We start from the raw sequence: 119,906 nt of genomic DNA, 5'->3' as shown, positions 1-119,906 counted from the left end.
TTGTTCGTAGGATTAATTGCAGGTGCACACTCTAGTCTATTCCTCATAACCTGCACATTCACTGAGCGCCCGGAACTTTGACGACAGATTCCGTTTTCTATTTGTTGGACATAACGAACCATTGACTCCGTTCTTCAAACCGACAAAAGTAACTGCGATTTGCAATATTTCTTACTAGAGATAGCTAGCAGCACTAAGGACGAGTATGGCGAGTGGTGGCAACACACGAGAGATAGAGGACCCGCTGGCCTCTTTAAGATCGCAAGTTTGGGAAAACTTTGGTTTCCCATTCAGTTACAGTAGTATAGGCAGTGTTGCCAGGTTCGCGTTTTTTTGCGAAATTGGGCTACTTTTGAAGTGTTGCCGCGGGTTAAATTTTTTGTCCGCTTGTTTGGGTAGACGTATTTTGCATGCAAATTACATGAATATCTTTATATCAAAATCTATATTTTAAATGAAATAATTTATTTATGCCCAAATCCTACCAAACTGACTCCAGATCAGCACATACACACATGGACATGGGGCACGCCCACATACACACACGCACTGTGCGTGTGCACACGTGCCTAATGCTCTCAGTCTCCTGAGAAAACCTCCTGTAAACTGCTTTTAATGCTGGCATACTAAACAATTGGTGTTGGAGCAGTGTATATGGTTTGGCAGGGGCATATTTTGAGTTCTGATATTGGGCTGGTTTTTGGGCTGGTTTTATTGGCCATTGGGCTGGTTTTGATTGGTCATTGGGCTGGTTTTGTCAGACCTGGCAACCCTGAGTACAGGCGAGAGAGTGGTGGATGAGACAAGCACTGTGTGTCGGCGTTGATCAGCAGTAGTGGGGAATGTGAGTGGAAATACATCCAACATGCTAACACATAACTCATCTAGCGTCTGCTAAATGACTAAACATATCCAACGCCATCACCCAGGTGTGCCAATCACTGGAACGAGAAAAAAAAAAAAAAAAAAGTCAAACTTCTCCTCCCTACAGTGCTTAACCAGCCTTTAGATACACATACAAATAGGGCCAAAAAATCACTGAAGCAATCGGAAAATCTTCAATGTGCCGTATTCACTTCTAGTGGAACCTGGTTTGTTTTGCTTTTCCCTTCATTGTACCGAACCGTGATGTCTGAACTGCGGTATGAACCAAATTGTGACTTCAGTGTACCGTTCCTCCCGTAGTATGTATACATGGCTGTGTGTGTGTGTTCACGGTTGTGTATGTGTGTGAGCGGTGTTTGCCAATATGTATGTATACATTGTCATATATATATATGATATCACAGTATGTGTGGATATAAATGTGTGTGTTTGTGCATATGAGAGTGTGGATGTGTCTGTGTTTACACATAAACAGTATTTGAGTGTCTAATGTGTTGGCCATCAGCCTCCATAACCTTATGTGATGATTCAGCAGATTATGGAGCTAACCTGACAGCCTGCGCAGGGTGCAATACTCCTCAACCCCTCTCCCTATTTTTTCCTCCTTCACCACCTCTCTCACCCGCTCTCCCCCCCCTTTCTCTCCCTCCCCCTTCTTTCTCTACCTCCCCCCTCTTTCTCCCTTTCTCTTTCCCCTTATCTCTCTCTCTCCCCCCCCTCTCTCTCTCTCTCTCTCTCTCTCTATCTCCCCCTTTCTCTCTCCCTCCCCCTCTCTCCCCTCTCTCTCGGTCTCTCTTTCTCTCTCCCCCTCTCTCTCGGTCTCTCTCTCTCCCCCTTTTTCTCTCTCTCCCTCCTCTCGTCTCTCTTGGGACCAGGAGCTTCCTCAGAGTTCTGGTACCTTGTTGTCATAGTAACCGTGGATGGAGGGTGTTCATTGTTTCAGTTTTAATCCCCAACACCATGGCAACCTGGCTCACATACCTGCCCTAGTTCCTGCCCACACCTGCTTCTCCTGGTTTCTGTTCTCATTTACCAGCCGTTCTTCCAAAAATACAGTCTCTGCCAAGTGTGAGGGGTGTAGCGGTCTTGATGTCAGGGGTGGAGGGGGTGTGTTGAGGGGTAAGGAGTGTGGTGAGGGATGAGGGGATGTGGTGAGGGGTAAGGGGTGGGGTAGAGGGGTGGGGTGAGTGGTAAGAGGGTGTGGACAGGGATTAGGGGGTGTGGTAAGGGGTGAGGGGTAAGGAGAGGGGTGAGGGGGTGTGGTAACGGGTGAAGGGGTGTGGTAAGGGTTAAGGGGGTGTGGTGAGGGGGTGTGGTAGGGGGTGTGGTAAGGGGTGAGGGGTAAGGAGTGTGGTGAGGGATGAGGGGATGTGGTGAGGGTTAAGGGGGTGTGGTGAGTGGTGAGGGGGTGTGGTGAGTGGTGAGGGGGTGTGGTAAGGGGGGAGGGGGTGTGGTAAGGGGGGAGGGGGTGTGGTAAGGGGGAGGGGTGTGGTAAGGGGTGAGGGGGTGTGGTAAGGGGGGAAGGGGTGTGGTAAAGGGGAGGGGTGAGGGGGTGTGGTAAGGGGGGAAGGGGTGTGGTTAGGGGGAGGGGTGAGGGGGTGTGGTAAGGGGGGAAGGGGTGTGGTAAGGGGGGAGGGGTGTGGTAAGGGGGATGTGGTGAGGGAGTGTCTGAAAGCTTCAGGAGAGATCCAGCCTCTGCAGAAGAGCACTGCAGCCATCTGCTGGTCACACACACATTACTGCAGCCTCTAAACCTACCTTTAAACCCCAGCCCCCAGACCATAGCCCCCATAAAAACCAACCCAGACCATAGCCCCCAGACCCCAGTCCATAACCCATAGACCCCAGACCATAGACCCCAGACCATAGACCCCAGTCCATAACCCATAACCCCAGACCATAGACCCCAGACCATAACCCATAGACCCCAGACTATAACCCCCAGACCCAGGGGCGGTCTTTCCTACAGGCGGTATAGGCAGTCTTTCCTACAGGCGGTATAGGCGGTCTTTCCTACAGGCGGTATAGGCGGTCTTTCCTACAGGCGGTATAGGCGGTCTTTCCTACAGGCGGTATAGGCGGTCTTTCCTACAGGCGGTATGGTCGCCTGGGGCGCCACTCAGAGGGGGGGGCGCGAAAAAAATTGCCCAGCATATATATATATATATATTTTTTTTTTTTTTGCTGGGCAGTTTTATTTTGCGCCCCCCTCTATTTCTAAAACAATTTATCAAACATTTGTGTAAAATGAGCCAAAAAAAACGAACACGGAAGGGGTACGTACCGTGTTTTCCGGACTATAAGGCACACTTAAAAGCCTTTAATTTTCTCAAAAAAATACGGTACGCCTTATAATCCAGTGCGCCATATAGTGCGAAAAATACGGTACCTCCTTGGTGTTACCAGAATATGCTAGCACAGTGAGGCGTCTGGCGAATCCGGAGCTGAATTTAAAAAGAAAAGAAGAAGAAGAGGAATGTTCAAAGGCAAAAGGTAAATACTTAACTCATCAAAAGTTCAAGTTCAGCTGTACCGCAATTTGCGTCATTTTCGATGTGTCATGAAATACTGTACAAAACTGAGTAACAACGTAAGTTTTGGTGGAGCGAGCTAGCTAGCTATTCAAGAACTATGCATCTTGGAATTAAAAAAGTATGTCCGGCTTTCCAAATACAGCAAAATGCTTAATAACTACATAATAGTTACATTTAACAAATACTGATAACACATACTTTCATTTCAGATTCACTTTTAAAATATCTGGCACCAATTGCTGCATCAATTGACGATGAACAGCCAGGCACCTCAGCTGTGCCGGGATCTTCAGGTGAGTGCAATGTGTCAATAGATGTTCGTGATGATAAATAATTGAATGTAAAAGTGACAATATGTTGTGTCATGTCTTATCCAGTCAATATATTTACTATTGACTTATATTTCCACTGATTCCACTGATTCCACTGATTCCACTGATTCCACCCATACACTCTTCTCAGGTGTGTGTCTCATGAATGTTAAGATTGTTAGCTATTTACCTAATTGTCCTAATGTTTTATTTATCTCAGTTGGCTCAAGGATGTTCTCTTGATATGAGGATATACTTTAGATGAATTAATCTACATGAACCATTCATGATGCAGTCATACAGTAACATTACATAGTAATTACATATGTCACTTGAAAACATTTATGTACTGTAATATGTATGTGTATATACTGTATATATACTGTATATATATGGAGCCAACCATGTCCTCCATATGGTACCAGCATAATTCACAGCTGAATCTACCCACCCACCCCTCCATTCTCAAAGAGAATAAAATATAAAGAGGTTATATAAACAGCTGAATATCTTATATCAAGCAACAATAGTTTTAAAACTACAACAATTATGTGTGTGTGTGTGTGTGAAGTTATTGCGCATGTGAGATGAGAGTGTGCTTTTTGTGTGCCGTCCAGATGCAGCAAAGACAGACGATCAATTACCAACTGATCCTGCTGACTGGCCTGCACATCTCACGGACACAATAAAGACAGAGTTTGTTCGGAGAGGACCAAATCAGGTAACACCTGATTTCATTTTTCCGAGGAGAGATTATGGCAGAAGTTGCCACCACCAGAACTTCAGCAGGACCTTAGTAAATGGAGAAAGGATTAAAAGAAGTTGGTTGACATATTCATTTTTTTTGTTGTTGTCAGCTTTTCTCCCCAAAACAAATTTTTTTAACCCATGGAGGACCGTCTGATGGTAACTTTTTGAAAGAGGTTGAGCTTATGGCACAGTTTGACCCAGTGATGAAAGACCACATCCACAAGGTTAAATGTGAAACACCAGAGTTACTTGGGCAAAACCATCCAGACCAAGTTGATCCAAAGCATCAGTGGAAAGATTCTCTCAACAATGGTGCAGGAAATAAAGGAATGTAAATACTTAAGCCTCATTTTAGATTGCACCCTGGATGTTAGCCACATTGAACAGCTGTCAGTTGTGATAAGAATTTTGACAGTGGAAGAAGACCCCCAGGTTAAAGAGCACTTCATCGGATTCCTAGTAGCAGAGGACTCCACTGGGGAAAGTTTTTTGAAGAAGCTGGAGGAGTTGGAGATTGCCTTTGATGACTGCAGAGGACAGTCGTACGACAATGGGGCAAATATGAGAGGAAAGAACAAGGGAGTACGGCCAGGCTATTGCAATTAAACCCAAGACATTTGTTCGTGCCTTGTGGGGCACATACACTTAATTTGGTCATTTCTGATGCTGCCAAAAGCTCGAAAGATGCACTATCATGTTTTGGTATTGTGCAGAAGCTGTACTGTCTGTTTCCTGCCTCTACACAGAGATGGGCCATCCTCAAAAAAAATGTGAACCTTTTGCTGAAAATGTGGTCAGAAACCAGATGGGAGAACAGAGAGAAAGCTGTGAAACCTCTGCGATATGAAGCCGCAGCTGTGAGAGATGCACTGCTTGAGGTGAGAAACCAGACCAAAGACCCAATTGTCAGGATTGAAGCCCAGTCTCTGGCAGAAGGGATCATTCCGCTTTTCACTGTGCACAGTGGTCTGGTATGATGTGTTGAATCAAATTTAGCACGTGAGCAAACTCTTGCAGTCCCAAACCATGCAAGTGGACGTAGCAGTAAGTCTACTGGAAAAGACAGAAAAGGTTGCAGAGCCAAAGGCTTTGTGGCTGCACAAACATCAACCAAGGCCATGTGTGAAGAGATGAATGTGGATGCTGTCCTTGTGCAAAAGAGGCAAAAAGAGGCACTTCTCATATGAGTCTCCTGATGATCCATTGAGGGATGCCTAGCAAAATCTGGAAGTAACCTTCTTTAACGTCGTGGATGCTGCAGTGTCAGCACAAAAGGAGAGGTTTACCACTCTTGAAGATGTGGAAGACAAGTTTGGCATTCTGTCAAACTTCCAAGACCTGACACACCAAGAGCTGATGAAGCAAGCAGAGGCACTTGCACACACCTTAAACCATGGAGGGCAGTCTGATTTGGATGCGAAGAAGCTGGCCCAGGAGTTGAAAAATGTACCTGACTTGCCTTCAAAGAGCATGTCAACTCTTGAGTTGTTCAAATGTATTCAAACAAAGCAGCTCACAGAGATATATCCTAACCTTTGTATTGCACTGCAGATCAAGGCAACCCTTCCAGTTACAGTAGCTTCAGCCGAGAGGAGTTTTTCAAAATTAAAACTTTTAAAGACATACCTGAGGTCAACCATGGCTCAAGAACGCCTCAGTGGTCTGGCTCTGATCAGCTTCAACCATGAAGTTGGTGGTCAGATTCAATACAATTACGTCATTGATGACTTTGCAGCGAGGAAGGCCAGAAGGACTGCACTGTAGCTCTTGACGTGTGGAGTGAAATGTATATAGTTCTGTGTATATACAATTTATTTGCTTATTTGATATATTATATATATTATATATATATTATTATATAATATTATATTTTGATTATTTAACGCTCTTAAATTTACATATATTATTGTATTGTTTGTTATTATGATTATTAGTGTTTGTTAACTCAGTTGTTGTTTGTTTTGATTCTATTGTGTACACTTTGCACTCTTGTTCTTGCAATGAATAAAGCACTACTTTACAAAAAACAAAAAAAACGCCACGAGTGAAACTCGCCTAGAGTCGCGAGCCTACCCCGCAATGCCTAAACTGGCAAATTATGTGGAGGGCTCATGGGACGCGCCGTTGGCAGCCAACACGCCTGTGAAGGCGCTCCTGCCTTTTTCCCGTGTGGACGGGATGCTGGAGGCAGTGAAGACCGGCCCCCCTCCACTGGAACCATCGCTGGTGGCGTAACTGGTTCCGGGGGAGAGCGCTTGGTCGACCAGCAAGAAAGCGAAACCTGCCAAGCCCACGTGATAGGCTTTCGGCCACTCTGGCCGATAAGATCTACGTGTGGGGAGCGCAGGCGGCAGCTTTGTCAAGCAACGCCGATCTGCTCATGGCAGCGGTCGCAAAGTTGTCCACGAGTAAGACAGAGGGACTGTCTGCCGTGGAGATATCTCTGGTGGCAAGGATGACGGCGGCTGCCGTGTTCCTCGCACAGGGAGCGACAATCTGCGCAGGGCGCTCTATGGCGAGCAGCGTAGTCATGCACCGCAACCTCTGGCTGTCTTTGACAACCATGAGGGACACGGTTAAGACGGCTCTCCTAAATGCCCCTGTGTCCAGGGATGGGCTCTTCGGCCCTGCGGTTGCCTCGGCCCCTGAGCATTTCTCCCGACTGGAGGTGGAAAGGAAACACCTGTCAGGGCACATGCCCTTACAGTTGAAGTCTCCTGCCCCTTCTTCTTTCCTAGCCTCAGCAGGGACGTCACAGGGTAAGAAACGGCGCGCTCGACGGCCAGCTGTGGCGAACCGGAGTCGCGGCTGCATCTCAGGTGCCCCATCCTCCCTCAGCACCTGTGCCACACACCGCGGCTCCAACAGAGAGGACGGGTTTCGCCCGACCATCGGCCCCTGCCTGGCGTGGCGGTCCAAGGAAGAGGAAGGCATGACTGGCGGCGGGGATCGAAACTTCGATTCCCCCAACTGTTTTCAATGAAATAAAGATTTGTAAAGAGAGGCTTGGACCTCCACAATACTTTTTCAATACTTTTTCAAATATTCCAGTCAGTGCCTCTTGGGATCCCGACCGGTACAGAGTTGAGCACTCTCGCTGGTGTGGGATCGTCGGCTGAGTTGGACTTGGTGCATGAGTTTTACACAGCTAGCGGCACTGGACTGTCATGCTCCATGAGCGTAGCGGAGTCTGGCCCAGCTAGCAAGCGTGTGGCCAGACCGCTACCCATCTTTGTGCACCATGACACAGCGGGGGGCTCTGTTGTCACATCACAAGAGCCATTGCTGCGGCTGTGTGCCCAGAGCTCTGGCTGCACTGTGAGACCTCTCGAGGCTCATACAGAGGACAGAGCTCAGACCTCTCTTGGTCAGGGGGTGCGGTCCCAGCCCTTTCGAGTCGACCCCACCTTGGGCTGTGGTGAAGAGCCCTCCAGTGATCGGAGGGCCTCTTATGGCTTGGCTACTGAGAGGGAGCTCTTAGAGCGCAGGGGTCTGTATGATGCTGTCATTCAGACCATTCAGAGTGCGCCCGCACAATCTACTGCTAGAGGGTACGCGTCGCGCTGGCAAGCCTTTATGCAATGGTGTAGAAAACAGAACCTTGACCCGGGTCTCATGATCAATTAGTTGGGACAAACATTCAAACAACAGTTAAATAATAAGTTTACATTGAGTTGGTTTGCTACTGGAACAAAGATTTAAACAAGTTAAAGAATAACTTTCACATTGAGTTGCTGTATACCAAATTGAAGATTGCAAGCATCGTGGAGATCCTGCAGTCGAGATTGTTAAAATACCGCATTAGTAAGGAATGCCGTTGCTAGTATTTAAGTGATGGCGTATGTATGTCAACAATGTTTGTTAAGATGTGCATTATATTTGAGATGTTTCATTTGAATTTGGGAACGGTGTTTTGCTAATTGGTAGCGCATGTGGCTAGGTTGCCATAGCTATGCTACATAGCTAATGTTGCACGAGGCAGAGCACAAGGTCATATATATTTGGTATCGATGTGGCCAGTTGGTACTAAGTGTATATATCAGATTTTGAATAGATTCTTGTTTTATAAATATTAATTGTAAATAAGAAAAGAGTTTGAACATAAGTTCTGACTTTGCCCACACAGGTCAGGTTTTTTGAGGAGTTTGAGTTGATCCTGGATTGGATTCGATATTTGATGGCGAGCAACAACCCAACGAAGAAGACCTACGAATTGCATGCAGAAGATTGAAAGATATCGTCAAATATCGTCAAGATTTGTGTGTTAGCTACATTGTTATTTAGAACATTTTATTTTATTTGGTTACCCGGGTAACATTTAAAAGGGATTCATTTAAAGGTCATGTTTGAAAAGATAACACTGCAAAGGTATTATCCGAAAGAGTAATATTACTGAATAAATAAGTTGAGTTAATAGATCAATAAAATAAGAAAGTAATAGATAATGGATAGCCGTTAATACATAATAATAATAAGCAATAGTTAGATAAATAAATAGTAACAAATAATAATATTAAATATAACTGCAAGCAGTAATGGCGGATTCCTCCAAACACTGCGAACCATTGAAAAATGTTTATTTTTGACAAATTGTAACTGTATAGAAAAATGTATGCTGCAGAATTACCAATGGCATACCAAATCTGAAATGCAATACCATCAAGATCCACAAGGGCCTTTATTTCAAGCCAGTAAGTGAAGGAAGGGGGCTTGGTGAGCTTATCCATTCCAGAAAGCCTTGTATCTTTATGCATTAAGGCGTGGCCTGTAGCGCCACCTATGGGTAATGGTGGACCATTTGTGGTGTGGTAGTTACTCTTGGCCTATACTATTAATGTTTCAGGATTTTAAAAACTTTTTACCATTGCATATAAAATCGGAAATGCAATACCAACAGGATCCACATGGGCTTTGGGTAAAGTGTGGTAGTTACTCTTGGCCTGTACTGTCAATGTGTCAGGATTTGGAGACCTTTTTACTATTGCATACAAAGTAGGAAATGCAATGACACCAAGGTCCTCAAGGGCCTATGCTGATATTCAAGGAATGAGTGGGGGCTTGGTCAGCCCACACAGTCCTGATATGTTGCGTGTGTGTCTTGCCAAGCCCGCGCGTGTCAAGGGAAGAATGAGTGTCTGAGAATTTGGAGCATGCGCGGGGAGGAGCAGGGGACACATTTCATTGTAAATTTCCCTAGAAATTAGCCAAGCATGCATGTTTCAAAGATTCACCAAAAATCGACCTTTCATCTTAGAGTCAACTTTTTCTCAGATTTGTGTACTAAACATTCTCAAGAGTCTTCATATGAACTTGTTTGACTGGCTTACGTGTAAAGCATTGCGAACCATTGAAAAATGTATATTCTTGACAAATTGTAACTGTATAGAAAAATCAATGCTGCAGAATTTCCAATGGGATACCAAATCTGAAATGCAATAACATCAACATCCACAAGGGCCTTTATTTCAAGCCAAGAAGTGAAGCGCTTTAATCTTCACAAGAAGTGAAGTGCTTTGTGCTTTAGGGCGTGGCCTGTAGCGACACCTATTGGTAATGGTGGGCCATTTGTGGTGTGGTAGTTACTCTTGGCCTATACTATCAATGTTTCAGGATGTTTTTAACTTTTTACCATTGCATACAAAATCGGAAATGCAATACCAACAAGATCCACATGGGCTTTTGTTAAAGTGTTGTTGTTACTCTTGGCCTTTACTATCAATGTTTCAGGATTTGGATAACTTTTTACCATGGCAAACAAAATCTGAAATGCAATACCATCAAGATCCACATGGCCTTTGCAAAAGACCAAGGAACACTCTCCTGAAATGTTGCGTGTGCGTCTTGCCAAGCCAGCGCGTGTGTCAAGGGAAGACCTATGGGTAATAGTGGGCCATTTGTGGTGTGGTAGTTACTCTTGGTCTATACTATCAATGTTTCAGGATTTTTATAACTTTTTACCATTGTATACAAAATCGGAAAAGCAATACCAACAAGATCCACATGGGCTTTTTGTTAAAGTGTTTCTTTGCCTATACTATCTATGTTTCAGGATTTTGAGACCTTTTTACCATTGCATACAAAATCGGAAATGCAATACCATCAAGAGCCACATGGGCCTTTTTTTCAAGCCAATAAGTGAAGGGAGGGGGCTTGGTGAGCCTATCCATTCCAGAAAGCCTTGTATATTTGTGCTTTTTGGCGTGGCCTGTAGCGCCACCTATGGGTAATGGTGGGCCATTTGTGGTGTGGTAGTTACTCTTGGTCTATACTATCAATGTTTCAGGATTTTTATAACTTTTTACCATTGCATACAAAATCGGAAATGCAATACCAACAAGATCCACATGGGCTTTTGTTAAAGTGTTTCTCGGCCTACACTATCAATGTTTCAGGATTTGAGACCTTTTTACCATTGCATACAAAATCGGAAATGCAATACCATCAAGAGCCACATGGGCCTTTGCTAAAGACCAAGGAATGAGTGGGGGCTTGGTCAGCCCACACTCTCCAGAAATGTTGCGTGTGCGTCTTGGCCGCGCGTGTGTCAAGGGAAGGCTGAGTGTGTGTGAGATTTTGGAGCACGCGCGGGGAGGAGCAAGGGAGACATTCATTGGAAATTTGCCTAGAAATTAGCCAAGCAAGCATGTTTCAAATATTCACCAAAAATCGACCTTTCATCTTACAGTCAACTTTTTCACAGATTTGTGTTATGAACATTCTCAAGAGTTTTCATATGAACTTGTGATTGAATCAGAGTATCAGTTTTTGAATGGCTGATGTGTAAAGCATAATTTTAGCGTTAGCGATAAGTTCAATTTGCTTTATATCAATCATTTTTTGAGATATGAATTTGCCTTTGCACATGGTAACATGTTGTAGTGTCTTCCTCCGATCTACCAAGTTTAGTGTTGATATCTCAAAGATTTGCTGAGACATGACTTCACATCCTGTTTTGCGGCTTTTCTGATGAATTTGATTGGCTGTACCGGACAGACGGTTATGAGGATCAAAATTCCTTTGATAACTTTTGTGAGGCTTGGTCTGAAGATCATCTCTGGTGATTTTGAAGAAGATATGACAAAAATTGTAGGAGGAGTAGGCTTTCAAAGGTTTTTGATAAAACCGGAAATGGCGGGAAATCTATATAACCGGAAATTAACGCCATGGTGTGCGTTGAACTCGGCTTGATCCAGGGAATCCAATGGTACCTCATTTTTGAAAATGAGTCATACGGTTCAAAAGTTGCGTGTGTAAACACAAGTCCCATTGGTGGCGCTAGAGTGGTCTAATGGGAGACATGAAACTTGGTGTAGGTATAGAAGAAACTGTCCTTAATGAGTGTGCCAAATTTCACAAAAAGTTGTCGATGGGGTCTAGGGGCTGCCATTGACTCCCATGGTACAAGAATTACAAATAATAAAACCACCAATAACAATAGGTTTCCTCCTTACGGAGGAATCCTAATAAATAGTAAATGGATAATAAAAAGTAGCTTAATAATGAATAAATAAAACGAAACAGTTAATAAGAAACTGATAATCAATAATTGGGAAAAAGAGTATATTCTGACTTTTAAATTTTATTTCCATCTTTAATGTAATAAAAGGGATTGGGATTCCCAAAAGGAAATTATTGGTGTGTTGTGATTCCGGGTATTATTGTCTATGGTAGACTCCATAGCCGAACTTAAACTTCTGTACATTTATTCCTAGATACACCATAGACCTCCAGACCATAACCCCAGATCATAACCCCAGACCATAACCCCCAGACCATAAACCCAGACCATAACCCCCATAACCTATAACCCCAGACCATAGCCCCTAGGCCCCGACCCCAGCCTCCATTTATAATGTAATGGAGACATGTCAGTGTGTTCGGTGGATCTCCCTCTAATTACAATTACACAGACACAATCACAGACACATGGTTACCCTGCCAACTGACACATATGGATGCACAAACATCCAAACTCTTGATCACACACATGATAACCCTTTAACAACATAATACACAGTTCCACCTGTTTATCTTACCAATGTTTTGAAGCTGGCAGACAAGAGGATCTTATCAGATACAAAGACTTCAGAACATGTTTGTGATCCTTTGTAATTCCAACATAAATGAACAATCCAGGATGTAATGTTCAGATGTAATTTTCAAATGTAATGTTCAGATGTAACATTCAAATGTAACTTTCAGATGTAATGTTCAGATGTAATGAGAGTTGGCCTACAGTAGGCTGAGTGAGGTGAGTGGTAAAAAAATTGTGGTTACCCCGTCTATCGTTTCCCTGTCAAACTTCCTTTTAAAAAGTATTATAACAATTAAAAGGGCTTGTGCGGTAACATAGGAGAGAGGGGGGATCATTCCAGAATATGACAACCAGAGGTGTCAAAAGTATTCACATCATTACTCAAGAAGAAGTATAGATACTAGGGTTTAAAAATACTTTTGTAGAAGTTGAAGTATCAACTCAAGCTTTTTACTCAAGTAAAAGTATACAAGTACTGGTTTCAAAACTTCTTAAAAGTATAAAAGTAAAAGTAGTAATGTTTGGGGAAAAAAATGGCATTAAGAATAAAAGCTTAGGCCATGCCACAGGGGCCTATAATGCACGACCCCCACCTCCCCAAAAAATATTTTTTTCTAAAGGCCATAATGACTGTTATATTGAAATGTTAATGTTGAAATATTTGGGCTGCACCTGTTTATGCCCATTGAAAATGAACGCAATTTAGTACAATGCAAATACATTGAAGAACCATATATTTTTACTACTTAGCATTGACATGTTTCATGGAGCGGAAAATATGATGACAAGTTGCCTATAAGTATTGTAATGGTGCAAAAATTCAAACTTCAGAGGTATGTTCTCAATAGCCTTTTTTCAAATTAGACTGTGAGTTTTTGAAAGCCATTAGCTCATGGTACTTGGGCGCGCAAAGCTTGCAGTGCATTCGAAAGTTGTTTTTTTAATCCTAACATTTTGAAAAATTCTTCCAGGTACGGCCAGGGATGTAGAAGGGTTGGCTGGTCTTCCTGGCTACCAACCTACTTGCTTGTGCTTGGTTGGGATTTCGCTCGAGTTCTCTTGGGTCTCTGCCACGGACATCTAGGCTATACGTCTGTATTGTATGTTTGTGTCATGTGCAGGTGCGATGGATCGCATACAAACCAATAGGGTGTTGGAATGGTATATGTTTATACTTCTCATCCAACCACAATCAAATTGACTCTATTCGGATGGCTAGATTTATCCGGATAGGTTATTTTTGGTGAGGTTTTTTTTGAACAATGACAAGCCGGAATGAAAACAAGCCAAACTGAAATTGGAGTAACAAGGCTATTTTTTAAATAGTAGAGGAGTAGAAAGTACAGGTAATTGCGTGAAAATGTAAGGAGTAAAAGTAGAAAAATTGTCTGAAAAATAATTACTTCTGTAAAGTATACATACCCAAAGTATTTGTACTTTGTTACTCGACACCTGATAAGAACGTTTCACATTCGATAAGCTCAACTGTCACATTTAGAATATATGTGCTGCTGAAGATGTGTGTGCGTGTGTATGCATGTGTGTGTGTGTGAGCATCAGAACCAATAGTGATTCATTATAAAGTGTGCACTTTCATCCAAAACAACCATTAAGCAGAGCAGAAGCTGCTGGTTCAACATGGAGAAATGAGCCCCTGGTCTCACACTGTCTAACAGGCACAGGTGGGGAGGAGACAGACAGAAAGACAGACAGGCAGGCAGGCAGGCAAGCAGGCCGGCAGACAGACAGAGAGACAGACAGGCAGTGAGACAGACAGACAGAAAGATAGGCAGACAGACAGAGATACAGATATAGAGACAGAGGGTCTGGGAAGAGTAGTGTAGCAGATTGTAGAACTGCGTCAATTTTATTAATGACAGCACAGGCGTTTCCACGGCAGCCGGCAATTAATGGCACTTGACCCTTTTAAATACCAGAAGTGCTACCATGCTGCTCAGCCTCAAAGCTGGCTGGTTTATTGGGAAAGCACCAGCGAACCAGCCAGCCAGGACAAGAGAACCAGCCAGCCACAACAGGACACAACGTCACGCACGGCCGGGAATTGAACCTGCAACCTTCTGATTAATAGCCCGATTCCATAACTGCTCAGCCACCTGACCCCCTCTCCATCTCTTTCTCTTCATCTCTTTCTCCCTCTCTCCATCTCTCCCTTTCCCTCTCACTCCATCTCTCTCACACACATACACATGCACAGAGACCCAACAGAGGTGTATAACTGTACAACACAGTCCTTGTCTGGCTGCTAAATCATCTTCTACAACTCAGGGTTGCCCAGCATAATCCTGACCTTGCCTCTCTCTCTCTATCTTCTCCACCTCCCTGAACACAGATTGGTCCAGAGCTCACAGAGAGTGGCTGGTGCTACGTGATTAACGGTCCCCCCCCCCCCCGTCTGACAGGCACAAGGGCCAGTGTGCCGGGGTGATAAACCTCTGGCCAAATTGAATTCCTTTATTCGATATAATCGAGTGTGATAGAGCTGTCTCTGTGAGTGTGTATAAGTGTGTAACAGAGTTGTCTCAATGTGTGTGTATGTGACAGAGGTGTGTGTGTGCGTGCATGTGTGTGCGTGTTGGTGTAGGTGTGTTACAGAGTTGTCTCTACACTCCTGAAGTATCGTCGCCATTGGTTACACTGCATCCAACACTGACGAGGACAGACAGGGGATCCATCAGCGCCACGGCAACGAGGTTGAGAGCAGCCTGGCCAAGCAACACACACACATACCACACACACACACACACAAACCAAACACACACCATATACATACCACACACACACACACTATATACATACCACACACTATATACATACCACGTACGCACACTATATACTTACCACAAACACACTATATACATACCACACACACACACACACACACATTATATAAACTCCTTTTAAAAAGTTTGGAACGTTATTTTGGTCAATTATTCCTCCCCTTCAACAATACTAATTGGTATTGTATTTTATATTGTTGGAAAGCCTGATTAGTCACCTTAACAATGAGATACAACTTGTAAGGATTGTACATTCTTGGAATGAGCAACAGAGCTAAGCGTCTGGGTAGTGGCCCAAAATAATTTGCCAAAATCCAATGCAATATTCTTCTGTTGGAATTCACTCTCGTTTTGAGCTTCAAGTGGGATCAGCTTGGGCGTGCTGTATGTGCTGTAGGATTGAGGCCTCACAGACATCTCCGCCTGGATGACCGAGCACCACCTCCAGCTGAACCTCGCCAAAACAGAACTCCTCATCATCCCGGCCAAACCCTCCATCTCCCACGACCTCTCAATCACCCTGGGATCTGCGACAGTGATCCCTTCATCCTCTGCCTGGAACCTTGGGGTTACTATGGATGACAAGCTCTCCCTCACGGCCCACATTGCTGCAGTCTCCCGGTTGTGTAGATTCACCTTCTACAACATCCGGAAGATCAGGAGATACCTGTCTGAGCACTCCACCCAGCTGCAACTTGTCCTCTCCAAGTTAGACTACTGCAATTCGCTGGTCTCCCAGCATGTGCAACCCGCCCTCTTCAGAGGATTCAGAATGCAGCAACCCACCTGGTCTACAATCTACCCAGACGCTCCCATGTTACCCCGCTCCTCATCTCTCTCCACTGGCTACCCATCAACGCCCGTATCAGATTCAAGACCCTGGTACTGACCTTCCGAGCAGTGAACAGGACTTCACCCGACAACATCAAGTCTCTCCTGCAGCCTTACACCCCCACCCGCCTTCTTCAGACAACCGCCTGGTGGTCCCACCACTCAAGACCGCCCGGTCCCAACACAAGCTCTTCTCCTGTCTGACCCCCCAGTGGTGGAATCAACTCCCCACCTCCATCAGGGACAATGACTGTCTCCCCACCTTCAAGAAAAGGCTCAAGACGCACTTGTTCCGGGAGTACAACGGTACTTAGGAATGGTTTGCTTGACCCAATGTTAGCTTCCTCAAGGATCACAATGACTCTTGCTTAGACTTGTTGCTTGTGGTAACTGAGTTAAATTGTTGTACTCGCTGTGATATATTGGTTTTATTGTTGCTTGTTTTTCTACAGGTACACTTGCACACAGCGGTTCATGTTGTTTAATTGTAACTTGTTTAACTACATCCTCTTATGGTTCTTCCATTTGGCACTTATTTTGGTTGTTCTCAATATGTGCTTCATATTTTGGCTACTCGCAATGTTTTGGGGCTATCTTGTTGTTATTATCAGTGACCTATGCACTTTGAAAAGCTCTCTCTTGGAAGTCGCTTTGGATAAAAGCGTCTGCTAAATGAATACATGTAAAGTAAATATGCTGTAACTCTACCATGCTCTCCTGATCTATACTGTAACTACCATGCTCTACTGATCTATACTGTAACCCTACCATGCTCTCCTGATCTATACTGTAACTACCATGCTCTACTGATCTATACTGTAACCCTACCATGCTCTCCTGATCTATACTGTAACTCTACCATGCTCTCTTGATCTATACTGTAACTCTACCATGCTCTACTGATATATACTGTAACTCTACCATGCTCTACTGATCTATACTGTAACCCTACCATGCTCTACTGATCTATACTGTAACCCTACCATGCTCTCCTGATCTATACTGTAACTCTACCATGCTCTCCTGATCTATACTGTAACTACCATGCTCTCTTGATCTATACTGTAACTCTACCATGCTCTACTGATATATACTGTAACTCTACCATGCTCTACTGATCTATACTGTAACCCTACCATGCTCTACTGATCTATACTGTAACCCTACCATGCTCTCCTGATCTATACTGTAACTCTACCATGCTCTCCTGATCTATACTGTAACTACCATGCTCTACTGATCTATACTGTAACCCTATTATGCTCTACTGATCTATACTGTAACTCTACCATGCTCTACTGATCTATACTGTAACTACCATGCTCTCCTGATCTATACTGTAACTACCATGCTCTACTGATATATACTGTAACTCTACCATGCTCTACTGATCTATACTGTAACCCTACCATGCTCTACTGATCTATACTGTAACTACCATGCTCTACTGATCTATACTGTAACTCTACCATGCTCTACTGATCTATACTGTAACTACCATGCTCTACTGATCTATACTGTAACTACCATGCTCTACTGATCTATACTGTAACTCTACCATGCTCTACTGATCTATACTGTAACTACCATGCTCTACTGATCTATACTGTAACTACCATGCTCTACTGATCTATACTGTAACTCTACCATGCTCTACTGATCTATACTGTAACCCTACCATGCTCTCCTGATCTAAACTGTAACTACCATGCTCTACTGATCTATACTGTAACCCTATTATGCTCTACTGATCTATACTGTAACTCTACCATGCTCTACTGATCTATACTGTAACTATCATGCTCTACTGATCTATACTGTAACTACCATGCTCTACTGATATATACTGTAACTCTACCATGCTCTACTGATCTGTATTGTAACCCTACCATGCTCTACTGATCTATACTGTAACTCTACCATGCTCTACTGATCTATACTGTAACTACCATGCTCTACTGATCTATACTGTAACTCTACCATGCTCTACTGATCTATACTGTAACTACCATGCTCTACTGATCTATACTGTAACTACCATGCTCTACTGATCTATACTGTAACTCTACCATGCTCTACTGATCTATACTGTAACTACCATGCTCTACTGATCTATACTGTAACTACCATACTCTACTGATCTATACTGTAACTACCATGCTCTACCATGCTGCTCTTCAACATGGCAGCCTTCCTGCTGGTGTACTACTGCTATGCACACATCTACCTCAGCGTGCACAACCCTGCCATGGAGACGCCAAGCTGGCCAAGCGCATGGCCGTGCTCATCTTCACATCTCCTTTTTCGCCATCTCGGCCGCGCTGCGCATGCCGCTCATCGCAGTGTCTCACTCCACAATCCTGCTGGTGGTGTTCTACCCTCTGAACTCTGTGTGGAACCAGGTGCTGTACACACGGGGCTCCCGCCGCGACGTGGCCCTGTTGCTGGGCCACTGCTGCTGGATGTAGGGGCCCCCCCGGACCCCCAACTCCCTCCACTTCTACGTCTACCACATCAAGATGCAGGGTAGCTTTCTCAAATCTCTCAAGGGCCCTACATGACCCAAATAACCATTGTTTGCTTTTTTGGTAATGATGAAATTAGACAATTATAAATGTAGTTGTTATTGGAGCATGGATTTACATATATTGTACATATTGCAAATCTCAGTTCAATATTTTTTTCTAATAAAACATTTTTTCAAAATAGTGCCCGTTGTGTAACAAACATTCTGCATGACTCCTGCTAAAGCAAAAGCGACACCAATTTAGAAAATTACAATTAAACCTGGAAACTAAATTGGCAGTTAAACTGAGATGTGAGGGTTAGATGTTAGAGATGTGGTTGTAGAGGTTAGTGAGGTTAAAGAAGTTAAGGTGAAGGTTAAATGTTGTGACCAAGGTTTACCCCTGCTTAGTTCACACTAGTGCATAGTGCTAAAAAGCATATACATAAGCGTAAAAGAACACAACGTATAAATCAGATACAGTATTTGTATATAGACCTTTTTACAAGCAATGTCACAGAGGGCTTCACATACGCCCATAGAACTGCCCCTCAGCCAACCTCAACCCTCAAGTATCCCTCAGTATAAGTACAATAAAACATAGCCAGTGCGTCAAGGTGTTGTATGATACAATATGATGAACTTTATTGTCCCACTTATGGAAATGTGTCTTGGTCTCTGTGGTGCGTCATCATGAGTTGTCAGGAGTTTGATAATGTTCCATTAACATAGTTTCACCCTTGTGCTGCCTTTGGGCACAACGAAGGTGCACAACAAACCATCATTGTGTTGTGACAACTTTACCCAATACAAAAACAAATGAAGGCATTTTCTTTTAACCTTTGCGATGTGGGGGGTTTGAGACAGCCCAAAGGTTAAAAGAAAATGCTTCACTTCGTTTTTGTATGCAGTAAAGTTGTCGCAATACGACTGCGGGTCACAATGACTGATGGGTTAGAATGACCTGAAGATAACACAAGGGTTAAACAGCCTTGCTCAATATAGTGCAAAGTGCCCGTGATAAAATTGGTGGCACACGCACAGATTCCTGGAATTATAGACAGGGCACAGTGCCTGCGATGATGTCGGTGACACCCACAGATGTCTGGAATTATAGATAGATAGTGCAGTGCCCGTGATGCAGCTGGTGATGACAGTCTTCTCAGTGGTTTTGGTACCTATATCTCTCAGATCACAATTGAAATTCTCTTAAAGTACTTGTTCAACCTCCCCATCATCTAGTCAAATTGCCAATGCTGTTGTAGCCTATTCATGCAAATGATTATTTATTTGTCTGCTGTTTCCTGTTATAAATTGCTTATGTTGCGTTGATCCAAATTGACTATATTGGTTCTGTTACATTGTCTTACCACCACAAACATCTAAACATTTAGTTTATAATGCAAGTCATTACATGCACAATGCTTGAGCCAGTTTTCATTATTGTAGGGTTAAGGCCTAATTCATCATAAAGAGATTGTACATTTGCAATGTGCTGGCAGTTTTGACATCAGTAAACACATTCATTTATGTAACACAATGCACTGATCTATACTGAAAGGATCCACTTTATATTGTTGTTCTGTTCACTAGACAGCCCATTTGAAAGCAGCTGAATATCAGTGAGCCTAAAAGCAAATGTGCTTCTAAATAACAGTACAGAATTTCCTTATTTTCCATACAACACTCAGGTTTCATTTCATTGTGAATGCCTTTGGTAATTGCATTAGTTCAATCGCAGCCTACTGCACATCGTTGGATTATAAAAAGTATTAACTTTTCAAAGTCCCCGGTTTGAAATATCACACCAGACTTGCTCCAGACCAGAGGACCATTCAGAGTGAAGAGGGGAGAGGCAGGGGAGGGGAGAGGCAGGGGAGGGGAGAGGCAGGGGAGGGGAGAGGCAGGGGAGGGGAGAGGCAGGGGAGAGGAGAGGCAGGGGAGAGGAGAGGCAGGGGAGGGGAGAGGCAGAGGCAGGGGAGACGCAGGGGAGGGGAGAGGCAAAGGGGCTGTGACGCGGAGAGAAAGCCAAGCTGCAGCAACAAAAAAACAAAACATTATTTTTCATTGTTTGATGTCGCTGCTTATCCAACCAACTTCAATCCCGGCACTGCACTCCTTTGGGTTATAAAGAGAACGTATCTGCTATGATCTTGGCAGTGTCTGGTTCTTTAGTTGAGTTCTTTAGTTGAGAGTGGGAAACTAAACCCATTCAAATTTGTTTACATACACAAATTTGGTCATTATTGGAGAGATGCTGAGATCAATGAGTGAAGTAGACCTGCTGCTCATAGTGGATCTGCTACGACAGAAAACACAACAAAAGATGAGATACTTGATATTTAATGTGGGCAGAGCAGTCACATGGAGGATCCTGCATCACCAGGACACAAACAAAACGCACCTTTAACCAAAATGTTTGCAACATTGCAAAACTAAATCTTAAGTTACTCTAATAGAGGCACCATTACAGGATTTCCATAACAAATGAAAATATGATTAATAAATGTACAACTGAAAACATAAATAGCATTTACAAAAGCTACTTCACAGAGCTGGATAACTGGATCATACTCTATATCCAATCATTCCCATTGTCATTGATTACCACATTGGATGAACATGGTAACCATGGCAACATTCATGACTTAATACAGACTTGAGGCCTCTCTCCCAGCACACCCCTTTCCCCTCACCATTCTGCCTCCCCCACAGCCTTGGAGAACACGTAGTCCCTCCCTCTGTAACACATCACCCCATCCTTCAAGTAGAACTTCCAGCGATTCTTACTGCGGTGGATCTGACAAGTAGGAAGACATCTTCAGTACCACAGTAACCACCCCAACACTGTACACTAACCACCCCAACACTGTACACTAACCACCCCAACACTGTACACTAACCACCCCAACACTGTACACCAAGTATACTAACCACCCCAACACAGTACACTAACCACCCCAACACAGTACACTAACCACCCCAACACTGTATACTAACCACCCCAACACTGTACACCAAGTATACTAACCACCCCAACACTGTATACTAACCACCCCAACACTGTATACTAACCACCCCAACACTGTATACTAACCACCCCAACAATGTATACTAACCACCCCAACACTGTACACTAACCACCCCAACACTGTATACTAATCACCCCAACACTGTACACTAAGTATACTAACCACCCCAACACTGTACACTAACCACCCCAACACTGTACACTAACCACCCTAACACTGTACACTAACCATCCCAACACTGTACACTAAGTATACTAACCACCCCAACACTGTACACTAACCACACCAACACTGTACACCAACCAACCCAAGACAGTACAGTAAGTACAGTAATCACCCCAAGACTGTACACTAATCACCCCAGCTCTTGACAGGCAGACCCATGCACCACTGGGATTACCTTGTCATACTGGCACACGATGACGTTGTCGGTGTCAAACAGGTCGGGGATGTCCTGCTCACTGACATCATCTCCAGAGTTCAGAGGGTCCTGGGATCGAACACAGGTAGAGACTGGTGAGGGCGAGACAGGGGAGGGCGAGACAGGGGAGGGCGAGACAGGGGAGGGCGAGACAGGGGAGGGCGAGACAGGTGAGGGCGAGACAGGGGAGGGCGAGACAGGTGAGGGCGAGACAGGTGAGGGCGAGACAGGTGAGGGCGAGACCACAATGATAATAATGGCGTTAAACTTCCACAAACTTTCAATTTTCAAAATGCTAATATTAATAACTTTTTCAAAATTGTGTACCCGTTTGTGCACATTCTGAAGATTTTTTGCAGTGTGAATTTGCACTGTCAGTTCTGTTTTTGAATAAAGGGTTGGAAAAATGAATGCTTTTTGTTTTTTTATCCGATTCATCGATTAATCGAAGAATCGAGATTAATGGATTATTCAAATAATCGTTAGTGGCAGCCCCAAATTAGACCTTGTACCGTTAGTATAGTTAGACTTGTACACCACTATTCAAGATTTAAAATGCCTACATGTTGAATGTATGCACCTTCCTGCCAAAGTAAATTCCTTGTCTGTGCAAACTTTCATAGCGATTAAACCCCATTCTGATTCTGATTAAGGGGTCTATTTGAAGCCTTCTATTTATCATGTAGCATTATATATTTAACTATTCTTAACAACAATGTATATTAAGTATAACAATGAAGAGATTATAAAATATCATGGTTTAACAACAACTTTAATTAGTGGCAGGAAACCTCTCAGAGACGCTTAAGAGATGCAACATAAACCATAGCAGCCTGTGCTGGGTTATTGATAACCGCTTATAAATAAACAAATGTAACTATCCTGCCGAATAATAAATTACAAAAACAGAATAAAAAGAGTCTTTATACATTTTTACTTTAGACTATACAATCTGCAACATAAAAGGCCATAGTCAAAATATGTTTAACATTTTTCTCTGCAATTAGGTAGGAGATAAAGGACCATGGGCAATAAAGTGCAGAGCAAAAAAAGGGTGTCTTTTGTTCGCCCTTTATAGTGAATACCGATCTCAGAATTTAAAATGATCATCGGCTGATAATGATCGGCAACCTACCAATCAGAGCACCCTTAATTATTACAAAGTTATTAAACTAGGTTCCCTCAGCCCCTTTAAACAAATTCTGAGGTGGTTCCCCAAGATACTTCATTATAATTAAAGTATTTCTGTCTTAAACGAGCAAACCCCGCTCCAGACATCCGAAAAATAGTTTCAGTGGTCGTTAAACAGCGGCGTCCATTATGAGTCAACTAGCTAGCTGCTTTCTAATATTAATTCCAAGTTCACTAGCAAACTTAATTTTTGGACCTCTGTATTTCTCAAACGCTGCATACGGCCAAGACCACAGCCACTGCCGAAGTGACAAGAGAACATGAGACCATCACTTCAATTCATACATCAAGGTAATGGTAATGACAAATACCGAGCTAGCTAACTAACCAAATGGGGACCCACATCAACCGGCTAGCTCTTGACACTTGGAATTTCAAACATGTAGATCTAACATGTAGAGTTAATACAAATGTATGTAGATACTAGTGTCTAGAGTCACAGGACCAACATTTCAATTTACACTCCCCTCCATCTTCCCTCCCCTCCCCAACATCTAAACTCCCTCCCCTCCACCACATCTTCTCTCCTCCCCTCCTCCACATTCTCACTCCCCTCACATTTTCACCCTCCTCCCCTCCTCACTCCCCTCACCCCCCCCCACATTTTCACCCTCCTCCACTCCTCACTCCCCTCACCCCCCCCACATCCTCACTCTCCTCCCCTCCTCCACATTCTCACCTCCTCCTCCAGCTCCAGTCCATCGCTGTCACAGTGGGAGGTGTCGTCATCACTGCTCCCCTCCGCCTCATGTAGAGCTTTCAGGGCTTCTGCATTGATTATTCCTAGGTACTCATTCTCTCCCATCACCTCTCTACCTTCCTCCTCTTCTTCCAGCTTCACCCCTCTATCCTCCTCAAGCTTCCCTCTATCCTCCTCAAGCTTCCCTCTCTCCCCCTCTTCAAACTTTTCTCTCTCCCCCTCCTCAAGCTTCCCTCTCTCCCCCTCCCCCTCTTCCTCCCCCTCCTCCAAGTCTGACAGGTCTGCAGAGCCGTCCAGCTGGACCAGGTCTGACAGGTCGCTGTAGTTGTAGTCTCTCAACACATCCACCTGTAGGGAGAGAGGGGGGAGAGCATGAGGGAGGGGAGAGAGGGAGCCAGAGAGGGGAGGGGGGTCCATGAGGGAGGTGAGAAAGAGAGCGAGAAAGATGTGGATGGACTGCTGAACTGAGATGCCGGCCTGTATGTTGAGACAGACTGGTGAGGTGATGTCCAGGTGCTCTCACCTTGGCAGGGTGGTGAGGGAGCTCCTCCACATCACTCAGCCCTCCTGCACTGGCAGCACCATCCTCCTCCTTCACCATCTGCTCCACCTCCTCCATGATGCTGCTGAACTCTGACCCCTGGTAATCAGCCAGCTGGCCTGAGAGGCAGGAGGACATAGACATATCTACAGGCTGGGGGCTGAACTCTATCCCCTCCAGGGTGAATTCTCCATCAAAGGTGCTGTCTGAGGAATCCTCATGTGGAGCCTGGGCATGGTACTGGGGAGGGGATAGGGGGACCAGGGGCTGGGCCTGGGGCAGGTGGGGGGCCTGGGTCTGGAGCAGGTGGGGGGTCTGGAGCAGGTGGGGGGCCTGGGGTTGAGAGAGTGCCCCTTGAGTCTGGGTCTGGGGCTGGGAGAGGGCCCCCTGAGTCTGGGCCTGAGCCTGGGAGAGGGCCCCTTGAGTCTGGGTCTGAGGCTGGGAGAGGGCCCCCTGAGTCAGGGCCTGAGCCTGGGAGAGGGCCCCTTGAGTCTGGGTCTGAGGCTGGGAGAGGGCCCCTTGAGTCTGGGTCTGAGGCTGGGAGAGGGCCCCCCTGTGTGTAGGCTGGGTGTTGTGTCCTGCAGCCCTCCAGACCTCCACCTCTGGGCCCCGAGGCACAGCTCTGCTGGGCAGTGAGGGACGGAGGGCAGGGGGGAGGGGTGCCTGGGAGGGGGGCCGAGGCACTTCCTTCCTCACCACAACGCTCTGGGGGGGCCGGGCAGGGGGCCCCCCAGGGGCCTGGGTCACCATCACCGGGACGTTCACCTTGTACAGCTGACCTGCGCCGGGCAGAGGACGGGAAAGTTTAACCTCTTACCTCTTCAGAATGGGTGGCTGAACATGAGGGCCCCATGTCTGAGGGCCCCAGGACGTCTCACCGGAGGCGGTCTGGAGGGTGACCCCTGCAGGTATCTGGACGGGGTAGTTCACCCCTGGAGGGAGGGAGAAGGTTGCCATGGTGCCCGGGTTGCTCTACTCAACAACACAAACATTTATACTCAAAGATACTGAAGATACTGAAGTATACAGCGCAGGAGTAAAGCGTTAAACTGCAGATCAAAAGATCAAATCTCCCCTGTACAGACCTTTTGATAAAGGCATTTGATACAATGATTTCATTAAAAGTTTTTTAAAGCACATTGCTGCAAAACAACATACGGGTTTAAAATGAATGTTTGCTTTTCTTCTGTGAAGTACGGCACTCGAGACTGGTCCATGTTTGTAATTGGGTGTGCTTTGCCTTCGGGAAGGGCACAACGTTTGTTCTCTCACATATCTTATTATTATTATTATTTTCCCACCCCAGTCAATATTTGGACTACAGACAAAGTCGTTGTCAAAATGTTCGTCTTGGTCACAATTGCGTTGCTTGTATTGGGATTTACGTTCTGTTGCACAGTTTAGGAGGTTAGAAAGTTTTTGTGGCAAAAAAGTGCATTCTGTCAACGAAGGGGACTCACTAGCCTATGTCACTAAGTCAGCAACGATGCATGGATACAAGGTGATAGACGTTCTAGCACACAAATTGGAGCAAATTTGATTATGAATGAAAAATACCACCCCCAAAAATTCCCAACCATTGGACTTTGTTGAGAAAGCGATTGAGTGCAACTGCCATCTCGGATTTTTGATGTAGTTAGGTTGTGAAAGTCTTTGTAATTTGAGCGAGTGCAGGTCGCCTGTGAGACCGCCTAGTAGTCTTTTAGGCGGCAGCCATGCTAGAAAGCATCAGTGGTATTTTCGTAATTTTATAGTTCAATTTTACACAAAAAAATGTTATGACAATGTGACTATTGTGAAGAAGACGTGGTGAGATTTTAATGTAGGTTGCTGTAAAAACTTTGATTAGTTTGCTACGTGAGAGCCCCGTCAGCCTCCATTGACGATTGCGGCAGCTGTTGTCGATCTGTGTCTGATGAGTATTTTCTTAACCCTTGTGTTCTCGGGTCATTCTGACCCATCAGTCATTGTGACCCACCGTCGTTTGCGACAACTTTACCGCATACAAAAACAAAGTGAAGCATTTTCTTTTAACCGTTGGGCTGTCTCAGACCCCCCACATTGCGAAGGTTAAAATAAAATTATTTTTATTTGCTTTTGTATTGGGTACAATTGGGTAAACACAACGATGGTTCGTTATGAACCTTTTGGTCATGTGACCCGAAGCAGCACAAGGGTTAATTTCGTACCAGGGTCAATTCTAAATCAAAAGGGAGAGCAGTGTTTTAAAGATATGGCGAATGCGAAAACAGCCAGCGGGTCTTTGTGTAAAACTTGGAATTTGAGTGAGCCTGCGTCTTGTTTTGACGTTAGCCTCAGACTCGGTTCGCCCACTGGCAGTGTAGTAGGCTACAGTACTGTCTTCAATGCCACAGCGATGGCTAAACTTTATTATGTCAAAAGAAAGTTCTAATTTCCGGCACTTTCAAACAATCAGTGAAGTGTGGCTAGCAACAGCAGCTAGTTTGCCTCTAGCAAACTGCTTTTGAATTAGCCATGTCCCCCTAAATTAATATAATATAATAATACGTTGTTACAGTATCTTGTTTCAAAGGGTGTGCGTTTGTTTTAAAGGGTGTTCTGAATTATGCAATATGAGTAGGCTAAATGCTTGAAAATATCACTTGAAGGGAAAACTGACCCACCTGCAACCAACGCAAATAAGCACACCCTACAATTTCCCCAGAAATTGTACCCTCTCTAGTTGGTCATATTTTGCAAACACATCCCTTTTTATGTGCACACGCTCAAGTGGGGAATCTTGGGTTGAGTTAAGGAGTTGATAACCACCGTTATCATGGTTGTTAGGCTTAGTGAAGAAAGATAACGAGAATTGATCCCGGACATGTTAAACGTGGTCTAACAGTACCCCTAGTACAGGGCCCTGGTCTAACAGTGCCCAGTAGTACAGGGCCCTGGTCTAACAGTACCCAGTAGTACAGGGCCCTGGTCTAACAGTACCCAGTAGTACAGGGCCCTGGTCTAACAGTGCCCAGTAGTACAGGGCTCTGGTCTAACAGTGCCCAGTAGTACAGGTCCCTGGTCTAACAGTACCCAGTAGTACAGGGCCCTGGTCTAACAGTGCCCAGTAGTACAGGGCCCTGGTCTAACAGTGCCCAGTAGTACAGGGTCTAACAGTGCCCAGTAGTACAGGGTCTAACAGTGCCCAGTAGTACAGGGTCTAACAGTGCCCAGTAGTACAGGGTCTAACAGTGCCCAGTAGTACAGGGTCTAACAGTGCCCAGTAGTACAGGGTCTAACAGTGCCCAGTAGTACAGGGTCTAACAGTGCCCAGTAGTACAGGGTCTAACAGATCTACTCTCAATTCCCAAGCTGCTGGGAGCAGATGAGATCTACACACACGCAGAGGAAACTTACCTTGGTGGTGAAACTCCCGACACGCTGACCTGCAGGGATGACGATGGAGGCTGGGGGAGGATTAGAAGGTTGTACTAGTAAAAGATAGAACAGTACAGTGATGGAGAAACTAGAGAAGTGTCTCTCCTCACCTGCAGGTTTGGAAGCAGCCTGGCCATAGCTGGCTGGAAGCTGCAGCAGGAAGTTAGACGAGGTAAGGGTGTCCTTAAATCCCTCCACCGCATTAGACTGCATGACTTTAGACTCCCATAGCTGACAGAACAAACCAGCGCTTCAAGATCGGTAATTCTGCCATTTAATTCTGTTTATTTTCGGGGCAGCAGAGCTAACACCGACCTGTCTTAAGTCGGCCAGGACTCGGTCCTCCAGCCCCTCGTCTCCCATTATCTCCTGCATACTCTCAATCACGTCGTCAATGACGGACAGGTAGAGTTTAGGCTGGCGTGTGATGCGGTAGGATTTACTAAAACATCATCTAACGCTACAGCATTAAATATGATCAGCTACTTAACTGACAAGAGACGCGGTAGGAATAAGCTACATCAATAAATATGACCAGCTAAGACAGACATGACGACAACGGCAACTCTGCTGCTAGCTACAGTAACTGCTAACACCGTTTACAAAGTTGCTAAAAATAACCAACGGCTTACCACTAGGCTTGAGTTAGACAGCATTTGTTAGCATTTGTTAAAAAATGTATTGAAGATAAATCATTGGATTCAACTTTAAACTGGTTTGGAGGTCAGTTTGTTACCGAGTGAACCATCTAACCAGAGAGCTACAGACGCCAGCAGCAGTCGGCTGGCATTAACGCCATGACACAAACACGGCCCTTCAATGAACACGCGGACAAGGAAAATATACTCATATACAAAGTTTTACTCAGGTATTTTCTTTTTACTAAAGCCATACATCGATGCTTAAATATGTCATACAGTCCAAGAACCCAAAAGCAAAATAATTAATTTACAGTTTAGTAAAGCTATTTATCTATCTATATATTCATAAAATATTGCCACGTGTGCAAAAAAAACTCCATGGTCAGCTATTCAACAGTTGCTTGTAGGGGATCATGTAAAATGTTTAACGTTTCGTTTTAAGATGAAAACCCCAATTTTTATGCTAATGCAAGTCAAGAGCCCTGTCATTTACCAGGATCATATTATGAAAAAAAGGTAAAGTGCATTGGTATGGGGTAGGAAGTTAATAAAATACCAGGCCTATGCTTATAAATGAATGTCTTCAACACCATATTAGCATTGGCGTAGCAACGGGGTAGGGTGGGCAGCCAAGGCCCCCAACTCACTCACACACATTGATTGACAAACATGGAGTTTTTCTAAATATCCCCATTCAGCAGTAGAATACACTTTGCATGGTATAAACGCTGTTGATACATGTGCCTCCACAGAATAACTAATTCTGCTTCCCCGTGATGCTCACAACTCATAAAGCTTTTCTGAGTTGCGGGGAAGTCTGTCACCTTGGAGACGCATGGTATTGTTACTATCCTCAGATGCAGGGCTGTGTTAAAAGGATGAACTATGACATCTAGAAACTGTTATTGCTCTCCTGTAGGCTTTTGTCCCTTTTAAATACATCCATCCTTCTGTAAGGCCCTCCTGATGCTCACTGTGTCCTGCAGCCTGATGGCTTCTGAGACTCCATCTCTATCCACTTCTTCTCAATCTCCACCTGGAATCATACACACATTATATCATTCAGAACATTTAGCTAGTTTATATCAATTGTAAATATACGCCTACTGTATTATACATTGTTTTAATGTCATTTTGATCTGTATCAGTCATTACTATCAGTTGATATTGATAGTTTTCCTAAGAGCATTGCTACCGTATCGCTACCTGACAGTGACAGTGAGTCCTACTGATCACGTGTTTGTGGGGCTGGATGTCACTCTCGGTGCCCAGCGAGCGCACCCTGGTCTGGGATGCCAGGGCCCCTGTCGCCTGGTACTCTATAGAGGTGTAGGGGTACCAGTCTTTGGGCACGTCCTGGTCCGAGCCCAGCTCCAGCCGGCAGGAGAGGGAGTGAGGGTGCTCCACCGCTGAGGGGGACAGCTGCAGTTAGCCCAGCGTGCCACTAGAGGGAGACGCAACCTACGCACTTGATTTTCTGCTGAATGATCCATTTAGGTTGTTTTGTAAATGATACAGGACAGCGTAGTGTGGTTTTGGACGGGGGGTCATATGATCTTAGTGGCAGAGCATCTGTTGTCTTTGTGTGTCTCTGTGTGGAATGCCTAATACACATACAATACTAATACATGTAATTAATACAATATACTTTCATAATAAATATGGTATTCATACATCCAACTCTATGGACTCGTAATACATAATGATAACATATGGGGGGAGGGGTATAACTTAGTGGAAGAGCATTGGACTCAAGTTAATGCAGACATAATATCAATCAGTTAAAGTGTGCCAGAGTCTTACCCATGTTCTTAACTGGCAGCCTGTCGATCCTCCAAACGATAGCCGAGTAGACGTTCTCGTACTTTACCGTGCCAACCGTCACCTGAATGACCGGCTGAGAGTCTGCAGTGCTCACTGAACCCAGACAGGCGTTCCGGTTCATACGGGCCTTAAGGGACTTCTGTCTCAGCAGCGCCACCGTTCGTGACACCTTGACCCACTCTGGCGGCACTGGCACACGCACCTGGACGTCCTCGCAGAGCGGAGGCCCATCGGCCGGCCAGGAGGATGCCATGTTGAGGAAGGCCTGCAGCTCCACATAGGCTCCCTGCACGGTGACCGACGCCTTGATGGAGAAGGGCATGTCGGCTCCGACCGGGGACAGGGTCCGGTACCGCAGCAGCTCCACCCTGCAGCCGTCCGGAGGACAAAACTTCAGCAGCCGTGTCCTCTGGAACTCCTGCTCGCTGACACACCGGTGCAGGTGCCAATCGGAGATCTCCATCCAGGCGTCCTCGGCCTCCTCAGGGCCATAACTGGCATCGCAGCGCAACAGGCCATGGTCGTTCAATGCCAAGAAGCAGTCGCCCGCTCCGTTCAGGAAGGCCAGGCAGTGGACGTGGGTGTAGGTGGCTCGGTCCACCAGCACCCCGTCTTTGTCCAGCTGCAGCCAGACGTGGTCGGTGATGTGCAGGGAAAGCTCCTGCTCCTCGTGGTGGCGTCGCTGCAGCGGCGGCGGCAGCCGGAGCAGCTCCTCCTCCATGGCAGCCAGGAGGTCCTCCATGTCAGCGTGGTCCGTGGCGCCGAACTTCAACAGCTGCTCCGCCTCGGCTTCATGGCTCAGTTCCAGCTTGGGGTGGTAGCGCTTCTTCTCAGAGTAGGACACCTGCTCCACCTTCACTGTGAGGATCTTGCGGGGCTCCCCATAACTTTCCAGCTTCAGCTTGGACAGCTGGCAGTGGGGGAGCAGCTGGAACTCCTTGAAGGGTTTCTCCAGGCCTTTCTCATAGTACATCTGCAGGATGCCACCAGGGAGGAGCCTGAGGTAGATGGGGCCCCACTGTCGGGATGACATGCGGTTCTTCTTCTCTGGTATCCGCAGCATCAGGGACCAGCCGTCCCGCCTCTGACTGCGGAACAGGCCCCGAGGGATGAAGGGAGACGGACCCTTGCAGCCCTCCTCTTCCTCTCTGCACCCGGACCTGCAGGCCTCTCCTCGCACCACTCCGTGATCCTCCTCTGCTCGTAGACCCTCCAGCTTATGGCAGATGTAGGAGTAGGAGTTCTGCAGCAGGTCTCTCTGGGGTTCCTGGCCGTCCTTGGTCCTAATGAAGAAGCGCGGAAGGCTTGAGCCAGACTCGGAATCTGAGGAGGAGCTTCCGGAGTCAACGCAGGTCCCTGCGCCCTCCCAGAACGGGTTGAAGTGTCCGGGCTCACCCTGGAAGACGGGGAAGGGACGGAGGCCCTCTGAAGGCTCTGGCAAGTCCGGGGGAGAAGAGGCATCAGGGCCTGGGGAGGGGCCGGTGGCCGAGGCCGTGGAGGAGCTGGAGAAGCTACGGAAGAAGTCGTTCTGTTCCCAGGGGCCACTCAGGGTGGAGGCGGGTCCACTGAGTGGCGTGCTGAGCGGCGTGCTGAGTGGCGTGCTGAGCGGCGTGTTGCAGGGCACGCAGGCACCCCCCTCCAGGCTGCAGAACCCAGCAGGAGACTCCAGAGGGGGGAAGCTCCAGGAGGAGTCTCGTACGGGCGGGAGGACCAGCTTCAGACCGTTCGGACGGGGAACCAAGTCCTTTTTTGACCCTGGCGACTGCAAGGGCTTCTGGGGGAACGGGGGAGGTGACCCGTCATCCTCAAATGTCACCCAGTTAGAGCTCTTCATTGAACACATGCCGAAGGCTGTCTGGTGAGCAGGGACGAGTCAGTAATTCCTTTCCCACAACTTTATCACTCACCGCCTTGAAGGCCTTCTTCTTCCTGGCTGTGGAGAAAACAAATTGACATCTCTTTAAACTGTTAAAATGTTTTCACTGTGAATATCACCAGAACAGGCAGGAGAGGAAAGTGATCCTCCTGTCCCCACCCCCTATTTACCCAATGTCCAGCCTAAACGCTAAGCCCTGAACCCCTCACAGACTTACTTGATGTAACATGGTAAGTGATAAAGTGCAAGAGAGCTCAAAATGTTCAAAAATTGGAATGGGACAGCACTTGGCATCATCTGTAAAATAGTAATGTCGCTGGATCAAATCTGAAGAAAGCATACTTGGAATGTATCATCAAAGTACAATCTACACAGTTCTGGCTAAAGTAACCATCAGTGAGCTTTGTATTTAAATGTACATGTTACAACTTTTATTTCTAACCATGTTTAGGTCAGGGTTGATTGCTCCTTTCAGTCTTGTTTGTTTACTATTCTTCTGGAATTAATAGATTGCAGTGCCCATGATGCAGCTGGTGATTACATTTTTCTCAGTGGTTTTGGTACCTACAACGCAGAACTTAAAAAGACTCACAACTCCGTCAATGCGCCTGCATGGTCACAGAGTTGGATACTTGGAGTTCTATAACGGAACTCTAAGTGAGATATAAATCCAAATTGACTCTTGATTGCTCCTTTACGGCCTCCTGTGGAGGGGGGGTTGAGGGGTATCTGTAAAGGCGGATATTTAAGCATCTGTTGCAAGATGCAATATTAAGGCTAAGAGTGACAATTTCTCTCCAGAAGATAAAATGAAGTGATACCTCAGTTATTACATTATTGGCCCAGTTATTACATTTAAAAAAAAAATGTTTTAATGCAAGGCCAATAACGTAATAACCAGCCAATAACGTAATAAGTTATTACATTATTGGCAAAAAGTTATTACGTTATTGTCTCAACAACTTTATTACATTATTGGCAATTTATTACATTATTGGTTTTATTACATTTAAATTATTATGTTATTGACCGTTATTACATTATCGGCCATTATTACATTATCGGTTGCTACACACCTCAAAGTCTGTGAGTCTGTGAGGGTGGACATTGGGATTAGGCCATAGACTGTACTGACTGCAGCTTGAAGAGGTGATGGCAGCAGCTGTTCTGATTGGTAGAGGACAACAGGTGTGTGTGTGATTAGTAGAGAAGAGTACAGCTGCTCTGATTGGTAGAGAGGAGGACAGGAGCTGCGAGACTGGTAGAGATGAGTAGAGCTGCTCTGATTGGTAGAGAGGAATAGAGCCAGAAGGGTTGGTGACCTCTCATTACGAGGTATGCAGAGCTATGTTCCCAAACATGACGTGTATCATTTGCAACACCTTGTTTGTGAATGGGTAGAGTAAGATGATGGTTTGAATGTACTTTCTCTAAAGGCTTTTCATTAACCACATTAACTCACCACAAAGCAGTCTAAAGAACTCGAGTATTCCAGTAGGTGAGATGAGAGATGGCAACACTATTGTTTGTGTGTACCCGGATTTTACAGGGAATCCTCTTGGCTTCTACTAGGGATGAGTCACAGCAGCAGATAACCACTTCTTCCCTGCAGACGTCCGTGTGAACCGACCGGGCTGAGAACATCTGCTGCTGCAGGAAGCTCTGGAATATTCAAGACAGCTGGTGAAATGTGGAACACTTTTCAATTATTGTTGTGTGCAAGAGGAAGAGGATTCTAGCGCGTAATTCTACATTCATGGGTCCAGTCATCTGTGAAACATAAATGTGCAAATGTGGCAAACGTTTGTGGGAACCTTATTTCTTTACTGTTTCCCATGGTTAAATATTTGGCTAAATATCCCAATAATTTGTGGCTCAGGATAATGAGAGAAGACATCAGGGAACTGTTAATAAATGCAGGCTGTATTATGGGATGCTTGTTGCCGAGCTGTGGAAATGTAGCCCTAGGCTGTGATGTAATCCAGTGCTACACCCACCTGATAATTAGCTACCATGCTGTAATCATCTGACTAGCCAACTAGCCACAAATTCCTCTGCAAGTCAGTCAGGTAGACCTAACTCCAGCTCCCTGTCCCCAAACTCAGCCACAGCCTTCACCCTAGTCCCAGCCCTCACAGTGCCTGCGATGATGTCGATGACACACAGAGATTTCTGAAATGATAGATTGATAGTGCAGTGCCCGTGATGCAGCTGGTGATAACAATTCTCCTCAAAGTCTTTGGTACCTATATTTCTCAGATCACAATTTAAATTGTCATCTCTGAAGTACTTGTTTATGGAGGAGTCTAGGGGCCAAAACAAAATAAATAAATTCATAAAAATGTTATTAAATAATTAAATGGCAAGACACTAAATAAATAAATGTTACATGTAGGCCTACTTGTGTGTATATATATATAGTTTTACGTTTTCATTTGTTCACATTTATTTATACTTTCATTTATCCACAGTGTAATTTGCTGCAGCAAAATAAATATTTGATCAACCATCACCAAGTCAGGGGGAAGGTTTCAGCCTCAGACATCAATGAAAATGTGTTCACGATCCTCGGCGAGATGGTACAGCATAGGGGTGGGCGAATTAATCTCAAGCAGTGGCGGTTCTAGACACTTTTTACTGGGGGGGTTGAGGGGGGGGGGCAGTGTTTAATCAGAGGGGCACATTAAATTTGGCAACAAATTATATTTAAACATTAAATACTTTAATTTAGCTTTACATTAAAATCATACAAACGGCTCTGGCTCTCCCTCTTTCAGCTCCTCAGCTCTCTCAATACCTTGATATGTTTCTCTCACTTTTTTATTTACTGGGGTAAAAAAAAGCTGCAATGTCCCTTCCTCGTTTCATGATGACTACTAGAAGAAGAAAAATGTGTAAAAAAAAAAAAATCAGTTAGCTCAGGGGGGCCACAGGGGGGGCCAGGGTCATTTTTACAGGGGCACTGGGCCCCTGTAGGCCGCCGTGTAGTACCACCCCTGATCTAAAGAAGGCTATTGATAGTATCAATACCAATGTTGGTATCAGTATTGATTGATACTGGCGTGATGAGATCGATACTTAAGTTTCAATTTCTGTTCTCTACATTCAGTACACATCTCCCTTTACATCATAGTGGTTCTGCAAACACCGCTCCTCTCACTTCGCTCAAGCTCACTTTGCCCCTCCCCTGCTAGGCTGTTGTTGCCGGCGTGCACGTGCAGTAACACAAAACTCTTTGTCCTGTGTTTTATTATGATCATAATCAAGAACAATTAATTAAAAGAAAAATCATTCAATGAACATCATGAACATTTTCAATTTTCATTCAAATGTTCATATTGATAATGCGTTTACTTCATAAATTATGAGGCATTGCTTTCCCCGACACAAAAGAAGCTTTTCTAAGTAAAAAGTATTGGTACTGGCAATATGACCCAGTATCGGATCGATACCACATTTTGCAGTATGAGGCTGCAGAGTGAGATGATAGGATCCCTCTAGATCAAAGAGAGCTTGATGGACTGGTTGAGCCCGCCGGTGTGTAATACTGTTCATTCACTGTTCATGTTCTTTTGAGGGGGGATGAAAGATTTGTTTTGCTGCAACAAGTTCCACCGTGGATAAATGAAAGGATAAATAAATAAATGTGAACACATGAAAACGTAAATCTATAGGCTATACATACACACAAACACATGTACCATTTATATATTTAGTGTTGCATTTAATTTGTACTGTATATATACATTTTGTATGTCAATCAGGCATTAAATTATATAATTGTTCATTGCCTTTGCATAAATAAGACATGACAACTGACCGGGGAGACTAAATTCATAGGAACATTGTCCCTGTCGTATGCCCGTTTGAGGAAAACGAAAATAAAACAACCAAGGAGGCTAAAGTGGTAGGAATAGTGCCCATGTCCGTGATGCAGCTGGTGGTTATAATGTTGTAGCACATTAGTAATGTGCAAGCAGTTTTGACATCAGTAAGCACAAATGTACGTAACAAAATGTACTGAAAGTATCCACTGTTTCTTTCAAACGTGACTTCAAAATGCGTATACTCATCCTGATGTTGTGATTGGTTGGAAACATATCAACTATCACATTGTATGTATGCCCTGAATCAAAATAATTCTTAAAAATAGCGAAATTATCTTCAAGAGTACTCATGTTTCCAAATTAGGCCGTATTCTTCATCTCTCCTTCCTGTTAAATGACAGTCCGTCTGTCCAATCAGGAGGGTCCGCCCTCTGCTAGATAGACCTTACCTTTTCCGCTAGAAGTTATGTCGTTGTGTTTTCCTATTTGTTGTTGTGTTTTCTATTTGCCATTGTGTTTTATGATTTGTAGAAATGTTTTCCTATTTGCCGTTGTGTTTTTCTATTTGCTGTTGTGATTTCCACATAAAGGCCACAGTAATAAACCCTTTGAAAGATGATTCTTTGAAAGCAGCTGATTCATATGCCAGTAGTTAGCACTGCTAACCTGGCCGTATCGATTATAAAATTGAATTTGCTTCCAAATTACAGTTAGCTATAGGGTTCACAAATACGTATGTGTGAATTACCAATTGAAAGGTTGTCCAGTTGGTTAGCTAACCAGTATTTAATCAGTGCAACAGTCTTGGATTTTCTGTAGCACAGTGACATCAATAATATTGTTTCTGTCAGATGCCGTTTCCGGCTTGTTATATCCCTATGGTTTCGACTTGTGAGCCCAAACTGTGCAGCTCAGTCAACTCAATATGGCTGAGACTAGATCGAAGAGAGCACGCCAAACAGGAGGCAAATCATTTTATGGAAATGTCAAAATGCTTATCCAAACAACGTCAATCTCGGCACCGCACTCCATTGGATTTTAAAATGGCCACATGCGAAAAATGAACTTTCCAGAGTGCCAGGTTCTTGAGATAACCGTCGGAAACTCGCTGCCCTACAATCCCATTTACACAAGATACAAAGGCAGATCGACAGACAGACAGACACACACACACACACACACACACACACATAGATTCCTGGCATTATTAGAGAGATACACACAGCTGAGCCAGCTATCCTCTTATTTATCCTCTGAGAGAGGACAGAGGCTGAAAGAGGCTAGCCTCTAATGCAGGGGCGTAGCCACGGGTAGGCCTGGGTAGGCACAGGCCTACCCAATTTGTTTTAAGGCCTACCCAAAAACAAAAATATCTCCAAAAAATGATGCACCGGGTGCACATCGCAAAGTAAATAAGTAAAAAAAAAAACGGAAAAGATGCCTATCCATATTTTTCTAGGCCTACCCAAAAATATTTTTCTGTCTACGCCCCTGCTCTAATGAGAGGTTCTGAGACGCACCTCTTCCACTGTACTCTGCTATTCAACTCTCTGTTGCTGAGGTGTGACTGGCTGGATGTGTAACTGGCTGGTTAGGTTAGTGTTAGGGTTACCCTAGATCCTCCCAGACACCTGCAGCTACTCACCCAAACCAGGCTACCCTAGAGAAGGAGAATCCCTTGTCAGCCTCCACCCCAGCCTCCACTCCAGCCTCTGTTAGCGTCTACCCCTGCCTCCACTCCAGCCTCTGTTAGCGTCTACCCCAGCCTCCACTCCAGCTTCTGTTAGCGTCTACCCGTGCCTCCACTCCAGCCTCAGTTAGCCTATAACTCAGCCTCCAGCCGAGGAATAACAAGGCAGAGTTGAGGAATGTCAAATATATACAATGACAGTGTCATCTGGACAATGATAAGACAGAGAATGAGAAGTTGCCTCCACCAAGACTAAAGCAGACATTCCAAACAGTCCACTGAGACTGTAGCATTCACGCAGGAAATTCCAGGCTACTCACACACACACACAACAAACATGGAGTCTTCATTGCTCTCACACACATACACACAACACATATAGTCTCCATTGCTTGCTCTCTCTCTCTCTCTCACACACACACACACACACACACACACACAGAGTCTTCATTGCCCTCTCTCTCTCACACACACACAGTCTTCATTGGACTCTCTCTTACACACACACACACACACACAGTCTTTATTGCTCTCTCAAACACACATACACATGGAGTCTCCATTACTCTCACGCACACACAAAAAACCTGGCCTCTTCACTGCTCACACAAACAACATGGCCTCTCTGTGAAGGGACACATCAGAATACCTCCTTCCTGCTCAGCTGACGGATGACCAGAGATTAGGTTACTTTACACTGTACCTGTTGAACACTTTACACTGTACCTGTTGAACACTTTACACTGTACCTGGTGAAAACTTTACACTGTACCTGTTGAACACTTTACACTGTAAACACTTTACACAGTACCTGGTAAACACAGACTGTTCCTTGACTCTAAAACGGTAGAACTCTGCATTTCTGGTCCTTGATCTTCTGCTGTACTTTCTATGTGCACTGTCGCTTTAGAACAATTAATATACTAAATGAATAAAATATAACAACCTTAAACAAATGTCAACCATGTCATCTTATTTATGATGGAACAGGCAGACATATTTAGAAGACAACAAAGGCAGAAGTGGATAGAATTAATCACCCTCACATGTTTGGAGAAGATATTTTTGTTTTCCAACTCCCATGATCCAAATGATAATCTTGTAAAGTAGGCGATAGATTAACATAACTGACCAATAGCATGGGGGAGGATCCCATAAATGACCAACAGGACAACAAGACAGAATAAGAGTCAAATCCAATAAGTACATGAAGCACCATATTCAGTTCTAAACACCGCACAAAGACACAGTTGCTGACAGAGTCAGTCAAATCCCTGGATAGAAGGAGAGCAGAGAGGCTTGTCTCCACCTGTCAGCTGGTTTAATAGCTCACCTAGATCTCATACTGTTTATTAAACCTAGTTTCTTTCAATTTCTGTTTCTGTCAGCTACATACATTCTTGAAGTACCTTCAGGATCAATACAGTTCGTTTTGGATTTATCTCAGGATCAATAAAGGTAATGTAATGAATATTTGATTTGGATTCCACCGTCATCCTGCTCTGAGTATTCCTCTACATCTCCTCTGCCGTTTCCTAGGTTTGTTATTTTACTGCTAATTAACAGCCTTTCTCTCTTTAGTGGCATCATATCCATCTAATCTGTCTGTGAGGCCTGCCCTACTGACACCTCCCTAAGCTGACCCAACCCTGCCGCTGAATGTGGGCATAGCAATACTGCTGGTTACTGTGGATCAGGGAGGTGCTGAGCAGTGCATGATGGGAAGGGTCTGGCTTCAGCTTCACTCCTCCTCAGATGTAAACACACTGTTCCTGTGAACACCCCAGTGTGATACGGATCTGCTCGGTTCTGATCCTCAACCCTCAACCCTGTGTGTGTCCCCTCAGTTTCTCAGGGTTATCTGAAGCACCGGGCACTCCGCAAAGAATGTTGCAGATGTCCTCTTTATAATCCAACGGAGTGCTTTGCCGCGATTGAAGTTGTTCGAATCAGCATTTTGACATTTTAAAAGCAAATCCGTCTTTCACGTGCATCATCCCAGCCCCTACATTCCGATTGGTCCCTCGCACCATGCAGCACTAGCGGCACTAGAATGCTGTATCAGAGGCTGTATGGTAACTGCAGTGAATTTTGTTTTGTTAATGAACTAATGCGACTTAACGCACAGGAGTTTGTAGAAAGGAAAATAGGGAAATTCAGTTTTGTTATTAAGAAGCAAATTCACTTTTACAACCTATAATCTGGTGCTTTCAAAGGGGCTGGCTAGTGAACAGAACAACAATATAAAGTGGATACACTTTCAGAATAAATCAGTTAATTTTGAATTTGAACATTGTTTCTAATGTCAAAACTGATTGTTCACATGTACATGCAAGCTTTGTATGGTGAATTAGGCCTACAATTATGACAACTGGCTCAACCATTGTGCATGTAATGACTTCTGTTATGACTAAATGTTTAGATGTTTGTGGTGGTAAGACAATATAACAGAAAACAAATATAGTAAATTTGGATCAACACAACATAAGCAATTTATAACTTATGAAACAGCAAACAAATACATAGGCATTTGCACGAATAGGCTACCACAGCATTGGCAATATGACTAGAATAGATGATGTGGAGGTTGAACAAGTACTTTAAGAGAAGTTCAATTGTGATCTGAGAAATATAGGTACCAAAACCACTGAGAAGACTTTCATCGCTAGCTGCATCACGGGCACTGCACTATCTATCTATAATTCTAGACATCTGTGGGTGTCACCGACATCATCGCAGGCACTGTGCCTTCTCTATAATTCCAGGAATCTTTGTGCCACCAATTTGATCACGGGCACTATGCACTATAGGGTTAACACACAAATATAGATTACTTAAACTATACTACTAGGCCTACTTGAAAAGAATGTGAGACCACTGCACCTTTTTTCTTTCATTCAAAAAGGTTGCGCAGGAAAGTTTTGAGTAAGGAACAGAAGGTTAAAATTTGCAGTGGCATTTTACCCTTCTGTTAAATGTTAAATCTTTTTTTTTTTTTTTTTAAGAAAACGGTGCAGTGGTCTATTTTTTCCACAGCTGTGCATGTATAGTTCAAGTAGCCTAGTTTGTGTGTTTCACTGACATCTTGATCTTAATCTCCGACTGCATTACGGGTAGGCTACTTTGCACTAGTTAGTTTAGTTTACTTAAACGGAGAAGTCATTCTGAGACCATAACCAGGTTTAAACGTAATATTATACAAATATACGTACAATATTAAATAGGCCTCCAGTTTAAAAACTTTAAAATAAAATAAAAAACACATTTTACACAAGACGTCAAATGGTTTCTCTTAATCGACACTGAATGTAGTAGGCTATTTTGCTTTTAACCTGCGTATTGTTCTATCCACAACGGCTGTCTACTTCATCTGTCAGTTAAGTTGCAGGCCGACGTGTTTCAGGATGAGAACAGAGAAAATTACCTCTAAATGCCCACGAATTTGAATATGGGCCTCTTACAGATAAGGTCTTTTCTCGAGTCACGCACAGCAACAAAAAAACTGTTTAGATGCGGTGTCTTCAGCCAGCTCTCAAACTATTCAACCGTGATCGCTGACTCTTCCAGAAGAAAAACCTCAACAATAAAGTCTCTCCACTAAAGATTGTCATTTTCTGCTTTCGTTGTGCACAATTGGCAGAATAAACTAGACAGTGCAGCACGGTATTCATTCTCCAAGACTTTTCCAACATTAATGTGAAATCGACAATAATTATTACTAAATACCAACGCTGAGTTATATGGCTAAAAACGGCCATGAAACATGACGTGGATTAGGCTAATGTCAATTCTCGGATCCCGGAATCCCAGCCTATGAGAACTAAATGTATTTGCTAACTAATAGCCTAGGCTACAACTTGCTTTGTGTGGGACAGACGGAACACCATCCCGTTAGAGTTTACGCTTCGTTGGCACACAAAACACACAAAAACAACAGTAGCCTACTTACATTTACAAGTCAGGTCATTGTGAGTTCCTTTTTGTCGAAGTTTAAATCCCTTTTTCTAGGTCGACCGGTTTCACTCAAAATGGCAGAGCGTAAAAGCTTCGGTGTTATTCCCCCGTCCCGATGTAGTAACGGGACGGCTAGCGGTGCGACATGCAGAGTGAACAGAGGATGCACACGATCCCCTCCCTCCTCTCAGCGCATGACAGAGCAGCTGGCGGAGGGAGTTCGTGTTTGCAACTAAAAATCCCTAAGGAGGTGAAGTGATGAAGGCAGTTTACAAAGTTTGTTTCTGTGTTGTAACGAGTTGTAGCGAGTTGCAGTTTAATCAAATCAACACTGTTTTTATTGACTTTTGTCTACCTTCTGGGAAACTATTATATTTTCTTTCAAATATAGCCAATATAAGCCGGGGAGATTCTAGAAAAATGTTCATGGGGTGGCAAGAGGGTGGCAGGAGATTGAGGGGTGGCAGAAGTGTGTGAGATAAAAATGAAAAAACTGAAGGCTGTGCAACATGTAGCCTATGCATAGCCAGTGTACACTCTGAGTCAGATGGCTGAGCGATTAGGGAATAGGGCTATTAATCAGAAGGTTAGTGGTTCGATTCCCAGCCGTGCCAAATGACCTTGTGCAAGGATGTTGTCCTTGGGCAAGGCACTTTATCTTACTTGCCTCGGGGGAATGCCCCCGTACTTACTGTAAGTCGCTCTGGATAAGAGCGTCTGCTAAATTACTAAATGTAATGTATGTAAATGTACACTCTAAAATGAATTTGAGGATTATAGGTCACATGACCAAAAATCAATTGAAGTTTTAAACTTTCAAAAATTCATCAAAAATAGTGTGAGATAAAAATTAAAACTGACGGCTGTGCAACATGTATGCATAGTCAGTGAACACTGATGGATTTTAGGTATATAGGTCACATGACCAAAAATGAATTGAAGTTTGAAGATTTATTTTGAATAAAAAAATCATTTTTAACAACCTGAGATGAAAATGAACAAAATAAAGACTATGCAGCATGAATGCATACATCTTCAAAAGTTTAACATTATTTTGACGCTCCTAGTTCATGTTGTTGAAAAGCTTTTGACATTTGTAATTTGTTGATGGTCCCCTAAACATACACATATGTTTTCTTTGTTTTCAAAGCTGCCAACTGGGGTGGCAGCTGGGGTGGCAAGGCTATTTTTAGGGTGGCAGATACCACCCCGGTAGATCCGCCCCTGTGTCGAAAAATATTTCTGTTGTCGAAAAATGTGTTTTATCTCATAGGACTTATTTTAAGTGGCTGCAAAAACGATTTGACCAGTTCGGGGCTGTAGCGCTAGATTAATGCAGCCCTCCCGTATGCTATCCAATAGAAGAAAACAGCGGTAAAATGTCAGCGTGCAAACGGAGCAGAATAAGTCGCGTCACTAAAAATGCTGTCATCTGTAATGCGTGCAAGGCGGAACTTGCTATCCATGGGAGCACAACGTGCATTCTGGAAAATTTAAAAAGGAAACATCCTGGCACGAGAGGAGATGGAAACGGTGAGAAGTGAGTGTGCTCCAGCTGGAATTAAGCAAGCAGTTAACCAGTTGCTAAAAACGCATTACGCAGTATTTCAGGCATACTAACACGGTAGCAACATGTCCATAGACAGCAGTTAGACATGCATTACAGACATAAAGCTAGGAATGTAAACACATTTCTTTAATTAGGCAGCAGCATTAAGAGCTTCATTTGTAAGACAACAGGGTTATGTTCAATGAAAAACTGAGAAATTGGACAATAGAAAATTGGCCTGTTCAGTTGGCTCAAAGTGCAATAAAAATATTTTTTCAAAAGCTGAAGTGATTTCCTGTTTTTATTTATTAGTTAGAACAAGTATAACTCAATATTTTAACAAATTGCAAAAGCTGAATAATCATTCAAAGCCTACTGATTAATCAGTGAAAAAATTGATGATTAGTCGACTAATCGTTCTAATAATCGTAAAATGAGTCAATTATCAAAATAATCGTTTGTTGCAGCCAATTTACAATAGGCAACCTTGTTTACGATGGTTAGCTACAGTAGTTAGTCTAATTAGCTAGTGCAAGCTAGTTAAATTCTGTATTTTGGGAGGGCTGACTGTCTTACCTTGCTAGTGAGTTTAGACAAATGAAAGGTTTCTTCAGTCTATAGAGTAGCCTATTACTAACGGGGAGTTAGGTGGCTAAGCGGGTAGAGCATCGGGCTAGTAACTGAAAGTTGCCAGTTCAATTTCCGGACGGTGCACATGACGTTGTGTCCTTGGGCAAGGCACTTCACCCTACTTGCCTCGGGGAGAATGTCCCTGTACTTACTGATAGTCGCTCTGGATAAGAGCATCTGCTAAATGACTAAATGTAAATGTAAACTTAGGCAATTTGGACCGATCACAACGAGAGTGTATTTTTAACATTAACATTGCACTTAAAACCCTGTTTTAACAGCACAAACATCTAAACATTTAGTTCATAACAGAAGTCCTTACATGCATAATGGTTGAGCCAGTGTCATAATTGTAGGCCTAATTCACCATACAGCGCTTGGGTAACACTTTAGAATAATGGTCCGTTGTTAACAAGTAGTTCTGCAGGAAGTTATAGATAGTACTACACCAAATTTAATACTATTAACTAATATGGAACCAACATTAACTAAGCAGTAAGTAATAGCTTATTTACTACAGAGGTAGTTCCTTGGTAGGTATTTGCTTATTACTAAATAAATATATCCTCATTGAGAACTACTTGTGAACTATGACCAATTAAGAAAGAATAACCGATTAATTACTAATCACAAAAGTGAACAATTCAGTTTTTTTTCACTCTGAACATGGTCATAACTTTTCAGAAGCTTGTGCCTCAAATGGGTTCTTTGTGGAAACCAGTTTATGAATATTATATCCCCCCAAATACATTAGCTACAGGTTGAGATTGTGACTACTCTTATCAAAGGATGGACGTATGTTCTCTGTTTATTTCAAACTTAAACATGGTATAATACAAATAATGTTTTTTTGTTTTTTTGTTTTAATAATTAGGAAGTGATGCTGATAACGCTCATGATTGGATTAGTTCACTATTATGAGCTCTTGAGTGTCAGTTCAATATGTCTCAGACTCCAAAGACCTACCTTTATGTTACAGTAGCCGCCTGAGTAGGACTTCTCTTTAGGATATGAATATAAACATTGATGTTCTCTTGTCAAAAACAATTTGCATCCTGCATTTATGTTGCGATAAGCGCCAAACCAAATCTTACAGATTTCGATGTTTGTTAGAATATCACTAGTGCCTCACAGAAATGTATGCCTGTACCGTATGTGTCAAATATAAAATTAGACTTATTATATTACTTGTGAAAACCGGTATAACTCCTCACTAATTACTGAAGCGTTACCTTGACATGTTGGTGAGGTGTTAACATTTTTTCACTTTGAAATAACGGTCCAGATTACAGTTACTGTGGGATAGTAACTGTAATCTGGACCGTTATTTAAGTGAAAAACATGTTAACACCTCACCAACATGTCAACTCGCAAGATTTACAACATAAAACAACTGCAGTGATTGGGTGACTTTTTATTATATGCACCGGAAGATTTCCATGAAATCGTAAAAGAAAATCCTACATAATGCAAAAATGCACATGGGCATGCAAGAATAAAGCACTTTGTCAAATATGTCTGAATGAAACATTCTTTGTTTGGCACAATGATGAAAACTAGCATTAAAAAAAATGCTGTATTTTGGAATGAAACATTCAACACATTCAACAAACTGTGATGAGAAGTCAAACATAATGGCTAAATAAGTAATGGCTAACCTAAACCAACGTATAGGCCTACTCACTCCATAATGAGTCTGGCATTGGCCACTACTACGAAATACAACAGCAATGCAATTCCAAAGTGATGAAAATGATGAAGGAAGAAATAACAAATGACAGGACTAAATCAGAGATAACCCAATTCAGAGAACAGGAACATGGCCCAAAACGCTAGCTAAAGTTCTTGTTAGCTGTAAAACCAGGCTAGCTGTCGACTAGCTTGTAAAAAGCCCCATTCATACAAACTGTATAGTATTGCAATCGAAATTCGCACTAATTCCACAATTCAAAATTTCACCAAGTCATTATCTGAGGGATTTTGTTAGCCAAATACTGGATATTTACCATCCATGAAAATGAGCCGAATGAATTTGTGCTCCAAACTCACTAATTAACGTTGCACCAGAGTATACGTATAGGGAAAACATGACATGGATTTCAGGACAAATAGGTTTCGGTTAGCCTGGCTGCCAGCCCAACTTAGCCCCGCCCACAAAAACATTTGGTCGGGAAGTTGGGTCTGGAGGGTCTCGTATTGGGGACAAACTATATAAAACCAGGAGCTGGTCGGACCAATGAAATTGCCAGGGCGGGCTTTATACAATGATGGACAGATGATCAACAGTAACGTAATCAACAACGTCACGAAAGAGCGCTTGGGTTGACGTCGTTTTCAACAAAAAACATATTACATTGCTCTGATTGGTTGTAGGTCTATCCAATTAAGCGAAGAGGCATTTGTTTTACGAGTTTGGTTGAAACACGCCCCATAGTCACAGCCCAACGGAGAGTTATCAGACTCATATTCTGACTAGAATTATGAGTATGACAACGTCAGGCTAGGTTTTGGTAAGCCAAGTCATCTGGATTTGGAAAATGGACTGGCCGGGATTTGTAACTTTCGGAGCTGAAAAACGTAATAGCAGTCACATTGAAATTGCCCGCATAATCATACAGTATGATCAAATATTGGGGGGGACGTGTTATAACGTTAATATTCATAAACTGGTTTCCACAAACAACTCTTCTGAGGCACAAGCTTCTGAAAGGTTATGACCATGTTAAGAGTAAAAAAAACAAAATTGTTCACTTTTTAGACATTACTTTCGTGATTAGTAATTAATTGGTTATTCTTTCTTAATTGGGATGAGGATATATTTATTTAATAATTACCAAATACCAGTGATGGGCAGTAGCTTAGTTAGTCTTGGTTCCATATTAGTTAATAGTTTTAAATTCGGTGTTAATGTAGTACTACCTATTACTTCCTGCATAACTACTGATTAACATCGGACATTATTCTGAAGTGTTACCAGCGCTTGTATTTGTAATGTGCTGGCAGTTTTTACATCACGCATTAAACGCATTAATTTAAGTAACAATTATTGATCTATATATCTGAAAGTATATTCACTTTATATTGTCGTTCTGTTCGCTAGTCACATTTTCCCTGCTTAGTTTATTTTCATTGCGAATGCTTTGCTACTCGCATTAATTCAATCGCGGTAGGCTACTTTGGCAGTTTTGACATCACCCATCACCCATTTTTAAACCCATTTATGTAACAAAATTCACTGATTTTGAAAATATATCCACTTGATATTGTTGTTCGGTTCGCTAGCCTAAATAACTAACAAAATTGTTCTTACTACAAAATAAATGCTTATCCAAACAACATCAATTCCGGCACTGCACTCCGTTGGGTTATAAAGAGGACCTATGCAGAATATGATCTTGGCAGAGTGTCCGGTTCTTTAGCTGAGCGTGGGAAACTAATCCCATTCTAATTTGTACACACACACATACACAGATTTGTCATTATTTGAGAGATAATGAACCAATCACACATATTGAGCAAACTCAGAATTGTCTTTCCACATGCATCCCGGAGTGTTTGCCGTGAGACTGGGCCAGAGTTATCCTACTGTCAGACAGGGTCAGAGTTATCCTGCTGTGAGACTGGGCCAGAGTTATCCTACTGTCAGACAGGGTCAGAGTTATCCTGCTGTGAGACTGGGCCAGAGTTATCCTACTGTCAGACAGGGTCAGAGTTATCCGGCTGTGAGACTGGGCCAGAGTTATCCTACTGTCAGACAGGGTCAGAGTTATCCTGCTGTGAGACAGGGTCAGAGTTATCCTGCTGTGAGACAGGGTCAGAGTTATCCTGCTGTGAGACTGGGCCAGAGTTATCCTGCTGTGAGACTGGGCCAGAGTTATCCTACTGTCAGACAGGGTCAGAGTTATCCTGCTGTGAGACTGGGCTAGAGTTATCATACTGTCAGACAGGGTCAGAGTTATCCTGCTGTGAGACTGGGCCAGAGTTATCCTACTGTCAGACAGGGTCAGAGTTATCCTGCTGTGAGACTGGGCCAGAGTTATCCTACTGTCAGACAGGGTCAGAGTTATCCTGCTGTGAGACTGGGCCAGAGTTATCCTACTGTCAGACAGGGTCAGAGTTATCCTACTGTCAGACAGGGTCAGAGTTATCCTGCTGTGAGACTGGGCCAGAGTTATCCTACTGTGAGACAGGGTCAGAGTTATCCTGCTGTGAGACTGGTTCAGAGTTATCCTGCTGTCAGACTACATTTCAGTGTACATTTAAAACTGACATTAGTTTAAAACAGCTCTGCCTCTGGCAAGATTGGCTGGCTGGCTAGACCACTACACACAAAATACCGTTGCCATGGAGACATAAGGGAGTTGTACAACTGGTGATCCCACAATCAGGGCCCTGTACTACGACTCAAGATTTGGTGTTAGCGAGGTTACTTCAGGTTCAACCCTGGGTTTTCTGTATCACAACGGTGGATCACTTGTTACCGGGGTAGATCGCCATGGTAACAATGGCTGAACGGCTAACCTGGTCGGGAGCAGGTTAAGTTGGAGATCTACCGGTATTAAAGCCACGCCCACTGTTATATTTAGGTATTCATCGGTCTTCTGAATTAAACCATGACCAGAGATTCCTTGGTGCTGCATCTGGTGCCAGCCACCTTATTTGCATCGCCATTCAATACCAGTTCCTCACGACTACAGTAGCCTAGTGATGACATTCAGTACTTGGTTGGTTGAGGGGCAGTTCTATGGGCGTATGTGAAGCCCTCTGTGACATGCTTGCGTGTAAAAAGGGCTATACAAATAAATTTGATTTGATTTGATTTGACATCCCTCCTTCACTTGGACATGAACTTCACTCTTCAGTGGATAACCATCTCCTGCAACTGAATGCTTAACCCATTAACTGAAGTCATACACAATGCAATTACTTAAATTAACAAATCAGAGTCTACCTTTGTAAATCTAACACAAATATTTTGCACAACTTATTTAAACAAACTTAGTGCAAATAAACATGTAAACTCGTTTGTACTTGTCTAGCTCACTTAATAACATAGTCAGACAGGTTCTTAGGCATTCTGGTCTTCCTCTTCGGCCTGCCCATTTGTGCCTCATAATGAGTTCCGCTATGGTCTTTCACTGACACAGACATGGCTGGTTGTTCCTGCGTGTCAGCGTCAGCCATCTGCACATCCTGTGCTGGCAGCTCCTCTGCTGATGTTTGTGATGGTGTCCTGCTGACTTTTTAACAAAGGATGTATTTCTGGTGTACCTCACCCCCGCCGGAGACTCAACCGCCACACAGTTCCCCGTTTTGCTAACAACCTTCTGCAGCGTGGCGTTGAAGTTAGTTGTGAACATGTCCACCTTGTCTTGATGGAATAGAACTTCGTCCCCTACGTTCACAGTTGAGTACTGAGCATCTCGCCGTATATCAACGTACACCTTGGACTTTGCCTTTTGTTCAGCATCTTGATCCTGGACTTCCAGGTCTGTGTGTGAGTCGGTCATCTCTGGTAACTTCCCTCTTATCTTTCACATTTGGATGCTATTTCTAGAGAGCGTGCCAACGTTAGCCCTGGGCCATCCTCAAGTAGTTTACGTCGCACATGATCCGAACTACAGCGACTCAAAACCACATCCCTTATCTGATTATCACAATCAGCCCCAAAACCACAGTCCCTAGCAGAATGGTGGTCTCACCCGATCCCTACACCAACCAATGGAACGATTGACGGGCAAATGCTGCATTGACTCTAGGTACGAAGTAAGCGTTCACAGGGGCGTGTCCAGACATTTTTGATAGGGGTGGCACCAGTGGGGCACTGACGTATGCAGGGGTGGCATGAAGTGTGAGCAGGAGCGCCTGCGCAGACATATACACTCACATATGCACCCACATCCAGACTTTCACCTGTAGGTTTGCCACTCAAACTTCTTCTTCGTGCCTTTTTTTTTTGCAGGCTACATACTACTTTAGTGCATCTCTGCCTCTCAGGTTTGAGAAGGAACTGCAACTCTAAACAAGAGTGCAGTTTATATTCAGTGCCGTGGCCTGCCTCTGACTGGGCATATAGCCAATCATATTTTAAGATCTTGGGGTGGCCAATTAGATTTCAGGGGTAGCCCGTGCCACCCTAGGCCACTCCCTAAACACGCCAGTAAGCGTTCAGGGCCTCGACAGCCCTCCCATAATCCGTTGCCTCTCCCGTGTCCAACAGGGTAGACAAAATGTCCTGAACATCGGGTCTGGCATGGTGTAGAAGCAAAGCCCTCCTCCGCTGTCTCATCGCGCCATCTCTGAACATCGGGTCTGGCATGGTGTAGAAGCAAAGCCCTCCTCCGCTGTCTCATCGCGCCATCTGCATACAGTTCAAAAGAAGTTAGCCATCTTGTCCACCTCGACCCCAACGTGGCAGGTTACGAGTAACACTCGAACTTCGGCTGCGTGTTATTCTCCATACTGCACTATCTTAACGTGGGTGAAATTACCTCGTCGCCAATGTAATATTTAGGTATTCATCGGTCTTCTGAATGAAACCATGACCAGGATTCCTTGGTGCTGCACCTAGTGCCAGCCACTTTATTTGCACCGCCATACAATACCAGTTCCTCACCACTACTGTAGCCTAGTGATGACATTCAGTACATGACATCCACTAACTCATTCTTGAGGATAATGGCGTCACCGTTCATAGAAGATCCTGTGGAGCTCGGTGCGCGGATAGTGAGAGGTGCGCTCAGAAGAGAACAGAACATCAGAATCAGAAAGGGTTTTAATCGCCATGAAAGTTTGGTGTATACATTAAACATATAGGAATCTTAAAACACTTAACATGAGATCTAACTATACTAAAGGTACATATATGTCTATACACTAGCAATGCTTAGAATTAAAATAATTCAGAGAAACATTTAGAGACCGACAAATCCATTTGGCATTCCCTGATGAATATCTTTATGAAAGACATAGATTCTCAGCTGAGGGAATTACGTATCTTTTCCAGTTTCTTGAGCCGTATGTTGCCAATGCGACACATCGAAGGCGTGCGCTCACTGTCCCACAGACTGTATGCATAGAGTTGCGTTATTTCGCAACGGGTACTTTTATGTAGTGTCATGTTGATGTTATTCCTATTCACTGGGGTGTCTCCCCTTAACCCATTCTGTTATCCTTGGGTTGCTTTGACCCATATTCTAATTATTTCCATATCAGAAAATTGGGGTTTCCTTCAACCAAAACATTTAAAACCAAAAAGAACAATGTGTATGGTACTCTCTTCACAAGTTAAATAAAGGATCCTTTCACACTTTCATTGAATTTGGATGTTTCATTAACTTTTATAGCATTTTTCAAAAAGAATAAATAGGACATTGAAAGAAAGAAATGGTGAAAAACCCCACAAAAGACTCAAAAGGCCCAACATTAAAGCCACAAAAAGGTATAAAAAGACCAAAACGTAGAAAAAAGTTGAACAAATACATCCTCATGTGTTCTCCCTTTCCTAGGAACACAGAAAAAGAATGTCAGTGTAACTAAGTTGAGTGTCATTCATTCAGTCATGTACTATCTCTTCTCATATTCCAGTTAACCCTAACCCTTCTCCAAACTTGTTTTTTTTTTTATTAAAAGCCTCTTATACTTTATATCGAGCTCCAGGGTTCTTTTATACAGGGCCCTCACATTGTCTGCTGCAACCTGAAACAAATAAAGAACATCGTCCCTTTGCAAGGCACACTTGGAGAAAGTTGAAGGTGTCCATTTGACTACTGTTTCAAGGTTCATTGCTTATACCTTGTGTCTTTGTGTTGGCCTTGAAGTGGAGGCCCTAGGCTCAGGGGGAGGTAGAAGTTGCTCTTCCTGCTGAGTTTAACACCATAGCAATTTAATAAATTGAGTCATATTTGAAATGAGCACTTTAAGGACTTGTGTCTTATGTTGAGATCACCACCATTAGCAAGTCATATCAGACACTTCAATCACAGCCACAAGTGTACAGACTCTCACAATCTCTGTTGCATGTGGTATATAAAACTCAAAAGTGTACCCCCAAAATGAGCAGGCAGACACAGTTTCCTGATCATCTAGCACCTCCACTTGAGAAAGTAAATTGTATATTTGATCAATATTCAGCAACCACATATGGCATACATACTGGCATATGACTATTAGTTTCACCGTTACCTCTGTATGGCAGAGTGGGACGACAGTGGGTGGTGGCAGCAACACCACTGTATTTCCTGTCACTGCAGAGAACAGTAATACATTTCACTCCTACAATATTCATAAATAATTGTTGAATGAACACGGTCACATAGATTACTTGAAACATACATATGCCTGGGCTTCCAACCTGCTGCCACCAGGGACTAAAGACACGCCCCCTTCCACTCCTTCCATCATGGGGCGACCCTGATAGGAGAGGGCCAGCTCCTCAGCAGGAGGGAAGTCCTGTGGAGGAGCCCCTCCAGTTTGCTTTGCCTCATTTTTCTTCCTGTTGGCTGCAAGCAATTTCACTGTTCGAAGGCCCTTTGTATACCAATATCCTACTAAAGGGACTCAGGCAATTCAGCCTTGTACTTGTTGGCCTTAAAATATATGCAAGTATTGCCTACTGCTACTTACCGTTTTGAATGATGTTTTTATATATATTTTATTTGCTCCCACGATCGTTTGCCACTGCCGTGGTTGCAACTAAAATAATACAGCAACAGATTATTGTCTGCTCCTCCTGCGTGAAATATGCAGCTCTTGTTTTGTCCATGTTTACGATTGGACATACGGTGCAAACACCGCCCCTGTATGTGAATGTGCACGTCTTTAGATTGGAAAGATCTGGGTTGAGTTAGAGTCGATAACCGCTAGCCTGGCTCTGCCCTCCTACGTACATCCACTCAATTTAGATTTTGCTTCTGTACTGTGTCTGGGATTGAGGTACTTAAGTCAGATGTCTCAGGTTAACTTTCTACCTGTCCAATCAGCGAACAGAGGGGGTGGCTGAGAACGGTGACGTTGATGTTGTGCACAAGTTTGTGTTGTAGTTCCGTAATGGCAGCGGAGAAAGATGCGAGCGAAGCCATTCGGTCCGTTGTGACAACGCTGCCGAATATCCATAAGCCAAAGCCGGAGCAAGAACAAGTTTTGCTGAGTTTTGTCGGTGGCCATGATGTTGTTGTAGCCCTCCTCCCCACGGGGTTCGGGAACAATTTGATTTTCCAGCTACAGCAGCTAGCTCTGTTTCAGTAGTGGTGAAGTAATTGGCTAAGGCGAACGCTAGCGATTGGTTATGGCAGATCAGAGTGGCTCTTGGCACATCCAATAATAATAATAATAGTTTTAAACTTCAACAGAGTACCCCGCCGACAAGGAAGTCAACATTTGTCAATGGAGCGAGCCCAGACTCTCTGTACAAATTAAATGTACGAGAGTCTGGTTAGGACCAGGCTAGATAACTGCCGTCGTGATACTGCTTATCGTGATTGCGATTGTTAGGCTTTGTGTAGCCAGGTAACTGAAAGTAATCCAGAGCATGTTGATCTTGATTCGTAGTACAGGCCCCTGGTGTCTTCACTAGTAATGTCATCACAATCTCTCCGCCAACCAGATATGTCATATTTGGTTAGAGCAACAACATGTTTTAAGTCCTCACAACAGTACATGTCTCAGGTTGTATTATTGTTAAAAGAACTGACAGAACAAAAATGGATATAACATGATTTCATGAATATATATTCATATGGACACATTTTACATCCATTCATGATCGAGTACAAGTTTGGAGAATGTACACATGGCATTGTAGTTAGTGTACACACACACTTTGGTGTTAAAACATCACATACAGAGGCAGACTCGTCTCTGCTGCAGGTAGACACCACCTGCTGTAAGCTAACTTGTCCTTCTGTCTGTTAGCTCTATGCTCAATTAACTCAGTCACATACGTTGATTCACACACTCGCCCTGTTGGGCCAGGTCAGCTACATAGGTCCCTAGCCCAGACGGCTTCCCATTTCATCGGTATAAAACAGTCAGTGTAAAACAGAAACGCTATTATCACAGTTCCGTGCCCCCCCCCCCGTCACACTGGACCGACAAACACATTCTCTAACAGTGACCACCCACTCATCCAGGTCCACATACATTCTCCTCCTCCCACCAGAAACAAAAGTGAAATCACTGTTTCCATCGATGCCTCAGTCCTTCCCACACACACACACACACACACACACACACAGACACACAGACACACACACGTACATTTGCATAAACCCTCAGTAACTCTAAGAATGTGATCTTTACAGCTTGACTAGTGAGGAATCCTAGCCCTACTAGCCCTGCTCTTCCATCTTCACTTATCCAATACCTCTCCCTCCCTCACTTCATTCTTCCTTTTTCTGCTCCCTCCACCCCTCTCCCTCCCAACTAGATTTCAGAAGCATGGATGACAAACTGCTCCAATGTCCTCGATTGCCCCGGTCTGGCAGAGAGGAGCGGTTTGGTTTGCAGGGTCTCTGGAATTCCTCCAGTGGAGAGGAGGACGAGCAGGAGAAAGTCTCCATGGTTCAGCCTAAGGAGGAGCAGGTCTGGAGCAGGAGGAAAAGCAGGAGGAAGAGGAGGAGCAGCAGGAGGAGTCTGGTCCTAGCGGCCCTTGTTCTTCTTGGTGCTTCCCTGCAGGATACATTAACATTCACATTTAGTCGATAAGCAGACGCTCTTATCCAGAGCAACTTACAGTAAGTAGAGGGACATTCCCCCCAAGGCAAGTAGGGTGAAGTGCCTTGCCCAAGGACACAACGTCATTTTGCACGGCCGACCAGGAACCGGCAACTTTCTGATTAATATCCCGATTCCCTAACCGCTCACCCATCTGACCCCCTATATACAGATGGGTCAGGGGTCAGACAGCACACAAGAAGTGTGTTTCCTAGGTAACATCACATTCTCAGATACTTTCAGCAGGAGGTTCTCATCACCAGCTTCCCAGGGGGAGGAGCCCCGGGTAGATGGACAGGGCTAGGGCCGTACCTTGTTACCCAGTTTGAGCGTGTCGATCTCTTCCCTCTGCTTGCTTAGCGTCTCGTTCATGCTGCACAGGTGGTCGCTCATCATGCTCAGCTGCTCCTCGTAGCTGCGCTTGGTGGTGGACAGCTCATCCTGCAGGAACAGAGGGGGGGGGGGGGGCGCGACAGGTAATACTACCGTATTTTACGGAAAATAGGCCGCATTTTCTATAAGCCGCATCCCACCTGAATGGGAACTTTGTGTAAATTGGAGTCTAGGCCGCACTGGAATATAGGCCGGCTGTTTATTTACCCAGCAACATTTTTACATTGGACAGCTTGGATAGCCTTCTAACTAGACAACATTCACAATCAGGGTGAACACTCAAATGATTTACACTACAGACCATAGCATTACACGTATCAAAACAGAACAAACACAACAATAGAGCTCGGAACAACACTTATCTGACTAAGCTAACACTCTTAACTTCGTAGCTTTTCAGCTTGCCGCGGGGCATTCTGGGTACCATGGGATAGTCGCTACAATACCAGACCCTGTTTAAGGAGAGCCTTGCACTTCCTATTAAGCTCCATTGTACCGAATTTGGCTGCAGTTCCACCAGAGTTCCACTGGGGGTGATCACGAGCGAGTGCATGTTGAATGGGAGTCTATGGAGTTACACGGCTAAATTTGTCTCTTTCAACTGATTGTCGTTGAGAAATCTCCGATTTGATTGTAGTTTTTGAAATGTTCAACATGGATTATAGGTCGAATGTTGTTGTCGATGCCCTGAGAGAAAAAAGTAAGTGACCAGAGCTTGCCGTAAAGCAGTAGCTCTGGTCGCACGATGTGTATGACGTCAATGACATTTTCAAAGGCTTTTAAGAACAGAAAGGCGACTTTAAAAAAATCTAACAGCCAACAGTGTGTATTTTTTTTGCCTCCACTTACAAATTCAGAATTCAAATTACTATACAAAAAATTATATCCTGTGGATATTGAGGGGTATAGCTCCATTGACCTCCATTAATTCTGCACTCGCTCGTTAGCGCCCTCACATGGCAATACTACCTTTATTTCCCAAATATACAGTACTTGTTCCGGTAATCCAAAAACACAATGACACTTATTAAGTGACTTGTTGCACTTGTTGATTAGTTTTTAACTGATTTAACTAGGCTACTTGTACTCGCTGTAAAGTATATTATTGTTACTTGCTTTCCTACAGGTACACTCTTGCACTTTTGAGGTTCATGTTTAATTTGTAATTTGTTTAACTACATGCTCTTATGTTTCTTCCTATTGGCACTTATTTGCTTTTTCACAATGTATGCTTCATGTTTTGGCTCCCCGCAATGTTTTTGGGGCTATCTCGTTGTTTATGATCATTGACCTATGCACTTTTGTATAGCTCACTCTTGGAAGTCGCTTTGGATAAAATCGTCTGCTAAATGAAAATGAATAAATGTACATGGAACAGCAGGGGGACAGCTCATCCAGCAGGAACAGTGTGGGGGGGGACAGGTACTACATGGAACAGCAGGGGATCAATAACAGTGTTGTTGTTGTTTACCTGTAGCCGTGTGATGTTCTGATTGGCCAGTCGGACCTCCTCCGCCAGGGCCTCCCGGGTCTTCTCAGCGATGGCCAGACGCTTGGCAAGGGCCCGGCACTGGAGACAACACACACGTTATACACCACACACACACCACACACGTTACACACACACACACACACGTTACACACCACACACACACAGACACACACGTTACACACCACACACATTACACACCACACACCACACACACGTTACACACACACGTTATACACCACACACACACAGACACACACGTTACACACCACACACACACGTTATACACCACACACACACACGTTATACACCACACACGTTACACACACATGGTAAACACCTTGAAGTAGCTTTGAAGGGTTAGGAAGACTAACCCTAACTAACTAATAGGAAGACTCTTTTTGTGGCTGGGTGCCATGGTGGATCCTAGTGTCGGAGTTTCATTGATGTTGGCTTTTATTAGTCCTCTCATTTTAGGGTAAATCAACTCAAGAGTTCAGGATTAGGTTCACAGTTTGTTAAACCTTCTTTCTGGAAATACCCCCAAAACACTGTGTGTGTGTGTGTATCATGTCTCTGTGTGTGTATCATGTATCTGCATGTGTGTACAGTGAAAAGTATGATCTTTTTTTTACCACAATGATGGAGCTACACCTGAACATGTACTGGGGTGTGTTCATAGAAGCGTTTGTGTGTGTGTTTATGTGCTCTTGTTTAATTGTCCTTGTGGGGACCAGGGGGGTGTTCTATCAATGTCGATTAAGGAAAAGCGAGACTTATTTCGCCAACTTCAAGTCTCGCTTACTTCAGCGAGCGTTTCCATTAAGTTGGCTTATTCTAGTTCTAGCTTTATAACCAAGGTAACTTATACTTCAGAACTAGCCTGCTCCGTGTCAGGCTAAAAGTCAAGTGAAACTAAGATGGGTTGACAGATCTCAAACAGGCAGTAACACAATGTCAAAAGACACTTCCGTCGAGTAAATTCCTGTGCGCAAAGCACTTTGTTCAGAAACATAAGTGCAGACTTTTTGAAGTGCAGACATGAATTAATTTACGTGTTTACTTCATCTCCACAGAATGTATTAATTTAAATAAACAAGTTAAGAAATAATGTCACTTGTTTTCAACTGTTTTCAAAAGCCATTGGTTAATTGACATAAAATAAGGCTTTAGAAACTAAGGAGAACGTCAAGACAAGTTACAATCAATTATGGCGTATCCGTTCTTTGACAACCCTGTCAGTGAAGGTGCTCAGAGTAGACAAAGAGCGTTTATCCCACCAGCCCCAAGGGTCTTCAGAGACAGAAGTAATGCTTCCCTGACCAGTATCTGTGGAAGAAGTATAGGTTCAGCAGGCCCAGCATAGTTTATCTAGATAGATTTTATTGTCATTCCTAAATACATATATATAGAATAACTCTTAAAGATGGAAATGAACACATAAGAGCAGCCTACCATCCTTTGTAGAAAGTAGTAGAAAGGAGAGTAGTAGACTGCAGTCTATGTAGGTAGGCCTAGACTATGTAGTCTGCTGGAATCACACACAAGGAAGCAAACTCACTGTAGCCAAGCCTTGACCACTGTTCAGTCTCTCTGCATCTCTGTGTGTCTTTTGCATGTGGGACATTATTGAACAGGGTTGGTTAAAAAGGTTTAGCAAAGGCAACTATGCCAGGAAATATGAAGGGTATACTTTGTTCTAAAGCAGTACCTGAATTTTATCATAATTTTTCCAGGTCATCTTGAAACACAAAGAATCAAGGATACTTTATATTCAATTGCATAGAGCATTTTCATTGTTTGAAGTAGCCTATATGGTGACAAGCTTCTATATTACTTCATCCTCTCCTTCTGGCTTCCCCAATATTATAGGTGCAATATACTGTCCCCATGGGTGTTTCCAGGCCCACTGGAAGACTCAGGGCGTGACTGCCTGGTGCTCCCAGGGTTAAAATGCCCTCTAGAGTGGCAACAATGAGACCAAGTGCCCTACTGTCTGCCATTCACATTGTGAAATATTATTTAGTGCCCAGGGTGCCCCTTAACGCATTACATGATAGTGTGCCCTATATCAATTTCAAAACATGTCTTAATGAGTTCCTTTATAGTAGAGAAAATGTGATGCAGTACCCTATAAGGTGCCCTTACAATGGTCTATATTTGACTGTTCCAGTGCCCTTAATTCCAATGGAAAAGGGTGCTGTTATGAAGTGCCCTTTATGCTGCCCCTACATGACAGTGTGCCAAATGGTGCCCTTTCCAAAAAAGACAATTAGACGCTGTGCCCAACAGTCTCCCCTACAATGTGCCCACTAGGGCATGCTTTCCCAAAGTGAGGCTGTGACGACACTCGGGGTGTCGTCCAATTCCCATCGTTACACTGGTGAGAGACCATGTCGTGCAGTAGCAGCCCTTTAAAAATGTCCGCCCCTGCCCTTCAAACAGCAAGTCTGCCACTGTCCAAGCCCCCTCAGGATCTGTGGAGGCAGACTATGGTAATTGGAATTCTGGAAATATGGGGCAGCTGTCCATACACTGTCAGCCAGAATAGTAATAATTGGATTTGGATTAAATATGCATGCGTAGTATAATAATTATATATTCTTAGTCATGCTGAGCAATTTTAAATGACTGTTCTGCCAAGCAAAGTGTGCTACAGTTTGGGTCACCTTCTGATCTGAATGTTTGTTCTGGATCTGTGCAACAATACTTATTTCAGTGAATCCCCATTTTAGTCAGGGTTATCTTTCCCTTTTATCTTAAAGCTCAGCATTTAGCCTATCAGTTAATAAATGTGTGTGACAAAGTTATATTAAAGTAATTTTGCCCTAATTGCCCTTTTTGGGGACAACTCCACAAAAAACTCACAAAATCAATTTACGCTGCTGAAATAACGCCAATCTGCTGGTTTAGGCTTTACTTTTTGCGACATAACTCCTCTTTTTGACGATCGCCTGATCTGGGCTGTACAGTCTAAAGGCCGATTAAGGGTTCTCCGTTTTCAAAAAAACTGACACAAGGGAACGCCCTCGTCTACATGGAACGCCCTCTTCGAGCTCTCGGAGAGCTTGACGTGCACCTCCTGAATTTCCTAACTATCCGTAGTAATTTCGGATAGTTACGGACTAGCATATTTCAGCCTTAAGCTTATTGAGGTCTAGCTTGAATTAGTGTTGCCTGTTAGTGGAATGGAAAGTTTGTGGAACGGCTTGAGGCTAAAGTCTAAGTTGACTTTCACCCAAGAGAGACTTATTTGTTTAAGTGCGACTTGTGTTTGCGACGTTGATGGAACACGCCCCCAGATGTCCTCACATGTATGGTAAACGAACGTGTGAGTGAGTCTTACCTCAGCATGGAGGTGGACAGCCTTGCTGTCTGACAGCTGCAGCTGTGAGGTCAGCTCTGATACCCTCACCATGTAGTGGCTCTTAATCAGCTGCTCTCTGCTGGCCTCATCCCCGACCTACACGCACGCACACACACAGTATATGACAAACAAGGCTTGTATGACTGGTGTGTGCTCTTGTGTGTGAGTGTGTGTGTGAGTGCATGAGTGTGTGTGTGAGCGCTCGAGTGTGTGTCATACCTCATCGTTTATGGGCGTAGTGGTCAGCATGCCAACCTGCTGACAGACAACACAGTAAAACATGCTCTGCTGTGATGGCTAGATTAGTTAGATAAACAGATAGGAAGAGAGAGAGAGAGAGACAGAGAGAGAGAGAGACAGAGAGAGAGAGAGAGAGAGAGAGGAGGTCGTACCAGACTGGTGGAGAGCGTGGCCTCCCTCCCTGCTCCCTTCTCCTCCTGCTCCTCCTCCTCCTGAGGTCCCGGGCCGGGGGGTCCGGGGGGCCCGGAGGTAGGGCCCCCCAGGGCGGAGCACAGCTGGGCCTGCAGCTCTGAGATACGCTGGTTCTCTTTCTCCAGCCTCACCCGGCCCAGCTGGGCCTCCAGGAGCCAGTGCTCCTTCTCCTGCTCCAGACGAGCTATCTTCTCCTGGCCCTGATGCACCTAGGGGCCGGAGAGGAGGAGAGAAGAAAGGTGCGAGAGAAGGAGGGGTGAGAGAGAAAAGAGGAGGAGAGGGGAGAGAGAAGGAAGGAGGAGGGGTGAGAGAGAAGGAAGGAGGAGGGGTGAGAGAGAAAATAGGAGGAGGGGTGAGAGAGAAGGAAGGAGGAGGGGTGAGAGAGAAGAGGTGCGAGAGAAGAAGAGGAGGAGAGGTAAGAGAGAAGGAAGGAGGGGTGAGAGAGAAGAGGTGTGAGAGAAGAGGAGGAGGAGAGGGGAGAGAGAAGAGAAAAGGAAGTGAGAGTAAGGGGGGGAGACGGAGAAGAGAAGAGGGATGAGAGACGAGAAAAGGAATGAGACAGTGTGTATGTATGTGTGTATGTATGTGTGTGTGTGTGTGTACCTGCTGTGTGAGACCCTCCCTGCTCTCTGTGGAGGAGGTCAGGATGTATGTGTGTGTGTGTGTGTACCTGCTGTGTGAGACCCTCCCTGCTCTCTGTGGAGGAGGTCAGGATGTGGCGGTTGGACAGAGCCTCCCTGTACGGCACAGACTCTGGCCTAGGCTGGACACACACACACACAAACACACACACAAACACACACTACAGGTTATATGTGCTGATCTGTCTGTGAGACTGCTACACACAGTCTGAATGGTTCTGCTGCTACACAGAATCTGATTGGTTCTGACCTTCCTGATGGTCAGCATGTAAGCGGCTGCCCTCCTCTTGTTTCCCAGCATGCTCTCTGCCTGCAGGGGACTGAGGGTGCACGCACCACCCTTCGGCCCGTACCCGGGAGACGCCGTGAAGAAGTCCAGGTTGTTACTGAAGAAGGTCGCCACCTGGAGGGAGGAGCACAGGGACTCATTATATTTATATACAGTGACAGTAGGGACTCATTATATTTATATACAGTGACAGTAGGGGCTCATTATATTTATATACAGTGACAGTAGGGGCGCTTTATATTTATATACAGTGACAGTAGGGGCTCTTTATATTTATCACATATACAGTGACAGTAGGGACTCTTTATATTAAGCACATATACAGTGACAGTAGGGACTCTTTATATTTAGCACATATACAGTGACAGGAGGGACTCTTTATATTTAGCACATATACAGTGACAGTAGGGACCCTTAATATTTATATACAGTGACAGTAGGGACTCTTTATATTTATATACAGTGACAGTAGGGACTCTTTATATTTATATATTATATACAGTGACAGTAGGGACTCTTTATATTTATATACAGTGACAGTAGGGACCCTTTATATTTATATACAGTGACAGTATGGACTCTTTATATTTATATACAGTGACAGTAGGGACTCTTTATATTTATATATTATATACAGTGACAGTAGGGACTCTTTATATTTATATACAGTGACAGTAGGGACCCTTTATATTTATATACAGTGACAGTATGGACTCTTTATATTTATATACAGTGACAGTAGGGACCTTTTATATTTATATATTATATACAGTGACAGTAGGGACTCTTTATATTTATATACAGTGACAGACGGATGGCTGGAGGTGTAGCTGTTTACATTTACATGTATTCATTTAGCAGACGCTTCTACACAAAGCGACTTCCAAGAGAGAGCTTTACAAAGTGCATAGGTCACTGGTAACAACAAGATAGCCCCAAAAACATTGCGGGTAGCCAAAACATGAAGCACATATTGAGAACAACCAAATAAGTGCCAAAGGGAAGAACCATAAGAGCATGTAGTTAAACAAGTTACAATTAAACAACATGAATCGCTATAAGTGCAAGTGTACCTGTAGAAAAGCAAGCAACAGTAAAAAAAAAAAATATATATATATTTATATTTCACAGCGAGTACAACAATATAAATCAGTTACCACTAACCAACAAGAGCAACAAGTCTCTAAGCAAGAGTCATTGCGATCCTTGAGGAAGCTAACATTGGGTCCAGCAAACCATTCCTAAGTACCGTTGTACTCCCGGAACAAGTGCGTCTTGAGCCTTGTCTTGAAGGTGGAGAGACAGTCTGTGTCTCTGATGGAGGTGGGGAGTTGATTCCACCATTGGGGGGCCAGACTGGAGAAGAGCTTGTGTTGGGACCGGGCGGTCTTGAGCGGTGGGACCACCAGGTGGTTGTCTGAAGAAGACCGTAGGTTGCGGGTGGGTGTTTAAGGCTGCAGGAGAGACTTGATGTAGTTGATGGCAGTCCCGTTTACTGCTTGGAAGGTCAGTACCAGGGTCTTGAATCTGATGCGGGCCGTGATGGGTAGCCAGTGGAGGGATATGAGGAGCGGGGTAACATGGGAGCATCTGGGTAGATTGAAGACCAGACGGGCCGCCGCGTTCTGAATCCTCTGGAGAGGGCGGGTTGCGCATGCTGGGAGACCAGCGAGCAGCAGTAGTCCAACTTGGAGAGGACGTGCGAGGAAGTGCTTGGATTAGCAGCAGGGTGGAGTGCTCAGACAGGTATCTCCTAATCTTCCGGAGGTTGTAGAGGGTGGATCTACACAACCGGGAGACTGCAGCAATTTGGGCCGTGAGAGAGAGCTCGTCATCCATGGTAACCCCAAGGTTCCTGGCAGAGGATGAAGGGGTCACCGTCGCAGATCCCAGGGTGATTGAGATCGTGGGAGATGGAGGGTTTGGCCGGGATGATGAGAAGTCCTGTTTTGGCGAGGTTCAGCTGGAGGTGGTGCTTGGTCATCCAGGCTGAGATGTTGGTGTACAGGGAGAAGAGCAGAGGAGAAAGGACACAGCCCTGAGGTGATCCGGTGCTGATGGACCAGGAGTCAGACTTGTAATCCCAGTTTAACGCACTGCTTCCTGTCAGACAGGAAGTCTGTGATCCACCTGCAGGTGGAATCAGGCACGTTCAGCTGGGAGAGCTTGTCCTGAAGCAGGGCTGGGATGATGGTATTGAAGGCAGAGCTGAAGTCCACAAACAGGATCCTGGCGTAGGATGCTGGGGAATCCAGGGCCTGTAGGGTGAAGTGGAGGGCCATGTTAACTGCGTCGTCCACAGACCTGTTGGCTCTGTAGGCTGCAGGGGGTCCAGTATAGAGTCTCTCACCGCCTTGCTAAACCTGTTCTTCGACTCCTTGAATCTGTCCTTGTCCCCACTCCTAAACACGGCCTCTTTGTCCAGCCTCAGCCTTTTGAGTTTAGCTGTAAACCAGGGTTTGTCGTTGTTGTAGCTCAGCCTGGTGCGTGTTGGTATACAGCAGTCCTCACAGAAGCTGATGTATGATGTCACAGCCTCCGTGAGCTCATCCAGACTATTGGAGCCAGTCATGAACATATCCCAGTCAGTAGAGTCCAAGCACGCCCGCAGATCCTCCATAGCCTCACTGGTCCACTGTTTCGATGTCCTCACAGCAGGCTTACAGCACTTTGGCTTCTGCCTGTATGCAGGAATCAGGTGGACCATGGCGTGGTCTGAGTGACCCAGTGCTGCTCGGGGAACCGCATGGTATGCTTTACTGATTGTAGAGTAGCAGTGATCCAAAGTGTTCCCTTCTCTGGTAGGGCATTTGATGAATTGTCTGTATTTGGGGAGTTCTTGAGTGAGATTGCCTTTGTTAAAGTCGCCTAGCACAATAACCAAGGAATCTGGATTTTCATGCTCCACGCACAATATCTGGTTGGCGAGCACACGTTGAGCCTCGTTGGCGCTAGCCTGAGGGGGCATGTAGACGCCGACCAGTATGAATGAGGGAGGAGAGTGTGTGTGTACCTTGGAGGAGGTGATGGTGAGGGAGGACAGGGAGGAGAGGAGACACTCTGAGGTGGTTCGCAGCTTCTGGGAGACGCTGGGAAGACCCTCCTCCAGACAGGCCTTCTGACTGTAGTGCTGAGAAAGTTCTGACACACAAACACGCACACGCGTTACATCAACCAAGTTGGACAAGCACTACCTTACTTTATATCCTATTATAGAAATATTTCAAACTGTTTACATTTAATTGAATCAACATTACGTTTACTGCAGGTGTTCAACCCTGGTCCTCGAGAGCCCCTGTCCTGCATGTTTTAGATGTTTCCCTTCTCCAGTACACCTGATTCAAATGAATGGTCATGACCCGGCTTCCACAGAGCTGGATAACAAACCCATTCATTTAAATCAGGTGTGTTGGAGCAGGGAAACATCTAAAACATGCAGGACAGGGGCTCTCGAGGACCAGGATTAAACACCCCTGGTTTAATGGATTCAAATGATCTTAACTAGTCACTTGTAATGACATTTTTCCCTAAACTGCTTGTATAGTGCTGTGTAAAGTACTGTGTATAGTGCTGTGTATAGTGCTGTGTATAGTGCTGTGTAAAGTGCTGTGTATAGTGCTGTGTATAGTGCTGTGTATAGTGCTGTGTATAGTGCTGTGTAAAGTAATGTGTATAGTTATGTGTAAAGTACTGTGTTATGAGTTGTGTTATGGTAATTAGTGTTGTCACAAAACCCGGTACACTAATACCAAGTTGGTATTCAAAAACAAAAAAACTGTATGACATTCTGAAGTTAGGGTCGTACAAGTTCTACCCGGAACCCATGCAGAGTTGGGAATTTTGGACGCTGACAAGCACAGTGTTGTCAAAAAAAGATCTCACCAGAAGTTGCAAGTGGCCCTCTGAAAAGTCGCTAGATTTGTCGCTAGTAGCTAGATTGGCTGTAGATTCGGGAAGGCAATAAGTCACTGAATTTAGCGACAAAGTTGTTCAATTGGCAACACTGGACAAGCATAAGACGCCGGCATGGCAACAAGCAACTGCTGCTGTGTGAGCTCCACTAACACCTGTCCTCTTCTCATTCTCTCTCCCCCTCAAAGGCACCTCAGGGTTGAAGTAAGTGTTGTGCTGATGTACAGTAACTGTTGTGTTGAAGTACAGTAAGTGTTGTGTGATTGGCTCACCCTGGAGGGCGTCATGGAGACTGTGCAGAGCAGCAGCCAGTTGAGTGAACGCTGCAGAACAGCTGCTCTGAGGCAGGGCCTGCTCCCTCTGAGCTGCACGCACACACACACACACACACACACACACACACACACAGAGACAATCACACACAGAGACACACACACACACACACACACACACACACACAGATACCATGATATTGAAACATATCTTTAAAACCCAGAGTCTAGAAAGAAAATTATATTGACCAACTAGACTTGTTTACTGATGTAGATATATATATACCTACTAGACTGATGTAAAACAACTACACCCGTACACTGTTGTAGCAACCCTCTACAATGCGAGTAAATCACTTGCATATGCGATCACTGCTAGTCGACTAAAAAGTATCTTTAATTAACCAATGGATAGTAAATCGAAATGTTCAATTTCACTCGCCTGTGACTGAGTTAGAGGCAAACAGGAAGTTTAGCGCAGATTTCAATGATGCACCGTTGCCTGACTGCGAGTTAACATGATTGGCTGCTATGACAACAGATGTACAATTAGTTATTTTCCTGCTGCTCAATAACGAATAACGGAGATTGCCAAAGTAACGGAAAGTTGCTCGATTTGTCGCTTGACGCTAGATAAGAATTGTTGTCGCTAGGGAAGATAAAACACTACACTGCCAAACACTTAATAGTTATTTTTGTTATCAAGACAATTTAAGATTACTGCTAATCAGCTCTGCCAACTGCGAAAGAGCCTTCAGTGCCCAAAAGAGAATAACATCAGATGTCTGCAGCAGGCTCGCATGCTCATGCCTTTCAGACCTGATCTTCATTTAAACAGAAGACCAGAGCTTCAGCAGTATGATGCATCATCAGCTGTGGAGAGGTGGCTGAAGTCAAGTGGCAAGAGAAAGCCATTTGCTAAAAAATTATAGATTAAATCAATATGCAACATATAGACTAATTCCGACAGATAATGTATTTTTCTTCCAGTTGCATTGTTCATGCATTTCATTTAAAAAGTCTGGTGAGTAAAATAAAAAATTTACGCGTCAATGGCGACTCAAGCTTCATTGTGTCCATAGAGGGTTGTGTAGACATAGACTGATGTAGATATAGACTAATCTAGATATAGACTAACTAAACTGAAATAGAGCAGACAGACTTAAAGGGCAGGGTGATATAGATCAAGAGCATACTAACTTACAGGGCAGGGTGATATAGATCTAGAGCATATATCCTTACAGGGCAATATAGATTTAGAGCAGAGAGACTTACAGGGTGATATAGATCTAGGGCTGGAACTAACGATTATTTTAGTAATCGATTAATCTGTCGATTCTTTTTTCCAATTAATCGGATTTTAAAAACAAAAAAGCATTAATTTCCAACACTTTATTCAAAAACAGAACTGACTGTGCACATTCTGAAGATTTTCTGCACTGTGAATTTGCACTAACTTAATTGAAAAAGTAAAGGCTGTGGAAGTATACCAGACATTGTTAAGATACTCTGGTGTCTGTTTGTGGTTTTATATTCATACAAATATTATAAAAGTCTACATTTTTCAAAATGGTGTGGGTAGTTTTCACCCAGTCCCTAATGCGACGCTGCAAAGTAGTGTCTTCAGAATGTGAGACGAAAGTCAAATATGAAACTAACTTAACCTCGGTCAATTAACACACCTTTTCGATGTATTTAGTGTGAAATGCTGCACACCTTGGATGACTTAAGTCAAACTGATTTCTCCGCCATGTGTTTCAGAACAACGTTACTCAACGACGTCTCTCCGATGGTATTTTCTCTACCTCCACTCTGCTCCGCGCTCAACTAAACTTTTAAAAAAAATACTCAAACATCTCCGCGACTTATAGAGTGGTGTAATAATCGCGCGACACAACAAATCGATAATGAAATTAGTTGCCAACGCTTTTAATAATCGATTTTAATTGATTCATTGTTGCAGCCCTAATCTAGAGCAGACAGACTTGCATGGCAGGGTGATATAGATCTAGAGCATACAGACTTACAGGGCAGGGTGATATAGATCTAGAGCATACAGACTTACAGGGCAGGGTGATATAGATCTAGATCATACAGACTTACAGGGCAGGGTGATATAGATCTAGAGCATACAGACTTACAGGGCAGGGCCAGCAGGGTGATGTAGGTCTGCAGCTTGAGGAAGATGGCCGTGACCCTGGTCAGGTCTCTCTGCAGATCCTGGTTCTTACAGGAAAGAGCTGGAGGACACAGAGACGCCTCACATTCCTCCTGCAGGCTGCACACAGGAGGCAGGGTCACACACCCACACACAGACACACACAGACATACAAAAACACACACACACACAAACTCCTGACCTCTTGAGCTGGTAAGGTAGAATCTTCTGGAGGAAGTGTGTGTATGATGAGAAGTGATCTGCAAATTCCTTCAGCTTCCCCACAGTTTCCTGTCAATCAAATACAGCACACTTCAGCCTGTCAATCAAACACAGCACAGTTCAGCCTGTCAATCAAACACAGCACAGTTCAGGGACCTGGGACAGTACATTCAGCAGTGTAATGACCTCCATCCTCCTCGTCACCCCCCCCCACCCTCACCAGTACAGTGACTGTGTCCTCTGTGATGCTGTGATGCAGTTGCAGCAGTCCATCCTCTAGGGGGCGCACATATGCTGCGTTCTCATGCAGGTACTGGGAGAACTGCAGGGGGAAAGGGCTGCACGTTAAATCACAGCGGGTCGGGAGTCTGGCGTCGGGAGTCTGGCGTCGGGAGTCTGGCGTCGGGAGTCTGGGGTCGGGAGTCTGGGGTCGGGAGTCTGGCGTCGGGAGTCTGGGGTCGGGAGTCTGGGGTCGGGAGTCTGGGGTCGGGAGTCTGGGGTCGGGAGTCTGGGGTCGGGAGTCTGGCGTCGGGAGTCTGGGTGTTGGGAGTCTGGGTTTTGGGAGTCTGGGGTCTGGAGTCTGGCGTCGGGAGTCTGGCGTCGGGAGTCTGGGGTCGGGAGTCTGGAGTCTGGCGTCGGGAGTCTGGCGTCGGGAGTCTGGGGTCGGGAGTCTGCTAACCCTCTGGTTGAGTGGGGAGATGGGCTGGATGGAGGAGTCCAGGGGGTAGATGTGCAGTCTCTGCTCGGTGTAGGAGTGGAAGTTCAGCAGAGCAGCAACTAGGTCCTTAACCAGCAACAAAGCCTGACCAGCCACATCCCTCGCCTTTAACTGGAGGAGGAAGAGCAAGAGGAGGAGGAGAGAAGAGAGAAGGTGGAAGAGAGAAGGAGAGGAAGGGAGAGGAGAGAAAGTGGAGTAGAGGACAAGTGAAGAAGGGGACGAAGTGGAGCGAGAAGTTAGGATTAGTAAGAAACTGTATCAGTGTTAGGACACTAGTGATGGTCTAGTAGTGTTGGTGTCACCTGGTGCCGCCGGTTGTGTGGAGGAACATTTAAACTGTTGAAGTGATGATACTCTGGAGAGGAAGAAGAACACAGTACGTTTCTTCAGGTGGATGTGAGGGTTAGAAGAGCCCTACAGATGTACTGTATAAACTGCAGGGCCTACAGACGTATTGTATAAACTACAGGGCCCTATAGACATACTGTATAACAACACAACAGAAGAAAGGAGTGCAGCTAGCTTACGGGTGTCGTTGAAGGGCACCTTCTCCTGGATCACACTGCTGTTCTCCTGCACCTGTCTGCTCAGCTCCACCTGGCACCCGCTCAGCTGCTGCTGGCTGCAGGGGCACAGTACACCCAGGTCTGTCCAGGTGTGTGTGTGTGTACAGGTGCGTCTGTCCAGGTGTGTGTGTACATGTGCGTGTGTCCAAGTGTGTGTGTCCAGCTGTGTGTGTACAGGTGTGTGTGCGTGTCCTGGTATGTGTGTGTGTGTCAAGTTGTGTGTGTGTGTCAAGTTGTGTGTGTCCAGGTATGTGTGTGTGTGTCAAGTTGTGTGTGTGTGTCCAGGTGTGTGTGTGTGTCCAGGTGTGTGTGCTCACCACTCCTCCGCCCGGGCCCTGCACTCCCGGGCCTCTCTCTCCAGGGTGTGAGCCCTGAGCTCCAGGCGTGCGGTCTCCTGGGCCAGCCGGTCCTCCCCAAGGGCACACCTGGCACTGAGCCCTTCCAGCTGGGCCTCCGCCCGCTCACGCTCCTGCTGCAGCTCCTCCACAAGCGCCTCCAGCTGGGCCAGCTGACGCTGGTGCTGCTCCCCCGCCTCGTAGAACTGGGAAAGGACCAGGAACCAGGATACACTGTTTATGGCCGCCCTCTTCTTCTCCTCCCTGCCCCCCCTCTCCCCTCCTCAGTCCCCCTCCCCAATCTCCCCTGTCCCTCTCTCCCCCCCTCCCTGCCCCCCCTCTCCCCTCCTCCCTGTCCCCCTCTCCCCTCCTCCCTGCCCCTCCTCCCTATCCCCCTCTCCCCTCCTCCCTGCCCCTCCTCCCTGTCCCCCTCTCCCCTCCTCCCTGCCCCTCCTCCCTGTCCCCCTCTCCCCTCCTCCCTGTCCCCCTCTCCCCTCCTCCCTGCCCCTCCTCCCTGTCCCCCTCCTCCCTGACCCCCCTCTCACCTCCTCCCTGCCCCCCCTCTCACCTCCTCCTGTCCTCCCTCTCCCCTCCTCAGTCCCCCTCCCCAATCTCCCCTGTCCCTCTGTCCCCTCCTCCCTGTCCCTCTCCCCTCCCCTCAACCCTGTCCCCCTATCCCCTACACCCTGTTCCCCTCCACCCTGTCCCCCTCCTCCCTGTCCCCCTCACCTGAATGTGCAGTCTCTCGTTCTCCTCGATCTTCTTCTGCAGGTCTTCATCAAACACACTCTGGGTTTGACCCTGCTGGGAAGGAGAGTCTCCTTTACCCTGCTGAGACACACAGTGGAGGCTGTATACTACACCCTTTACCCTGACACAGGAGGTACAGGCTGTATACTACACCCTTTACCCTGAGACAGGAGGTACAGGCTGTATACTACACCCTTTACCCTGAGACAGGAGGTACAGGCTGTATACTACACCCTTTACCCTGAGACAGGAGGTACAGGCTGTATACTACACCCTTTACCCTGAGACAGGAGGTACAGGCTGTATACTACACCCTTTACCCTGAGACAGGAGGTACAGGCTGTATACTACACCCTTTACCCTGAGACAGGAGGTACAGGCTGTATACTACACCCTTTACCCTGAGACAGGAGGTACAGGCTGTATACTACACCCTTTACCCTGAGACAGGAGGTACAGGCTGTATACTACACCCTTTACCCTGAGACAGGAGGTACAGGCTGTATACTACACCCTTTACCCTGAGACAGGAGGTACAGGCTGTATACTACACCCTTTACCCTGAGACAGGAGGTACAGGCTGTATACTACACCCGCCAACTTCAGTCAAATTCTTTTGTGCAGCTGCTAAATGCTAATGCTAATTGTAAACAGCCTGCCAGCCATTCCTCCCTCCCATCCTCTTCTAGGGCATTCACATATGCCCCGGCTCTGAGAGCCAGCCCCACCTTGGTCTTCCTGCCCCCCCCCCGAGCCTCGCTGGCAGACAGCTCCTCCTGTAGCAGCTCCACCCTCCTGGTCAGCTGCTGGTTCCTGAAGCTCAGACTGTCCATCTCCTGCTCTGCCTTCCTGAGGCTCTGCTCCCTCTGCTTCACCTGGTCCTGGGGGGGGGGGGGGGTTGAAAAAACAAAACAAAAAGTACAGATAAGATTACCGTTTGAGTACCGGATCGATAAGCAGTATCAGGAAGTAAAACTGTTCAAATCTAAATGATACCCATACATAGTCAGGGGTGTGTGTGAGTGTGTCAGGGGTGAGTGTGTCAGGGTCCGAGGTAAGTCTGTCAGGGTCAGGGGTGAGTGTGTCAGGGTCTAGGGTGAGTGTGTCAGGGTCAGGGGTGAGTGTGTCAGGGTCAGGGGTGAGTGTGTCAGGGTCCAGGGTGAGTGTGTCAGGGTCAGGGGTGAGTGTGTCAGGGTCAGGGGTGAGTGTGTCAGGGTCTAGGGTGAGTGTGTCAGGGTCAGGGGTGAGTGTGTCAAGGTCAAGGGTGAGTGAGTCAGGGTCCAGGGTGAGTGTGTCAGGGTCAGGGGTGAGTGTGTCAGGGTCAGGGGTGAGTGTGTCAGGGTCAGGGGTGAGTGTGTCAGGGTCAGGGGTGAGTGTGTCAGGGGTGAGTGTGTCAGGGTCCAGGGTGAGTGTGTCAGGGTCAGGGGTGAGTGTGTCAGGGTCAGGGGTGAGTGTGTCAGGGTCCGGGGTGAGTGTGTCAGGGGTGAGTGTGTCAGGGGTGAGTGTGTCAGGGTCAGGGGTGAGTGTGTCAGGGTCCGAGGGGAGTGTGTCAGGGTCAGGGGTGAGTGTGTCAGGGTCCGGGGTGAGTGTGTCAGGGTCAGGGGTGAGTGTGTCAGGGTCTGAGGTGAGTGTGTCGGGGTCCGGGGTGAGTGTGTCAGGGTCTGGGGTAAATGTGTCAGGGTCAGGGGTGAGTGAGCTACCTTCAGAGCCGTGGAGCTGGCCTGTTCATCCACCACAGCCTTCTTCAGGACCTGGTTCTGGGCCCTGAGCTGGGCCAGAGGAGAGACATGAGGCCTTCACAGCAGATGATCCCTGCATTCCTACTGTCAGTACTGCACTGTAAGCTCTCTTCTACTGAACTATACTGCAAGTTTGGAAGAGGGGCTCAAAACGGATCTGTGCTCATTCAAGTCCATAGTTACTGGACTCCCCCCCCCTCCCTGGACTCTGCACTCTACGTTTGAGTCTAATGAGCCTGTTCCTCCCAGAGAGTAAATACAACTTCAGCAGTTTCAGTCTACATAGGTCCATGACTCTGACCACTGAGATACAATAGGAACTTTGCACATCTGATCTGGATCTTCTGCTGTGTTTTCTAAATTGACTATTTGTACATTGCTTTGTATAAAACATCTGTTAAATTAACAAAATATCAAAAGAGAATGTATCATAACAGGAAACAGTTGTGCTGGAGGGGGAGGAAGGGCTGAACAGGAAACAGCAGACACCCTGTCAGCTGACTGGCATCATAGACCCACTCGCTCGACCTCTTCAGGAGACTCATTAAGCTTTTATATGAACTAAAACGAGTCACTCGTTTTTAGTACTGGTTATAAAAGTGATATAGGGTGTAATAGCCTTGTTTTGCTGACATGAGAACTTGGGGGGGTTAGAGCGCATATAAGCGCAGCTATTTCAGGCAGGGCAATCGGGCAGCGCGTGTCATTCATTTATGGGGGACGTAAGGCGTCTTACTCCACCTTCCTTTACTCCGCCCACTACCACACCCATGTTAACAGCGCATATCCATTGGGCCACGTCCGATAAGGCGTCTTTAAAAGACGCGCGGATAGGCACACACACGCACACACTCAGCCATTTGTTGTATGATCAGTGCTGCTGCCACCCTCCACCATCCCCTTCTCCCCCATGCTGTCTGTATGTCTATCCACCAGGGGGATGATTATATCTCTATTGGTCCCTGCCTCATATGTCATGTATGTATGTGTTGCATCGAGGAGGCAGGGAGTGCTTCCCTTAGATCATCCACTCCGCCAGAGTAAATCTACATGTCCATGTCATGAAACAATAAATGCTCAAACCTCAAAATACGTGATTGTCTTGAGTGAACTTAGGTGACTTCATTGTACAAAGTGATTTGCTCAAGTTTCATATCCATTTTGTTCATATCCATATTGTCCTAACTGCATGTGGCTTACAGTCACCACACGACACCAGTCATTTGTAAGATCTACATCCACTGAGGTAGATCTTGGTCTCGCTATTTTATAGGCATTCTGTAAACCAAAATACTGTCCAAATCCAGACAGACAAAGAGTCTGCGCCGAATATCTACCGAATCTAGATGGCTAGTTCCGTCTAGAAGGGTAAATAGCCAACAGCAGTAAATCGTAAACAGCAGCCATTTCTACCTAGAGCTAGTGAAAACAAAAGAGGTAGCTAGATCATATGGGCTAATTATGTCGCTCCAACATCAGCTGGCATTGCTAGCACTTACCTTGGAATACTCCTGGGCCAACTTGCTGTATTTCGCTTGAAGGTCTCCAGCCATTTCTGACAGTACTTCTGCAGGCTGCTTAGCGAGACTATGATGAACGATAGACGACTAGCTAAGTATGGTATGCTAAGCTAGTTAGTTGCACAGAAATGACAACCGCAGCAAAGAAGCTACTTAGCTGGCTGGCTGGCTATCTAGCTACCGTTACGTTCCTATGACAGCAGCAATATCACCGGCATTGATGAGGAAATGCTAAGTGATCATCTGACTACTATAGCCGGATGTCAACTGGTCAGACATCTGCTAGCACAACTGTAGCGTCTGGTCACTAGTCGGTTATTTTCTGCTCTAGTCTAGGTAGCTAACTACTGTAAGTTACAACGCCTTGTCTACACTTGACTTCGCTTCATACAATATAATTTCCCTACAGTAATAGCGTTGACACGCCAATGTTCAAATTGGTTCCATTTCAAATGTCTGTAACTTATCCATTATAGCTGTAGACTTAACCGGGCGGCTGTCAAAGGCCGGGCCACTGAGTTTGGGTTCAAAGTTCACATCAATAAAAAATGTAAGACCTGAAAAATATGACCTCTGGCGGCAGGAAGAGCTCATCACTCATTTTACTAACGAAAGCCAGCCATATACAGAGACACGATTTCATCAATGTCTCCCGTCCTGTACTTCGTCGATCCGATCCTTTCCTTCATTTGAACGGATCCAAAGATATGGAAAATGTGACAGAAATATAGAGGTCCCCCAGACAAAAACTTGATAGCTGGGTTATTGTCCAGGACGTTCACAGATAGAACAGAACAAAGAACTAGAGGTGAGGAAGCAGGGGCGTTTCTACACGGGGGCCTACAGTGGCCAGTGCCCCTGTAAAACATGTCCCCGGCCCCCCCTGTGGCCCCCATGAGCTGACAAAAAAAAAACTATTTTTTTCTACCTTTTTTTCTTCTTTTTTTCACACGTTTTTCTTCTTCTAGTAGTCATCATGAACTGAGGAAGAGACATTGCATTTTTTGCCCTAGTAAATAAAAAAAGTTAGAGAAACATATCAAGATATTGAGAGAGTTGAAGAGCTGGAAGAGGGAGAGCCAGAGCATTTTGTATGATTTTAATGTAAAGCAAAATTAAAGTATTTAATGTATAAATATCATTTGTTTCCGTTTTTAATGTGCCCCTCTGATTAAACACTGCCCCCCCCCCCCCTTTGGCCCCCCCAGTAAAATGTGTCTAGAACCGCCACTGTGAGGAAGTGAGTCTACTGTGAGGGAGCTGTGGGAGAAGTGATCATCAGTGTCACAAAAGATGGGCTCAGGCCTTCAAGCATGGTTCACCAGTATTGGCTGTCATGAAATATGCAGAAATTAACATGAAATCAATTATTTTATGAAGTATATGCTTTTAATTGTCCAGATAGCATATCTTTTGAGTGCATCCATGATAGTGCTACAGTCTAGTATGAAATAGTGTGGCTGCTGACTGACACAGAAGAGCAGCATTGTGGGAGAGAGGGAGGAGGGGGAGAGAAGAGGGGAGATAGAGGGAGGAGGGGGAGAGAAGAGGGGAGATAGAGGGAGGAGGGGGAGAGAAGAGGGGAGATAGAGGGAGGAGGGGGAGAGAAGAGGGGAGATAGAGGGAGGAGGGGGAGAGAAGAGGGGAGATAGAGGGAGGAGGGGGTGAGCCAACACTCAGTACTCCTAAACCCAGGGACCCTCACCCCCTAGCGGTGAGGCAATTTGGCTGGTAATCAGAAGGTTGCCAGTTCGATTCCCGGCTGTGCTTCACCCTACTTGCCTCGGGGGGAATGTCCCTCTCCTTGCTGTAAATCGCTCTGGATAAGAGCGTCTGCTAAATGCTCGACCACTAGCTTACGCTAACATTACATTTTTATAAGTTAACAGATGTTTGTATGCACAACGAGTAGTGTAATTAATAGTAATAGTGCACAGTGCCTGTGATGCAGTTGATGATTAATATGCCAGTGAAACACACAAATACAGATTACTTACAGAACTTTAGATAGTGTACAATGCATGTGATAAAATTGGTGGCACACACAGATTCCTGGGATTATAGATAGTACAGTACCCGTGATGCAGATGGTGATGACAGTTGACAGTGACAGTCAGTGGTTTTGGTACCTATATTTCTCAAATCACAATTAAAATTCTGTCAACTCTGAAGTTCTTGTTCAACCTCCACATCATCTATTCCAGCCACTTAAGCATTTCTGCATTTAGCAGATGCTTTTATCCAAAGCACATGCACATTATAAAAGCAATTTCTCATTATTTTAAACAAGTTACCAATGCTCTGGTACATCTATGCAAATGATTATGCAGCCAAATACGTTTTTGCTATGTTTATATTAGTGCTGTCAGTTTAACGCATTATTAACGGCGTTATCGCAAACACAAATTAATGGCGTCAAATTTTTTTCTTTCTCGCGCGATTAACGCTCTTTTTGGCCTAGCAAATTTAGTAGTTTTGTTCACATGCTGTTGCAACAACTACCGACGTTCGAAAAACTACAACACCACACCGGATCTAGCTAGACCGGAAACACGCCACACACACTTGTTTGGCTTGCGAGCCGGCTAAAGAGTAGTAGCAGAGCCCGTTTACGGATATTCGACATTCTCTGGTAGTAGGCTTACGTTACGTTCTGAGTGGATGGCGAGCGCGAGACGCCGAAATGGATGCCAATAGGATTCTGAATGGAAAGTTTACTTTTAAAAAGTTGCCAAATGGTTCCATTGACAAGACCAAAGTGATCTGTGTGTTTTGTCGTTGTAAACTGAGCTATCATTGCAGCAAGTCCAGTCTGAAATACCACTTGATGGCCAAGCACACAGCTGATGCGATTCATGCGAATTCTCCGCCCCCTCGTCAAAGCCAGGCGATTGCAATGTTGTTTATAATAAAAAAATTATTTGCACAAAGCAATCCGAACCACTTTTCCATGTTGATAAGAGCATTAAAATTTGAAAAAAGAATGGGACAAAAAGAAATCAAGGGACATTTAGAATAGATAAAAATGTGCGATTAATTGGGATTAAGTTCACTATGACATTAATGCGATTAATCGCGATTAAATATTTTAATCGTTTGACAGCACTAGTTTATATTAACATTTGTATTTTTACCTTTGTGCTATGCAATGCTATAAAATAGTTTTGTATTTGCTGTGTCACATTCTCATAAATATGACACAACTGACGAGACTAAATTCATACAAACATTGTTCCTGTCGCTATAGCTATGCCTAGGAAACCGACCAAGGAGGCTAAAGTGGTAGGAATAGTGCCCATGTGATGCGCAGTTGTGATTATAATGTTATAGTTGATTTGGTGTTGAGTTTTTGTGCACATTTATAATGTGCAGGTAGTTTTGACATCAGTAAACACAATGTAACAGAATCCACTGATTTATACTAAAAGTATATTTATATTGTACTTTATATTGTTGTTCTGTTAGCTAGGCCAGCCTTTCAGCTAGCAGTCGCCACTGAACTAATTGTAGTAAATAAAATATCTCCAATGATCAATTAATACCATATCCAAAAAGAACAGTTCAATCATTGTAATGTTTTCAATATCTTCATTAAAAACCATAATTATAATATATCTAATCTTAATGTATACTAATATGTTTTCCACCCAGTTGTTAATTCCATAACACATTAAGCTTCTATAAACACACACACTGCCAGTGGCTCCAGCTCTGTGTGGTTGCTTGGTAACTGTTGGCGTGGCGTGGTTGCTAAGGCGGTATGGGAGAGGGGGAAGGTGCAGCTCAGATTTCTAGTTGAATGAAGCCAGTTAGTGAAGGGAGGAGGCTGGGGAGGAAGGAGGCTGAGGAGGGAGGAGGCTGGGGAGGGAAGAAGCAGGAGGCTGGGGAGGAAGGAGGCTGAGGAGGGAGGAGGCTGAGGTGGGAGTAGGCTGGGAAGGAAGGAGGCTGGGGAGGAAGGAGGAGGCTGGGGAGGGAGGAGGCTGAGGAGGAAGGAGGAGGCTGGGGAGGGAGGAGGCTGGGGAGGGAGGAGGCTGGGGAGGAAGGAGGCTGGGGAGGAAGGAGGCTGGGGAGGAAGGAGGCTGGGGAGGGAGGAGGCTGGGGAGGAAGGAGGCTGGGGAGGAAGGAGGAGGCTGGGGAGGGAGGAGGCTGAGGAGGAAGGAGGAGGCTGGGGAGGGAGGAGGCTGGAGGCTGGGGAGGAAGGAGGCTGGGGAGGAAGGAGGCTGGGGAGGAAGGAGGTTGAGGAGGGAGGAGGCAGGGGATGGAGTAGGCTGGGGAGGAAGGAGGCTGAGGAGGAAGGAGGCTGAGGAGGAAGGAGGCTGGGACTGGGGTTGAAGGCTTGAGGTTAAGGGTTGTCTTTACACAGGAGAGTGCTGGGTGAAACCTTCTTTGTCCTCAAGTGTCAACCTCCACACTGACGACCTGGCAGTGGGGCCCCAAGGCCATCACAGGCCTACCCACAGGAAGCAGACATCACAGCCCCGCCCACAGCCATCAATAATGGAGCAGCCTCCTGCATGATGACAGACTGAATCAGTGCCCCAAGAGGGAGGGGCAGTGTGGGAGAGATGGCTAAAAGAAGGAGGAGGGAGGGAGGGAGAGAAGGACAGGGACAGAGACAGATGTTTGTGGAAAGTGTGCTTTGCCCCCAGCAGGTGGCAACATTGATTCAGAGCACGTCTTCGTTTGTGTTAATCCTTTAGCCCTGGTGCATCCTGGTAGATGGGAGGCTGTCCACTCCTTTAGCAGACACCATCTTTCAGAGCCACATTCAACTGCACATAGGAAGTACTGCACAAGATCATGGATCAGAAGTGCAAAGTATTCCGGTGGTCAGTGTCAAGGTGTGTTGGTTTTACCAGACTGTGCAAAAGTAACCACATCTCAGCTACCAGGCTGAGAATGAAGAACTTCACACTGTTACTTTGCTCTGCGGTACTTCCCATGTGCTCGGTTTGTCGCTTGGATGAAGTGTAAATTAATCAAATGTTAAAATGAAAATCTAAAATGTCTCATATTGAAACGTGTTACCGAAAAGCAACCACAGACACAAAAAATTACACTGACAAAGCCAAGGTAAAACAAGACATTTTTATTTTGTAATACCATATATAATGCAATTGCATATCTTTGGCGAAAATAAACTTTATAAACATTTTATCAACAAAGGTTAGCATACAAAAACCAAAAGGTGTGTCTGCCAGAGAGCAGACATCTGACATACTGGGTTGGCAGCTTCAGTTAGTCAAATGTAACAAAATGCTCTTTATAACCATAATAATTGAAGAGAAAAAAGTATTTGGGGGAAAATCGCATATTGAATACATTTTCAAGGACAGTTTTTAAACAAAGGATCACTGGGTGCTGTGTGTGTGTGTGTGTGTGTGGGGGGGGGGGGGGGGCAGCAAGCTGTTGCCAGGGTTTCCAGGGGCAGGGGGAAGTCCCAGACCCCCGCCATCCACGTTTCATTTGTCATGATGGAGACAGATGTCTGTAGCCCACACATGGGCAGAAGAGTTGGCAGTGACACCATGACAGAGCTAGCTAGCATGACAGAGTTGGCAGTGACACCATGACATAGCTAGCTAGCATGACAGTGTTGGCAGTGCCGTGACAGATCTAGTTAGCATGACAGAGTTGACAGTGACACCATGACATAGCTAGCTAGCATGGCAGAGTTGGCAGTGCCATGACATAGCTAGCTAGCATGGCAGAGTTGGCAGTGCCATGACATAGCTAGCTAGCATGATAGAGTTGGCAGTGCCATGAGCTAGCTAGCATGGCAGAGTTGGCAGTGCCATGACATAGCTAGCTAGCATGGCAGAATTGGCAGTGCCATGACATAGCTAGCTAGCATGACAGAGTTGGCAGTGCCATGACAGAGTTGGCTAGCATGACAGAGTTGGCAGTGACACCATGACATGGTCTTCAGGATCAATAATCAAATCAATACTCTTCTATTCAGCCACACAAGGGAAACAGCAGGCGGACTTGGCAGTGGTGGTTAGATGGACCGGCTCTACACAGACACACACCAGCTGCTCTACACAGACACACACCAGCTGCTCTACACAGACACACACCAGCTGCTCTACACAGACACACACCAGCTGCTCTACACAGACACACACCAGCTGCTCTACACAGACACACACCAGCTGCTCTACACACACACACACACACACACCAGCTGCTCTACACACACACACACACCATCTGCTCTTCACAGACACACCAGCTGCTCTACACACACCCCAGCTGCTCTACACAGACACACACCAGCTGCTCTACACAGACACACACCAGCTGCTCTACACAGACACACACCAGCTGCTCTACACACACACACACCAGCTGCTCTACACACACACACACCAGCTGCTCTACACAGACACACACCAGCTGCTCTACACAGACACACACCAGCTGCTCTACACAGACACACACCAGCTGCTCTACACACACACACACCAGCTGCTCTACACACACACACCAGCTGCTCTACACAGACACACACCAGCTGCTCTACACAGACACACACCAGCTGCTCTACACAGACACACCAGCTGCTCTACACTACAACACTCCCAGTCACAGTACTGGTGTCAGAGGGGCACACCAGGGGGCCGTCGGCAGAGGGCCGTCTGCACAGGGCCGTCTGTAGAGAGCCCAGCTAACGCAAGACGCATTCAATAGTCTCATAAATTAAATATAAATAAGTCAATGATCACTGAACAATTTTTTCCCCATTCACAGCAGGATAATACCAGTGTATATTTGAATTCCTGTTGAAAACTAATAGGAACGTTATATACCCACCACAAAAAAAAACATCTTAAAACACAAAAGGGAAAATAACTTATTTAGTTATTAAGTCCAATTAAGTTATCAAACTTTTGCTTTAATAATTTTACCTCAATGATAAGTATCTCCGTTGGGAATCCCCCCAAATCATAATTTATCTCATCGTTAAACTTTCAAAGCATAGTTTCAGAGTATTTCACGACTGTATTTACAGCCTCAGTAAGTCCTGGCCTGTGACAGTCACATGACAGGTCCTGGCCTGTGAGTCACATGACAGGATGACTTCCTGCCACAGGAGGTTGTGAACACAGATGTTTCTGGAGGAAGAGCAGACGCAGCCCTTACACTGCTTACAGACCTGGCCTCAGCCTCCCTGACACACAATCTTGTTGCCTGTTTCCTTCACAACTTGCTTCCACTTCCTGTTCCCTCCACTTTCTGTTTCCTGTGAGTAATCAGCCTGCCAGCCTGAGGCCTGCCGCCTCAGAGCAGCCGGGTCATTTCCTGGTTGGTGAGGCCTCCTCCCTTTCTGTTTCCTGGTGTGAGCAGAGACAAAGAGACTAGATCCATCCCTCCCTCCCTCTCTCAGTCCCCCCCCCTCTCTCAGTCTCCCTCTCTCCCCTTCCCTCTCTTTCCATATCCTTCTCTACTTCTTCCTCTCCCCCCTCCCCCATCCCTCTCTCCTTCTCCCTCCCCCTCTCTCCGTCTCAGAATCAGTCTCCCCCCTCTTCCTCTCCCTCCGTCCCTCTTGCATCGTCTCTCTCTCTCTCTCTCTCTCTCTCTCTCCCTCCGTCCCTCTTGCATCGTCTCTCTCTCTCTCTCTCTCTCTCTCTCTCCCTCCGTCCCTCTTGCATCGTCTCTCTCTCTCTCTCTCTCTCTCTCTCTCTCTCTCTCTCTCTCTCTCTCTCTCTCTCTCTCTCCCCCCCCTCACTCTCTTCCTCTTGAACATGTGTTGGAGGATACTGCAACAGCACAGTTCTGGATCACCATGGTTACCACATCTGCCATGATTGGGCCATATTAGACACACCTCAGTTTGGACAGACAGGAACACCCAAGGGCCAGTGCCAGAGTCTGGAGCTGAGACTCGGAAAAGAGGTTGAGGCTGGGGCCAGGGCTGAGGGAGGAACAGAGGCTGGGACCAGGGCTGAGGCAGGAACAGAGGCTGAGGCTGGGGCCAGGGCAGGTAAACACCTGGTTGTCTGGATGATCCAGATCCCAGCTCACTGTAAACACTTAAAACATGATACTTTATTCTGTCTCTACACTACACAGCAGTGCCCTCATCCCTGATCAACACCAGCATTTAGAGGAACCCAGGTTAAGAAGGTTATTAAGGTCATGGATTCATTATTGCATCTCTGTAGGATACTCCTTAACCAAGGTCACATCACAACAAGTATCTTCTCCTTCTGCAGGGTGGAAGAAGAAGAGGAGGAGGGGGGGGTCCATTAGCAGGTGGGGTATGTTCGGTATGAGAGTTAGGGTGTCTGGAAAGATCATGCTCATTCTGAATACGTAGCGGAGGAGGAGGAAGCATGCGCCTGCCGCTCAGACGTTCCTCTGCTGTCTCCTGGCTGACAGGGAGAGGTGTGGGCGCTGGGGAGAAGACCCCTGGCTACTAGAGTCTATGGCTTTGCTTCTCCTGAGCCAGTTGTCCTATTGCCATCTGGTGATTTGAACAGGAAATCCCCCAAATACAAAAGGGCTCAAAACATCCAATCAAGAGACCAAAAGATGAAGAGGAGACGGAGCAGACATACTAGGACACACGAGGGGTCAGGGGGTCCCAAGGGGCAGAGACACCACCTCATTTCCGGTTCAGTTTTTTGCTCTTGGCGGAGCGTGTGGTGCTGTGCGTGTCGCTGCGGACACCGGCCAGGTGCAGCAGGGATCCAGCCGCCTCCTTCAGCTCCTCGTCCAGGTCTGGACGCACCTCCCGCCTGGCGCGCTTCTTCGCCGGACGCTTGGCGGAGGTGCGGCGAGGAGGGAGGGAGCGGCCTCTCTCCTCCCACAGGTCAGAGTCCTCGTCACTATGGAAACCTTCGCTGCCGGCGCGGCGTGTCCGCCCCCCTCCCTCCTCCAGGGAGGAGAGGGAGGAGGAGGAGGAGGAGGAGCAGCGCTGGAGGGCCAAGCTGCTGTAGTTGTGGTCTTGTTTGGGGTCGCTGCTCACCAGCACCAGGTCTGGTCTAGACAGGTCCAGAGGACCGTCAGAGTCACCTGAGGGAGGGAGCGAGAGAGATAGAGAGAGACGGGGAGAGAGATGGGGAGAGAGAGAGACAGAGGTGAGCAGAGGTAGACATATATGGGAGGGTTAGGGTTACACAACCACACCAGCCTGGAAACACAAGGATGAGGAGGACAGGATGAGGAAGAGGGCAGAAGGAGAGAAGGACAGGATGAGAGGAGGTGAGAAAGACGGAGGAAGGAAGAGTGAGGGTGGTGAATGAAGGGAGACAGCGAGAAAGAGGATGGGAGGGAAGGAGAGAGGGAGGTAGAGGCAGGGACGTAGATGGAGGCAGGTGATTGCAGGGAGGTGGAGGCGGGGAGGGAGGTGGAGGCAGGGAGGGAGGGAGGTTGAGACAAGGAGAGAAAGAGGGAGGTGGAGGCGGGGAGGGAGGGAGGTTGAGACAAGGAGAGAAAGAGGGAGGTGGAGGCAGGGAGGGAGGGAGGTTGAGACAAGGAGAGAAAGAGGGAGGTGGAGGCAGGGAGGGAGGTGGAGGCAGGGAGGGAGGGAGGTTGAGACAAGGAGAGAAAGAGGGAGGTGGAGGCAGGGAGGGAGGGAGGTTGAGACAAGGAGAGAAAGAGGGAGGTGGAGGCATGGCATGGAGGCGTGTCTTACATGGCTCATCTTGGTGGCCGGGGGCGGAGTTTAAGAGCATCATGGCGGTGGCTGCGTCAATGTCTGATTCTGTAGGAGGAGAGCACAGGCTGGTCACTGGGGGGGTCAGTGGTTACTGAGGGGTCAGGGGTTACTCAGGGGTCAGTGGTTACTGAGGGGTCAGTGGTTACTGGGGGGGTCAGTGGTTACTGAGGGGTCAGGGGTTACTGGGGGGTCAGGGGTTACAGGGGGGTCAGGGGTTACTGGGGGGGTCAGGGGTTACTGAGGGGTCAGTGGTTACTGGGGGGGTAAGTGGTTACTGGGGGGTCAGTGGTTACGGGGGGGGTCAGGGGTTACTGGGGGTCAGTGGTTACTGAGGGGTCAGTGGTTACTGGGGGTCAGTGGTTACTGGGGGGTCAGTGGTTACTGGGGGGGTCAGTGGTTACTGGGGGGGGTCAGTGGTTACTGAGGGGTCAGTGGTTACTGAGGGGTCAGGGGTTACGGGGGGGGGTCAGTGGTTACTGGGGGGTCAGTGGTTACTGAGGGGTCAGTGGTTACTGAGGGGTCAGGGGTTACGGGGGGGGTCAGGGGTTACTTGAGGGGGTCAGGGGTTACTCAGGGGTCAGGGGTTACTGGGGGGGGTCAGTGGTTACTGAGAGGGGTCAGTGGTTACTGGGGGGGGTCAGTGGTTACTGAGGGGTCAGTGGTTACTGGGGGGGTCAGTGGTTACTGGGGGGGTCAGTGGTTACTGGGGGGGGTCAGTGGTTACTGAGGGGTCAGGGGTTACTGAGGGGTCAGTGGTTACTGGGGGGGTCAGGAGTTACTGAGGGGTCAGTGGTTACGGGGGGGGTCAGTGGTTACTGAGGGGTCAGTGGTTACTGGGGGGGTCAGGAGTTACTGAGGGGTCAGTGGTTACGGGGGGGGGGTCAGTGGTTACTGAGGGGTCAGGGGTTACTGAGGGGTCAGTGGTTACGGGGGGGGTCAGTGGTTACTGAGGGGTCAGTGGTTACTGGGGGGGTCAGGGGTTACTGAGGGGTCAGTGGTTACTGGGGGGGTCAGGAGTTACTGAGGGGTCAGGGGTTACTGGGGGGTCAGGGGTTACTGGGGGGTCCTGACAGACCATGCTGTGACCAGGATAAGATGACCTGGAGGAGAGAGTCAAACCCACCCCTCCCTCTCTCGCTCTGTACTACAGGGTCTGTACTAGAGGATCTGTACTACAGGGTCTGTACTAGAGGATCTGTACTAGAGGGTGTACTAGAGAGTCTGTACTAGAGTGTGTACTAGAGTGTGTACTAGAGGGGGTACTAGAGTGTGTACTAGAGGGGGTACTAGAGGGTCTGTACTAGAGGGTCTGTACTAGAGAGTCTGTACTAGAGTGTGTACTAGAGGGTCTGTACTAGAGGGTGTACTAGAGGGGGTACTAGAGGGTCTGTACTAGAGGGTCTGTACTAGAGGGGGTACTAGAGGGTCTGTACTAGAGTGTGTACTAGAGGGTCTGTACTAGAGGGTCTGTACTAGAGTGTTTACTAGAGGGTCTGTACTAGAGAGTCTGTACTAGAGGGTCTGTACTAGAGGGTCTGTACTAGAGGGTCTGTACTAGAGGGTCTGTACTAGAGAGGGTACCAGAGTCTGTACTAGAGGGCCTATACTAGAGGGTCTATACTAGAGTGTGTACTAGAGGGTCTGTACTAGAGGGTGTACTAGAGAGGGTACCAGTGTCTGTACTAGAGGGTCTGTACTAGAGTGTGTACTAGAGGGTTTGTACTAGAGGGTGTACTAGAGAGGGTACCAGAGTCTGTACTAGAGGGTCTGTACTAGAGTGTGTACTAGAGGGTCTGTACTAGAGGGTGTACTAGAGAGGGAGTCTGTACTAGAGGGTCTGTACTAGAGGGTCTATACTAGAGGGTCTATACTAGAGGGTCTATACTAGAGGGTCTGTACTAGAGGGTCTATACTAGAGTGTGTACTAGAGTGTGTACTAGAGAGCGTGTACTACAGTCTGTACAAGAGGGCCTGTACTAGAGGGTCTATACTAGAGGGTCTATACTAGAGGGTCTATACTAGAGGGTCTGTACTAGAGTGTGTACTAGAGTGTGTACTAGAGAGCGTGTACTACAGTCTGTACAAGAGGGCCTGTACTAGGGGTGGAACGGTACATTGAAGTCACAGTTCGGTACAACGGAGGGAAAAGCAAAACAAACCAGGTCCCTCAATGAGTAAATACGGGCGCATTGAAGATGATGTTGAAGAAACTAGACGTCTTCCAGAAGGATTATAAAAAAAATAGAGTCAGAGACAGAATATATAAGTCAAGATGGCTTGGTGGTTTATTCAGCACGGCAGTTCGACACAGGTACAGACACACAAAAAAAGACCCTCACATGCCCCAAAGATCTTCCTTTTATAGGCTGAAATGAGAATAATCAACCCCACCATGCTAAATAAACCCCTCAAAAAAGGTTTGGAAACGTTATTTCGATCAATTATTCCTCCCCTTCAATAATACCAATTGGTATTGTATTTTATATAGTTGGAAAGCCTGATGGTATTCTCTCTCATTTTGAGTTGGTTGGTGTATCGGATGATTGCACTCTCCCACAGTAATAAGGTCAACAACAAAAAAACACACATTGGCCATTTTTACACTTAATTCATTTTACACTGTCAGGGACCTCAGTAGCGTGTGGAAGGTCCATACACAGCCACAACAGCTTGGCACCTCCTCATGCTGGTCACCAGCCTGGTCACACACTGCTGTGGGATGGCATCACATTCCTCAACCAGGATTTGTCGCAGTCAGCCAACATGTTTGCGTTGGTCACTCTGGCACGTACAGCACGCCCAAGCTGATCCCACTTGAAGCTCAAAACGATAGTGAGGCGTTTAATTAACCTGTTTCTGACCATTCCCAAAACTGCATATGCATCATCTGGCTGACAAAGTTGTTGACAAACTTCTTTACTTCTGAAAAAGCCCCCTTTAATGGACCCTCCTTCACATGGCCTCCTTCACATGGCCTTGCCTCGCATCCCCTCCCAACAACCCCTAGTCACCTTATTGCAACCAGAACTTTCCTCTCCTCCATCTTCCCCAATTCTGGCCTGGATCAGCAGTACCTATCCTTTTTGACACACAACTTCGGCCCCTTAAGAGTAAGTTTATCTATTCTTTGACCATACCAGCTGTAAGCTATCTGGACCCCCTCTTTTTCAAGACAGGATCATCCTTGAGTCTAGCAATCCATTGTTATATAATTACAACCCACTCCATTCAAAACACACACTTCTTGTTTGCCAAACCATTTCCCCATCAGACTTTTTCCCTGTTCTGGTTTGATCCTGTTCAGAGTGGAATTCTAACTGCGTAGGCCTCAGTCCGCCATCTTAGGACCCAAAATCTGACCCCATGTATACTTCTCCGGATTGCCACCTTGCCCGGTAAACAATTTCCCACCACAATGACATGTAAATTCCGATTGCGTCAGGGATTTTTTTTGACCCCATTTGTATGTGTATCTAAAGGCTGGTTAACAGGGTTCATAAAGATACTATATAATGAAATTACAGTACTTTCAAGGACTTTTCAAGCACTATTTTGGGTGTTTTCAAGGAGTACAATCAGAGATCTCATTTATCAAACATATACTTTATTTACTTTAAATGAATCCTTATTAAAGCTACATGTTATTCAATCAAGAGCAGCGAGTGATGACGCACATGTCGCGGATCTGACACAAATCCAGTTCTTCCAGCTCTTTACCTTCATTTAAGACTTTGAAACTCATTAAAGACTGCTTTCGAGGACACTCGCCAAAATGGTCATTTTGACAATTTTCTGTTTTGTCCTCAAGTAGGCCTAATCAATCTGGTACTGGCGCACTGGCTGAGAAGCGGCTTTTCTTTCTGTGTTTGAGTCTGGTGTTTGAGTCTGGTGTTTGAGTCTGGTGTTTGAGTCTGGTGTTTGAGTCTGGTGTTTGAGTCTGGTGTTTGAGTCTGGTGTTTGAGTCTGGTGTTTGAGTCTGGTGTTTGAGTCTGGTGTTTGAGTCTGGTGTTTGAGTCTGGTGTTTGAGCAAAGAATGCCGCTTCAGACAGCACTTCTTCAGAACCAAATTGATTTCTACTTTGGTTCTTATCGTGCTTGAAAAACACTTACATTAATTGAGAAACAAAGAATACCAGAAAAAAGCGGATGGTGCTTTAATGAAATTATCAGGAGGGGGATGGGCTGAGGCGTTAAGTTTGAGCGAAACAACTGTATTTATGTGTTTGTTTTTTTTATGAACACAAAATTACTTTGTAAATTAATATATATTGTCTTTAAATAATTCAAGCACTTTTCAGGTACCTCGTCATTAATAAGACAGTTTTTAAGGGTTTTCCAGGACAAAAAAAAAAGTCAAATTCAAGTACTTCAGGCACCTTGTACGAACCCTGGGTTAAGCACTGTAGGGAGGAGAAGTTGAAAAAAAAAAAAAAAAAAACACACACTCACATACCCCACAACTGTTGAACAACACCGACACACAGTGCTTGTCTCATCCACCACTCTCTCGCCTGTACTACTGTAACTGAATGGGAAACCAACGTTTGCCTAAACTTGCGTCAATTACAGCTTCAGAGCTAAAGAGGGGCAACAGATTAGGTGTCCCAAAACACGGGTATCTAACAGTAGTTCCGCATTACATTAATTCATTTGCACGCAAGTTTATTTATTTTTATACCGTGTACTCTTTGCGTAATTTCATGCACCGAACCATGCCGCCTGTCCCGTTTGGGTTCAATACGAATACATGTACCGTTCCACCCCTAGTTTGTACTAGAGGGTCTGTACTAGAGGGTCTGTACTAGAGGGTCTGTACTAGAGGGTCTGTACTAGAGGGTCTGTACTAGAGGGTCTGTACTAGAGGGTCTGTACTAGAGGGTCTGTACTAGAGGGTCTGTACTAGAGGGTCTGTACTAGAGGGTCTGTACTAGAGGGTCTGTACTAGAGGGTCTGTACTAGAGGTGGGCAAGGTCATACTGGTCTCACCAGATCTAGATGGAGAGGATGGAGGACTTGGTGGGATGGAGGGGAGGGAAGTATGGGATGGAGGGGTGGATGTGCAGTCAGCTGATCATGGTTGAAATATACAGCAGCAAACATCAACATAACAGAGGGAGCTTCAGATCAGACTAAATATGTACTGATCCATGAGAGAGGACGATGTGTGTGTGGAATCATACCTGAGGTGGACCTTGTTTACACCAAACATTAGAAATGTGCTTTGGTTGATCAGAGAAGGACAAAGAGAAAGATGGATTAAGGAGTAGAAAGAGAGAGATGGATCAAGAGAGAGATGCAGTAGAAACAGATGAAGAGAGAGATGGAGTAGAGAGAGAAAGAAAGTAGAGAAAGAGAGAGAGAGTAGATGACTCACCTTTGAGTGAACAGCCTTGCAGGAAGAGGTGACGAGGAGGTGATGAGGCACTGTGGAGAGAAGAGGGGAAGGATTATAAAAGAGGAGAGGAAGGGAGCGGACAGGAGTTGAGGATATAGGAGAGGAGGTGAAGATAGAGGAGGAGAGGTATAAAGAGAGGAAGGGAGGAGGGTCAGGTTAGGATTGAGGTTAAATACAATCAATCAGCGTTAAATACAACTGTACAATGTAGTGTGGATAACAATCACTAAACTAAAAGCAGACTGGGGTGAGAATGGGGGAGGCTCACCTGGTGGGGGAGGCAGGCGGTGTGGAGAGGGTGTGTGCTGAGGGAAGGTGCTGCTTCTTCAGGGCCTGAAGGAGGTTGGGCCGATACTCTGGATGCACACACCACAGAGACCCCTTCCCATTCACCTGATCACACACACACAGAGTAAGTAAGGGTGTGAGTGAGAGAGGGCAAATATAACCTTGACTCCAATTACAAGCTATCAAATAAGACAAACAACAGAAACAAAACAAATAAGCACGAGTGACCCTAAACTGACTCAAAAGCCAAGGAATAAATATATGTTGTAAGACAAGACTTAAATGTCTCGGTGATGGGGGATGACCTGATAAAAATGGGCAATTAATTCCACAGACTAGGGGCCACAACTGAAAAGGCACGATCACCTATTGTTTTCATCAGAGTCTGTGGAATGGCTGAATGACTCCCTTCTTTACCCCATATAAAGCTTTAAAAACAAGCAACAACACCTTATAATCAATTCTGTATTTGACTGATAACCACTGAAGAAAGGCCAATATCGAGGATATGGTCCCCGACCAGGGAAACGGCTCCCACAAGGCTGCGTCATGTGAAGCTCATGCACTCCTGCTGTTAGCTAGCTGCGACATACTGCTTCTAGCTACACACATGATGCTGCTGCTGCTGCTGCTGCTAGCTACACACATGATGCTGCTGCTGCTGCTACATACTGCTGCTGCTGCTAGCTACACACATGATGCTGCTGCTGCTGCTACATACTGCTGCTGCTGCTAGCTACTCACATTACGCTGCTGCTAGCTGCTACATACTGCTGCTGCTGCTAGCTACACACACAATACTGCTACTGCTACATACTGCTGCTGCTGCTAGCTACACACATGATGCTGCTGCTGCTAGCTGCTACATACTGCTGCTGCTGTTAGCTACACACACAATGCTGCTGCTGCTAGCTACACACATGACGATGCTGCTTCTAGCTACACACATGGGGTTACGCTTGTGTGGCTGTGTGTATGTTGCTGTAGCTTGGATAGATAACTGTACAGTAACTGTGTGGTGCACAAGCACTTCCTTTGAAGGAGGGTCGTGTGACCTTGACTGGGTTCTACCCTTATGCTGACAAAACGAGGAGGGGGGGTGGGGTTGTCACGAGACAAAACACTCACACCCTAACACACACACCAACACAAACACACCATCAACATGCACACGCCACCAACACGCACACACCCCCAACACACACACTCCACCAACACACACACTCCACCAACACACACACACACACACACAACTAACACAATGGCAGACAATTCTCTGACACACACAACCTCAAACACAACCTCACACACAAACCAGTGCAACGTTGAGCAGGAGATTCCCACAGCAGTGGACAGAGAGACAGTGACGTCACTGCTCACATTCTGAAAGGCTGTCAGGATTGTAGCCATGTCAAGTTAAGGGGAGGGGAGATGGACAGAGGAGGGGGGAGACGGACAGGGGAGAGGGGGGAGACAAAGAAGGCGAGGGGGGGAGACCGTGAGATGAAACCCACCTTGCCCAAGCTCCTCTCCACCTTACGGAAGCATTTGTTGAGAGACAGGTTGTGGCGCACCGAGTTCTTCCAGCCAGTGGGGGCACTGGAGAAGTAGGGGAAGTGCTGCAGGATCCAGCCGTAGATGTCCTTCACAGGCAGGGACTTGCTGGGGGACTGCTCTATGGCCATGTAGATGAGCAGGGAGAAGGAGAAGGGGGGCTTGGCCTTCAGCGCATCCCTCTCACCCCCCCTTCCCCGGGACGAGCTGGGGGAGGCTGAGGGGCCCCGTGCCCCCGGATCCCCCTCAATGTCGAACAGCGGGCTGGGGCTGGCCAGGGCCTCCGGGCCCCCCGGGCCCCCCAGGGTGAAGTTCTGCAGCAGGTTCTCGTGTAGCCAGTTCAGGTTGGTCAGCTCCTCATCCTCGCCTGCCCGATCTACGCAGGTGGCCAATGGGCTGGAGGCACACTCCCCCTCAGGGATAGACCCTGCCCCCAATGCAGCCCTCTTCTCCTGGGGTGCTGGAGTTTCTGCTTTCTTATCAGGAGACATCCCGATGATAGGACCCATTAACCCAGGGGGGTCTGGAGAGAGGAGAGGAAAGAAGAGAGGGAGGGGGGGAAGAGAGGGAGGGGGGGAAGTGAAGAGAGCGAGGGGTGGAGAGAAGAGAGCGAGGGGTGGAAGAGAAGAGAGGGAGGGGTGGAAGAGAAGAGAGGGAGGGGGGAAAGAGAAGAGAGGGAGGGGGGAAAGAGAAAAGAGGGAGGACAGGACAGATGGTTAGAGAAGACATCCTTGTCATCTTTCCTTTAGGTTGGCACATCCAAATTACGCCTGGGACACACTGGCTGCGACGCGCCCGGACGTGTCACGATCGGCTACGATCGGCTATGACTGGCTCAAGGCTGTTCACACCAGACGCGCATTTCTCCGCGCCATTCACCAAGCCTTTCAGCCACTCTGAGCTTTCCTTTTTCACATTACGCCAACATGGTACATAAACATGGCATAGGCTACATTTAGGAAACTTGTTATTCCAACAGCATCTCAGCATGAAACATCTCTACGTTGCCCTTGTAAAAATCTCTGTGCTTTTCAACTTCGAGAAATAATTTGATGTCGTCCATCTCCTTGAATTTCTTGCAGATTTTCTAAATCGACTTGGGGGTTCACTCTCGGTAGGCTATGTCTGCATGCATGTGTGTTGCGTGCAACGCATGACAACTTGTTTCTCTCAAACAAACAAAACCCCCCTTACACCCTCCCCCTAGCCCTTAGTTTACGCCTAGCCCTTGGCCCTCGAAACTGAGGGATAAGGGCTACATATCCCTAAGAAATGGGACGCCACTTGGTTACAGGTACGTCATCTAGCACGTATCGATATCTCCAAAGCTAGTTAGTGTTATGCACTGATATTAAACGGAATTCGCTGATAATGGAGTTTACTTAAAACTGTAGACATGCTAGTCAGAGAAATGCGGGACTGTTGTGCAGTCCCGCATTGTAATTCAGCACTGTAACATTGGCGTACCAAACTAGCGATTTTTAGAAACGTTTCATTTAGGAAAATGGTTGCAAATATGTGTGTTCAGGGCTGTGTATAGCACAAAACAAGACTGTCATAATTTTGCTATCAATTCATTAAGCCGAAAATATTACATTTATCGGACTCTGGATGATCTGGCCACCATTGTTGCCGGTCGCGCAGTATTCACAGGTTTCAAGTAAGCTCCCGATCTTACTTTGTTTGTTTTAACTGTCTTAAAATGAGTGTACTCGCTGTGAAATATATTATTGTTGCTTGCTTTTTCCACAGGTAGACTCTTGCACTTTTTTGAGGTTCTTGCTGTTAAATAACTTGTCTAACTACATGCTCTTATTGTTCTTCCCTTTGGGACTTATTTGGTTTCACAATGTATGCTTCATGTTTGGCTACCCGCAATGTTTGGGGCTATCTTGTTGTTATGATCAGTGGCCTATGCACTTCTGTAAAACTCTCTTGGAAGTCGCTTTAGATAAAAGCGTCTGCTAAATGCGTAAATGTAAACTACGGGCAAGCTGGCTCAACAGGGGCCTATTCCATAAACGCCGCTCAAAAAAGATAGACTTAAAGTCCTAAACCAGACTTGAATAAGTTTAATTAGTCAAGCGGGGCATAAGCGGTTCCATAAAGGCCAATTTCAGCTCACGCAGTCCTACTAATTCAAGTCAGATTTACGTAGTCAAGCCAATTGCGCGTGCACCCTATTTTTAACAGCCCGAGAGGTAAAACATGGATCATACAATCCACCACGGCAAAAGCAATGCACACGGCCACATGACTTCTTCCAGAAAGAACGTCCCCTTTAAATCGGGTACAATGACAGCTCCCTCATCCATCACTTCAATCAATGTAAGATGACACGCCATGATTGACGTCGTGAACGTAGACCTTCGTTGATTAAAAAATACCCTCTAAACTAATCTAAATGGACTTTTTTGACATTGTTTAAAATTAATAGCCTACTAATAATTAAAACATTATCCAGTAGCCTAGTGCTAACTTTTTAACATGGGCTTTGTGTCGGGGAAATGGGGGGCAGATTTAGGTTTGTTTTGTAATTGTGGGCTACTGTTAAAAATTATATTGCTATGATAAATATACTCTGATAATTTAGATTGAGATGTAGGCCTATGCCTGATGCCTAAACATTTGAAATCACAAACTAACATCCATACATTTAACGGCTATGGTGCGTAGCCTATCAAAGCATTATTCATCATTGTTTAATGCATGAGGCTAAATGTTGTAGCCTATGTAGGCTATTTACGTTGATTTTCTATCAATGTTGAATTGATGAGAATAAGAAAATGAGAATATACGTGGTAAATCATCGTCTTCCCGTTAGGTCAGTGTTACAGGGACGTCTGGTTAAGCACCAAGTCACGCTGACAGTTAGTCTGACCCTGACCAGACTAGTTTCGTAGCCTAAGTTGCCATAGTAACCGAGTTCGAACTATGTTGAGCTAGCTTTATGGAACCGAATGAACAAGAAAATGAGTCCGACTAACTGACACAAGTCTGGCTTATTCGGTAAACTCGCTTTATGGAACAGGCCTCAGATCAATCCGTTTATTTTCATTCGTTTTCATCAGGGTATACCACATGGAACAGCCGTTCGTTACCAACATTAGTTAGATTTTATAGGGTATTACTATTGGTATGTACGTAGGCCTCCAAAGTAATATTAAAGGGGTCATTGATTGCAGAACCGAATTTACCTTGTCACAGTTGAATAACGACAGTTCAGTGGGTCAAATGGACATACAGTGAACCTCAAAGTCCATTGACACCTCTTTCCTATGCAAATCTCACAATTTGACACTGCTGCTGTAAAACGGTCGGTTTCAAAAAATCCACAGTTGTGACGTCACAACGGGGGCTCTACCCTTTTTGGCTCTGGTTTTTTAAAAATGTTTTTATTTCACCTTTATTTAGCCAGGTAGGATAAATAAAAGCTGTACCTTTGTCACGCCCCAAATTTGCTGTGCGCTGCTCTGTGTACTTCCACGGAATTACAAAGAACGTTTTTCAAGGATATTGAAAATGGACTACGGTCGTAAATGCAGTGATCCAGCCTGTACAGGGAATGCTGACACTTTTCAGAGTCTACCTAAGGAACCAAACACTCGGCGGGCTGTGATGTTTGTCTATGAGAAGATCCCTGTGCAGTTCGACCCTCAATTACTCATCTATATATCCAGGGCTCGACAATAACAATGGACCGATGGCCCGGGGCCAGTAAAAAGTAACGTTGGGACAGTTAAACTAGTAACTCACTGGCCCGATCGGGCCACTGCAAATTATTGATTGAAAAAAAACATTTGCATTGTAAAAGTTAACATCCTTCATATGTTTTGCTATCTGCTAAATGCATAAATAACTTTGCAGCTCGTGGGGCGCACAGTTGCCAAATCAAGAGTTGAGGAGTGATGAGTGGTTGTCAAATTGTAATTCTCTAATTTAGATACATTTTTTAACAACTGGCGCAAGACTGGCGCGAGACAATAAAGTGAAGATGGCAGCAAAGTAGAGCTACGAGCTCAAACGGAAGCAACTTTTTTTTATGGAACGAAGATGCACTTCATACGAAAAACGTGTTTGTCGTATGTTCCCGTCTAAAGCAGACAAAAGTAGATATTTTTACATTTTACAGAGGCACCGACAATTTTCAAAAACCACAGCCAAGTCGATAGTTGACAATCCATCTTCCAGGGCGTTGACTATGCTGGTCAGGAATTTCAATGTAGAAGCCCATCGTGTAATTGCACGATTTATAACAACGGCACATCACGTAATTAAGACGGGCCAGCCGCTCGCCTCGTTCCCCCAGGCTATTGAACTGCAGCAAGAATTGCAAGAATGGTGTCGACTTGGGTACTTCATCACTCATCACTCCCCTCTCTCTCCATCACTCCCCTCTCCCTCCATCACTCCCCTCTCCCTCCATCACTCCCCTCTCTCTCCATCACTCCCCTCTCTCTCCATCACTCCTCTCTCCATCACTCCCCTCTCCCTCCATCACTCCCCTCTCCCTCCATCACTCCCCTCTCTCTCCATCACTCCCCTCTCTCTCCATCACTCCCCTCTCTCTCCATCACTCCCCTCTCCCTCCATCACTCCCCTCTCCCTCCATCACTCCCCTCTCTCTCCATCACTCCCCTCCCTCCATCACTCCTCTCTCCCTCCATCACTCCCCTCTCCCTCCATCACTCCCCTCTCCCTCCATCACTCCCCTCCCTCCATCACTCCCCTCTCTCTCCATCACTCCCCTCTCTCTCCATCACTCCCCTCTCCCTCCATCACTCCCCTCTCTCTCCATCACTCCCCTCTCCCTCCATCACTCCCCTCTCTCTCCATCACTCCCCTCTCCCTCCATCACTCCCCTCTCTCTCCATCACTCCCCTCTCCCTCCATCACTCCCCTCTCCCTCCATCACTCCCCTCTCTCTCCATCACTCCCCTCTCTCTCCATCACTCCCCTCTCTCTCCATCACTCCCCTCCCTCCATCACTCCTCTCCCTCCATCACTCCCCTCTCTCTCCATCACTCCCCTCTCCCTCCATCACTCCCCTCTCCCTCCATCACTCCCCTCTCTCTCCATCACTCCCCTCTCTCTCCATCACTCCCCTCTCCCTCCATCACTCCCCTCTCTCTCCATCACTCCTCTCCCTCCATCACTCCCCTCTCCCTCCATCACTCCCCTCTCCCTCCATCACTCCCCTCCCTCCATCACTCCCCTCTCTCTCCATCACTCCCCTCTCCCTCCATCACTCCCCTCTCCCTCCATCACTCCCCTCCCTCCATCACTCCCCTCTCTCTCCATCACTCCCCTCTCTCTCCATCACTCCCCTCTCCCTCCATCACTCCCCTCTCTCTCCATCACTCCCCTCTCCCTCCATCACTCCCCTCTCTCTCCATCACTCCCCTCTCTCTCCATCACTCCCCTCCCTCCATCACTCCCCTCTCCCTCCATCACTCCCCTCCCTCCATCACTCCCCTCTCCCTCCATCACTCCCCTCCCTCCATCACTCCCCTCTCTCTCCATCACTCCCCTCTCTCCATCACTCCCCTCCCTCCATCACTCCCCTCCCTCCATCACTCCCCTCCCTCCATCACTCCCCTCCCTCCATCACTCCCTTCCCTCCATCACTCCTCTCCCTCCATCACTCCCCTCTCCCTCCATCACTCCCCTCTCCCTCCATCACTCCCCTCTCTCTCCATCACTCCCCTCTCTCTCCATCACTCCCCTCTCTCTCCATCACTCCTCTCCCTCCATCACTCCTCTCCTGTCTGTCAATAAGGACACTAGGTACACTGGCTTATTCGCTCCTCGCAAGTGGCTCTGTGTGGTGCTGGGAATAGCATTTACTTCCTTACATATACTGTGCTAGCTGTGTTTGGTTTGGTTTTGACTAGCAACATACTGACGTTGCTCATCCACAAATGTCCTAATAAACGCTTAGAATAGGTTAGCTTCTCTTGCTAGGAAACCTGTTTCCATTGAAAATGAATTCGAGGTAACATTTGAAAATCACGAAAAGAATCCTAGGAGAAACACTGAACCCGGTACCCATGCAGTCGGACGCTGACATGCAGTGTTACCAAATTAAATCTCACCAGAAGTTGCTAGTGGCTCTCTGAAAAGTCGCTAGATTGCAATGCAAATGCAAAACCTAATACTGGGTCATACGAAAAGAGAGGGCACAACAGGGTTACATTGTTTGCAGAAATGGGTGTTTTGTGTTTATTTCCACCCATTGAACCACTTTTTATCTGATCATTTTGGTGAAAGAAAGATCTTGATGTTTTATGCAGTTAAGGTTTTTTAAGCAGTTGTGAAACAAATGTGGTTCAACGGGTGGAAATAATCGAATAATACGAGCTCTATAGCTACACATTATTATAATAATTTATCGACAACATTTTCGAATTGGACCGATAATAGCACTACAAATAAACATGTATCGTCCAAAACCAATATGGCTGCCGATATATCGTGTATCCCTAACGTTTTGTGCTTGTGTTGCATGTTGCTGGTCAGTAGAAACAGGAAGGCTGGTCAGTTGCTGGGAGACCATACAGCTGTCTGTATGGAGGGGCACTGCATCTGCCATGACAACCAGGCCGTCACTTTAATTAGGAGAGAGCAGCTCCAAGCAGCATAACCAATGGGAGAAGAGGCCTGGCCCTGCCCCCCAATAACCAGCCAGCCCCCAGGACATTTACCCAGCAGAAACCGGCTACTGTACTCTGCGACTGAGTCAAATACACAATCCAGACAACATGGAGGGGAGAGAGGGAGGATGGAGGGGCGAGGGATGGAGGGGAGAGGGATGGAAGGGCGAGGGATGGAGGATGGAGGGGAGAGGATGGAGGATGGAGGATGGAGGGGAGAGGGATGGACGGGAGGATGGAGGATCGAGGGGAGAGGATGGAGGGGAGGATGGAGGATCGAGGGGAGGGGAGAGGGATGGAGGGGAGGATGGAGGGGCGAGGGATGGAGGGGAAAGGATGGAGGGGCAAGGGATGGAGGGGCGAGGGATGGAGGGGCGAGGGATGGAGGGGCGAGGGGGAGGATGGAGGGGCGAGGGGGAGGATGGAGGGGCAAGGGGGAGGATGGAGGGGCAAGTGATGGAGGGGAGAGGGGGAGGATGGAGGGGAGAGGATGGAGGGGAGAGGATGGAGGGGAGAGGATGGAGGGGAGAGGATGGAGGGGAGAGGGGGAGGATGGAGGGGCAAGGGATGGAGGGGAGAGGGGGAGGATGGAGGGGCAAGGGATAGAGGGAAGAGAGGGAGGATGGAGGGGAGAGGGATGGAGGGGAAAGGATGGAGGGGAGGATGGAGGGGAGAGGGGGGAGGATGGAGGGACGAGGGGGAGGATGGAGGGGTGAGGATGGAGGGGAGAGGGGGAGGATGGAGGGGCAAAGGGGATAGAGGGGAGAGGGGGAAGATGGAGGGGCAAGGGGAAGGGGCGAGGGGAAGGATGGAGGGATGAGGATGGAAGGGGGAAGGGAGGGCGCACAGTCACAGCGTCAGCACACGTTAGCAACGATGCACACTAGTGATGTGTCGTTCGTGAACGATTTGTTCATTTTGAACGAATCCTTACAAGGACTCTGGAGTAACGAGTACTCTCAAAGAGTGATTCGTTCATTTTCTCGTGGCCGCGCATCAGGACTGTTGCATAGGCTCGTCCAAGTAAACAGAAATGATTCGTTCATTTCCCGACTCGGTCTTCGGGTACGAGTCTTTGGATCATTTTTCACGTGACCAGCATAGGCTCTGTACTGGTAGCTAGAGGAAACGAACGATTCGTTCATTTCCTGACTCGGTCTTTCTACGAGTCTTTGGATCATTTTTCACGTGACCTGCATAGGCTTTGTAGCAAGTCGAAACGAGCGATTCGTTCATTTCCCAACTCGGTCTTTCTACGAGTTTTTGGATTATTTTTCATGTGACCTGCATAGGCTCTGTAGTTAGAGGAAACGAACGATTCGTTCATTTCTCGACTCGACCTTTGTATGAGTCTTTGGATCATTTTTCACGTGACCTGCATAGGCTCTGTACTGGTAGCTAGAGGAAACGAACGATTCGTTCATTTCCCGACTCGGTCTTTCGATCCTTTTTTCACGTGACCCGCATTGTATTTTTTAGTAGAGGAAACCGTTTCCTCATTCCCTTTCGCGTGGCCGCTGTTTTAGTAGGACGTGAATGATATTCGCTCAAGTCATCATACTGATTGGTTTTGTTATTTTCACTTTACATTTACACTTACAGTTTAGTGCAGTGTAAATGTTTGCCGTGATAATTAAATGCTAGTGTGATAATAAATGACCCAATCGTCCAAACTGTCATGATACACTATTGTAATGCAGGAATTTCTTTTGAAATAGTATCTACTGGTGCACGTCATGCACTAACCTACATGACAATATGATGTGAAGTGTTTGCAGTGGACGTTTAGCCCCCCCCCCCCCTTGTTGAAATGAACGAATGAATCAAAAAAAGATTTGTTCATTTTACTGAACCAGTTTCAAAGAACCAAATCAGTAAAATGATCCGAACTTCCCATCACTAATGCATACATACGCCGTTCTAGTAAGACCGACAGCTATATCAGCGAGCCTTCAGCATTAGTGCAGTAGCTAAAGGTGTAGGAAAGTAGAGGCTACTTTTCGCTTGGTACCTACGAACATGTGTTAATCAAAGGTTCCCTTTCGTTCTTTTGGTGAGAAGTCTCAGGAGCTAGCTAGGCAACTTACCCAGCGTCATGGAGCCAACCAGTTAGCTAAATAGTTATTAAGCACTAGTGTTGATACCTGCATGTGCAGAAATGATTTGTTTGTTGTTGTTGATTTTGTGAATCATTTTCAACCCCCCAACTGCCACAAAGAGCTTTCTAATCTGTGGGAAACACTGCAATCACGTACCACTAGCTACTGTCACGTACCACTAGCTACCGTCACGTACCACTAGCTACTGTCACGTACCACTAGCTACTGTCACGTACCACTAGCTACTGTCACGTACCACTAGCTACTGTCACGTACCACTAGCTACTGACACGTACCACTAGCTACTGTCACGTACCACTAGCTACTGTCACGTACCACTAGCTACTGTCACGTACCACTAGCTACTGACACGTACCACTAGCTACTGACACGTACCACTAGCTACTGTCACGTACCACTAGCTACTGTCACGTACCACTAGCTACTGTCACGTACCACTAGCTACTGACACGTACAACTAGCTACTGTCACGTACCACTCGCTCCACTGCCACGTACCACTAGCTACTGACACGTACCACTAGCTACTGTCACGTACCACTAGCTACTGTCACGTACCACTAGCTACTGACACGTACCACTAGCTACTGACACGTACCACTAGCTACTGACACGTACCACTAGCTACTGACACGTACCACTAGCTACTGACACGTACCACTAGCTACTGACACGTACCACTAGCTACTGACACGTACCACTAGCTACTGTCACGTACCACTAGCTACTGACACGTACCACTAGCTACTGTCACGTACCACTAGCTACTGTCACGTACCACTCGCTCCACTGCCACGTACCACTCGCTCCACTGCCACGTACCACTAGCTACTGTCACGTACCACTAGCTACTGACACGTACCACTAGCTACTGTCACGTACCACTAGCTACTGACACGTACCACTAGCTACTGACACGTACCACTAGCTACTGTCACGTACCACTAGCTACTGACACGTACCACTAGCTACTGTCACGTACCACTAGCTACTGTCACGTACCACTAGCTACTGACACGTACAACTAGCTACTGTCACGTACCACTCGCTCCACTGCCACGTACCACTAGCTACTGACACGTACCACTAGCTACTGTCACGTACCACTAGCTACTGTCACGTACCACTAGCTACTGACACGTACCACTAGCTACTGACACGTACCACTAGCTACTGACACGTACCACTAGCTACTGTCACGTACCACTAGCTACTGTCACGTACCACTAGCTACTGACACGTACCACTAGCTACTGACACGTACCACTAGCTACTGTCACGTACCACTAGCTACTGTCACGTACCACTAGCTACTGTCACGTACCACTAGCTACTGACACGTACAACTAGCTACTGTCACGTACCACTCGCTCCACTGCCACGTACCACTAGCTACTGACACGTACCACTAGCTACTGTCACGTACCACTAGCTACTGACACGTACCACTAGCTACTGACACGTACCACTAGCTACTGACACGTACCACTAGCTACTGACACGTACCACTAGCTACTGACACGTACCACTAGCTACTGTCACGTACCACTAGCTACTGTCACGTACCACTAGCTACTGACACGTACCACTAGCTACTGACACGTACCACTAGCTACTGTCACGTACCACTAGCTACTGTCACGTACCACTAGCTACTGTCACGTACCACTAGCTACTGACACGTACCACTAGCTACTGACACGTACCACTAGCTACTGACACGTACCACTAGCTACTGACACGTACCACTAGCTACTGTCACGTACCACTAGCTACTGTCACGTACCACTAGCTACTGTCACGTACCACTAGCTACTGACACGTACCACTAGCTACTGACACGTACCACTAGCTACTGTCACGTACCACTAGCTACTGTCACGTACCACTAGCTACTGTCACGTACCACTAGCTACTGACACGTACAACTAGCTACTGTCACGTACCACTCGCTCCACTGCCACGTACCACTAGCTACTGACACGTACCACTAGCTACTGTCACGTACCACTAGCTACTGACACGTACCACTAGCTACTGTCACGTACCACTAGCTACTGTCACGTACCACTAGCTACTGACACGTACCACTAGCTACTGACACGTACCACTAGCTACTGTCACGTACCACTAGCTACTGACACGTACCACTAGCTACTGTCACGTACCACTAGCTACTGTCACGTACCACTAGCTACTGTCACGTACCACTAGCTACTGTCACGTACCACTAGCTACTGTCACGTACCACTAGCTACTGTCACGTACCACTAGCTACTGTCACGTACCACTAGCTACTGTCACGTACCACTCGCTCCACTGTCACGTACCACTAGCTACAGTACAGTTACAGTACAGTTTCGGTTCTAACCGCTACTGACGCAGGGCTGTGGAGCAACGGAGTACTGTAATCTGCTTACAAAATAATTTTGAAAGTAATCCGTTACTTTATTGAAGAAAAAAAAATGATATTGGATTACAGATTCTTTCGAAAAATATTGAGGATTACTTTGCGATACTACATTTGGGAGTAGTACATTTTATTTTGAAAAATGTATCCTTTTAATTGCAGAATTGACTGTTTTATCATTGGCCATTTTCTCTGTGACGTTTCACATTTGCTTAACAGACACACTAGCTTGCTAAAACTTTAATCAAGGCTGCCTAACAAAGTGAAATGCAATAGCAAACATTGTCGCACCAACACACTGCATTTTACTCCTGGTGTTTAAACCATCAATTTGTGCTCAAAGAAGAAAAAGGCAAAAACAGTTCAATGCAAGCTATGTTTGCCTAGGGTGAAGCTGCTGTCTGCGTCAAAAGATTCAACTTCAAACTTGAAGAAGCATTTGGAGGTAAGGCTATTGGCTAATGATAATTGGCAGCAGGTATACATACGTGTACTGGTTACCTAAAAGTTGCCGTCCTCCACAATGATCAATTATGCATTTCTCGAACAATAAATAAAAGCATGTATATAATGTTCTGCATTATATGTCAACTGCCATTATTGGACCCTCTATATCAGTGGTTCTTAACCCTGTCCTCAGGGAACCCCTGTCCTGCATGTTTTAGATCAGTGGTTCTCAAACCTACATTAAATAACATTTATTCATTTAGCAGACGCTTTTATCCAAATCGACTTCCAAGAGAGAGCTTTACAAAGTGCATAGGTCACTGATAATAACAACAACATAGCCTGAAAAACATTGCGAGTAGCCAAAACATGAAGCACATATTGTGAACAACTAAAATAAGTGCCAAAGGGAAGAACCATAAGAGCATGTAGTTAAGCAAGTTACAATTAAACAACATGAACCCCTTTAAGTGCAAGTGTACCTGTAGAAAAACAAGCAACCATAAAACAATATATCACATGCATGTTCGTTACCAGGCATCTACAGAGCTAGATAATGACCCATTTATTTGAATCAGGTGTGTTGGAGCAGGGAAACATCCAAAACATGAACAGGCAGGGTTAAGAACCACTGCTCTATATCCTTCTTTTGGTACACTACCACTGGCCAGCAGTCCACCTGAAGTGTAATGCCCTTATTGACATAAATTGGGTAGGGATGTAACGATATCAAAATCTCACGGTACGATACAATTTCGATATTGACCTCACGGTACGATATTTATTGCGATATTGTGGAAAAGCTCACGGTATTGTTAAATAGCTCACAATAGTGTTTGTGATGATAATAGCAAAAAAAATACTGACATTTATTCAGCCCGCGACGGCATTTGATACTTCGGCTCAAGCTTGGCCACTAACCTTTTAAATCCTTTGCCATCTACTGCAGAAAAGGGACGTAAATCACACTCTATGTATTCCGCGATGTACCTCGTGATTTCTTGAGCCCTTGCGCTGTTGTGTGGCATAGTTGTTGAAAATGCCTCCTTCAGGGTTTTTTGACCGGAGATTACTTTCTTTGTAGGACTTTTTTTTAGCAGTGGGCACTGTTAATTAAAACTACTTCAGCATAATAATGCACCTAAAATACAAACGTGAGCAAGGGCAACAATCGCTATCGAATCAACAGGCATGCAATTCTGCTAGCAGGGGAAGAATACAAACAAAGAAAATCACCAGTTAACTTAAATTTGCAATAACTGTACAGGCTTTAATGAACTGAAAACACAAGTTACGACTTACAGTTCTCAAAGACGCACACACGCAATCTCAACTGCGCTGTGAAGTCCTTGCTATTCTCCGACATGCAGTCTAACAATCACGGCTGATAGACGGCCTAAAATCTTGTACAGCCCTATTTCTGATACCGTGGTGGCAGAAATTTAGCCGTGGCGGCCCGCCACGACAAAATCAACATAGGGGAAACACTGATCGTTGTTGTGACGACGCAGGGCAAAGGATCATGGTCTATGTAGTTAACAATGATTTGTTCCGAGGGACTGTGTTTATTCCTCTTGCTTTTTGACGGACACCTGTCCTTTTAATATTGTAACCCAACCACGACGATATCGAGACACGTTTACCACCGCGATAGCGCGATATCGTCAATATCGTTACATCCCTAAAATTGGGGGGACCTTTCTATTTATTTTGAACTGTACTTGCTACTGTATGTCCTGCTGCAACAGTTTAAGGGGTACAACAGAATTTGTTTTTTGATTTAGTCTTGGTCCAGGTTATGTAAACAAACGTCAACTGGGTATAAACTAGGTTTTGAAAGTAATCCAAAAGTAATGGAAAGTGATCAGATTACATTACTGAGTCTGGGTAACCCAAAAGTTAGGTTACTGATTACAATTGTGGATGGGTAACTAGTAACCAATGGATTACATTTAAAAAGTAACCTACCCAACCCTGGCTCTACGTATGTCAGGCCTACCCTACTGTATCATATCGTCAATAGCATGACAAGCAACATATTAGAAAACGTGAGTTCCAAAACAACAAATATATTGCAGGCATTTCTAAGGCAGAGTAGGTAGGTAAGATGCCGGGGCAAAGCTTCAGTGACGTCATGTGAATCAAATGGATATAAAACCTCCAAGACAGATACAGTAGAGTACAGATGCCCCTAATGGTCTGGAGCACTTTTGTTTGTGAGCAACTTGAAATGCAGCGTTTCTGCAAATGTTGTGTTTTGGGCTAATGCTACTGTGTTCTCGGCTAATGCTGTTGTGTGAACCAAGGCTGTTGTGTTGTCACAATGTTGTGGTGTTGTAAGTAGTTGAAATGCAGTGTTTTTATAAATGTTTCGTTTTGTTAAAGTTGTTAAGTTGTGTGTTAATGTTGTGTTTTCAGCTTTTGTTTGCTTCGCTAATGTTGTTGTGTTGTGCACCTGTGGGCCACTGTAATAAACTGCTTGACCAGTGTTGGCAAATTAACGACTGTCGCTAGATATTGTGAGTTTTCGCATTACCGAGCGTATTTTTATTTTTTTTTATCTTGCGACTTTTCAGAGAGCCAATGGCGACTTATGGTGAGATTTTTTTGGCAACACTATGCTCGTCAGCATCCGACTCTGCATGGGTAGCGGGTAGAGGTACGCGCTTCTACTAGCCTGGCTGCCAGCCCAACTTAGCCCCGCCCACTAAAACATTCGGTCGGGAAGTTGGGTCTGGGGAAGCTCGGTTGGGAAAAAACCATGTCTAAACAGGAGCTGTTCGGACCAATCAAATTGTCAGGGCGGGCTTTATACGATGGACAGATGATCAACAGTAACGTAATCAACCACGTCACCAAAAAGCACTTGGGTTTAATTTGTTTTCAAAAATACATATTACATTGCTCTGATTGGTTGTAGGTCTATCCAATTGAGCGAAGAGGCATTTGTTTTACGAGTTAGGTTGAAACACGCCCCATACTCACAGCCCAACGGAGAGTTATCAGACTTACATTCTGACTAGAATTATGAGTATGACAACTTCAGGCTACAGTTCTCCCATAACTTCAGAATTTCTGGTATTGTACTGTTTTTTGGGTTTGAGTACCTTGTCTGTCTCCCTGTGTCTCCCTGTGTCTCCCTGTGTCTCCCTGTGTCTCCCTGTGTCTCAAAACACACGCTTACACATGCACTCTTATACTCCCTCTTTCTCACTCTCTCTCGCTGTCTCTCTCTCTCTCTCACACACACACAGATTCCTCTCTGTAGGCGGCCAGACACAGACAGAAACACAGTTTCAGAACCAGACCATAATATCTCCGGGCCTATTGCTTCTCTGGTCTTCCTCCTCTCTCCTCTTCGCTCCTACCCCCTTCCTCCTCCCCTGTCTTCCTCCTCTCTCCTCTTCGCTCCTACCCTCTTCCTCCTCCCCTGTCTTCCTCCTCTCTGCTCCTCCCCTGTCCTCAGGTGAGCATGTGAGTCACAGGTATGGCAGAGGCTGTGGCCAGGTGTGTGTTTACCAGGTGTGGTTACGGAGTGATCACAGAAGCAGCAGGAATCCCTACAGCCTACCTTTCTCTCCTCCCTCTCTTTTCTTCTCTCCTCCCTCTTTCCCTCCTCCCTTCTCTCCTCTATTAAATGCTGGGCAGGTGTGTTTGCTCTCGTTATGTTCCATCCTCTCCTCGCCCAACCCCTCCCCACCCCTGTCTCTCTCCTCCCTACCCCTCCTAACCCCTGCCTCTCTCCTCCTCAGCCCTGCCTCCCTCCTCCTCAGCCCTGCCTCCCTCCTCCTCAGCCCTGCCTCCCTCCTCCTCAGCCCTGCCTCCCTCCTCCTCAGCCCTGCCTCCCTCCTCCTCAGCCCTGCCTCCCTCCTCCTCAGCCCTGCCTTCCTCCTCCTCAGCCCTGCCTCCCTCCTCCTCAGCCCTGCCTCCCTCCTCCTCAGCCCTGCCTCCCTTCTCCTCAGCCCTGCCTCCTCCTCCTCAGCCCTGCCTCCCTCCTCCTCAGCCCTGCCTCCCTCCTCCTCAGCCCTGCCTCCCTCCTCCTCAGCCCTGCCTCCCTCCTCCTCAGCCCTGCCTCCCTCCTCCTCAGCCCTGCCTCCCTCCTCCTCAGCCCTGCCTCCCTCCTCACCTCTGACCCGCTTTTACTCACCCCGCCACCAGCCAGTCGGCTCTATTTAAATGTGAACAGGGAGAGGATAGTAGGTGAAACACAACCTTCCAAGCACTCATTTGTGTCCAGGAAGTGCTTTTCAACGCGATTACAGACAGTCAATTATCATCTCAGTTATGATTATCGTCATTATTGTCCTCTTATCGAGAAGCCTCAAAGCTGCCTGCAGGCGGAGGCTCGCATTAATGGCCCTCTGGTGGGTTACAGCTGAGGAGACACGCAGTTAATGGGCCTGACGAGTCTGCTGGGGCTAGCTAGCTAGCATGTTGACTGGTGTTCACTGGGGCTAACTATCGAGCATGTTGACTGACGTTCACTGGGGTTGGCTAGCTAACATGTTGATGGCGTTCACTGGGGATAGCTAGCTAGCATGGTGCTGGGCGTTCAACTGGGGCTAACCAGCATGTTGACTGGTGTTCACTGGGGATAGCTAGCAAGCATGTTGACTGGTGTTCACTGGGGATAGCTAGCTAGCAAGCATATGGATGGTAGCTACAAACTCAAAATAGAAGTGAGGAAGAGGGTGTGTGAAAGAATGAGTGTGTGAGCGAGTGAAAGCGTGTGAAATTTGGTGCGTGTGATTGAGTAAAAGAGAGAGAGTGTGGGTGTGTGAGAGTGAAAGAGTGTGTGTGCACGCGCATGTCCTAATGTAGATCAATACAGTGGAAGTGCTGAGACAGCAGTCTGCCTCCATTCTGCTTCAGCCTAAAGTCCTGAACAACAACCTCACAGAGAGGGGGAGGGATGGGTAGAGAAATGGGGAGAGACTTCTCTCTCAGGGTTGTGGCTCTACTGGTCTAACTGGTTGCTGGTTGATGTGTTAGGGTGGGGAAGGTGGGTGTGTAGATAACGACAGCACAGTATTACTAACCAACTTTTCACACAATGAAGGGAGAACTTTTAGTAGATTATACTTCACTGTGTCTGATAAATACAGATCATTCCTTGACTGAACAGAAATACTGTTAGAACTCAACTCTGCACTTCTGATCCTTGATATTCTGCTATACTTCAATACGCACATGTATGTCACTTTGGATAAAAGCCTCTGCTAAATGTATAGAATGTATCTGTAAAATGTATGTTTGAGTGTTTATACTGTTTACTATTACTTATATATTCACACACACAAACATGGCTGTGGTAGTCTGGGTCAGGGGCACCGGCCAGCAGCTCAACACCCTAGTCAGGGCTGTGCTCTCCTCACTGCTGTTTGTGCTCTGGAGGTGTTTCTGATGTTTCACAACAACAGTGCTCAGAATTCTCACACAACTGCACCAACAGGAAACACTGCAGTCTGAGGAGGAAGTTCGTTCGTTTCAGAGGCAGATACGAGCAGTGTACACACACACACACACACACACACACACACAAGGCTGTTGTGTACAGTGAGATAGAGAGAGAGGGCTGGCTATGCTGGTGGTACCACAGCAGTAGTGGCACGCGCCTGTGTCAATAAAAACACCACAACCACACCAGAGCTGATCCCCATGATTAGACGCGGGGCCTCATTGGCCGGTCAGTCCTCTCTCCACCACCACCACCATCACCACCACTCGTTAACCAGCCCTGATAGTTATTCACTGAGGTTAGGTGGTTTAAATTGACTGTGCAAACTCACCACAGCCAGCCACCCAACTTGCCAATAACAAGTTCCAGACTACATGAGCCCATGTGACCAGGATGATGCATTGCCCGGTGTGTCTAATAAGACATACAGGAACACCCTGAAAGAACTGCCCTGCTAGACAGGTGGTGTATCTGTCGAGCCCCATATCACACCACACACACTAACTGGGAGATTACCACTAATGTAATTTGTATTTTATAATACCATTGCGGCTTCCAACGATTCTGAAAACCAGATAATCAAGACAAAACTATTATTGTGTCGCAATTTGTTAATAGGTTGCTAACCCCGGCTCCCCTCAGCCAGGCTGGCATGCTACCCCTGCTCGTCTGAAAGGGTTGATGTGACTAATTGGCTAGTCACACTCGCCACCCCCCACACTCGCCACCCCTCACCCGCCACCCCCCACACCCGCCACCCCCCACACTCGCCACGCGCCACCCCTCACACGCGCCACCCCTCACACGCAGCACCCCTCACACGCGCCACCCCTCACACGCGCCACCCCTCACACGCGCCACCCCGCACACGCGCCACCCCGCACACGCGCCACCCCGCACACGCGCCACCCCGCACACGCGCCACCCCGCACACGCGCCACGCGCCACCCCTCACACGCGCCACCCCTCACACCCGCCACCCCTCACACCCGCCACCCCCCACGCGCCACCCCTCACACGCGCCACCCCTCACACGCGCCACGCACCACCCCGCACACGCGCCACCCCGCACACGCGCCACCCCGCACACTCGCCACGCACCACCCCGCACACGCGCCACCCCGCACCCGCGCCACCCCGCACACGCGCCACATATTCACACTATTTCGCTTTCATTGAAGATATTGGAAGAAATATTCAAGTGAAATGCAAACTGTGCCCCAACAAAATATAATCTACTGCCAAAAATAGCACTTCAAACTTCTCGAAAGTGTCCACAGAGAAACGAAGCTGGAAGCTAGCGAAAAATCCACTTGAAACCATAAGAGAGATGGAGACCCGTTTACACAACTCGTTACTAAAAGTAATAGTAGAGCAGAGTGCGAATTATACAATGACAATCGGGGGGGTCAACTTCTTCTCCAGGGCGTAAAGTAATATTTACGATTACAGGTAAGCACAATATATAAATGTATCGACCCAACCCAACCTGTTGTGTTTGCCTCTTTTGGGGGGGTCCAAGTCTTAATTAGGTGGGGTCAAACCCCCCGTAATTTGCACACTGAGTAAAAGTAATATAATAAGGAATATAACAAGTAATTATATTACTTTGTACAGAAAGTAATAATGTAACTTAATCACACTACTTTTACTGAACAGTAAAAAGTAATAACTAATATATTACTTTTTTGAGTAACTTCCCCCAAAACTGCTCGGGAGTAACGAGCGATTTGTTCATTTTCTCATGGCCGAAAAAACGTTTAAATAACAAAACCTATAATTATCACTTGTGAACGAATATCATTCACGTCTTACTAAACCTCGTCACGCGAAAGTGAATGAAGTAAACAAATACTTTCTGTTTCCTCTTCTGAGCCGATGCAGGTCTGCAAGACAAGTATGCAAGACTCGTACCCGAAGACCCAGTCAAATTGAACAAATAATTTTGGTTTCCTCTAGCCAGGCAGTACTGAGCCTATGCAGGTCACATGAAAAATGATCCAAAGACTCATACTCCGCAATTTAACAAAATTATTTTTTGAGGGGGCACAGCATTCCATTTCGGGGGGGGCATTGCCCTTGGAGCCGACCCTGTCTCAAGGTGTCCCAAGGTGTGCAGGTACACTAAAGTAACAGCAGCAGGGCCTGAGCTAGCTCCATCCTCACAGCAGCTGGGCCTGAGCTAGCTCTATCCTAATCAGGGTTCCTATGGGGTGAAACTTTGAGACTGGTACATTTATGAGATCCCCTTCCATAACATTCACACAGCCCTACCAGGGACACGGACGTGTGCACGCACGCGCACACACACATACACAGCCCTATGGAAGACACACACACAACCCTATAGGAGACACACACACACAGCCCTATGGGACACACACAGGTCCTCCTGGCTGTCCCACTGCCATGTCCATTAAACAGGCTGTTTATTCAGCCAGGAGGAGCTGCACAAAGGCCCATTGTGTTAGTGACACCCAGCACACACACACACACCCAGCACATAGTTAAGGCAGGCCCAGACCCAGCCTCCACCCACATTAGCATCGGTCTCACTCGGACGGACGGACGGGGGGGGGGGGGGTGCAGGGCCTTGACGGACTCCTAGTAGAGACTCTCTACTAACTGTGACATGTTTGTGAGATGTGGATTCAGTGCAACAGTGTCGAAGACTGTTCCAGACAAACAGCATGGACTACACATGGTGAAGGAAGCTAGCCAGCCAATCCAGCAGCCAGCACACTCCCCTGCTCTGCTCTCCCTGGTGGGACAGCAGCACTTGTTACTGGGGGCCTAGGGGGCATTATGGGGGAACCAAAATGCTACTACAAGGGGAGAGAGAGCTACATTTGCAATCCAAATTCACATCAACCGTCTATATTTGATTACTGCACTCTGATGTCACGTAACCAAGACAACCAAGGCGGGGCAGCTTCAGGGGGCATCCCTCCTACTGGTCCCTCTCCACCTTTCTCTCCCTCTCCCCCCTCCCTCTGTCCCTACCCCCCCCCCTTCTGTCTCTCCCCCCCCCCCTCCGTCTCTCCCCCCCCCCTCCGTCTCTCCCCCCTTCTCCGTCTCTCCCCCCTTCTCCGTCTCTCCCCTATGTCTCTCCCTCCCTTCTCCATCTCCCCCCCTCTCCGTCTCTCCCCCCCTTCTCCGTCTCTCCCCTATGTCTCTCCCTCCCTTCTCCATCTCCCCCCCTCTCCGTCTCTCCCCCCCTCTCGCAAGAGAACAGCTGGAAGAAGAGGAGAAAGATGAGAGAAGAGGGAGGGGAGATTAAATATGTGTGCAACTGCCGTCATTAAACGCAGTCACCTCCAAAACAAAGACCAGATCTTATCAGTCTACTAGAGGAGAGGACAGTTGGGGTGAGGGGAGGAGGGGATGAGGAGAGGAAGGGATGAGAGGAAGAGGAGTGGATGAGGAGAGGAAGTAATGAGGAGAGGAAGGGATGTGGAGAAGATTGTTGGGGATGAAAAGAGGAGGGGATGAGGAGAGGAGAGCAGGGGATGAGGAGAGGAAGTAATGAGGAGAGTTGGGGATGAAGAGAGTTGGGGATGAAGAGAGTTGGGGATGAAGAGAGTTGGGGATGAAGAGAGTTAGGGATGAGGAGAGGAGAAGAGGGATGAAGGGAGGAGGAGAGGACCACAGATCAGCAGGACAGACAGACTCAGTGGCTTTTTATCAATCCGAAGAACGCAAGTACGTTCTTTTGAAGAACCTTCTTGCAAGCATGCTTGCAAAAACGGTCTTGCAAGACCGCAAGGATGGAGAATGAATTGAGATGCAGGTTTTCTTGGCTATAGCGCAATACCCTGGACTTGCTAGCTAGGTTATCGGAAAAAAAAGTCAGAGCAAATTTACAAATGAGCCATTTCATTAATAAAATAAGCACATTTTCAGCAACTACACTGCCCATTTTTTGTCACATTTGAATTCAGATGCTGATTTTCATGTACCGTTTAGCTGAAATATGAATTGTGAAAACTTAAAGGTCACATGATATGCTGTTTTTGGATGCTTTTATATAGGCCTTAGGCCGAATCCAAATACTACCCCTTACCCCTTAGTTTACGCCTAGCCCTTGGCCCTCGGAACTGAGGGATAAGGGCTACATAGCCCTAAGAAATGGGACACCACTTGGTTTCGGGTACGTCATCTAGCACGTATCGATAGCTCCAAAGCAAGTAGTGTTGTGCATTGATATCAAATGAAAGTCGCTGCAAATGGAGTTTACTTAAAACTGTAGACATGCTAGTCAGAGAAATGCAGGACTGTTGTGCAAATTAGCACTGTGCCATTAGCGTAGCAAACTAGTGATTTTTAGAAACGTTTCAATTAGGGTTGCAAATATGTGTACAAGAGTGTGTATACCACAAAACAAGACTCATTTTTTTAGTCAATGAATTAAGCAGAAATTATTACATTATCGGACTCTGGATGATCTGGCCGCCATTGTTGCCGGTCACGCAGTATTCACATAGCCCTAGGTTTCAAGTAAGCTCCCGATCTTACTTGGTTTTAGCCCTACCCATAGCTCAAAAAGAGTATTGGGACACCACTAGCGCTCACGTGAATGTGCAAAAGTAAGGGCTAGGGCCCGGGGTAAGGGGGAGTATTGGGATTCAGCCATAGAGGTCCCTTAATACTGTATCTGAAGTCCCTTTCCCAAAATTCAGCCATGGTGCAGAATTACAGCCAAAACGAGCAGTCCCACCATGAGCTTTCCTCAAGACGCGCTGTTTCTGTGTCTGTAGCTTTAAATGCTAATAAGTAGGAGAGAGGCAGCACCATGCGCTAATGTTTACAGTGGATGTATCGCAATGGCTCGTAGCCCCGTTGCTGTAAAATGCCTCGAATTTAGCCATTCTCATTTGATCACCCTGGTTTGCAGAGGTGCACACTCAGTCATTTCAATGAGGGGAAAGGCGGATAACGAGCTCGCCGTAACACCAACAGCAGAATGGTTATCCAAATAACAAAGAAGTGTACAACACTCTCGTTACAGCGTTTGTATTCACACACATACTTAATGCTATCTACTTTTACATTAGTGACAGTAACTCAGCTGTTAAATGTAGAGCTAATGTTACAGCCACATTCTAAGGGTAGCAAGCTTGGCAACCATATACAGTAAAGTAACAAAATGATATAGCGTTAGTTAACTTACTTGTCTGAGGTTTGTAGCTGGACCAAGGAGAGTTAATACTGATCCAGAATTGTATTTCAGCAAGCCAGCTTTGTATTAGCTCAAGTTGAGTGAAGAGTCGTGGCTGAAATGTTTGGCGCAGACATACAAAACTTTGGAAAGTTGTGTCGACGCATTTTCAGAGAAAATAAAATTAAGACATGGGTCTTCAGAGGATCGGGTGAAGGAACTGTAAAAAGACTTGTTTTCCTTTGTACATCCAAACGGAGAAAATGTAATGCTTCGTACAATGCAAGCCATGATGTCTCTCGAGGATAAAAACACGCGGTTGTAGCTCAGTTTCTTATGGGCAAGCCAAATTCTCTGGGCGGGCAAAGCAGAGAGAGGGGAGGTAACTTTCCCTATTGTTGCGTCACAATATGGGATTTTCAAAACCGAGCGTTTCTCAAAGGCGGAGAAGAATACACAGGGCTTGGTTTACACCTATCGAAATTTCTAGCCACTGGGGAACCAAAGGGAGGCTAAGGGAACTCATTAATGTTAAATAACCTCCTAAAGTGAAGTTTTCATGTCATGTGACCTTTAAAGTTATGAAGTTTGTCCGCCTCTCCTGACATCTTGCAATGACTTCTGGGAAATTATATGCGTTCTCGCTGGCCAAGTCACCATCCTTAATCACACTTAAAGTGCAAACTACTGCCAATATTTATATTTGGTCTCCATATGCAACGGGTGTTATCTTTTTTAGGTACTTTTTATAATATCTCGTACTTTGTAAATTGTATGTAAACTTCTGTCCACTTTGCTGCTGCAATGCCCGAATTTCCCCATTGTGGGACGAATAAAGGTTTATCTTATCGGATGCATCCTCGATAAAAAGGGCGGATCAAGAACACTTCCGTCTCTGTATTTTTGGCGTTCTTCGTGACTTGTGTTCTTTGGATTGGAACCGTACTTGGCAATGAAATATGACGTAAAACGAGTTCGCAAGAACACAAGAACGGAGAAAACCGTGTATTGATAAACAGCCAGTAAGTAACTGGGTTTCCTGGCTTCTTTGTGATTTCACTTCCTTGTTGTGTTGCCTCATTAAAGACAAAGTATAGCTGTTCCTCTTCAAAGGCAGACATGAAACATCCAAAGCAACATACAATAGTGCATATGAAAAGTGCAGCATAAATTCAGTGTCAAGGAACAGGACCAAACAGTCGACACAAATAACATCCCAACATCCCCAACTGACCAGTCTGCAGCTCATTCTGCCTCACAACCCAACATGCTGGTCCTACATGTTCTCCTTCACTTCGCTCTATACAAGACATACTCCGGCTAGAAACTGAACCCCCAGGCCAGCCGGCTGAGTCTGTACCAGGTGATGACTGACCCCACAGCTAGATGTTCCAGAGTCAGGTGAGGTTCCCAGAAGCCTGCCTGTCTTCAGGTCCTCTAAAGCCTCACCCTTCACCACACACGTCACCCTTCACAACACCCAGACTGGAAAAGAGCTCTTGAACTCACTGGAATTCCAATATGCCCGCACCTAGAGCAACTCCTCATCTCTCCCACCTCCTCCTCACCCCAGGTGCGACCAGGGTTTTCCAGCAATTTGAGGTGAAGGGGAGGAGGAAGGGAAGCCTATCGTTCCCCTGCCTGTCACTGACAAGCAGTATAGATTAGTGTCGTCACGGTACCAACATTTCAGTAGTCGGTACCAATACCAGTGATATTCCACAGTTCTCTATACCATTTTCAATACCAAAGCAAAAACAATTATGAAATGTATATACTGAACAACTCATTTGTTGACAGTAACCTACAATATCTAAGGCTGTAGCCTACTTATGACAACAGAACATTAATAACATCACAATGCATGTAGGCCTGAAGGCAAAAGAAAAGTGTGGAGACTGGACTAAGTGTAGACATTAAGCTAACTCAGCAGATGACTTGGAGATCATATGTAGAGGCCAAAAATATAAATCTGGACTTGAACATCATTTATAAGAAGTAGAAAGATTGGATTAAAATGTTGGTCGCGCTACAAGCACAAAACTTTAATATACATCCCAAACTCCAAAACACGCATTCGCCGTGAGACTCACGTCATACATTACATGTATGTTAATCTCACGCCAAACATTTGATCAAACTTGAGAGCCCTGAACGGTGATGTTTGCAGTGACTACTTTGCCTACACAACAGACGCTGATGGCAAATCCACGGACTTTACAAAGCCCATTTGTAAAAGGTGCTAAACAGTGTTGTGCAAGGGAGTAAATACTTATAACCTCGCCAAGCACGTCAGTGACAGACACAAAGACCTACACACCCAGAACAAAAAATAACAGGTTATCAAATGAGCTAGCTGGCTAGCCAGCTGGTTGGATGGTGAAATAGCTCTACGTATGGCAGGCCTACCCTACTGTATAGGTAATAGCATGACAAGCATATTAGAAAACTTGAGTTCCAAAACAACAAATACGTTAAGCTACAGTTATTTGGGGGCTTTTTAAAACAGTCCCTACCTAAATAGCATAAAGCTACTTGCAATGTAACTCGATCGGAACGGACAATTAAAAAGACGATTATTGCATTACTACCCTTGGTATTGAAGTAAAAATGTTGATCGTGACAACATTATTAGGTATTGCATTTGCAGTATGCTGCAAACCATAAAGGACAGAACGGTGATGTTTGCAAATTGGTTTCTGGTGATCGACGATGTTCTCATTGTCATCTGTCTCACACCTTAAGTATTTCCATACGTGGCTCTTCCACTTCTCCTGTCAACAACTTTTAGTGGAGCCCCTGCAGCATTAGCTGCTTGTCCAGTGATTCCAATTTAAGGCATGGTAGGCAAGTTGTTGGAAGCTAGCTATTTTAGCGTCTTTTAGACACGATTCAAACCAAATTATCCCACCACCTCCCTTCAAAGTCAATCCCACAAAACTACAGTAACAAGCATTGAATGGAGGGGCAGAGTGGGCGCAGGTAGGTAGGCAGACAGGCAATCCGTCCAATCAATAGTCAGGGTACATAATGATTGGTCATGTTTATTACAGTATTTATTACAGACGCCCACAGATGTCGGAATGATTTCATATTACCGTCAAACTTTTAGACATATTGGTTGCTGTCAAGATGTGAAGTTACTTTTGGCAAATTTGACAAAAAGTGCTTCTCAACAACATTGCCTACCCTAGACTTTATGATTTAGATTTAGTGACTTTTCACCTTTCCTAGTGACAAAAACCTCATCTAGTGACAAATCTAGCGACTTTTAAGAGAGCCACTAGCAACTTCTGGTGAGATATTTGTGACAACACTAGCATAGATAAGCCTCAATATGCCCCCTTTCACAACTGCAGTTCATCCTACATCACACACACAGCCCTATAAGACACACACACACACACACACAGTCCTATAGGACAGACAGCCCAAATAGGACACACACACAGCCCTAAGACACACACCCACTTGGTCAGAGTCCATGGCAGTCTTAACTAGATGAAGGTGGGGCCTTGCAACCCTAACATGTTAGCTGTTAACCTAGCCCTAAAACAGTGCTCCAGATCTACATGAACAAGCTTATCACAGATAACTTAGAACTACCTGCCTGCTGAGAATGAGCTGGTAGGCTGTCACATGAAAACAATAATTATTGACACCAGCCATCTATGGGCAAACGCGTTAGCCAGTTAGGCAAATGTGTTAACAGGCTAGTCTAAAGTGTTTGCAAGCTAGGCTAACATGTTAGCAAGCTAGTTTATCGAGTTAACCAGTTAGTCTAACATGTTAGCAAGCTAGTTTATCGAGTTAACCAGTTAGTCTAACATGTTAGCAAGCTAGTTTATCGAGTTAACCAGTTAGTCTAACATGTTAGCAAGCTAGTTTATCGAGTTAACCAGTTAGTCTAACATGTTAGCAAGCTAGTTTATCGAGTTAACCAGTTAGTCTAACATGTTAGCAAGCTGGTCTGTGTGTTGAGAGAAGAGTGGCCGCTGTGTGTATGAGCATATCAGAGCTCCAAGTTTTATCAAATGTTTGGCATGAGATTACCATACCCGTCAACGTTTGGGTACCAAAATCCAGGAGACGGGGCGAATGCATGAGACATGAGAGCCCTGGCATATTCACCTGTCATGTACTACACCTGTACACAAGCAGAGGGGGGGGGGGGAACCAAATTGGAGACAGCTGAATACTCTACAGCCTTACATTTCTCAGACTCCCTCAATTTTGGCTCACAATCCATGATGGTGGAAGGCAAGGTTAGCTGAAACACTGCCCACCCGTCAGTCCTACTGGTCAGACACACAACAAACTCTCCACCCCTCACCCCAGCCTCTGTCCTCCACCCCTCACCACAGCCTCTGTCCTCCACCCCTCACCCCAGCCTCTGTCCTCCACCCCTCACCCCAGCCTCTGTCCTCCACCCCTCACCCCAGCCTCTGTCCTCCACCCCTCACCCCAGCCTCTGTCCTCCACCCCTCACCACAGCCTCTGTCCTCCTCTTCCAGCCCCTCGTACACACACCTCCTGCTGTCTGTCACCCTCCAGCCCCTCATACAGTCGCTAGCTACATAGCTGGGAGGTATTAATAGCGTGGTCAGGACAGGGAAAATGTCCTGCTGCTATTTAGAGGAGCTAAATAACGCCCTCCACTGATCTCATACCTCTGTACACACACACAGCAGATGGTACAACATACACACCATCTACCACAGTTTACCCAGTAAACTGGGTAAAGCCTAGGACAAGTTGATCACAACTCTCTTTTTGTTATCCATTTATCTGTTTGTCACCAAAAGAACCTGTCAGACAAAACTGGGCCTCCCGTTACCACAGCCTCCAATCACACTGGGCTTCTAATTCCCACAGCCTCCGATCACACTGGGCCTCTCGTTACCACAGCCTCCAATCTCCACATTTGCACACATCCTATGGCTGATTCTCTCTTACATTCATCTCTGTGGCAGAAACAATGTCCCCTGCAAATAGACACCCTTTCTGTAAGACTAGTTAAAGGGATGAATTTAACATTTGAGAAGAGAGACAGAACTGCAGCTGACATTATTTTGAAGAGCACTATGCATCTGGGACTATCTAGTTTGAATCCACCTCATCTCTCTACTAACCACTGCATCTCCCCTCTTTACATAGTCACCTATACAGATGTATACTTACATACACTAAACCTATTACTTACACACACACACACACACACACACACTCACACTTATTTTCTGTGTAATATATTATACTCCTGAAACTTAAACACGTGTGCATTCAAAACATACAATAAAGCCATCCCACTTTTGGAAGCTACAGAAACAGCTGTGTTATTAGGCCATCAAGCCTATCCCATTCAGCTGAATAATGGGCAAATATCCCTAAATTATTTCGCTTTAGATGTCTGTTTAAATGGTTTGAAACAGCGTGCAGACTGTCAATTCTAACTTCCCTAAATTGCGGCGAAAAACGTCAATATGTGGTTAAACTGTTTTATGCGTAACAGACTCGTGACTCGCGAGGTTTGCGGATGAAAATAAACGTTGCTCTGCAATCTTTCCGTTCCGTCTACAGCCCCTACCACGTGCCCCTGTCATGCAAACCGTCGACCTAGTGTGGCGATTCCATCAAGAGTTAAATAAATACACGTTAAATTGCTTCATTCGAAAAATAAAAATCGTTCAAATGATTACATTTAGATACGATACGAGCCGTGTCTGTGTTAAAAACGCGGAATTGCGAGTAACCTCTGGATTAACCGTGGCTTTCACCCTCCTAAAGTTGCCCTACATTTCTTCTCAGATGCATATCACCCCCGCGTCAACAACTCGTGTGGATGAATGTTTCATCCACGGCGGAGTCGATTTAAAGAGGTCTCTACGACAAGGGAAACTAATACTCTTTTATTATTTAAGCAAGTTGAATAAGTCGACTATTTACCCTTTATGACATTCAAGTTAAAAAGTTTCTGATGCTGGTAAAAACAAACACGTCGATAGATACACGTCATTACTACGACGGTTGGATTTTTCTTTAACACAGCTACGTTAACAAGAAAAAACAACGACAACTAAGAAATGAAATCATTAGATGCCTGACCCGCAAAATTAAAAAAAGGCGTTCAGGAATGAAACATTTTTTGATGAAGCAGCACGCATTCCCAAGCGCACAATCTAAGCATTCGATGTTCCGACCATTTAAAATAGTTTGAAAAGGTGAGGCCATCACACACGGATACAACCATGACCAGTACTACATTGTAACAGTGTCACACGATTCGTAGCACAGAACTGGTAACATTGTCGCCAAATTCTCGATGACAAAAGAAGTTTGCTGTAGCTGACGCTAGCCCAGCAGCTAACGAGACACATGGACGAGTTACGTTGGAGCTGAACAACATTAAAGCAAAAATTTATAACAAGGCTCAACAATCTAAAGTATCATTCAGACACCCAGCAACAACACGACCAACATTCAATCGACCGAGCCTCAAAGAACGGAAGCGTGGCTGTAGCCTGCACGCTGTCTCTTACCATGCTGCCTGCTTTATCTCTGTCGGACAGACACTTACAGTAACACGCACGCCTATTCAGAATACACCAAAGCATTGACAAGACACAAATAAGATAAACTACCGAACAAAAACACGTTTATAAAGTACTTACATTCATACACGCAATGCCTTTAAAGCGGAGCGGTTGCTGTGGTGTGTACTGTTCGGTCCGTCTAGCTGCACAATGTCAGAGATCAGTTCAGCAGCTGCTTCCTCCGTGCACGCAGCGCGCAGATCACGCCGCACAGCAACGCTACCAAACCCCTTTGCCGTTGCCAAGGCAACACACACCACTTCAGCCAATCATAGCCCCTCCCTTTCCATCTCCCCTGGCAACTGCCGCAGCGCAGTAGCACAGTGGCCGCGCACGCACGCGGCTGTTCTGGCTCGCGTTGCTTTTTATACTTGAGTCCTCATAGCCCAGATTTATGGCGAATCGTGGTCTGCTTTTTAGAGCAACCTTATTTTTTCATTGTTGTCGCCCCATATTCAACAAAAACGCCAATGAGAAAACCCGACATGACTGGACGAAAGTGTTTGTGGAGGGAGAGAGCTGACGCCATGGTGAAGAGAGCCTGTTGTCTTAATGTGGACATTCCCAACAGTTAGCAGGAAGATCTTGTATGACAAGGTTAAGTTAGCCACTTAATTTGACTGATACTTGGTACACAATCCCCAGCTCAGATGTGCGGTGTGTGTGCGTGTGTGTGTGTGTGTGTGTATAGAAATCTCCACATGTCATTCCTCTAGACTGACT

The 119,906-nt window shown here is 45.9% G+C and overlaps 4 protein-coding genes across 14 annotated transcripts; all 4 read right to left on the bottom strand.

Moving 5' to 3' along the window:
* Positions 1-20,977: 20,977 nt before the first annotated feature.
* Positions 20,978-28,743, bottom strand: gtf2a1l (general transcription factor IIA, 1-like). Of its 2 annotated transcripts, none has more exons than XM_084709700.1 (9): positions 28,567-28,741; positions 28,250-28,351; positions 28,045-28,165; positions 27,914-27,963; positions 25,414-25,507; positions 24,518-25,314; positions 23,974-24,342; positions 22,083-22,172; positions 20,978-21,450 (listed from the first exon to the last, which is right to left on the bottom strand). In XM_084709700.1, exons 1-9 carry the CDS (start codon positions 28,588-28,590, stop codon positions 21,343-21,345), a joined length of 1,755 nt encoding a protein of 584 aa, XP_084565826.1. In that variant the 5' UTR covers positions 28,591-28,741; the 3' UTR covers positions 20,978-21,342. The 2 variants fall into 2 exon arrangements, 1 of the variants encoding a protein (XP_084565826.1); XR_014768868.1 differs by having other exon boundaries at positions 21,392-21,450; positions 22,083-22,195; positions 28,567-28,743.
* Positions 28,744-28,775: 32 nt separating this feature from the next.
* On the bottom strand, positions 28,776-41,908 carry ston1 (stonin 1). 4 transcript variants are annotated; one of them, XM_084709698.1, is made up of 5 exons: positions 41,742-41,908; positions 33,738-33,955; positions 30,379-32,332; positions 29,782-29,984; positions 28,776-29,611 (listed from the first exon to the last, which is right to left on the bottom strand). In XM_084709698.1, exons 3-5 carry the CDS (start codon positions 32,240-32,242, stop codon positions 29,546-29,548), a joined length of 2,133 nt encoding a protein of 710 aa, XP_084565824.1. In that variant the 5' UTR covers positions 32,243-32,332; positions 33,738-33,955; positions 41,742-41,908; the 3' UTR covers positions 28,776-29,545. The 4 variants fall into 4 exon arrangements, with proteins under 4 accessions (XP_084565824.1, XP_084565822.1, XP_084565825.1 ...); XM_084709696.1 differs by having other exon boundaries at positions 33,738-33,937; XM_084709699.1 differs by lacking the exon at positions 33,738-33,955.
* Positions 41,909-53,629: 11,721 nt separating this feature from the next.
* Positions 53,630-73,973, bottom strand: ppp1r21 (protein phosphatase 1, regulatory subunit 21). 6 transcript variants are annotated; one of them, XM_084709664.1, is made up of 21 exons: positions 73,421-73,971; positions 71,883-71,951; positions 70,911-71,063; positions 70,162-70,263; positions 69,415-69,638; positions 69,059-69,153; positions 68,834-68,886; positions 68,493-68,642; positions 68,034-68,135; positions 67,794-67,882; positions 67,575-67,711; positions 65,434-65,526; positions 64,263-64,390; positions 61,211-61,363; positions 60,990-61,082; positions 60,280-60,528; positions 60,107-60,145; positions 59,867-59,983; positions 56,503-56,601; positions 54,951-55,079; positions 53,630-54,593 (listed from the first exon to the last, which is right to left on the bottom strand). In XM_084709664.1, exons 1-21 carry the CDS (start codon positions 73,472-73,474, stop codon positions 54,564-54,566), a joined length of 2,358 nt encoding a protein of 785 aa, XP_084565790.1. In that variant the 5' UTR covers positions 73,475-73,971; the 3' UTR covers positions 53,630-54,563. The 6 variants fall into 6 exon arrangements, 4 of the variants coding, with proteins under 4 accessions (XP_084565790.1, XP_084565791.1, XP_084565792.1 ...); XM_084709665.1 differs by having other exon boundaries at positions 60,107-60,142; XM_084709666.1 differs by having other exon boundaries at positions 70,162-70,260.
* Positions 73,974-81,168: 7,195 nt separating this feature from the next.
* foxn2a (forkhead box N2a) lies at positions 81,169-119,388 on the bottom strand. Of its 2 annotated transcripts, none has more exons than XM_084667113.1 (6): positions 119,262-119,388; positions 90,306-90,868; positions 88,772-88,896; positions 88,483-88,532; positions 83,085-83,153; positions 81,169-82,462 (listed from the first exon to the last, which is right to left on the bottom strand). In XM_084667113.1, exons 2-6 carry the CDS (start codon positions 90,852-90,854, stop codon positions 82,053-82,055), a joined length of 1,203 nt encoding a protein of 400 aa, XP_084523239.1. In that variant the 5' UTR covers positions 90,855-90,868; positions 119,262-119,388; the 3' UTR covers positions 81,169-82,052. The 2 variants fall into 2 exon arrangements, with proteins under 2 accessions (XP_084523239.1, XP_084523240.1); XM_084667114.1 differs by lacking the exon at positions 119,262-119,388 and adding an exon at positions 112,603-113,283.
* Between the last annotated feature and the right edge of the window lie 518 nt (positions 119,389-119,906).

The sequence above is a fragment of the Hypomesus nipponensis genome, chromosome 11 (genome assembly GCF_054491055.1).
Source record: "Hypomesus nipponensis isolate SF chromosome 11, ASM5449105v1, whole genome shotgun sequence".
NCBI classification, from domain to species: domain Eukaryota; kingdom Metazoa; phylum Chordata; class Actinopteri; order Osmeriformes; family Osmeridae; genus Hypomesus; species Hypomesus nipponensis.
Note: the sequence above shows the minus strand (reverse complement) of the source record. Positions and strands in the feature narration are given on the sequence as shown.

Bases quoted from the DNA above. Each gene is read 5' to 3' on its own strand.
- gtf2a1l (XM_084709700.1), bottom strand. From the start codon at position 28,590: ATGCTGTCTAACTCAAGCCTAGTG. The intron at 27,964-28,044 runs GTGAGGAGAGAC...ATCCTCCCCCAG, and splicing joins GGCTGCTTCCAAACCTGCAG to CCTCCATCGTCATCCCTGCA. The intron at 24,343-24,517 runs GTGAGAGCACCT...CTCTCCCTACAG, and splicing joins TCCCTCACCACCCTGCCAAG to GTGGATGTGTTGAGAGACTA.
- ston1 (XM_084709698.1), bottom strand. From the start codon at position 32,242: ATGTGTTCAATGAAGAGCTCTAACTGGGTGACATTTGAGGATGACGGG. The intron at 29,985-30,378 runs GTAAGACTCTGG...TGTCCCCCTCAG, and splicing joins GCTGCCAGTTAAGAACATGG to CGGTGGAGCACCCTCACTCC. The intron at 29,612-29,781 runs GTAGCGATACGG...GTATGATTCCAG, and splicing joins GGACTCACTGTCACTGTCAG to GTGGAGATTGAGAAGAAGTG.
- ppp1r21 (XM_084709664.1), bottom strand. From the start codon at position 73,474: ATGGCTGGAGACCTTCAAGCGAAATACAGCAAGTTGGCCCAGGAGTAT. The intron at 65,527-67,574 runs GTAAGTCTGTAT...GTGTGCGTGCAG, and splicing joins CACCCTGCTGGCCCTGCCCT to CTCAGAGGGAGCAGGCCCTG. The intron at 61,083-61,210 runs GTCAGAACCAAT...GTGTGTGTCCAG, and splicing joins ACATGCTGACCATCAGGAAG to CCTAGGCCAGAGTCTGTGCC.
- foxn2a (XM_084667113.1), bottom strand. From the start codon at position 90,854: ATGGGTCCTATCATCGGGATGTCTCCTGATAAGAAAGCAGAAACTCCA. The intron at 83,154-88,482 runs GTGAGTCATCTA...CTCCTCCTACAG, and splicing joins GCAAGGCTGTTCACTCAAAG to AATCAGACATTGACGCAGCC. The intron at 82,463-83,084 runs GTAAGACACGCC...TCCCTCCCTCAG, and splicing joins CGGCCACCAAGATGAGCCAT to GTGACTCTGACGGTCCTCTG.